General features: G+C 44.2%; 2 protein-coding genes across 9 annotated transcripts in view; both read left to right on the forward strand.

The window, feature by feature from the left end:
* The first annotated feature begins 58,482 nt into the window (after positions 1-58,482).
* FRG1 (FSHD region gene 1) lies at positions 58,483-121,212 on the forward strand. 8 transcript variants are annotated; one of them, XM_073607834.1, is made up of 11 exons: positions 58,483-58,615; positions 61,397-61,485; positions 64,712-64,779; positions 65,675-65,797; positions 68,870-68,927; positions 71,117-71,231; positions 96,617-96,721; positions 100,836-100,927; positions 112,817-112,927; positions 113,261-113,424; positions 120,582-120,735. In XM_073607834.1, exons 2-10 carry the CDS (start codon positions 61,424-61,426, stop codon positions 113,409-113,411), a joined length of 885 nt encoding a protein of 294 aa, XP_073463935.1. In that variant the 5' UTR covers positions 58,483-58,615; positions 61,397-61,423; the 3' UTR covers positions 113,412-113,424; positions 120,582-120,735. The 8 variants fall into 8 exon arrangements, with proteins under 8 accessions (XP_073463935.1, XP_073463963.1, XP_073463947.1 ...); XM_073607862.1 differs by having other exon boundaries at positions 61,402-61,485; XM_073607846.1 differs by having other exon boundaries at positions 58,605-58,734.
* Positions 121,213-128,955: 7,743 nt separating this feature from the next.
* The window catches only part of ASAH1 (N-acylsphingosine amidohydrolase 1), a 93,002-nt gene continuing 89,868 nt past the window's right edge, over positions 128,956-132,089 (forward strand). The window contains exons 1-2 of the mRNA XM_073607893.1: positions 128,956-129,161; positions 129,915-129,961. Coding sequence (XP_073463994.1) covers positions 129,090-129,161; positions 129,915-129,961 — 119 coding nt within the window. The 5' untranslated portion in view covers positions 128,956-129,089. The remainder of the gene's footprint in view (positions 129,162-129,914; positions 129,962-132,089) is intronic.

A 132,089-nucleotide genomic window follows, 5' to 3' on the forward strand; every position in this document is an offset into this window, starting at 1 on the left:
GGCTTGACAAATTCCATTTCACGTACTTTAAAATTGTGTTCGCTTTTAACCTATGTTTGGCCACTAGACACATATATGTGCATCGCTGTGTAATTCTGGGACATGATCCACTGGTGTCCCTAAAATTGTGACCAAACTGTCACTGACATCTCATGGTCACATACTGGCAATACAAAGCTGGTAGAATGAGCTACCAATGATGTCAGTACTGTCAGTGCTGAAAGATTGTCAGCCTCTCCTCCAGTCTCAGGTGTCAGAGCCCATTTAAAACGGGAGCACTGGTCGGTGTAACGGGTTAAACATTTGATTTTTGAACAAATGGACTGTCCTAAATGAAAACTGCATTTACTGTTATGCCGTGTACACACGGGCGGACTTTTCGGCATCAAAGGTCCGACGGTCTTTCCGATGGACTTTTGACGGACTTCCGACAGAATTTCGAACTAACGGAATTGGCTACACACGATCACACCAAAGTCTGATGGATTTGTATGTGATGACGTACGACCAGACTAAAATAAGGAAGTTGATAGCCAGTAGTCAATAGCTGCCCTAGCAGTTTTCGTCCGTCGGACTAGCATACAGACGAATGGATGTTTCAAATCTGAAGTCCGTCTGATTTTCAACCGAAAAGGTCCGTTGGAAGTCTGATGAAGCCCCCACACGGTCGGATTGTCCGACGGATTTGTTCCGGAGGACGAGTTTGGTCGAAAAGTCCGCCTGTGTGTACACGGCATTAGACTTTTGTTTGTTCAATTTTTTTTTAACGTGCTCATTGCGGCCGTCGAAAATGAGCGTTGACTTGACCCTACTAACAATAAGAAAATTGAATAAATGTTCAAAGTGTGGGCATTTTGAATGGAAATTCTACTAGTAATGTATGGCCAGCTTTACCTGCATCTGTTTTGTAGATTCTAGATACTAAGTGTATGCCAGTTCATTAGCTGAACTCTTTCTAAAAGAGTGCCAAGTCCTGCCCTTACTACAGTTACATAATTCCTTTCCATGTTTTAATAAGAAACATTACTCCTTCCACATCCTTTTACACACAAAGCACTCTTTTTAAGTGTTTTACCAAAGATAAAAACTTTGAAAGCAGCAAACTTAGTGTGGATGTAATGATGAGTCCATACTTGTGTAGCAAAGTCTTTAGCCTCTTCCAGTCTAATGTGGACCTCTAAGGCCAAAGATAGCTGACATCCTTCTGTAAGTAGTGGGTTGTGAGGCATAGTGGGTGCAAGGTGTAAGTTATTGGGTGCCAGACACTTCTTGAATGCAAAAGAGATGTTTATTTCTTTTACAGATGTTTGTCTTTCTTTTACGAGGGAAAGAGGGTTAGGGCCAGGACACCCTTAACCAGTGGCATTTTCAATAGGCAGACTCCAAGACTTCAATAGGAGGACAGCCGTACAAGGAAAGGCTCCAGCAAGGTGCCACATCTGCACGTGCAGGATTGCTGTCCCCTATGGTAACAGTTTTTAACAGTTCCTAACACAAATCGTAACAGTCCTCTCAGCTTCACTACAACTTCCACTTGTAGTTCTTCAGCCCTTTGAGCTCCTGGTCTCTCACTGGACCCTCTGATTCACTGACTCTGAATCCCTGGAGCTCCTCAAAGCTTTGCGGTGGTATCTTCCTCATGCGTCACCCACGCTTCCCTGCTGTGTCCCTAGCTTGGCACTCCAGATACTTCTCAAGCTTCACCACTGCTAACTGGCTCGATCCCTGGCTTGACTCACAAGGCTGCTCTGCTGGCTGGGTCCCTGACTTGATTACCGCCTGAAGTTTTCCGATTCTCCACCGTGACCATTGGGTAAGAATGCTGCTCCAGTACTTGCTTCAGTTACTCAGTGTGGTCGGCTGGGACCGAATTTCTTTAGTCGTTTTAGCAACTGGGGTAGGAAAATTTGCCTGCTACAATCGGACGTTGGTGTAGCGATAGCAGATTGCCCGCAAGTACTTGGCACTCCTAATTCTACACCTTCATTCCTCTCAGTGCAGGTATACTGTATTTGATGTATTTGTAATGTATTTGAATAGGTACACCAGGAATGGCCTGCAGTGAGATGTAGCTGCACAAAGCTGGGATGTATATATATATATATATATATATATATATATATATATATATATATATACTGAATATACTGCAGCTAACTGAATCAACTGCCTGCCTGTAGTATATTAGGAAGAGAACAACAGGAACGGTCTGCAGAGAGATCTAGATAAACTGGATACAGTACTGAATATACTGCAGCTAACTGAATGAACTGCCTGCCTGTAGTATAATAGGAACAGAACAACAGGAGCTCCCATCACACCGCAGAGCTCTGCATGTGCAGGGCGCTGCTGACTCTGCGTGTTTTTCCAAAAGTTCTTTGGTGTGGGCCTTTTTTGACACGTGTGCAGCAGATCGCACCATTGCTGTTTGCAACATATGTCTGAAGCGTGTCAAGCGTGGCACCACATGTTTGACCAGACATATGTCGAACTCCCATGCAGTCCATTGGCAAGCGTACTTAAAAAACCCACACCAAAGAACAAGACCTCTCCGTGCTCCTCATCAGCTGGGATCTCCAACCCCACTATACCTTCAGTTCTCTCAGAAACCTGCTCTGAGAGGAATGAAGGTGTACAATTAGGTGTGCCAAGTACTTGCGGGCAATCTGCTATCACTACACCAACGTCCGATTGTAGCAGGCAAATTTCCCTACCCCAGTTGCTAAAACGACGAAAGAAATTTGGTCCCAGCCATCCACATGCCCAGCAGCTGAATGCTAGCTTGGCTAAATTGCTAGCACTCCAACTGCTGCCTTTTCAGCTGGTAGACTCTGCCCCCTTTTGTGAATTTGTGGAATGTGCGGTACCTCAGTGGTAGGTTCCTAAACGCCCCGATTCTGGCTCTCTACCGGCATGTGGAAGGCAATGTCTTGGCCTCGCTGGACAGGGCGGTCAGCGGTAAGGTGCATATTACCACTGACTCATGGTCCAGAAGGCATGGACAGGGACGTTACCTATCTTTCACGGCGCACTGGGTGACCCTGCTGGCAGCTGGGAAGGATGCAGGACAGGGTGCAGTATTGTTGGAGCTTGTTCTGCCACCACGCCTCCAAAATGCTACTAGTGGTGATTCTGACACACCTCTCTCCTCCACCCCCTCCTCTTCTTCTTCCTCCATAGCCTCTTCCTCTATAGATTTGTCCTCGGAACCAGCGGTGGGGCAGAGATTCTGTTAGCTCTGAAGGGGCAGGCTCAGAGGTGGTTGACGCCACACCAGCTTCAGGCAGGAATGGTGGTTTGCGACAATGGCACCAACCTCCTCTCCACCCTCCGACAGGGACATTTCACCCATGCTCCCTGTTTGGCTCACATCCTTAATTTGGTGATGCAGGTACCCGGAAAGTCTGTGTGCATTTCCGCCGGTCATATAATGCCAGTGCTCGGCTGGCTGACCTCCAAAAGGAATATAACCTGCCCAAGAACCGCCTAATCTGTGACATGCCCACCAGATGGAACTCAACGTTGGGCATGCTGCAGCGGCTGCACACGCAGCAGAGGGCCATCAATGAGTACCTGTACAACTATGGCACCAGGACAGGGTCAGGGGAGATCGGCTTTTTTTCGCCATGCCAGTGGCTCATGATCAAGGATGCATGCACTGTCCTGTCACCATTTGAGGAGGCCACGAGGATGGTGAGCAGTGACAGTGCATGCATTAGTGATACTGTCCCTCTTGTCTACCTATTGGAGCACACGCTGCGTGGAATAATGGACAGGGCACTTGAGGCAGAACAGAGGGAGGAAGAGGAAGACTTTCTTACCACTCAAGGCCCCCTTTATCCAGACAGTGTTCCTGCGGGCCCACGGATAACACAGGAAGAGGAGGAGGAGGAGGATTGTGTCAGCATGGAGGTGGAGCCTAGCACTCAGCATCAGCAGCAGTCTTCAAGGGATTGTTTACAGTCCCTTGAAACCCATGGACTTGTACATGGCTGGGAGGAGGTGGCTGCGGATCAGGTCATCCTTAGTGACCCAGAGGACTCCGGACTGAATGCTTCAGCAAACCTATGCTGCATGGCCTCCCTGATACTGCAAAGCCTGCAAAAGGACCCCTGGATGGTATCAAGGAGAGGGATCATTACTGGCTGGAAACCCTCCTTGATCCACGTTACAAGGGTAAGGTTGCAGAACTTATCCAGCCGTCACAGAGGGAGCAGAGGATGAAACATCTTCGGGAGGCCTTGCAGAAAGGTTTGTGCAACGTGTTTACAGAGCTTGGGAGGTTACAAATTCCTGGTCCTGGACAATGTGTTGCTGAGGCTTCGGTCAGTCACAGAAGGAGCGGTGGAGAAGGTGGCCGCCTGACAGATGTGTTCAGACAATTTTTTAGTCCGCAGCCCCAAGTTCTGATTGGTTCCAGCAAGCGTCTGATTTACATGGTGCAGGAATACCTAGGGGCAAGATCAGACTTGGAGACCTTTCCAACCGAAAATTCTCTGGGTTACTGGGTCTTGAGGATGGATCCCTGGCCAGAGCTTGCACAGTATGCAATTATGCTACTGGCCTGTCGTGCATCCAGCGTTCTTTCGGAACGCACATTCAGTGCTGCTGGAGGCTTTGTAACCAATCACAGAGTGCGCCTGTCCACCGACTCGGTTGATTGGCTCACCTTCATAAAAATGAGTCAGTCTTGGATTACCAGCTATCAAGCACCTGATGCTGATGTAACCGACTAATTTTTTTATGAATGTGAGATCCCTTGAAGAATGCCTATGCTGATGCTGAGTGACTATCCTGTTATGCTGAGTGACTATCCTATTCCTCCTCAATGTTCATGTTGATAGCTTGTAAGAACATTTTTGGTTCTGGGCACCACTACCAGTGGCTAAGGCCCAATTTTTCTGCCCCTGTTCAACACGGGTGTGTAATTACAATTTTTGCTGTGATATTTTGCAGCAAGGCTTGTTCCTGCGCTCAACTAGAGTATCTGTGAGGGGTTGCAGTGTTGTGGCACCACCACCAGTTGCTAAGGCCCAATTTTTCAGCCCCTGTTCAACAGGGGCATGTAATTACAATTTTTGCTGTAATATCTTGCAGCAGGGCTTGTTCCTGCGCTAAACTAGAGTATTTGTGAGGGGTTGCAGTGTTGTGGCACCAGCACCAGTGCCTAAAGCCCAATTTTTCAGCCCCTGTTCAACAGGGGCGTGTAATTACAATTTTTGCTGTAATATTTTGCAGCAGGGCTTGTTCCTGCGCTCAACTAGAGTATCTGTGAGGGGTTGCAGTGTTGTGTCACCACCACCAGTGCCTAAGGCCCAATTTTTCTGCCCCTGTTCAACAGGGGTGTGTAATTACAATTTTTGATCTAATATTTCACAGCAGGGCGCGTTCCTGCACCCACTAAGAGTAACTGTGAGGGCTTACAGTGTTGTGGCAACACCACTGCACCACCACCAAAGACCTAATTTTTCTGACCCTGTTCAACAGGGGCATGTAATTACAATTCTTGATATAATATTTCACAGCAGGGCCCTTTCCAGCGCCCACCAAGAGTAACTGTGAAGGCTTACAGTGTACTGGTACCACCAACACCTAAGGCCCAAATTTCTGCAGAGTATATAGGTCAGGCCCCTACTTTCAAACATCCGACTTACGAACGACTCCTACTTACAAACGGAGGGAGACAACAAGAAGTGAGAGGAAATCTACCCCTAGGAAGGGAAATTCTCTCCTGTAAGAGTTAATATGGGAAAAAAGGTGTCTCCTCCACTGATGCTTTATCGCCAATCCTTGTTTCCCTAAAAACCCCAAATTTAATCCAATTGTCATTGGGACAGAAAGTGAGGTGAAATCTTCTGAATAGGGGCACAGACAGCAAAACAAATGTTACAGGGGTGATAACCCATCCCTATGTTTTCCAAAAAGCTTAAAAATTTTTTGACTGGATTTTTTGACTGGAGCTACACTTACAAAATGTAGCTGTTCCAAATTACAAACAGATTCAACTTAAGAACAAACCTACAGTCCCTGTCTTTCTTGGGACCACCTGTATCCTGGTGTTCAGAGTATATAGGGCCTGGGGGCCCCACGCCTTTTCTTTTTTTAATTTGGGTGTGGGGTTACTCTTAATATCCATACAAGACCCAAAGGGCCTGGTAATGGGCTGGGGGGTTACCCATGCCGTTTTTCTCAATAATTTTCATCCATATTGCCGGGACCCGACATTACATTACAGTCGCAAGCAATTTTAAATGACTTTTATTCCTTTAGAAATGTAATTTTGTGCAGAGACTGTTCTAAACACGGGAAACACGCACCACTTTACAGGCATACTACAGACACCCCCCAGGTACGATATTTAAAGGAATATTTCACTTTTATTTTTTCACTTTAAGCATCATTAAAATCACTGCTCCTGAAAAAACGGCCGTTTTTAAAACTTTTTTTTGCATTGATACATGTCCCCTGGGGCAGGACCCGGGTCCCCAAACCCTTTTAAGGACAATAACTTGCATATTAGCCACTTCAGCCCCGGAAGGATTTACCCCCTTCCTGACCAGAGCACTTTTTACAATTTGGCACTGTGTCGCTTTAACTGCTAATTGCGCGGTCATGCAATGCAGTACCCAAACGAAATTTGCGTCCTTTTCTTCCCACAAATAGAGCTTTCTTTTAAAGGTATTTGATCACCTCTGCCGTTTTTATTTTTTGCGCTATACACGGAAAAAGACCGAAAATTTTGAAAAAAAATGATATTTTCTACCTTTTGTTCTAAAAAAAATCCAATAAACTCAATTTTAGTCATACATTTAGGCCAAAATGTATTCGGCCACATGTCTTTGGTAAAAAAAATGTCAATAACTGTATATTTATTGGTTTGCGCAAAAGTTATAGCGCCTACAAACTAGGGTACATTTTCTGGAATTTACACAGCCTTTAATTTATGACTGCCTATGTCATTTCTTGAGGTGCTAAAATGGCAGGGCAGTACAAAACCTCCACAAGTGACCCCATTTTGGAAAGTAGACACCCCAAGGAAATTGCTGAGAGGCATGTTGAGCCCATTGAATATTCATTTTTTTTTGTCCCAAGTGATTGAATAATGACAAAAAAAAAAAAATTACAAAAAGTTGTCACTAAATGATATATTGCTCACACAAGCCATGGGCATATGTGGAATTGCAACCCAAAATACATTTAGCTGCTTCTCCTGAGCATGGGGATACCACATGTGTGGGACTTTTTGGGAGCCTAGCCGCGTACGGGGCCCCGAAAACCAATCACTGCCTTCAGGATTTCTAAGGGCGTAAATTTTTGATTTCACTCCTCACTACCTATCACAGTTTTGAAGGCCATAAAATGCCCAGATGGCATAAACCCCCCCCCCAAATGACCCCATTTTGGAAATTAGACACCCCAAGCTATTTGCTTTGAGGCATGTTGAGTCCATGGAATATTTTATATTTTGACACAAGTTGCGGGAAAGTGACAAATTTTTTTTTTTGCACAAAGTTGTCACTAAATGATATATTGCTCACACAGGCCATGGGCATATGTGGAATTGCACCCCAAAATACATTTAGCTGCTTCTCCTGAGTATGGGGATACCACATGTGTGGGACTTTTTAGGAGCCTAGCCGCGTACGGGGCCCAGAAAACCAATCACCGCCTTCAGGATTTCTAAGGGTGTAAATTTTTGATTTCACTCTTCACTGCCTATCACAGTTTCGGAGGCCATGGAATGCCCAGGTGGCACAACCCCCCCCCCAAATGACCCCATTTTGGAAAGTAGACACCCCAAGCTATTTTCTGAGAGGCATGGTGAGTATTTTGCAGCTCTCATTTGTTTTTGAAAATGAAGAAAGACAAGAAAAAAATGTTTTTTTTTCTTTTTTCAATTTTCAAAACTTTGTGACAAAAAGTGAGGTCTGCAAAATACTCACTATAAGGCTCAGCAAATAGCTTGGGGTGTCTACTTTCCAAAATGGGGTCATTTGGGGGTTTTTTTGCCACCTGGGCATTCCATGGCCTCCGAAACTTTGATAGGCAGTGAAGAGTGAAATCAAAAATTTACGCCCTTAGAAAGCCTGAAGGCGGTGCTTGGTTTTCGGGGTCCCGTACGTGGCTAGGCTCCCAAAAAGTCCCACACATGTGGTATCCCCATACTCAGGAGAAGCAATAGAATGTATTTTGGGGTGTAATTTCACATATTCCCATGGCATGTTTGAGCAATATATCATTTAGTGACAACTTTGTGCAAAAAAAAATTGTCTCTTTCCCGCAACTTGTGTCACAATATAAAATATTCCATGGACTCGACATGCCTCTCAGCAAATAGCTTGGGGTGTCTACTTTCCAAAATGGGGGGGTTTTGAACTGTCCTGGCATTTTATGCACAACATTTAGCAGCTTATGTCACACCACATCACCCACTCTTTTAACCACTTGAAGACAAAGCCCTTTCTGACACTTTTTGATTACATGAAAAAATTATTTTTTTTTGCAAGAAAATTACTTTGAACCCCCAAACATTATATATTTTTTTAAAGCAAATGCCCTACAGATTTAAATGGTGGGTGTTTCATTTTTTTTTTTTCACACAGTATTTGCGCAGCGATTTTTCAAATGCATTTTTTGGGGAAAAAACACACTTTTTTAAATTTTAATGCACTAAAACACACTATATTGCCCAAATGTTTGATGATATAAAAAAGATGATCTTAGGCCGAGTACATGGATACAAACATGACATGCTTTAAAATTGCGCACAAACGTGCAGTAGCGACAAACTAAATACATTTTTAAAAGCCTTTAAAAGCCTTTACAGGTTACCACTTTAGATTTACAGAGGAGGTCTACTGCTAAAATTACTGCACTCAATCTGACCTTCGCGGTGATACCTCACATGCATGGTGCAATTGCTGTTTACATTTGACGCCAGACCAACGCTTGCGCGAGAGCAGGGGGGACAGGGGTGCTTTTTTTTTTTTTTTTTTTCTTTATTATTTTTTTGCTTTTTTATCTTATTTTTAAACTTTTCCTTTCATTTTTTTTTTTTTAATCATTTTTATTGTTATCTCAGGGAATGTAAATATCCCCTATGATAGCAATAGGTAGTGACAGGTACTCTTTTTTGAAAAAATTGGGGTCTATTAGACCCTAGATTTCTCCTCTGCCCTCAAAGCATCTGACCACACCAAGATCGGTGTGATAAAATGCTTTCCCAATTTCCCAATGGCGCTGTTTACATCCGGCGAAATCTAAGTCATAAAATGCTCGTAGCTTCCGGTTTCTTAGGCCATAGAGATGTTTGGAGCCACTCTGGTCTCTGATCAGCTCTATGGTCAGCTGGCTGAATCACCGGCTGCATTCTCAGGTTCCCTGTTGAGACAGGAGAGCCAGAGAAAAACACGGAAGACGGTGGGGGGGCATTCCCTCCCACTGCTTGTAAAAGCAGTCTAGAGGCTAATTAGCCACTAGGATTGCTTTTACATGAAAGCCGACCGCTGGCTGAAAAGAATGGTACCGAGATGATACCTAAACCTGCAGGCATCATTCTGGTATAACCACTCAAAATCGTGAATGGCGTACCTGAAGACCAAAAAATGGTTAACAATAAAGCACAGTTAACGGTAAAGTATAAAAAATTGCATACCTGAAAAGCAAACATGATAAAACATAATAACAATAAAACATTGCAGAATAGAATACAGTAAAAAAGAGCAGAACAATAGATAGAGAATAGAGAGAGAGCCAATAAAACGACAACTATTTTTTTTTATTTTATATTTTTGTTTGTGGTTTTTTTTTTTTTTTTTTTTTTTTTACACTTTGTTTTGTAACTAACTTTTATAACTGTAACCGGTTCCAGGTTCGGGTCTCTCAAAATGCGATGGCATCTTGGGAGACCCTGTGAATGTGTGCCTAGTCTGTGGAATGCTGTACCCTACGCTAATACGCAACTAGTGAATGGTAGCGTTCAAAACATTCACCAATGCAAAGACCAGGATTGTCAGGACAGGAGGGACAAAAATGGCGGGTGTCACGCTTATATCCGCGCTTGCTGCAGACACGACATCTTTTTTGGGGGGGTTCGTTGGGTAGGGGTACTCGGGAGGACATAAAGAAAATGCCTCTCATGCAGCTGACTGCATTTGGTTGGGGATGTGAATGGGGGAATTACGGGAGCTGCAGAAGTGGTGGTGTCACAGACCTAGCCGGGACAGAGGCTGTTGGAGAGGACTGTATGCAAGCCTGTTGCCTTTTGATTATGGGCCCTGGATTTTCAATGGATTCATTCTGTTGGGACACATCCTGTGAGGAGATGCTGGTGTCATCAACCTGTGTTTATGTTAATTGAATGAGCTAATGACATTGTCCTCTATACAATGTAGGAGACGGGACGACTGCTATTGTGTTAATTAACTGTATGAAGCTCGGTGACCACAAGTCTGGGCGAAAGGTCATGTCTCAGTCACCTAGGCTGTATAAAGGATTAGATAATTAGCTCATGTTAATTAAGTTACAGTTGTATTGTTAGAGGAGGTTCCAACGGCATATAAAGTCTTGTAACTTTGATTCATAATAAACAGTCCATGTTAGCAGTGAAGCAAGTGTCGCCTTGTTTTCTGCTCAGAGAGGTTGGAATATCTGATATCTGTATACAGACTGGGAGGAAGTGGTATATGACGGAAGCACTCGAGCGGAGTGTGGGACGTTCCGTGACATTGGTGGCAAGCAGCGGGAAAGCTTCCTGCAGTCTGGGACATCCAAACTTCCATCTGGATCCAAGGTCCAGATAGCAGGAGAGAAGAGGTACAGATACCAGCCGCCATGGATGAGGAATTCAGAAGGAGGTTGCGAGAGATGCAGATACAGCACAGAGGACCAGTTTGGAGCAGGTCCTGCTGGGATGGTGTGATTCTATTCGCTGCAAACTCTGGAAGGAAGCGCTAGCCCGTGAGCAGCAACACCAGGGAAAAGTTCTCCCCTCCATCGAGGAAAGGTATTGGTCGCAGTACGGACTGCGGGTGCGGTTTTTGGGAGAAAAACCACACAAGAAGCAGACAGCTGAATTAAGCAGGCTGGTCTGGGCAGAGATAAAGCTGGATGAGAGCTACAGAGCCCTCCGGTGGCATGTATCCCAAGCATGTCCCTGGATAGCGGATGACAGCCCAACGGAAGGCTTAAGCTACGGCGGCTTGGGACTGTTGTTTGTGAAGCTGACAGGGGACCCTAACTTTGGGAGTGATTTGGAGCGGCGGGTGGACGAAATCATGGATTTCAGAGAAGGGCTACTGAACATTTCGGAAGTACACTGGGCACAGGAAGATTTGGAGTTTCTGGCCGTTCAGGAATGGGAGCTAGAGATCGCCTACAGACGGCTGCTAGACATTGCTCAGTGCCAGGGCTGGGCTCCCTTTGCCTGGGACTATCGGGAAATACCAGCTGACAATCCTGAAATCCTGGCTGAAGAGTCGGCAATGTGGCAGAGCAATAGTGTGCTTTGCCAACCTGCCCCCAGAGCTATGGAGGCGGAGGTCTTATGGCGGATGCAGCAAGTGCTGACTGACCTTGATGATCCTGTTTCTGCATGGGATGATCTTGGATGGAGGAATGTGCCTGTCCAGCAGCATGCCAGAGAATCTGCAGTGGAAAATCTGGAGATTGCCATCCCCAAACCTGAAGTGCTGACAACAGGGCAGAGCTCTGCTAACCTCTGCCCAGCACTGATAACATCTTCTGGGTTCCATGGACAGGAGATGGTGAACCTCCATCCCCAGACATCAGTTGCAGAGACATGGGATTTGATAGACTTTTCTGCTGAGGAAGAACAACCTGATGAGCCTCCAGCAGAAGAGCTGCTATCAGGGCCAAAGTTCACTGTGTTCTGCCCAGCACCAACAGTGGCTTCAGCCTTCCTGAGAGAAGAGGTAGTCGGCCTTTCTCCCACAACACTGACAGGGACATGTGATTTTCTGCCAGCAGCATCTATGGAGTTAAAACAAACTTCTCCAGCTGAAGATCTGGTAACTGAACAGAGGGTCCAAGACCTCTGCCCCACACTTTTACCAATTCCAGAGACTGGGGATTTAATAGACGTTTCTGTAGAGGAGGAACCACCTGGCAAACCCCCAGCAGAAGTGCTGGCAACCGGACAGAGGGTCCAAGACCTCTGCCCCACACCTGCAGCAATTGTGGAGGCTCAGGGTGAGAAGATGGCAATCACTTCCCAGCAGCAGATACAGGGGGAGAAGGGAGAGGAGGTGTGTGTTGTCCCTCCCCAACAGTTGGCCAGGGTGGAGGAAGTGGGCTTTCCTCCCCAGCAAAGATCCGTGTACCTGGGAGACAGTACCATCGACATGTCGTCCCAGCAGCCAGATGAGGGAATGGAAAAGGAAGCAGCCGGCTCACCTCCCCAATGGCAGCTACACAGTTTGGGAGTGGAGGAAGCCAGCCTCCTGCCCCAACAGTTAGCCGGAGCAGAGGATGCGGAGTCCCCAGCAGAAGTGCTGGCAACAGGGCAGAGTGCTACCAACCTCTGCCCAGCACCGGCAACAACTACAGAGTTCCAGGGAGGCGGGGCAGTCGGCCTCCCTCTCCAACAGTTAGCCGGAACAGATGGTGTGGGGTTTCCAGCAGAAGGGCTGGCAACAGGGCCGAGGACTGCTGGACTCTGCCCTCAACTAACAGAGGATGGATTTCCTGTGAAGGTGGATGGGACTTCAGTCTCCACCTGTATACCCCAGGGATGCTGGGCAGTGGGCCCCGATCCCCAACAGCATGACAGAGTGAGCCCAGACACCCTGTCTTCTCTCCAGCGGCAGAAAGGATTCCAGGGAGAAGAGCCAGTCCAGGCCTCTCCCCAGTGGCAGATGTGTTCTCTGAGAGAGGCAGAGGTTGGCTGGCTGAGTAATACTCTGTTTGGAACAATTTGTTTGGGGTACTGTGTGGGTACAGGCAGTAGAGGACTGGAACTATGGACTAACTTCGGAGTCAACCCGTCTGGGGTCTCCTCCTGTGTTAGTCTCCTGCCGAAAGGGGAGAAATGTCACAGACCTAGCCGGGACAGAGGCTGTTGGAGAGGACTGTATGCAAGCCTGTTGCCTTTTGATTATGGGCCCTGGATTTTCAATGGATTCATTCTGTTATGACACATCCTGTGAGGAGATGCTGGTGTCATCAACCTGTGTTTATGTTAATTGAATGAGCTAATGACATTGTCCTCTATACAATGTAGGAGACGGGACGACTGCTATTGTGTTAATTAACTGTATGAAGCTCGGTGACCACAAGTCTGGGCGAAAGGTCATGTCTCAGTCACCTAGGCTGTATAAAGGATTAGATAATTAGCTCATGTTAATTAAGTTACAGTTGTATTGTTAGAGGAGGTTCCAACTGCATATAAAGTCTTGTAACTTTGATTCATAATAAACAGTCCATGTTAGCAGTGAAGCAAGTGTCGCCTTGTTTTCTGCTCAGAGAGGTTGGAATATCTGATATCTGTATACAGACTGGGAGGAAGTGGTATATGACGGAAGCACTCAAGCGGAGTGTGGGACGTTCCGTGACAGGTGGGTTCCCAATTAGGATTGGTGAATGCAGCAGGAAGGGCACTATGGGCACGACGGGCCTATGTTCGTCTTCTTGGTGGCGGCGGGACACTACTTGTGCTTGCCACCTCACCAGCTTGAACTGCACTTATGGAACTCGCCACGTCACCAAGTGTTACTGCAGTGCTGGTTTGACTACGACCGGGGTGTACTAGGCCGCTGGTGCTTGCCAGTTCACCAAAACGCTACCAAAAAATCTGTTAGCGATCGCAGGGATCAGGCCTGACTCTGCGAACGCTGCAGTTATGCGTTTAGTGTTTTGTAAGTGACAGTGATCGATCGATACTGCACTTGGGTGGGCTGTGCCGGGCCGGGCGGAGGGGCAAAACGCAGGTGCTAGCAGGTATCTGGGCTGATCCCGCTAACACTGCGTTTTTGGGAACCCTAAACTGCTGGGGACACTAGTATAGGTCTGATCGGATCAGATATTTATCCGTTCAGATACTATACCACTAAGGGAGGTGTACAGTGCGTGCGTGGGTGTTAGTGATACTGGCGCTAACCTGACGCTGCCTGGGGCTGGTGCTTGCCAGTTCACCAAAACGCTACCAAAAAAACTGTTAGCGATCGCAGGGATCAGGCCTGACTCTGCGAATGCTGCAGTTATGCGTTTAGTGTTTTGTAAGTGACAGTGATCAATCGATACTGCACTTGGGTGGGCTGGGCTGGGCCGGGCGGAGGGGCAAAATGCAGGTGCTAGCAGGTATCTGGGCTGATCCCGCTAACACTGCGTTTTTGGGAACCCTAAACTGCTGGGGACGCTAGTATAGATCTGATCGGATCAGATATTGATCCGTTCAGATACTATACCACTAAGGGAGGCGTATGCTGCGTGCGTGGGTGTTAGCGGTACTGGCGCTAATCTGACGCTGCCTGGGGCGACGCATATCACCGCCGGGCGATCAGGGGGCTAAACCTTTATTCGGTAATAAACGGCGGGTGCCCTGACACTATAAAAAATAAACGAACTAACCAGCGTCACCCGTAACGGTTATACGGTGATCAGTGGTGGAAGGGTTAACTAGGGGGCAATCAAGGGGTTAAAACATTTATTAGATAGTATATGGGGGTCCCTGTCGCTATAAAACGCTGACGGCGAACCTAAATATTTACGTCCCTAACTAGCGTCACCAGCGACACTAATACAGCGATCAGAAAAATGATCGCTTAGTGACACTGGCGACAGGGGGTGATCAAGGGGTTAAAACTTTATTAGGGGGGGTTAGTGGGGTACCCTAGACCTACAGGGGGCTAACAGTAACTGTCCTACCACTTCTAACTGTCACAAACTGACACCATGCAGTAATCAGAAAAAAAAAAAAAAAAAAACACTGCTTTGTGTCAGTTTGACAGGGGGGGAGGGGTGATTGGGGGGGATCGGGGGGGCGATCGGGGGGGGGATCGGGGGTGTAAAGTGTGCCTGGCATGTTCTACTGTGTGTGTGTGTATGTGTTGTGCACTCACATGTCTTCTCTCCTCGGCGCCAGAACGGAAACTGCCGAGCCGAGGAGAGATGACATCACATCCTCTGCCTCTGTGTACTATACAGAGGCAGAGGATGTTTCTCATTGGCTGGGAGCGATCGCGAGGGGGGGGCCACGATCGGACCAGGTACGTGATTTTGCCTGCCCGTGCCATTCTGCTCACGTATATAGGCGTGAGGCGGTCAGCAAGTGGTTAGCCTTTAAAATTCGCACTTTTGATTTCTCACGTTCGAGTCCCACAGACTTTAACGGTGTTCGATAATTCGCGCAAACTTTAAATCCGTTTGCGTGTTCTGGATGCGAACCGAACCGGGGGGGTGTTCGGCTCATCCCTATGGATGAGACACCACTTCCTCAAACTCACTCTTTCAAAAAACAAGCTCTTAAAATTAGTACACCCCCTCCTTGTTCCCTTCTCTAACTTTTCCATCGAGATCAATAGCCCAACTATCAGTGCCTGCCTGCACTTATGCTGGGATACTAGATGTAATCCTGGATGTAATCCTGGAGTCACTGACTAGTTTACTTGTGTGTGAACTGGAGCTTGAGCTATTGAGCTACGTAAACAAGCATTATCACTAAAGTAGGGAACACCAGCATGGGAACCATGTGTAAAGGAACTGAGAGTTCCACGTTTTATTTTTAGTTGTTCCTATAATAAAAGTTGAGATATTTATTTAACTGCTCAAAAATGGCTTCTCACACAGCGGTAGCACATTAAATTAGTTCTGAACAGACTCAGCTTATAACTACCCCTACATTATAATGTCAGTGTGCTAAAGATGTACTGTTACTTGTGAATTCAGCTTTTTATATTTTTTATATGCAGTCTGCCATATTCAGCCATCATCTACTTCTACATCATCTACTACATAGTTATAAATATGTAAAAGTATTGATGAGAGTATGAACATTTCATTACTAGCAGAGACTATGTATAATCTGTTTCTGAAAATGAGTTGGATGAAGTATCCCAGCATGAAGCATAGACTCCCGATTTGATCTCGGTGGTCACAAACCGTTCAATAAACTGCTCATGCCATGACATCTTATAAGCAGGAAAGGTTTTAAAGTGAAAATAAGTATATTGCCATTCTGATCTCAAAGATTTAGGCATCCCAGCAACAATGTTTGGAAAACATGTTTTTATACATCTGTTTGAATCATTACGTCTTGCATGAGAATAGAAAAGGAAAGCCTGTTGTGAAGCATTATAACCAAGACGTGTTCATTATTTTCAACAATAAATGTTTTGAAAAATGTATTTAAATAACTGAAGTATACTGTATATCTCATTGATGGCTGAGGAAAATAGATGATTTTATAGCTGAGTAAAGAATATTGCTTCCTGTTATCATTATAGACAAAACACAGGAATCAGACAATAATACAATTTCAGTATTAAGTTTAAAAAATGTTAAAGCACAGAAAGCAAGCTGTCTCAGCAAAGACATCCATCAACTAGTGACCCATAATTACTCTTTAAAGTGACACTAAACAATGTCCTTATTCTTGAAAAATAACCCATACACATCTACTACTTAAAGCGGACCTTCAGTCATTTTTTCATCTTTCCATCTATTAAATCTTCTGCCCTTGTTGTTTTAACTTTGGATAGTAATCCAAAGACCGGCAAAGAACCAGTTCAAGTGAGGACGATGCTGGACCCCTGGACAGGTGAGTGTCCTATTATTAAAAATCAGCATCTAGAGTATTTTTAGTTGCCGACTTTTATTTTTTTTTAAACAGGGCGAAGAACCGTTTAAGAAGGTTAGTTAACCCTTACAGAAAAAATAAAAAAGGTGAACACTGTACACCCTCCCCATTAACTTGGTCCCCACTGTACTTACCTCCGTGAATGCTGAGTTGTCAGTGCCCAAACACTAAGTTCAGCAGTCCAGCCATTTGAAATCCCGACTCTTTCTTATCTTCTCTTTGCGGCGCTTCTGGAATGCACCAGATAGATTCTGATTGGTCAGCTCCATCTCAGCTGATTCAATCTGGTCCATCCTGGAAGCACTACACAGAGAACAGGTAAGATCAGCAGGGAACAGTGGGGTGGGGAGGGAGTGCATTGTTAGTTCACCTTTTACATTTTTTTTCTGTAAAAGTGACCCTTTAATGGCCCTGTAATCTGTTTTTCATGAAATCGCTTCTTACTGTATTTTTCTACCTCCTAGTAATGTCCCCAATGAGCACTAGAACCTCTTCTTTTTCATCCTCACTTCTGTTTGTTTGGAACAAGCAGTGCATGTTAAATGCAGTCACTTACACTGCTCTATGCACACTACAAATCCCGTAGTCCATACTCCATAGTCCATCTCAGGAGTATACAGGAGAGGGTGGCTACGTCCTTGCGGAGAAGCCATGGAGAACAAATGTAGCCATCCCCTAACAGTATGTTGGATCACAGCAGCAAAAATAAAGAGAAAAAAGGAATTTGGAGAGTTGGAGGAGGCTAAGAGCAATATACAGCCACTCCTGATGACGTCACGGTGACAAAATGCATTGGGCATAGTCTTTAGCATCATTCCATCACTTCCGGTTTCGGGAAATCCGGTTCATGGAATGCAGGGTGTCCCGGACAGTGTGTATTGAAAAGCTCCATTACATTTTTATATTGTATATGCAATTTTTAACTGTTAACCACTTACAGACCGCCCCCCGTTGTTATACATCGGCTGTTTGAAGAGGGATATCATTGTTATGGCAGCAGCGAGTGCCATAAACCCCCGGTATCCTCTTCTTCAGCGGGTGGTCCACTTTCATATAAAAGTGGTCTCTGCGGCGGCTTTGCCGCAAGATCACTTTTATCGGCCGCGGGAGAGGGCCCCCTCCCGCCACGCTCCGGTGCCCTCCGCCACTTACCAGATCCACCGGCAGCAGCGGAGGCAATCGCGTCTGCTCCCGTCTGTAGTATGGAGCTGAGTGAGGGGAAGATGGCCCCCACCCGTCTCCATACCATTGCAGGGCAGAAGCGACGTCAAAACGTCACTTCCGCCCATAGCTCTTAAAGATACTTTTTTTTTTTATTACATTTTAGTGTAAATATGAGATCTGAGTTCTTTTTGACCCCAGATCTCATATTTAAGAGGTCCTTTCGTGCCTTTTTTCTATTACAAGGGATTTTTACAGTCACATGCACTGCTCTATGCACACTACAAATCCCGTAGTTCATACTCCATAGTCCATCTCAGGAGTAAGCAGGAGAGGGTGGCTACGTCCTTGCATATGGAGAACAAATGTAGCCATCCCCTAACAGTAAGTTGGATCACAACAGCAAAAATAAAGAGAAAAAAGGAATTTGGAGAGTTGGAGGAGGCTAAGCGCAATATACGGCCACTCCCGATGACATCACGGTGACAAAATGCATTGGGCCGTGTTCCGTGATGTACTCCAAGAAAAGAATTTTACAGGTAAGCTGTTATAAAAATCCTATTTTCTTTATCGTACATCATGGGACACAGAGCCACAGTAGTAACTGTATGGGATGTCCCAGAGCAATACCCCCTGAGGGGAGGTAACACAAACAAAAGTAGGGTGCAATTAGACCTGAGGACCTATACTGCTGCCTGAAGCACACTGCATCCAAATGCAATATCTTCATACCTTCTTACATCCACTTGATAGAATCTAGTGAATGTATGGACTGAAGACCAGGTTGTGGCCTTGCAGATTTGAGCCATGGAGGCTTGGTGATGCACTGCCCACGAAGCACTAACAGCCCTGGTGGAATGCACTTTGACTTGAAAAGGTGGAACCTTCCTCTTCAAGCCATGAGCTTCAATAATTACTTGCCAAATCCATTTAGCAATAGTGGATTTTGATGCTGCCTGTCCTTTCCTAGGACCTTCAGGCAACAAAACATCTGTTTTCCACATCTGAGCAGTCGCCTTCAAATAGATTTTGACTGCTCTCACTACATCCAAAGAATGTAGTGACTTTTCTTCCTTAGAACAGGGTTCTGGAAAAAAATGAAGGTAAAACAATATCCTGGTTTAGGTGAAAACCTGAAACCACCTTTGTCAGAAAGCTAGGATGAGGACGCAATACTACTCTATCCTTGTGAATGATTAAATATGGCTCTTTACAAGAAAGAGCGGCCAACTCTGATACACTTCTTGCAGAAGAAATGGCTACCAGAAAAGCTAGCTTCCTTGTCAAAAGGACCAAAGGAATATGTCGTATCGGCTCAAAAGGCTCTTTCTGTAATGCCGACAGAACTAAATTCAAGTCCCAAGGGTTCAGGGGTGCTCTAACCGGTGGATTAAGCCACGTTACCCCCTGTATAAAGCTTTGGATCAAAGATTGCAAAGCAAGCGGACGTTGAAACAATACTGATAAGGCCGAGACCTGGCCCTTGATAGTACTCAAGGCCAGTTTCATCTCTAGCCTCATTTGCAGAAAGGCAAGAATTTGCGGAGAGGCATTTATTGTTGAAAATAATGAACACGTCTAGGTTATAATGCTTCACAACAGGCTTTCCTTTTCTATTCTCATGCAAGACGTAATGATTCAAACAGATGTATAAAAACATGTTTTCCAAACATTGTTGCTGGGATGCCTAAATCTTTGAGATCAGAATGGCAATATACTTATTTTCACTTAACAACTTTTTGTTGTTGAACCTGGATGCAAACAGATCTACATCCGGGATCCCCCATCTTTGGAATAAAGCCAGGAAGATGTCGGGGTGAAGGGACCATTCCCCCGGGAACAACTGCTGGCAACTTAAGTAGTCTGCCTGCCAGTTCTCTACCCCTGGAATGAAGATTGCCGATATGCACGGCACATGTTTTTCTGCCCAGGTTAGGATATGGTTTACCTCTCCCTGGGCTGCCTGACTTCTGGTGCCCCCTTGGTGATAGATATAAGCCACTGCTGTGTCATTGTCCGACTGAATCCTGACAGGAGAATTCTGCAACCTGAATGTCCAGGCCCTTAGGGCTAGACGCATTGCCCGAATCTCTAGAATGTTGATGGGCAAGGTCCTTTCAGTTCTGGACCATTTTCCCTGGACAGATGCTTCTTCCAGGACTGCCCCCCAACCTGAAAGGCTGGCATCTGTTGTTACCACCTTCCAGGTAACTGGTAAGAAGGATTTCCTCTTCTGCCGATTCTCGGATATCCTCCACCAACTGAGGCTCTGGCGCACTTTTGGCGACAAACGCGTTGGGAAATCTAGTGCCTGAATCTTTTTTCCAGGCCAATAGGATACTGTTTTGCAGCAGTCTTGAATGAAACTGAGCATAGCCACCATCTTCCCCAACAACCTCATACAAAGGTGAATCGAAGGACCCTTCTTTGCCCTGACGCCCTGAACCAGCTCCTTTATGGCGCTGATCTTTGCCTGGGGTAAAAACATCTTCTTCTGGGCTGTATCTATGACCAGACCCAAGTACCCTAATCTTCTTACTGGCTTTAAAGAAGATTTCTCTAGGTTGAGGACCCAACCTAGGTATTCCAGGTAATTGACTGTGGTGACCATGCTTTGGTCCAAACTGACTACCGACCGGTCTATTAAGAGCAGGTCGTCCAGGTATGCTATTATTGTTATACCTTTAATTCTTAATCTGGCCAGAGGAAGGGCCAGAAGTTTTGTGAACACCCGAGGTGCAGTAGCTAGACCGAAAGGCAAGGCTATAAACTGAAAAGTTTTTCTACTTCAATATGCAGATACTTCTGGTGAGCGGGGAAAATAGGGACATGCAGGTATGCATTCTTGATGTCGATTGATGCCAGAAGTTTTCCCTCTTGTAGAATGGAGACTACTGATCGGATTGATTTCATGTGAAAAGAGCGAATCTTCAGGAACCGATTTAGATCTTTGAGATCTAGAATGGGTCTGACATCCCCATTTGCTTTTGGTACCGTAAAAAGGTTTGAATAAAACCCCGACCCCTGCTCTTCCATGGGGACCACCATGATCACTTTTTGCGACAAAAGTCAGTCTAACGCTAGAAAGAGAGACTTCTTTTTCTCTGGATCTTTGGGGACATTTGACCTGAGGAAACGAGGAGACGGGAATTCTCGGAACTCTAGTTTGTAACCTAGAGCTATTGTGGAGTCCACCCATCTGTCCTGAAATTCTTCCTGCCAGACCTTTGATAACTGCAGAAGTCTTCCCCCCACTCCAGCGAGCGGCGGGCACCCCTTCATAAAGAGGCTTTAGCATTCTGTCTTGTGGGTTTCCTTCCCCAGGACTTCTTTTGTCCCTAGGGTTGACCCTGAGGTTTTCCCCTTGAACCTGACGTGGAGGCCATCGCGACTGCCTGGAGGCTGATGCCCCTGGCACTGGAGAAAGAGTCCATTTGAATGAGGGACGTTTGCTCTTTTTCTTAACTGGCAAAAGGGTACTTTTCCCACTTGATATTTTTTGGATATATTTGTCGAAATCCTCCCCAAACAGCTTTTCACCGCGGTAAGGAAAACCAGCCAGAATCTTTTTGCATGGCGCTTCGGCTGACCAACTTTTCAACCATAAGATTCTACGCATATGTACCAACCCAAGCGTAAGGTGAGAGGTTTGAAGAATAGAATCTCTGATTGCGTCAATTGCAAAACACAAAGCCGCTGGCAGCTCAGCTAACTCCTGGGCCTGCTGTTCAGGGAACACCTTGAGTACCTGTTTGAAATGGTCTCTCAAGGACTGACATACCCCAATTGCCGCCACTGCAGGTAGAGCCACTGAACCTGCCAAGGAGAAAACGTTTTTTAACAGGAATTCCAATTTTTTATCAGTTGGATCCCTAAGCAATTGCGCATTGTCAACCGGACTAGTCAAACTTTTATTCACAGAGGATATAGCAGCATAAATTGCTGGTATACTCCACAACTTAGTAAATTTTTCCTCAATAGGATAAAATGTTGAAAACTTTTTAGGAGGGAAAAAGTGCTTATCTGGGTGATCCCACTCAGAAAACATAAGCTTTTCTAGTAATGAATGGACAGGAAAGACTTGCAAGGCTTGAGGAGGCTTTAGTGAACCCAAACAGGAAGTGGGCTCTTCAACCAACTCCGTTAAGGGTAGCTTAAATGTGGAGTGGACCATTTCAGTAAGAGAATGCATCAGCATGTGAAGCTGAAGAAGGTCCTTCCCCACTTGATCCCTCAGAAGAGGAATCATCAACCTCTTCACAGTCCCCTGAGGGGGATTCATCTTCCCCCTCCCACAGTTCCTCCGTTCGAGGATCCTGGGTGGTAGAAGGGGCCCTAATGCATTTTCAGTTTTCTTCCACTCTGTGAAGATGTGATTAAAGCCACGAATCTTTCCTCTAAACCACTCATAGCTGAGGAGAAAACCTGCTCAGTTATATAGACAGGGGCTGAAGTGTCAGAAGCAATTGCAGACCCTGATGACCCCAATGGCTCACTCTGACCAGCCTCCCTAAATCGGGATGGTGTTGCAGAGGGAGGATCCTTAGGGCCTGAGGGCGACGCCTTTGTGTCCTTGGTTTTTGTGGCATTTGTACCACCTCCTCTGGTCATAGTGCTGAGCACAAACGCAGAGGTACTACCAAAAAAATGCACTCACTGCTGAGCAATAGTCCAGCAACTACCCCTGCTATTAAGCTCAGCCTGAAGTAAATGTGCCTGGGAATGCCTGTGTCACCCACATTCACATGCCACCCGTCCACTCTGTGTCCCTCCTTCAGCTGTATGCACCTGAAAAAAAGTGCATTTTATAGCTATACAGCCCGTGTTGTGGACGCTGAAGCATGCCAACGCCACTAAGCCCCACCCCCCCTTCCTCCGACCACCCACTGCCCCCCCCCCCCCCCCATCTATTTCAAAACAGATCATTTTCCCACGCGAGCGGGCTCCGATCCTGACCGGACAACATGGAGGTGGACTGGGGTGGAGGAGAGGAGGAGAGCTGCCAATGGGAACCGCTGTAATGGCGGTGGGAGCAGTGTGGCACACCGCCGACTGACGCCATGCTTCCTCTGCCTGGTGTAAAGCTATCCAGATGGGGGGACATTCCTAGGAGAAAAACCCCCTTTCCCACATCTTTACCTGGAGCTTGGGCCGGAGGAAGCCTGCAGCTTGTTACACAGAGTGAGACTGACAAACATGGAACAGGTACATACTCTTGACAGCCCTCGGTGGTGATTATAGGCATGACAACATTTACTTAAAGGAGAAAAACCCACAAGAATTAGAAAAAGTCCTTAGAAATCTCCCTTACCTTATCCAGCTGCAGGGTTCTGTGGTAACAGATCCAATCTTCACCACTCACGGTGGGCTCCATTAAAAAACCTTCAGGGACTGGGGCCCCCTTTTTATCGGGGGATCCACAGCGCTGGGCCTGTAAAGCACCCCACCAGGAATATGGCTGAAAAAAACAAATATTGGATTCCGGGGGTCCAGCTCTCTAAAAAGAGGAGCGGCCTGGAAAAGACACTTTGAATGGATCCGGTTGCATAGCTTGCCCCAGCAAGGAATATTCCGGCGGAGCTCTGCACAGCACATCTCTACTCGTGACCAACACCTAAAACACTGGCGAAAAAACTGAGCTACTCCCGGTAAGGGGAGGGATTATATGGGGAATTGAACTTCCTGTTTAGGGTGTGCCAGTGTCCATCACCTGAAGGTGCCATATAACTTATACAGTTATTATTGCTCTGTGTCCCGTGATGTACGATAGAGAAAATAGGGCTTCTATGAGCCGGGGACAGGTATAGTTTGCACTTGACGAATACCTACAGTTACTCATAATAACCCCTGCTACACCGGTAATCACCTCTGTGGGCGTATCTGTGGGCAGAGGACTTTAGATTTAAACTTAACACAGCAGCCACCAGCACACTTTTCATGCATGGTACCGTCCTGGTGCTGTTTTAACTGTGTTAGGTTATTATTACAGCATATGCTTAGCTTAGGGTATTTTTTTTTATACAACTTTCAGATTTTTAGAAGCTTGTTTTCCATATTCATGTTATTGTATCAGTAGAGATGTTTGTGTCTCTCTCCTGTACTGAAAGAATATAGAGACTGCCACAGCTAAGCTTTCTATCTGAGATTACTATATGCCTGGATAACATGCTTTTCCAATGACTTCCATATTACATTCTGAGAGAGAGACCTAGAACATGTATGCGGATTAGGAGTTCTAACTTCTTTCCTGACTTATGCTTCATTCAGACAGGCATTCACACCTGTTCTGTGTGCAGGTCACTTTTGTTATTGCATCTGTATCTATCCTGAACTCCATGTAGGCAGCCTACAGAGGTGGATGTAGACGCAGCGACTGCAGGAACACAGCCTGACACAGCCACATGTCAAAACTGATTAAAAAGGAAAGGGTTGATCCCCGATGCCGCACATCTGAGAAATGTTATGGAAGTGGATAGAGTGGCAACCTCAGCCTGGACTTCAACCAGGCCACGCCCCCCCCCCCAGTGCATTTTACTCCACCCCCTGGATCTTAGTCAAAATTCAACATGCATGCTGGAGTGGGTACATGGATCCCAATGCGGGCAGTGTGTGTGTTCGAATATGTGCACTAGCTCCTGCACGCACGTTTGCATCCCCTTGTATAGGCTGCCTGCACACTGCTCCAAGGAGGATGAAGTGGCAGAAAACAGCGGCTCAGCACGCAGGACAGATGTCAATGTCCATCCGAATGAGCCCTTATGCCGCGTACACACAAGCGGACTTTCCGTCAGAGTAGACTCTGACGGTCTTTCCGATGGAGTTTCAACGGAGTTCCTCTGAAACGGACTTGCCTACACACGATCACACCAAAGTCCGATCGTTTATTACACGGTGACGTATGATGGGACTAGAAAAAGGAAGTTCAATAGCCAGTAGCCAATAGCTGCCCTTGCGTCGTTTTTGGTCCGTCGGACTAGCATACAGACAAACGGTTTTCTCGATAGGAATTGAGTCCCTCAGAAAGATTTGAAACATGTTCTATTTCTAGGTCCATCAGAATTTTCGAAAGAAAAGGTCCAATGAAGCCCACACACCATCGGAATGTCCGACAGAATGATTCAGTCGGACCTTTTCTGACGGAAAGTCCGGTCGTGTGTACGCGACATAAGGATCCACACATCTGTTATGCAGTGGTGCTGCGCTGGCAGGTAATTGCAGAGAAGCCCCAATGTATAGACAAGGCAAAATGTCCAATGGTGTCAGTTCATACCATATAGCATATAGTTGCTGTGGTGTGAGCTGAAAGAAAGTACTATTTGCAGTACTTCTTTTCAGCACAGTTGGTTGTGATGCAAACTACTGCATCGAAATTCTGTCGCAGGGATTAGAATTCTACTGAAATGTCACTGGCTTTTTTTATTTATGTAAAAGCTTTATGCCAAAAAGTAGAAAAACTGTTTCTGTAACTGCATAAAAAGTGTTAACTGGAGTTTGGCTTTTGTTTGTTAGTCAAATCACTACCCTTTCCCCAGAGTGACAATGCTGTTTACAAAAGGTACTCCAGTGGGGTGGAGACACCCTAAGGCCCCATTCACACTTTACAATTTAGAATTGCGGGCAGAATTGTCGCGATTCCACATGAGAATCTAAATTGCATGGCAATCGCTGCAAAATGTGCGACACGAATTTGGGTCCCACGATCCTTCAATGGTACCCCAAATGTGATGCGATTCCACTGCAATTGTCACGTGGCAGGATTACGCAGAAAACAGCGTCTTTAAAAATAAAACGAAGCTTGTCGCCCGAGCAAGAGCCCATCCCATTCAAAATTTCAGCCCCATTTTTAATTTCCCCCAACAATTGATAATGATAATGATAATTCATAACAACATGCAAGAAATGAAAAAAAGGTGAAAACTGCTTTTTGCAACATACAGATAGTGTGCATTCAGGGTATACGTCTGTGAGTGTGGGTGCTTTATGCAACCCTCCGGCGCATAACCACATACAGCCACATCCTCTAATTCATCTCAATGGGCAGTTGTACATGGCTGCTGCAGGTTCCAGGAGAGTGATTACACAGGAGCTGCACACTATATGGCCCCTGTACGGCTTTGTGCAAGAAGGCTTACTTGGGAAATAACTCAACGGATTTCTTGATTGCCTGCAGATCCTACCAATAACCAAAGCATGAAATTACAGGTGTGTAATAGCTACTCACACCTATGCTGCTACTGAACAATTTTGTGGGTTGTATACTGTAATTGGATTCACGGGACCAGAAGCTTATTAAACTATCCATAGCTAGGTATGGGGCTGAGCTTTGCCTACTTTAATGCTGGAGAATTTCGGAAAGCAGCCAGTTGAGGAAATCTGAGAAAGAGTTTTTGATTTATTACAGTTCAGTAAGCCATAAAACTGTATCTTCCTACACAATGGTCATTAAAGAGCAACTCCAAGCAATGTGTCAAATCAATCATTGAATTAGTATTATTGCCCTGATACCACTGTCTTCATAGTGAAAATCAGAAGGTTTACCACTTTATCTTAATCGGAATTTCATCGCTTGCAGCAACATTCTGCTGTCTTAAACTGTTCCTAGACTTTAGAAGGCAGGAGATTATACAGAGAGGAATCGACTGCCCTCAGGGTACTCTACTGTCAGAGCTCTGCTGAGAATTTTAGAAATCGTAAGCTTGGATTATCTAGGTTTAAAGGAAGCTTCAATGGAGGGAAGGAAGAAAGTGAGGTTTAGGAAGCCAGCACCTGCCTTTTGGGGGAGCTTGATGATCAGGACAAGTTTTCAAATATGAGAGCAGTGTTGAAATCATTTTTCTGGTCTGCATTTTCTTAGGGTCAGATTCAGGACTTGTTCACACTATGTGCAGTGACCTGCAATTTTCAGCACTAGATAAACTCAAATCATTGCTAGAGTGATGCTAGGAGTGATGTGCAGTGCATTAGAGTGCAGAAAAATGCAATGTGTGTGCATTTTTCCCCACCTCATTGGATGACACCACATGCCACCGCACAGCAGCGCAACACATCGTACTGCTGTGCAGTGACATGAATGAAGTGTCAATATGTAAAATATATATTAAAATAAAGATAACATAAAAAAACAAGTGTGATGCACTGAAATGGAACTGGGTACAGATGTGCAAGCTGTGGACAGGGAGGGGGTGTGCAGAGGTGAGAGCTGTGGATGGTAGGGGATGTCTTGGTGCAGCGGTGAAGGAGCTGTGGGGCAGGGGGCTGATTGCAGAGCTGAGAGATGGAAGTAAAAAAATATTAAGAGATGAGAGCTATGGATTGGGGTGAGATGTGGATGAGGAAAGGGGGGAGGCAATAGTGAAGTGTGGAATGGGGGTCCAAAGATAAGCAGTGAGGAAGGGGGGGTACAGTGGGGAGCTGTGGTCAAGTGATCAGAGATGAGCTGTAGACAAGGAGTGCAGAGGTGAGCTATGGATAGGGGGCACAAAGTTGAGTTGGGGACAGGGGCATTGAGGTACCATGTGAAAGAGGCATACAGAGGTGAACATTGGATGGTTAGCTTGGGGAGGTGGAGATAAATTTACTGGTGGAGCACAGCAAAGCATTCAGAGTTCAATGGTCAAGAGTATCTAATGTATGACAGGGCATACAGAGTGCAGCAGTCAGGGTTTTTGTACTGTACCTTATACTCTGTATGCTGCAGCATATATTACATATCTCTTACTGTCGTTTGTTACATATTAATGGAAGCTGGACTGTACTCTTGTAAGCTGTACGATGGGTTGTACATTACATATTCTTGAGCCATGCAAACTGTATGCTGTGCTGTTAGTTACATACTACTGACCACTGCATTCTGTTCATGGGACTACATACTTCCCAACTTTTGAACTTTAGACTAAGGGACACTCGGGGGAGGAAGTGATTTGCGGCGCTCATTGCACGAAATGGCAAAATGTGCATATGCCAAACTTTTAACAGTGGGAGGGGCTTAAGGAGTGTGGTTAAGCAAAACCTGGACACGGGTCAGCTAGGTAGAGAGCAGGGGTTATCAGGGCAGAAGACAAGGGTCAGCTGGATGAAGAGCAGCAGGGATCATCAAGGCAGAAGACAGGGGTCAGCTGGGTGGAGAGTAGGGGTCAGCATGACAGAAGAGAAGGGTCTGCAGGACAGTGTACGGGGGTCAGCAGGGCAGAGAAGAGGGGTAATAAGGGCAGAAGGCAGGGATCAGCAGGACAAAGGTTAGTGGGTCAGTACGATAGTGTAAAGGAGTCAGCAGAACAGAAGGCAGGGGGATCAGTAGGGCAGGGTACAGGGGTCAGACTGACATAGGACAGGAGGTCAGTAAGGCAGGGTACAGGAGTAAGCAGGATGAAAGACAGGGGGTCAGTAGGGCAGGGTGCAGGGGTCAGCAGGACAGAAGACAGGGGGTCAGTAGGGCAGTGTACCGGGGTCATCAGGACAGAAGACAGGGAGTCAGTAGGGCAAGGTACAGGGGTCAGCAGGATGGAAGACAGGGGATCAGTAGGGCAGGGTACAGGGGTCAGACTGACAGAGGACAGGAGGTCAGTAGGGCAGAGTACAGGGGTCAGCAGGATGGAAGACAGGGGGTCAGCAGGGCAGGGTACTGGGGTCAGACTATGCAAAAAAGGAGAAAGGCTGGTGCCATGGAAGTCGGCTAAAACATTGTTTTATTGTTGCATGTGAACAACAGTCAAAAATAAGGCCAACGTGTTTCGACCATCAGGTTTTAATTATGGCTGACAGAGGACAAGAGGTCAGTAGAGCAGGGCACAGGGGTCAGAAAGACAGAGGACAGGAGGTCAGTAGGGCAGGGTACAGGGGGTCAAACCCCTCCTTTTTCTCCTCCATACAATAATCCCCCCCAGTCTATCCCCCTTTACACTTACACCCCCATCCAAGTACCTTCAGGCTGACTCTCTGCTCTTGAGTTCAGCGTCCAGCGATAAGTGGGAGATGAGAGGGAAGACAAGAGAGCTGGCCAATCCCGCAGAACTGCACAGGTGCCTGGGGGGCATGTCTGCGCCCTCTTTCGGGCATCAGAACGGCCAGGGAGCAATTGCCACCCTGCCCCCCAGCCATGACTCCTCCCCACCTCCCTCTCCTGTATGAAGGAAAGAGAAGCACAGCCGAGGAGGAGGAGGAGGCGGGCTCAGCCACAAACTTCTCTGTACTGTGTGTGTGAGGCATCCAGCATCTCTCAACGCCAAGCTGCCTGACACATTTACACATCAATGCTTGCAGCGTGCGGACTCCAAACACCCTGCACAAGCCGCAGGGTGGGCAAGCCACTGGAGCAGCTCCACTCCGGAACAAAGCCTTTATTTGCCGGGATGCCGGGACTTGCATCAAGTCCCAGGACAGTCCCGTCGAATACGGGACGATTGGGAAGTATGGCTGACTATATGTTACATAATCCTGACGACTCTGTATGACGGGAGTTAGGCAGTCAGTAGTATATTACTATTATTATTATTAAACAGGATTTATATAGTGCCAACAGTTTGCGCAGCGCTTGTTAAGTGCAGCATAGATTACAGAGTGAAATGGTCAGGAGTATGTAACATATAATCTAATGTAAAGAGATAATGAAAGGTATAGCGCAGTATACAGGGGTAATGGTCAGGAGTAGGGATGAGCTGAACATCCCCCGGTTTGGTTCGCAGCAGAACATGCGAACAGGCAAAAAATTTGTTTCAAACACTGTTAAAGTCTATGGGACACAAATGTGAAAAATCAAAAGTGCTCATTTTAAAGGCTTATATGCAAGTTATTGCCATAAAAAGCGTTTAGGGACCTGGATCCTGCCCCAGGGGACATGTATCAATACAAAAAAAAGTTTTAAAACGTCCTTTTTTTTCGGGAGCAGTGGTTTTAATAAAGCTTAAAGTGAAACAATAAAAAATTTATATTCCTTTAAATATCGTGCCTGGGGGGGTGTTCTTAGTATGCCTGTAAAGTAGCGCATCTTTCCCGAGTTTAGAACAGTGCCACAGCAAAATGACATTTCTAAAGGAAACAATGTCAATTAAAACTTCTCGCGGCTGTAATGTATTGTCGGATCCCGGCAATAAAAATAAAAAAATGGCGTGGATGTCCCCCCCAAAATCCATACCTGGCCCTTCAGGTCTGGTATGGATATTAAGGGAAACCCCGCACCCAATTTTTTTTTTAAAATGGCGTGGGGGTCCCGAGGCCCCCAGGCAGTATATAATCCACAGCAGTATATATACTATTCGGCCTGCCCTATATACTCTGCAGAAAATTGGCCTTAGGTGTTGGTGGTACCAGAACACTGTAAGCCCTCAAAGTCACTCTTGTTGGCCGCAGGAACAGGCCTTGCTGTGAAATATTACATCAAGAATTGTAATTACATGCCCCTGTTAAACAGGGGCAGAAAAATTGGACCTTGGGTGGTGGTGGTGCCACAACACTGTCACCCCTCACAGATACTCGTGTTAGGTCGCAGGAACGGGCCCTGCTGTAAAACATGACTGGCAGTTTCTTGTCCTTCTGTGGCACACCCTCTCTCTAGGTTCACATTATTCACTTCCTCAACCTGGGAACCAACAACGAAGCCTTCAAATTGCTGCGCATTCTCCAGCAGCATATAACTGACACTGTGGTCGAATAATTCTGGGGACTCCTCCGTGCATGATGCTGGGGAGGAGTGACTGTGGACAAGGAGCCGGTGGAATAGGCCGCTTTGACAGCTGCGTTGGAAGGCAAACTACTCTGAGCCTGGGTGACAGAGGATGAGGACAGCTTCGTTATCCACTCCACCAACTCTTCTGCATGTTGGGGCTCAATAACACGGCCAGCAGCAGCAAAAGAGGATAGCCACTCGCAGAGGATGCACCGTGTCCACGACCACCACTGTTGACTGTAGACACAGAGGCTGCTTGCCCTCTTTTAGTGGCCTGTGAGCGTCTGCTTCTCCTTGGTGGCCTTTCGGACATGATGTATTTTTTGTTTTGCAACACCGCACTACACTGTATTAGATACTGTGTACACCACCTGAAGTGTATTAGAAAGTGTACAATGGCTGAACTGTATTGTATACTGTGTACACCACCAGAAGTGTAGTAGAAACTGTACACACTGTATAATGCCCCGTACACACGGTCGGACATTGATCGGACATTCCGACAACAAAATCCATGGATTTTTTCCGATGGATGTTGGCTCAAACTTGTCTTGCATACACACGATCACACAAAGTTGTGGGAAAATCTGATCGTGCTGAACGTGGTGACGTAAAACACGTACGTCGGGACTATAAACGGGGCAGTAGCCAATAGTTTTCATCTCTTAATTTATTCTGAGCATGCGTGGCACTTTGTGTGTCGGATTTGTGTACACACGATCAGAATTTCCGACAACGGATTTTGTTGTCGGAAAATTTTATGGCAAGCTCTCAAACTTTGTGTGTCGGAAATTCCTATGGAAAATGTGTGATGGAGCCTACACACAGTCGGAATTTCCGAAAACAAGGTCCTATCACACATTTTCCATCGGAAAATCCTATCGTGTGTACAGGGCATTAGATACTGTGTGCACTGCCTGAAGTGTATTAGAAACAGTACACCACGGAATGCACTGTAAATATAGGCTACACTGAATGCAGAGTATATATATATTTTTTTTAATTTATTACAGGTATTTATATAGCAATTTACGCAGTGCTTTACATATACGCTGTACATTCATATAAGTCCCTACACTCAAGGAGTTTACAACCTAAGGTCCCTAACACACATTCATACATATACTAGGGCCAATTTTAGACAGGATCCGATTAACCTACCAGCATGTCTTTAGAGTGTGGGAGGAAACCCACGTAGGCACAGGGAGAACATGCAAACTCCAGGCAGATGGTATCATGGTCAGGTATATATATATACCTGACCATGATCCCTTTTATTGAACCCAATTAGAGCCTTAACCTCCAATCATGCGCTTCTAAAAAAAAAAAAAAAAAAAAAACACCATTGGAATCCATGCTTTCGGCACCCTGCATGTGGATTAGGGGGGCGGCACCCCTGGGCCGCGTATGGATGGGCCGCCGCTGCTCCTGACCACTGCAATATGTGCACTGGACTGTACATGACATACTTCTAATCACTGCATTCTGTACATTATAAACTCATAAACCCTGCACCCTATGTGCTATATTGTACTTTTCTACACATTACTAAAGTGTTCCTTGTCTAAACGATATGCATATACAACATTAATAACACTGTTATCCACATGAATACCCCAATGCATTTCGACCCATTCCGGTCTTCTTCTAGGGAAATGTATCAAAAGAAGTATAATTAAATTAGAACTTTGGTCAGTATACAGAACATCATTGTACCATTTCAAATTGTGCAGAAAAATGTCTCCCCATATATAGGGAGGTGTATTTACCATTAAGTGAATGATATGATGGAGATGCATCGCACAAACCAGATTTGTTAAAAGCATCCGAATTCAAGAAACCCAATGACCATGCATATTCCCTCCGCGCTCTCCAGGCGGACCCAAAGTCCATCAGACTTGCAAGGGGCCACACGCTTGGTCCTGGAAGGGAGGACGGGGGGCAAGGCACCTGCAATTGGGTATTAAGTGTTAGTATTAAGGTATTCTATAAGTATCTAGTACATATGCGACTACCGACTGGCCCATACTGAAACAAATATTTAATTCATATTGGATGGACCTAATGTTTTATTATATGATTTAAGTATTGTTTAGACTGGTTTATAGTTTGATTAATTGTAATTATTAAAAGTAAAATAAATTAGAAATACAATGAAATGGATTAATTAAAATACTATAGGTGGGGTATTTGTGGGTCCGCCTGGAGAGCGTGGAGGGAATATGCATGGTCATTGGGATTCTTGAATTCGGATGCTTTTAACAAATCTGGTTTGTGCGATGCATCTCCATCATATCATTCACTTAATGGCAAATATACCTCCCTATATATGGGGAGATATTTTTCTGCACAATTTGAAATGGTACAATTATGTTCTGTATACTGACTAAAGTTCCAATTTAATTATACTTCTTTTGATACATTTCCCTAGAATCTAAATCCCGAGAAGAAGACCGGAATAGGTCGAAATGCATTGGGGTATTCATGTGGATAACAATGTTATTAATGTTGTATATGCAATTGTCACACTATATTCCCCTGGGGGCATCTTTGCCATGAGTAATGTAATATGTTGTTGTTTGTTTACCTGAACCAGAGTCTGTATTTTTTTTAATAAATCTATTGCACATTTGAACATACCTTCTATTTTTTATCTACTCTATTAATATTAATGTTATGCTGCTAAAAATAAAACCCCTGGGGAAACCTTCTATAGTCTTTGGAACTTTTTTTGGGTTGTGCAGCTTCGGGTACTCTCACATATGTGTTTCTCTATTTGCTTTTTCAAAAACTGTGTTCCTTCTGAATGGCCAAAAGAAGAAAAGGTGCCTGATAATGGCACCGAAAAGAGGGCGGTCCACCCTGGGTGCCGCACATTGCAGGGGTGTCATCCTGGCGCACTCCAGTCCTCCACTCCCTCCTCCTCCCCTTGTCACACAGAGCCGCGATCTTCCTCTGTGTGACGGAGCTGATTGTTCGGCAGCCCCTGTAACAATGTCCCGCCTCCTGTGATAGACGGCACGCTGATCCAATGCCTGGAAATTAAATAAGTGTGACGTGTATCATAGGAGGCAGGTTATTCAAATCGAGCTCCATGAAACAGCGGGAGATCGCCGCTCTGTGTGATCTGGGCACTGGTGAGGCTGCATCTGATGGGCACTGGTTAGGCTGCATCTGACGGGCACTGGTTAGGCTGCATATGACGGGCACTGGTGAGGCTGGATTGATCTCATATCATGTCTGCAGTCTCTGACCATCTCCTGTATCATCTCTGCTAGAGTTGCACCAAATAGAAATTTTGCTAATACTATTAGCAATGTGTTTAGGTTTAAGTAAGAGATTGTAGGCATGAAACAAGAAATGGTCAGAGACTGCAGACTGCATTTTTCTTGAGCTTTTCTTGCACTAAAGGTGCCAATAACGGCCAACAATAAATTCATATTAATTGAAATTGATGATATTAAACAGTCGAATACAATATAAATTATATACAAAAATATAAAGATTTTTAAAAAACTAATTTTCAGTGTCGGTTTTCGGCTAAGTGCATCCTGCATTTTCGGTTTCCGCACCAAAATTTCCATTTGGTTCACCTTTAATTTTAATGTAGTTCTTCATTAAGGTAGTCTAAAATTGTTAGCTCTATATCTATAGTCTGTGCGATATGGATAGGTAATGAAAGAGTTTAATATATTAAAAATTATTGTGATGAGGTTTATATGTGTCTGTGGGACTCTACATGCACCACATCATCCATGTCTTTGGAGTACTCAGGGGTGCCCCAGGCCTTTCACAATCCTAGCAATGTCCCTGGGCTGCACATCATTTCTCTGGATCAGTATCACCAGCTTTTCTTTTAATAAAAGCTGCATATTTAAAAAGATTTAAAACAACTTTTGTAACCTTTAAATACATTAAGGATATAAACAAGCTGCAGGAGGGCAGTATTTTCAATATGACGCTATGAACAAGAACACGGGGCTGTGACCTCAAACTAGCAGGAGGAAAGTTCAAAACTAACCTCAGAAACGTATTATTTTACCAAAAGTATAGATGATGACAGCAACAGATTTCCAGCAGATGTAATGAATCAGTAAGCAAATTTAATCATGCTTGGTATAAACACACACTAATATATATATATATATATATATATATATATATATATATATATATATATATATATATATATATATATATATATATATACATATATATATATATATATATATATATATATACATATATATATATATATATATATATATATATATATATATATATATATATATATATACATATATATATATTTCAGACAAAAAAGGAAAAGGAAAAAACACTAATATCAAGAAAGGGGCAGAGTTGATGGACTACTCTGTGCTATTCACACTTCTTTGTTTCTCTGTTTCTACATTAACACATCAAAGCTTATATGATCTTTTAGTGATTGGTTTTAAACCTGTTTCTAACCCTAACCCCAGTATTAAACCCAAAAACAAAAATTGATTAAATTGCTGCTTATCAATTCTTAGATGTAGTGGCTGCATTAGTTTTCTTTTTTATTTTCACCTGCTAAACCAGCCAGTGAGTCTGTTATTTTTCAACTTACTTTAATGATCAAGCTGTCCAGACAAGGTGGCAGTTAAAGGGTTGAGGCAAACCATTTACCGCTGACAGGGGTGCTTACAACGGTCAACTTTTATTCATTTATGTAAAACCTTTGTTCCAAAAAGAAGAAAAAAAAAATGTTGCTGTAAGGCAGTGGCGGCTAGTGCTCAAAATTTTGGGAGGGCGTAACAAACTGAAAAATACTGAAACCCCCCCCCCATCAATTGCAGCCTCACTGTGCCCATCAAATGCAGCCACCTGTGCCCATTGGGACTACCGGAAGTTTCCCAGTGGGCCGGTTTCAGTGACAGCAGACGACCGCCTCCCTCCGGTCCTCTGTCCCCCCGCAGCGCTCACCTCCTCTCCCTGGGTAGTTATGCAGCACGCCTGAATACAGACATGATGCTCAGGAGTCGACACTGAGAAGCTCATCATACGATCCATCCTGTTTGCTGCAGCGGAGAATCTAGATGGAGAGCGGGGGAAGGAAAGAGCAGGAGAACAAGTGCCGAGGAAGGTTATGTTACAGCTGCGTGTGGCCGCCCTCCCTCCAGATTGTATGATGAGCTTCTCAGTATCGACTCCTTATTCAGGTACGCTGCATAACTAGCCAGGGAGAGGAGGTGAGCGCTGTGGGGGGGGGGGAAGCATATGGGGGACCAGAGCAGCATGGGGGGGGAGATGAGCATATGGGGAACAGAGCAGCATGGGGGGGAGGAAAGGAGCATATGGGGGACCAGAGCAGCATGGGGGGGGTAGAGGAGCATGCCAGGAGGGACCAGAGGAGCATGCCGGGAGGGACCAGAGGAGCATGCTAGGGGGTACCAGAGGAGCATGCGGGGGACCAGAGAAGCATGGGAGGGGATGGAGGAGCAACACAGGGGGGGGGCAGAGGAGCACGGGGGGGACCAGAAGGAGCATGGGGGAGGGGACAGACAGCTGACTTAACAGCTATGGCCTTGGAGCTTCTCACTTTCCTGCCTAATCTTGTCCCATTGGGAGGGGCACCAAACTGATTATTTGCCCTGGGTGAAATAATGTCTAGCTTCCCCACTGGTACTGCCTATAAGAGAAATAATGTAGAATGGCTAATGGCTATAGAGGGGGGGGTTTGTCTGGCCGGCATGGGAGAGACCTGTCAAAGTGGGCCAGTCTGGATGAAGTCCAGGGCCAAATTTTTGTCCCAGTCTAGCCCTGCTGGTATCAGTGCTATCTCGGTGCTGGTGTCAGTGAGGGAGATAGCAGCGGAAAAGCCAATCAGCACACAGTGCCAGCACCATGGCTGAGGATCAGCACTGGGCTGGCACCTCCGGACCCCCGCAGTTGAGCCCTGCATAGGTGGGGGTAAGAGCAGGGTGGAGGCAGGGGTCAGGGGCTGTCAAGCACAGATGGGCACACTGGGACACTGGCACAGAACTAAGCTGCCCTAAGTGTGGCACTCATAACCAGGAGGAAGTCAGTGGAGGGGATGGGGCAGGGGGTGGATTTAAAGGCCAGTGGCTGAGGGATGCTGGAGGAGCAGGGATAGGGGGCTGGCTCTCTCTCAAGCTGGTGGTAGCTGGCTGCAGAAGGGGTTGTGGCATGGTAGCTGTGCCTCTCCCTGCAGCTGGAGCCCTGGATCCCCCTGCCTTGATTGACAGCCTCAGAGAGGGGCGGCCCAGACACCATTTCTCGCCTCCCTCCCCCTTCCATTGGCTCCATATACCGCACTGGTGAGGCTTCCTCACCGGCGGGACCCTCCTCTTCCCTCTGCAGCTCTGCTTACCAGTCAGATGCCTCCTCCAGGTGTGTGGGGATCGCTCAGCAGAGCACTCCAGTTGGGGGCGATCTGCATCTCCAGAGCAGAGGGAACAAGTTTCCGTTTGCTTCGGCTGCTGGAATGAGTCTTCTCCCCCGGACAACACAGTGCTGGCCGGCCCCGCCTCTTCCCCAAGACACAGCCACAGCCCTCTCTCCAGTGCCTGACCCTGGAGCTTACAGGCAGCATTAACCCTCTGCTGGCCAGAGCACAGTGCCGCCACAGTGGCATTGTTGTCAACAGAGGTGGCTCTTTAATTAGGCGGTCGCTAGGCCCCTGTGAGTGCGAGGCCTTAGGCGATCGCCTAATTTGCCTGATTAGAGAGCCGTCTGTTTATTTTCAGTGTACACAAAATCATATGTAATGGAAGAGTTTCATTTTTTTTTTTTTTTAAATGAGTGTGCTGGGGTTTATACATGTCTGTAGACTCTTGCTTGTGACACGGCAATCAAAGGATATTGTATGGGTACAAGAAGTATTTGTGTTTTATTTAACCATGCCTCTTTAAGCTCTTCCCACTGTTAACACAGCCCATTGTTCACCACAGCACCTCGCATTACTGCTTTACTTGGGGTGCCAAAAGGTGCTGCAGGTCTTTTCCAATCCTAGCAATGACCCTGATGCTAATCAATCAATACTCTCTCCCCAGACTGACAATGCTGCTGTCCAAAGGTGCCTGCTTTACCACTTCTTCCACAATACATACACCCTGAGACAGAAAGTGTGTTAGTGGCTGGATCACCAGGTGAAAATAAAGGGGGGAAGGCTAAAAAAAAGAAAACTAATGCAGTCACCACACCTAAGGATTGGTAAACTGAAATGTATAAAATTTCTGTTTTGGGGTTTCAAACCACTTTAACCACTTCAATACAGGGCACTTACACACCCTTCCTGCCCAGACCTCACACTTTGACTGCCAATTACTCAGTCATGCAACACTGTACCCAAACAAAATTTTTATCTTTTTTTTCATACAAATAGAGCTTTCTTTTAGTGGTATTTAATCACCACTGGGTTTATTTTTTGCGACATAAGTGAAAATAGAGTAAATTGAGTACTGTCCGTGATACTTTTTTTATTTGCACTAACATACAATTTTTCAGGACAAGCTTTCGGGGTATGTCCCCTTCTTCAAGGTCCAAGCAGTACTGATTCACAAATTTTTAAGCAACATGTTAAAGAAGAAGAAAAAAAAAAAAGAGAAAGCCAAACACATACAAATCAATGGTAATAAAGATAGCAGCAGAGTTAGTGAGATAAGACAGAGGGAGAGCTATAGAATGCAGGGGGGGATACTAGTCACAGAGGGGTCGTAAAACTTTAGCATAATGTGTAAGGAAACCAATATCTAAATTCAGGCCGTTATTTTTCGTGTCAAAAAGAAGTATCATTCTTAGTTCAAACGTTTTCCTTTCCTGGATAGTTCTGAAATTCCCTTTAAGAACTAAAACATTGAGGTCTTCTATAGTGTGGTCCAGTTGTGAGAAATGATGTCCCACAGGTGTGCATAAACTGTCTTCTTTATGTTCTTTGATGGTATGTCTGTGCAAATTCATCCTCGCTTGCAACTTCTGTCCTGTTTCACCAACATAAATAGAGTGAAATTTTTTAAAAAACACTTTTTTTTTTAGTTTCTATGATAAAATTTTGCAAATAAGTTATTTTTGTTCATAAACTAAGGCCAGAATATATACTGCTACATCTCTTTGGTAAAAAATGACCCAAATTAGTGGATATTATTTAGTCTCTAGAAAGTTTTAGTCTACAAGCTATGGTGCAAATCATTGAAGATTGATCACATTTCTTGAGGCCCTGAAATGTCTGGAAAGTACAAATACCCCCCAAATTACCCCTTTTTGAAAAGTAGACAGACAAAAGGTATTTAGTAAGAGGCATGGTGAGTTTTTTGAAGTTGTAGATTTTTTCCCACAATTCTTGGGAACATTAAGAATTTTTTTTTCACAAAATTGTCATAACAAATTATTTCTCACACACAGCATATGCATACTTCCAATTACACCCCAAAATACATTTTGCTACTCCTCCTGAGTATGGCGATACCACGTGTGTGTGACTTTTACACAGCTTGGCCACACAGAGAGATCCAACATGCAGGAAGCACCATCAGTTGTTCTAGGAGTATAAATTATACCTCTAATTTCCAAACGACCCATTACATTTTTGAAGGCCCTGGAATTACCCATTTTGGAAAGCAAACACCCCAACATCTATTCTATGAGGCATAATGAGTCTTTTGAACGGTTCATTTTTTTTCCCCCACAAGTCTTTGGAAAACGTGGAACGAAAATTAAATTTTTTTTAATTATTATTATTTATTTTTTTTTTTTTACACAAAGTGGTCAGTTTATAAAGATATTTCTAACTCAAAGCATGTATATAGCAAAAATTACACCCCAAAATACATTCTGCTACTCATCCTGAGTATGGCGATACCACATGTGTGAGACTTTTATACAGCCAGTCCACATACAGAGGCCAAACACTGAAGTAGTACCTTCAGGCATGCTAGGAGCATAAATTACACATCTCATTTCATTCCTACCTATCACACTTTTGAAGGTCCTTGAGCACCAGGACAGTGGAATTGCCCACAAAATGACCCCATTTTGGAAAACAAACACCCCAACGTATATTCTATGAGGCATGGGCTGCAGATAGGTACTCGGGTACTCTGATGGGCTGGTGACAGGTACTCGGGTACTCTGATGAGCTGGTGACAGGTACTCAGGTGGACTGACTCGGGTACTCTGATGAGCTGGTGACAGCTACTCAGGTGGATTGACAGGTACTCAGATGGACTGTGACAGGTAGTCAGGTATTCAGATGAACTGTCACAGGTACTCGGGTACTTTGATGGGTGGTGACAGGTACTCTTTATTGGGGGGGGGAATCAGTGTGATTGATGTACACTGTAAGCAGTAACGAGATGTTACTGCACTCATCTTCTCACATACGATCGGTGTGTGAGGAAGAGAACCCAGTAACATCTCGTTAACGCGGTTTGTTGACATTCTGTGACTGGCTGTGATTGGACACAGCCAGTCACATAGTAAAGAGCCAATTTCATTGGCTCTTTACTGCGATCGGGGTTGGGCTGTGTCAGGGTGACAAGCCTCGTCTCCGATCGCCGCTCTGCGCACGCCCTAGGGGCGCGCAGGAGCGCCATGCATGTGGACAGTACATGTGACCGGCTGTGATTGAACACAGCTGGTCAGGTGGTAAAGATCCATTTTTTTTAATGGCTCGTTACACGGATCTGGGATGGGCTGTGTTTTTTTTTTTTTTGCCCCAGCATGCGCCCTGACTAGCGGCTCCCATGCGCATGTGCGGGAGTGACGTCACGCGGCTCCGGCCAGTCATAGAGCGATGCATACTAGCCCATTATGCTTTTACTTTGCAGGGGAATAAAGAGGAAGTAAAACCCATCACGGTTTACTTCCTCTTTAATCCTCTGCATTGTGCAAAAAGCCTGTTTGATCCTGTATGCACAGATCCTCCCCTTCTTTCATTGCCCACAATACATGTCTGGATAAAACAGAGTAAATGGAGTCAGGCTGCACATGCTCAGTTTGGTGTGTATTGCTAGAGTTTTTTTTTTCTTGGGAGAGTGCATGTGATGAGCACAGGGCCAATCAGCACTGTCAGACAGAGGTTCAGGGGTCCTGCATCCTGATAGGACAATTAGTGCAGTCTGAAAACCCCTCCTACAAGCTTTAACCAGGCACTGATAGAAGTCATAAGGCTGCCATATACTGCTGATGAGAAAAGGTATTTAGCAGTTAAATTTTACTAAAATTATTGTATTTCCGTGTTCTGTGTACTTTGGGAGACCAGATATAGTGAACGCAGGGTCCTGGGTTTAGTAACACTTTAATACTATGTATTAAAATGTATTTATGTAAGTGCTATAATAATTTTTCTGGAATTAGGTGTTGTCATCTATAGATACAATGTGGCCCCATGAAGATTAATTTTACCCAATTCTGCCCACTGGTTTGGTTTGGGTTTAATATGCCTGCTTTACATTCTGGGTATAGTGCATGTTTATTTTAAGCCCATCTAAAACTACTATCCAGCCTTTTCTTCAGCTTTAGGAATTAATAAGTATTAATGGTGCAACTGATATACTGTATATTAAAGTGCAACACGGAGATTTATTACTATCATTAATCCCTAAAGCGACACTGGTATCAATAGCAAACACAGAAGATGGAAGAAACTGTATTCATCTAAATGTGATATACACGTTCAATATTCTAGTGGAAAACAGTTACCAAGTAAGGCAAAAAGCAGAGGAATTGTTTTACAATGTGTTCATTTTGAAATGGTAAATTGATACTTTTGAGGAACTGCGCTAGATTGGTGTTATAGGTTTACCCTCAGGCTGAGATTACTGAGAACAGATTTGCAGGAATCATCATACAATATGTTCCACTTTACAATAGTTTCCTCTCTGCATCTATGAATCAGTGCTCTCACAATGCATTTTATGGGGTTTGTAAAAATGTATATGAACCGGAGAGAAACGATTGGATGCAATTAGCTCTGATGTGTTTGCATCTAATGCTTTTAGACACATCATCATTTTTCACATCGAATATGCAAAGTTTTTTACAGCCACCAGTGTGCTTCTGTAAATCAAAATAAGGTTAACAATAATTTAAATTATCTGTATAATGGAGGTTGCTTGCCTGCGATTTTGACATGTAAAAATGAGCAACCACCTGGAAATTGTGCTGAAGCTATGCTCCCACTCACTGCGTAATTATTCATCAAGACACCACTATAGGTAAAAACTTCAAAAGTTTCAGAATTGAAAAAAGGAAGATGTTATGGAGTTTGACAGAGAACTGAACAAGATGTATAGAGGTGAGTGGCCAGGACTTGGTGTTACCTGTGGCTAAGGATAAAACAAGCCATAGAAGAGCATGCAACTATTACTATAATCATCCAATTACCTAGAAAACCACAGAAACAAAATCAATACACTTATCAAGTACTTTTGAATTACATAAATCTACGTTGTACAGGTACCATTATAATGACAATAAGTGCAAAACGTTAAATTATGTGAGCAGACTGCAGTTCCTCTTTAAAGAGGAGCTGCAGTCTGCTCACATAATTTGTAATAAAAATATCTTTGCCATTCTGAAGCTTCCCATCAACCATTTTGCATATTATTTTATATATACTGTAATTGTGTACTTGCCAAATATGTTGCAGAAATCTCCCTCCACTAAGTCTGGTTGCATCCATTTTAACCGTGGGCAGCTGAAGCTGCTGCCTGTTCCCTTCCTGGATTTACACAGACACAGAGGCACACATCCAGCTCTGCAGCTCATTGGCCCTCTTATGACTCATCCACCCTCCCATCCTGGCAAACTCTCACAAGAGTGAGAGAGAGCTGTGCATGATGTCTTAAGCCTAGGCTTTTTACCAGACAAGAAACAGAAAGTGGGCTGTATGAGGTATATACTGGCAGAAAAAAAAATGGTTTTACTAACCAAAGTTAGCAAAAAGGGAAAAGGGATTGTGTGAGCGTGAGAAGTAAAACCAGATCATATAAAAAAGGTATAAAAGTATACAAAAATTTGTTGAAAATACACTTAAGCATAGTTTTGATATACAAAAAATAGAAATACCTATAAAAATACTGGTATATGACACCAAAAGATAAAATATAAACAGCATAGAGTTTATCTAACATACAAATGGGGTCTAGACCTGTAGTCGACCACAATGTGTCTGCAATATAGTCAGTAGTCAGTATTGCAAACTTCAATTGATCTTGTATATCATTTACGCATATGGTAAGCAATATTGTACTCTCTGCCTCTTACTTTGCATTCAGACCTTCATCAACTGGTTGTAAACTTTTTTTTTATCGAATATAGTGGTATATATGATAATTTTAATGCTTATCCATTTAAATGTTTGTCACACAATATAAATACGTATTGAGTGGTAAAATCCTTACTGCACCTTTCTGTTGACTTATTGTTTGTTAATATTGATTGAAAAGTCAATATATTGATTATACCTATTTTCTTGTAGTTCCACGTGCTTTACATCTCCTGAAGAAGCAAACAAGCGAAACATGTCGAGCACTGAAGCAGTGTGATTTGATACAAAGTTATATCTCTCTTATGTGTATATGGGATATGTATCACAACTTCTTTTATGGGTTGGCCATAAACAAAACTGACCAAATACTGTTTTTTAACTTGTTGGAAAAAAAAGGTAATGTTTTAATATATTCTTCTCTTTTTTCTGGCACCATAAAAATCCCCTTTCCCAATATTTGACAAAAATTATATTCATTCCTTTGTTTCTGTAATTGCGGGCTTACTGTTTCAAAACTTCTTCAATAAAAATATATTGAAAAAAAAGAGAATCCAAAATTCAAAAGGTGGACAGAAACAGGGTCAGGAATTATGCAAGTCAAATTTTTGCTGTGCGAATGCCTCATTTGCACAGCCCTCACAAATAATCCCAATAATTTGTGTAGTATGTTTATTCCCTATGTGTATTTTCCTGACTGAGATATTTCTGGGCACAAGATGGAGCTGATGATCACAGGAAATAAACATATCAAACAAACTGCAGGGAATATTTGTGAGAATGGCTGTGAGAATGCTTGAGACACTCACACAGCAAAGTATTTATTCATGGACTCCAGTGTCGGTCAAACGGTCGGTGGTCGGTCGGGTGGGTCTGGTGCACTTACCCCATCTATGGTGGGCAGCGCTTCTCCCGGGCTTCACAAGCGGCTTCCTTTGCCCGGCGGCGGTGACCGGTTTCACTTCCCCTGCTCTCCACAGGCATCGCGGTGGCTTCCGTTTCCTCCCTTCTTGGCAAACAATTGGGACTCTTCTCTTTTTGGGCAATCGGAAAATGGGTCTCAGACCTGAAAGGGGCCGGACGCATGAATAGGGGGTGGCAGTGTCCTGTCAAAATAGCGGCCGTGAATAGAGCATCGGGGTGGCGGCCGTGGATAGAGAGGGCCGCACTCCGGCGCACCTAATGGACGAGCTGCCACTGATAGACTTCTAAACCCCCATACACACTAATAGATTTTCTGCAGATTTTTGTCTTCAGATTTACCAAAACCATATGAGGACAAACCTTAAGAGTTTCAATTTGTATGCAATCAGGCAGGCCCTTGCACTACATGGTTTTGGTAAATCTGAAGACAAAAATCTGCAGAAAATCTAATAGTGTATCCATGACATATAAAAAATACCTGACCAGGACTGGCAGGCTCCAGAGTTAAATATGACTGTCACGTACCTGATGGTAGGGTCTTATATGCAGAGGGAGGCCTCGCTTACACCTCTAACTTGAAGCCCCTAATAGAGAAAACAGGAGGCACAGGAGTGCAGAGTCGCACAAGTGCCTGGCAAGATTGCTAGTAGAAGAGCTGGACCGGAACTGAAGTAGAAACTGGAACGGACCCAGGAACAGCTGTCAAACTGGAAACTGGAGCTTAGGCATGTGCAGGCAGATTGACTGGAAGCGTAAGCACACAAGTCCAGAGCAGGTGGACACTGGAGCAGGGTCAGGTGCAGGCAGGTTCGGCAACGGGCTGGCAGCAAGGTAGCAGATGGAGCAGGCAGGAACGTGGTCTCAGGTACAGGCAGGTTAGGCAACAGGTTGGCAGCGAGGTGGCAGAAGGAACAGGCAGTATCGTAGTCAAGACAGGCCAATTACAAGGATAGTCAGGAGCAAGCCGGGTAGGTCAACAGGAGCACGTACAGGCAAGCGATAATCAGGGATCACAGGCAATGCTGTAGACCAGACAGCACTGATCCAAGGAAGTAAGGCAGTTTAAATTGCCTGTTAGTGCCACAAACGTCACTGGACACGAGCTGACGTTGGCATTTCGTGGCAGTACTAGTGCGCAAGCGTGTGTGCATAGGTGCGCGCAAACGTGCTCGGGCAGCCCTTCTCAGTGGGACATGCAGAACAGGGGAACATCTGTGGTTGCCATCTTGATTGCTGGGTTGCCCTTCCTGACAATGACTTCTTGGTGTACAGATCCTTAAAGTGATATGAAAGCAATTATTGTTTTATTCTGTATCCAGACTGAAGTTCTTCTTCACGGGTTGTTTGAGGGAAATGGATATGCATTTTTCATGGCTCCTTTTATGGTATTTTTTGATTGTTATTGTATCTTCATGGTTCCCTCCTTCCCATGTGAATACGTGGTGTACTTTAGTGTTTGATGGCCTTTAGAGTGGGACCACCCTGTTCTCTATATCTGTATTAAGATTAAAATCTATAGGAATATCAGGGACCATTGTCATTATATATCCTGCTCCCTGCTGGGGTATTTGAGACTGCTTCACAACGACCCTGAATATTATCTGTGGGACTAGTTAAAGGGGTGGCTATGTCTCTAAAATGAGAAAAAAAGGTCACAGTTCAGTTTGTTCCCATCTGGGGAAGAATGGGGATGGCTTAGATGAAGAGAAGAAGCAAAGGTTTCAGTGTAGGAAATTCGGGATTGATTAGCTCATTAAGAATGTGAAAATAGTTTTTAGAGATGCATATTAAGGACAATGATGCATGGTTAAGCATGAAAGAGGCTCAAATGACACCTTGAAACAAGGAGTTACTTTGAGGACAAGTGACTGTGATACTTACAGCTCTTGTGGTCCACTATTAACATCCTGTCTCTTTTTTAGAGTGTTATAGTCCATTTACTAAAAGCATAACATCTGCAGTATCATTACCCCAGTAATGAACCTCGGGATTTGCAAATAAATGAGCTTATTAATTATATGCAAATCCCAAAGCCAATTTATGTGCTTGTGTGTCTGTGCGTGGCAGGTAGTGGGGCAGTATTGCCTTAGGGGGGTACCTGTTTGGTGCTGGAGAAGATGCAGTGAAAAAGCTCATATACAGGCCAGATGTATAAAAAGGGGTACAGATGAGCTGTATTCAAGTGAACTATGGATTAGGAGTTCAAGTGTGTAGGTGATCTGTAGAGGGTGTGCAGGTACGATGACGGCAGGTGTGCTATGGGGGGGGGTCAAGTAATCTGGGTGTATGTGAACTGTGGACAAGGAGTTCAAGAGTGCAGGTGAGCTGTGGGAAAGGGGTTCAGGAGTGCAGCAGAGCTGTGGACAAGGAGTGGAGAAGTGCGGGTGAGCTGTGAACAAGGGGTTAAGGGCTGCAGGTTAGCTGTGTATAAGGGGTTCAGAGCTGCAGGATGTTGTGGACAAGGGGTTCAGGGCCACAGGTGAGTTGTGGATATGGGGTTCAGGGCTGCATGTGAGTTGTGGATATGGGGTTCAGGGCTGCATGTGAGTTGTGGATATGGGGTTCAGTGCTGCAAGTGAGCTGTGGCCAAAGGGTACAAATGTCCAGGTGAGGTGTGAAAAATCGGATTTTTTTGTCATACTTACCTGTAAAATCCTTTTCTTTGAGTACATCATGGGACACAGAGTCAGGCTAATATTCATTAGCTACTTGGTTATACTCTATCTCCAGATGAATGGACACTGGTAGACCAAAGGTCTTCAGACAGGAAGTGATCCCCTATATAACCCCTCCCACACAGGAAGCAATTCAGTTTTGTAGCAAGCACTGAATCCTTAAAAAGAGGGGAGGGACCTCTGTGTCCCATGATGTACTCAAAGAAAAGGATTTTACAGGTAAGTAGACGAAAAAATCCTATTTTCTTTTTCATACATCATGGGACGCAGAGTTAGGGTAATATCCATTACCTACTGGGACGTCCCAGAGCAATAGCCTTGAGGGGAGGGAGATACCCTGCCAAACAATAGCCATCAGAACTTATACGGCAGCCCGCAGTACACTGCGGCCGAAAGCTGAATCCTCGGCTGCTCGAACATCCACTTGATAAAATTTTGTGAACGTATACACTGAAGATCATGTAGCAGCGTTACAAATCTGAGCCACAGATACCTGATGGCGAAAAGCCCAGGAGGTTCCTACACCCCTGGTAGAATGAGCTCTCACCCTAAAGGGAGCAGCTTTATGTTTCAGACCGTAGGCCTTAATGATCAATTGACAGACCCAATTGGCAATGGAAGCTTTGGAAGCTGCCTGCCCCTTCTTGGGTCCTTTTTGGTAAAACCAAAAAAGGAGTTTGATCCTCGGATCTCCTCGGATCTAGACAAATAAACCTTGACTGCCCGGACAACATCCAAAGAGTGCAGTCTCTCTTCCGCCGAACGAGGCTGAGAGAAAAAAGAAGGCAAAATAATGTCCTGATTTAAATGAAAGGCCTAAGGTTGTAACACGACCCTGTAGTGGTGAAGGATCAAGTATGGTTCCCTGCATGAAAGGCAATTCCGACACTCTTCTAACCAAGGTGATAGCCATCAGGAAGGCTAGCTTGCATGACAGCAAGTCTAATGGAATTTCCTGGATAGGTTCAAATGGTTGTTTCTGTAACACAGACAGCGCCAAGTTCAAGTCCCGAGGACACATAGGGGTCCTAATGGGGGAAGCAAGCAAGTTGCCCCCTGTATAAAGGTTCGGACCAGTGAATGGGAGGCTAAAAGCCTTTGGAAGACTACTGATAGGGCTGAAACTTGACCTGATTGTACTTAAAGCCAAATTTGATTTCCACAGCTGTGTCAGGAAATGTTCCATCCGCTGGTAATATCTGTTATTTGGCATGCAGTACTGAGGTCCACCAGCAGGGGTCTCCTGGCAGTTTGGAACTGTCAGGAGAGCTTTTCCCTGTTAATGTTATGTCATCTTTGGGCCGCAGTACTGGCGTCCACCAGCGGATGGATCCTGGCAGTATGGAGCAGGTATTCCCCTCTGCAGACAGGTGTCACCTGACGCTAATTAGCAGAGCTGCAGTATAAATACCCGGCAATTGCACACTTATGTTGCCCTGGTATTGTCCTTGAGCCCTGATCTGCATCCTGTTACCCTGAACCTGTAGCCTGAACCTGTAGCCTGAACCTGTAGCCTGAACCTGTAGCCTGAACCTGAAGCCTGATTCCTGGATCCTGGAACCTGCTGATCCTGTTTCCTGTCCGTTACCTGAACCCTGAACCCTGGACTCTGGACTCTGAGCCTTGTACCTGACCCATCCCTCCTGTTATCCATCCATCCTCTCTTGTCCTGTTTATCTCCCTTCCCAGCTACTGATTCCGTGTTTATGACCCCGGCCTGGCTTGACTACGATTCTGGTACTCCCTCTTGCTACATATGCTGGTTGGTTTAATATCACTGATTGTTTGGTTGTTCACTTGTATTTGTGGTGTGTTCACATATGCATTTTCCTTAAATAAACTTACTTTCACCTATTTATGTCTGGTTCACTCTGTTGCAGTCACACAGTTCTGGTCACATCTGGTTTATGACAGAATACCAGGGCCATCCCTGACCAGAAGTGGCTGCACAGGGGAACCATTTTGATTCAGTTGGTTGCAAACATGAATGCCGATGAGGTTATTTATTTTTCTCTGCTGGCATCTGAAAGTGATGATTATTGCCGCCAGGCTTTGAAAGGATGGTCTAGTGACCAGTTGTTTGCCACTATACGTTTGGCTCACTCCCTGGTCGATCAGGGTTATATATTGTTTGGGGAGGTGCAGCCTTTGATCAAGATCTGTACTGAGCTGGCCCTGCCCTGTATTCCAGAGGGCCGTGATGATTTCACTCCTCCTTTTGATATGAATCAGGTTGCATCCCTAGTATGGCTTTTTGAAGATGATCCAGCTGACTTTTGTGAGCACTATTCAGCCTGTTCCCCACAGGTGATTGCTGAGTGCATTGTGTCTGCTCAGTCTTTTGTGAGACAGGGAGATTTAAAAGCACAGTTTGTACAACCTATATGTCACGGAACGTCCCACACTCCGCTTGAGTGCTTCCGTCATATACCACTTCCTCCCAGTCTGTATACAGATATCCCAACCTCTCTGAGCACAAAACAAGGCGACACTTGCTTGTTGCTACCAAGAACTCACTTTATTTAGAATCAAAATTACAAGACTTTATATGCCATTGGAACCTCCTCTAACAATACAACTGTAACTTAATTAACATGAGCTAATTATCTAATCCTTTATACAGCCTAGGTGACTGAGACATGACCTTTCGCCCAGACTTGTGGTCACCGAGCTTCACACAGTTATATCAACACAATAGCAGTCGTCCCGTCTCCTACATTGTATAGAGGACAATGTCATTAGCTCATTCAATTAACATAAACACAGGTAGTTGGAATTGATGACACCAGCATCTCCTCACAGGATGTGTCCCAACAGAATGAATCAGTCTTATCAGCAGGGGGCTGCTGGAGGAATCCCCCCTCCCTCTTCAGGGACAGGAGTCCGCATACAATATATACATATATACACGACTGAGTCCGATTAGTACAGTTCAGCCTGGATTTCTCATTCACCTCACAAAGAGTATTGTTCCATTGAAAATCCAGGGCCCATAATCAAAAGGCAACAGGCTTGCACACAGTCCTCTCCAACAGCCTCTGTTCTGGCTAGGTCTGTCACATTTCTCCCCTTTCGGCAGGAGACTAACACAGGAGGAGACCCCAGACGGATTGACTCCGAAGTTAGTAAGTAGTTCCAGTCCTCTACTGCCTGTACCCACACAGTACCCCAAATAAATTATTCCAAACAGAGTATTACTCACCCAGCCATCCTCTGCCTCTCTCAGAGAACATATCCGCCGCTGGGGAGAGGCCCGGACTGGCCCTTCTCCCTGGAATCCTTTCTGCCGCTGGAGAGAAGACAGGGGGACTGGGCTCACTCCATCCTGCTGTTGGGGATCTGGGCCGACTGCCCAGCATCCCTGGGGTATACAGGTGGGGACTGAAGCCCCATCAACCGACACCAGATCAAGCTGCAGTTGTGAGGTGATGACTGCATTCTCTCCTTGGATCCTGATCTGCAGCTCGCGATAGACTGCCACCTCCTCACCTTGGGCCTCCACAATTGCTGCAGGTGTGGGGCATAGGTCTTGGACCCTCTGTCCGGTTGCCAGCACTTCTGCTGGGGGTTTGCCAGGTGGTTCCTCCTCTACAGAAACGTCTATTAAATCCCCAGTCTCTGGAAGTGGTAAAAGTGTGGGAGGTCTTGGACCCTCTGTTCAGTTACCAGATCTTCAGCTGGAGAAGTTTGTTTTAACTCCATAGATGCTGCTGGCAGAAAATCACATGTCCCTGTCAGTGTTGTGGGAGAAAGGCCGACTACCTCTTCTCTCAAGAAGGCCGAAGCCACTGTTGGTGCTGGGCAGAACACAGTGAACTTTGGCCCTGATAGCAGCTCTTCTGCTGGAGGCTCATCAGGTTGTTCTTCCTCAGCAGAAAAGTCTATCAAGTCCCATGTCTCTGCAACTGATGTCTGGGGATAGAGGTTCACCATCTCCTGTCCATGGAACCCAGAAGATGCTATCATTTCTGGGCAGAGGTTAGCAGAGCTCTGCCCTGTTGTCAGCACTTCAGGTTTGGGGACGGCAATCTCCGGATTTTCCACTGCCGATTCTCTGGCATGCTGCTGAACTTGTTCTAGCAGTTTCCTGTATGCCCTTTCCAGATGCTGTTCCTTCCTTAGCAAATGGTCCAGATCAGGTTTGAGCTCTGAGACCCCTGCAAGACCGAGCATAGACTCTCTATATTCTCTCAGGTCCTCAAGGTCAGGTTCCCCTTCATCGCCAAACATAAAAAGATCTGTAAGGTTCTCCCACAGCAATCCAGGGCCGCCAAAGTCATATCCCTCTGGAGAGCATTCTGTCGTCTCCCCTAAATATCCCTCCTCTGCGTGCCATTGCAGAGCCCGATAACGATTGTCCAGCTCTATCTCCTGCTGGACCAACCTGTCCAACTCAGTCACCCATTGCTCCTGGGGCTGCTCTCCCAGGAATGCCATCCGCAATGCCCGTTGGTCACTGGCCCGTTGCTCTTGGGTTGGAAAGCACTTGCCCTGTTTTATACCAGCGAGACGGAGGGCTGCAATCCAGAGCTCCACCCGAATTTGCTGCCTAAGCTCCAGGTATTCATCCTCAGACACAGTCCTGGTGTATGTTGAAAGGATGATTCGCAGCAGCCCCGGGAATTCTGATGCCAGGTCCATATCTCCGCTGGGGTGACTGAAGTCTGCTATTCTGATCTTGGATCCAGTTGGAGGTTTAGATTTCCCAGACTGCAGGAAGCTTTCCCGCTGCTTGCCACCAATGTCACGGAATGTCCCACACTCCGCTTGAGTGCTTCCGTCATATACCACTTCCTCCCAGCATGGTCTGACATGATGCAAGCAGCTCCAGCCAAACAAACCACCTCTGCCACCAAACACCAGCCTACCCAAATGTATGTTTCCCCATCACCCATGTCAACCGTCGTTGCAGCTCAATATACGCTGCTGCCAAACAAATACTCATATCCAGTCTCTGCTCCCTGTACCTATCCTGCATTCAACCCACCTGTCTCTTCTCAGCTGCCCACAAACCCACAGGAACTTCCTCCAGCTACTGTTACCTCTTCTCTGCCATATCCCAATCCTCCTTTCCAGTCTGCTGCACCCCTCACCTACAGAGCTTCAGTGGCTAAGCCAAAGAAAAAACGAAAGTTTTTTCCAACTAAGACGATCCTGACAGTAACCCTACCTGCCTCTGCACCAGCTAATCCAACCCAGTCTGACATCCCAGTGCCTGCCTTCCAGCCTGATGTCTCGGTGCCTGCCTTCCAGCCTGATGTCTCGGTGCCTGCCTTCCAGCCTGATGTACCTGCCTTCCAGCCTGATGTACCTGCCTTCCAGTCTGATGTGCCTACCTTCCAGTCAGATGTGTCCGCCTTCCAGCCTGATGTATCGGTGCCTGCCTTCCAGCCTGACGTCTCGGTGCCTGCCTACCAGCCTGACGTCTCGGTGCCTGCCTACCAGCCTGACGTCTCTGTGCCTGCCTACCAGCCTGACGTCTCGGTGCCTGCCTTCCAGCCTGACGTCTCGGTGCCTGCCTTCCAGCCTGACGTCTCGATGCCTGCTGCCAAGCTTGAAGTGCCCATGCCTGCTGCCGAGCTTGAAGTGCCCATGCCTGCTGCCGAGCTTGAAGTGCCCATGCCTGCCGCCGAGTTTGAAGTGCCCATGCCTGCCGCCGAGCTTGAAGTGCCCATGCCTGCCGCCGAGCTTGAAGTGCCCATGCCTGCCGCCGAGCTTGAAGTGCCCATGCCTGCCGCCGAGCTTGAAGTGCCCATCCCTGCCGCTGAGCTTGAAGTGCCCATGCCTGCCGCCGAGCTTGAAGTGCCCATGCCTGCCACCCAGCCTGAAGTGCCCATGCCTGCCGCCCAGCCTGAAGTGCCCATGTCTGCCGCCCAGCCTGAAGTGCCACCGTCTGCCGCCCAGCCTGAAGTGCCACCGTCTGCCGCCCAGCCTGAAGTGCCACCATCTGCCGCCCAGCCTGAAGTGCCACCGTCTGACGCCCAGCCTGAGGTGTCAGTGTCTGCTACTCAGCCTGTTGTATCAATGTCTGTGCCCGCTGTCCAGTTTGAAGTTCCAGTACCTGCTATTCAGTCCACTGCACCTGCTGTTCTGCCTGATGTGCCAGCACCTGTGCCCACTGTCCAGTCTGAAGTTCCAGTACCAGCTGCCCGGTTTGAAGTTCCAGTACCTGCTATCCAGTTCGATGTACCTGCTGTTCAGCCTGTTGTGCCAGTACCTGCTGTTCTGCCTGATGTGCCAGCACCTGTGCCCACTGTCCAATCTGAAGTTCCAGTACCGGCTGACCGGTTTGAAGTTCCAGTACCTGCTATCCAGTCCGATGTACCTGCGGTTCTGCCTGATGTGCCAGTGTCTGTGCTTGCTGCCCAGTCTGAAGTTCCAGTACCGACTATCCAGTCCGATGCACCTGCTGTTCTACCTGTTGTGCCAGCACCTGCTGTTCTGCTTGATGTGCCAGCACCTGTGCCCACTGTCCAGTCTGAAGTTCCAGTACCAGCTGCCCGGTTTGAAGTTCCAGTACCTGCTATCCAGTCCGATGTACCTGCTGTTCAGCCTGTTGTGCCAGTACCTGCTGTTCTGCCTGATGTGCCAGCACCTGTGCCCACTGTCCAATCTGAAGTTCCAGTACCAGCTGCCCGGTTTAAAGTTCCAGTACCTGCTATCCAGTCCGATGCACCTGCTGTTCTGCTTGTTGTGCCAGTACCTGCTGTTCTGCCTGATGTGCCAGTGTCTGTGCTTGCTGCCCAGTCTGAAGTTCCAGTACCGACTATCCAGTCCGATGCACCTGCTGTTCTGCCTGTTGTGCCAGCACCTGCTGTTCTGCTTGATGTGCCAGTGTCTGTGCTTGCTGCCCAGTCTGAAGTTCCAGTACCGGCAGCCCGGTTTGAAGTTCCAGTACCTGCTATCCAGTCCGATGTGTCTGCTGTTCAGCTTGTTGTGCCAGCACCTGCTGTTCTGTCTGATGTGCCTACTGCCCAGTCTGAAGGTCCAGTATCTGCTGCCTGGTCTGATGTCTTGGTACCCGCTGTCCAGTCCAATGAGCCTGCTGCCCAGCTCGAGGACCCAGAGACTGCTGCCGAGCTCGAGGACCCGGAGCCCGCTGTCTGCCCTGACGTGCCCGCTGTCTGCCCTGATGTTCCTGATGCCCAGCCTAAAGTGCCTGTGACCCAGCCTGACGTACCCCCATCTGTTATTCTGCTTGATGCAATAGACTATGGACAATTACAACCAGTTGGAGCGTCCGGAGGCCGCTCCTTTGAGGGGGGGTACTGTCAGGAAATGTTCCATCCGCTGGTAATATCTGTTATTTGGCATGCAGTACTGAGGTCCACCAGCAGGGGTCTCCTGGCAGTTTGGAACTGTCAGGAGAGCTTTTCCCTGTTATTGTTATGTCATCTTTGGGCCGCAGTACTGGCGTCCACCAGCGGATGGATCCTGGCAGTATGGAGCAGGTATTCCCCTCTGCAGACAGGTGTCACCTGACGCTAATTAGCAGAGCTGCAGTATAAATACCCGGTAATTGCACACTTATGTTGCCCTGGTATTGTCCTTGAGCCCTGATCTGCATCCTGTTACCCTGAACCTGAAGCCTGATTCCTGGAACCTGCTGATCCTGTTTCCTGTCCGTTACCTGAACCCTGAACCCTGGACTCTGAGCCTTGTACCTGACCCATCCCTCCTGTTATCCATCCATCCTCTCTTGTCCTGTTTATCTCCCTTCCCAGCTACTGATTCCGTGTTTATGACCCCGGCCTGGCTTGACTACGATTCTGGTACTCCCTCTTGCTACATATGCTGGTTGGTTTAATATCACTGATTGTTTGGTTGTTCACTTGTATTTGTGGTGTGTTCACATATGCATTTTCCTTAAATAAACTTACTTTCACCTATTTATGTCTGGTTCACTCTGTCGCAGTCACACAGTTCTGGTCACATCTGGTTTATGACAAGCTGACTGTAAAAAAGAGAGTATTCTCCCAATCTCGTATTTCCGAGGATGCCATTTTCTGGCTTCACACACAGCAATATAAGTCTTCCAGACCTTATGATAAATTTTCTTAGTGACAGCTTTTCTAACATTCCCTAGGGTAGACACTACTGATCCTGAGATGCCACAGTTCTTTAACACCCTGGCTTCAAAAGCCATGCTGTCAAATTTAGAGACTGTAAATTGGGGTGGAAAATAGGACCTTGAGACAGTAGAACGGGGCGACGTGGAAGCGTCCATGGCCCGTCTAGTGTCAGTCTCACAATCTCCGGGAACCAGGGTCTTCTGGGCCAGGCTGGTGTCACCAGAATGACTGGAACCCCCTCTTTCCGAATCCTATGCAACAAATGTGGAAGGAGAGGAAAGCATAAACCAGGGAGTACTGTCTCCATAGAACTATTAGAGCATCTGCTCCAATTGCCAGAGGATCCCTTGTTTGGGACACAAATTGCTGTAGCTTGTTGTTGAACCTGGATGCCAATAGGTCGACCTCTGGCCATCCCCAACACTGGCAAATTTTCCTGGAACACCCCTGGGTGTTAGGACCATTCCCTCGGGCAGATCTGCTGGCGGCTGAGATCTGTCTTCCAGTTCTCTGCTTCCGGGATATGGACTGCCGATATAGTCGGCACATGTCCCTCTGCCCAGACTAGTATGTAGTTCACCTCCTTCAGAGCTGAATGACTCCTGGTACCGCCTTGGCCTTTATATAGGCCATTGCAGTGGCATTGTCTGACTGAACACTGATAGGGCAGTCCTGAAGCTCCACCGTTCAGGACTGTAGGGCCAAATGTACTGCCTGTAATTCCAGGATGTTGATGGGCAGGATCTGTTCTGTCCCTGACCATTTCCCCATAGCTGTGAGCCCTTCTAGGGTAGCTCCCCAGCCTGAGAGACTGGCATTTGTAGTCAGTACTCTGGGAGAAAGGATTTTCCCTTTTGCAGGTTCTGATCCTGCAACCACCAGTTTAGGCTTAAGCATGCCTGAGGAGATAAGCACATTGGATAATCCAGGGCTTTTCCTCTTCTGATCCAGGCCAACAAGATGTCCTCCCTCCCTTGAAGACTCATACAGAGCCGAATGGAGGGTTGTCTGGTGCCCCTTATCTGACGCACCTGAACCTTCAGGGCACAGATCCTTACAGGTGGCAAGAATACTCTTGCTTGAACCGTATCTAGGATCAGATCTAAATACTTTAGACTTTGAGCTGGTTTCAATACTGACTTTTCTGTATTTATGATCCAGCCTAAGCTTTTTAAATACTGCACTGTGCATGCTCTGTTCTAAGCCGGAACGTTCTGTGCGTGAGTGCGCACGTGCGTGGTCCTGGCGAACGGGCGTGGATGTATTCGCGTATGACTCGAATCCTAGTGCGCCTAGATAAAAGGCTACTGCGCATGTGCGGCGAAGCCACATGTGCCATTGCTGCCAAACAAACTGCTAAGCATAGCAGCACTCTTGCTAACGCATGTGCGCCCTGGTGAACCAAGGCAAAATGGCGCACCGTCGTGCGCCATCATACAGGTAAAAAACAGCCAGACACAAGCAAAAAAGTTACACTTTGCAAACACCCACAACTAGCCCAAAACTCTCCCATCTGGTCACTGCACACAGGTGTCCAGCCTCTAGCTTGACTGATTGTTATAATCACTAGAACACCCCACAATAATAAAGGGGTTTCACTTACACGTCCAGGCGCAGGGCAGCTTAGAAACCAAGAGCCCAATCTTCACCCTTCATAGTGGGTTCCTGTCACTTGAGGACATTCAAGGACTGGGTACCCCTTTCATGTTTAGGGTCCACTTACTTGGACCTGTACAGCACCCTGCTGGAATGCCTTAGCGCTATGGTGTCCAGGATTCCACTTCGCAGGGTCCAGCGCCCGGAGGCCGCATTACAGGCAAAACCTTGCAGGATCTTAAGTCTTCTTTGCGAGGCTCGGGTGCCATTTATCTAAGCATATAAAGCCTGTGTCAAATGAATCCGATCGGTTAATCCCTTGATTCATTTAAGAACCGTTTCTGGGACTAGATACCTGGAGCTCAGAGAGCTCAAACAAACCGTGCCATCCACCTTGCAGACACTGGTAAAAAAAACTGAAGTGCTTCCTGTGTGGGAGGGGTTATATAGGTGATCACTTCCTGTCTGAAGACCTTTGGTCTACCAGTGTCCATTCATCTGGAGATGGAGTATAACCCAGTAGGTAATGAATATTATAAGGAAGTTCACCGCTCACAGGTAATTACCTCTCCTAGGTTCAGCTGTTTCCACAATCAAGCAGGGTGCAGGCTCTGTTTGCAACAGGAGTGATAGAAAAATAAATGACTGGATAGCCACACACCAAAGAATTCACCTTTTTTTGTATAAAAATAGATATCAAAGCATCACAAATGGGTACAGACTAACTGTACAGCCGCTGACGTGTTTTCACACCAGGCACGGTGCTTAGTCATAATGGTAATGAATATTAGCCTGAATCTGTGTCCCATGATGTATGAAAAAGAAAAGGGGTTAAGGGCTGCAGGTGAGCTGTGGAAAAAGAGGTTCAAGAGTGCAGGTAAACTGTGGACAAAGGTACAGGAGTGCAGGTGAGCTGTGCACAAGGGGTACAGGAGTGCAGCTGAGCCTTGGACAAGGGGTACAGGAGTGCAGCTGAGCCTTGGACAAGGGGTACAAGAGTGCAGTACAAGAGTGCAGGTGAGCTGTGGACAGGAAGTTCAGGAGTGCAGGTAAGCTGTGGACAAGGGGTACAGGAGTGCCGCTGAGCTGTGGACGAGGAGTACAAGAGTGCAGGTGAGCTGTGGACAAGGGGTACAAGAGTGCAGGTGAGCTGTGGACGAGGGGTACAAGAGTGCGGGTGAGCTGTGGATAAGAGGTACAGGAGTGCCGCTGAGCTGTGGACAAAGGGTACAGGAGTGCGGTTGAGCTGTGGACAAGGGGTACAAGAGTGAGGGTGAGCTGTGGACAAGGGGTACAGGAGTGCGGGTGAGCTGTGGACAAGGGGTACAAGAGTGCGGGTGAGCTGTGGACAAGGGGTACAGGAGTGCGGGTGAGCTGTGGACAAGGGGTACAAGAGTGCGGGTGAGCTGTGGACAAGGGGTACAAGAGTGCGGGTGAGCTGTGGACGAGGGGTACAGGAGTGCGGGTGAGCTGTGGACAAGGGGTACAGGAGTGCGGGTGAGCTGTGGACGAGGGGTACAGGAGTGCGGGTGAGCTGTGGACAAGGGGTACAGGAGTGCGGGTGAGCTGTGGACAAGGGGTACAGGAGTGTGGGTGAGCTGTGGACAAGGGGTACAGGAGTGTGGGTGCGCTGTGGACAAGGGGTGCAGGAGTGCGGGTGCGCTGTGGATAAGGGGTACAGGAGTGCGGGTAAGCTGTGGATAAGGGGTACAGGTGTGCGGGTAAGCTGTGGATAAGGGGTAAAGGAGTGCGGGTGAGCTGTGGACAAGGGGTACAGGAGTGCGCGTGCGCTGTGGATAAGGGGTACAGGAGTGCGGGTAAGCTGTGGATAAGGGGTACAGGAGTGCGGGTAAGCTGTGGATAAGGGGTACAGGAGTGCGGGTAAGCTGTGGATAAAGGGTAAAAGAGTGCGGGTAAGCTGTGGATAAGGGGTACAGGTGAACTGTGGATCAGGGGTGCAGGTAAGCTGTGTATAAGTGATACAGGAGTGCAGGTAAGCTGTGGACAGGAGGTTTTGCTGTGCAGGTGAGCTGTTGACTGTGATCCAGGGATGCAGCCAGGTACAGGCATTATAATCCTGGACAGGGACTTTAAATAAAAGAACAGGGTTTATAATAGTAATAAAATACATGATCATAGCTAGAAAATATATACAGTCTGTGTGCAGAAGTGATCTCTTACACGGATCAGTCAGTGTTAGGCAGGAGCTCACACTGCTACTGCTCTCTTCTCGAGTATGGTTAAATAAAATCTGTTCGTTCTTTACCAGCCAAACCACAAGGGGCGCTGCACTGCTGAGGACTATGCGTTATGCTTTGTTGTTTCCCAGGGAAAGATATAGTTGTCCTTTCAGTGGCGGTGGTCCAAGGGTTGGGAATTGTTGGCCTGCTAGTCATGTGATGCGAGGAGTTTCCGGTGTAGTGTGGAGAGAGCCGGAAGTAGTAGGTGAGGGTGAGGTTTATGTGTACAATGGATGTATTGTAATGTAGGGCGCTCAGTGGTAGTGTGCCGGTCGCCTGCCTGGCTGGAGAATGGTGTGCTCTGTACTCAGTGGGTGATAACAGGTTATTCCTGAGGAAGTGTATTACACCCTTCATCTTCACGGTGTGTTTGTATCAGCCACAGGCGCCCCCCCATTCCCATCATTGTGTACATATAAGGAATACGAGTATGTTCACTAGTCACACATGGCTGTGTGCTCATCGTAGAGATACTACTGTGCTAGGACCGCAGAGCTGACAATCTATGGCTGTGTGTACACCACATCTCTGGGCTCATCTACCCAACATGGCTTCCAGGAACTTCTTGTCTCCCCTCATTGGGTTCAATTCAGTTAATTTCTTCGGAGCCTGATCCTTTCTTCTCTCTATTCAATAGAGATGTGATCATACCATCAGCACCACCCATAACAATCCTTATAAGCAGCTCCACCTATGTGGACACATTTTACAAGATTATTCGTTTATTAAATTCGCTATTAAACCCAAAACCAAAAATATAATATATTCCAGCGTACCAGTCATATGTGGAGGGTGAATTCGTTTTTTTTTAGGCTTTTTCCCATCTGTTTTCACCTGGTGATCTGACCAGTAACACACCTTCTGTGTCAGTGGCAGTTCACACCAGCTCGCTCTTCGAGATCACATGTGATTCACACCGCACTGCAGTGCAAATCACATGCGATGTCCGTGCGATGCAATTTTAGTCATACAGATAGTATGGCTGATATCGCATTGCATTCAGACCAAACTCGCACAGGACCTTTTTTTTTTGGTCCGCACCAGAATCGGATCGCATGGGTATGAAATCCGATTCATGTCCGAACTGACAGTTCGCAGTGCGATATGCAAGCTGAAATAGGGGTTTCATTAACAATGTATTGACACTCCCAGCAGTTTGCATATGGAAGTGTGAACTGCTGTGCGAGTCAGGTGCGATGCGGGAACCCGCAGTGGATTTGCAGGTTTCCCGCATCGCACAAGTGTGAACCGAGCCTTAGATTACCTACCCTCTAGATGAGTGTGCACAGGGGGGACAGCAGCATTTACAGTAAATGTTTTGTTCCTTTTGGGATAAAGGTTTCTACATAAATAAAAGCTGATAATTGTAAGCACCCCTGTCGATGTTAAGTTGGCCATTGATGGATCGAAATTTAATATGTGCCATCGGCGCAAAACAAATTCCATTGAAATGTATCTTACAATGCCGGCTGTGCTGCAGCTAATAATCACCACTGTCAGTGAAAAATTTGTAAAAAAAAGTATGTTTGTGTAGCTGCGCTAGCTCTTTAAATATATATAGATCAAACAGTGCATTAAAATTCCAACTGTCATATAAATATGTCTTATTTAACGTGTGCTAGTGATTTCCATCAAAAAGCATGTTTGCAAATCAAAAAAGTAACAATAGTATAAATTAATAAATAATAAAGTCCAAATGAATGAATCCACCGTGCTGAACAAAAGGTGACTTCCAATACAATCGTGTCGTGATTCACCTCCACCATCCAATCTATGTGCTTACCACAAAGCAATAATAAACAAGCCATTGTAATGCCTTTCTTTAATCCTCCAAGCAGGTAAGTAGATATGTTTCCACCAGATCCCAGACTATTTTCTTATGCTCCTCCTGTTATGGTTCTCAAAAAACAAAAATGCCCATCATTGTGCAAAATTCCACACTTTAATTGTTAAAAGATCATATAAAAGTTTGCACTCATACGTATGTGTTCCTCAGACTGGCATTGAGTCTATCCAACATTCCAGTAATGGTCGTAATTGCTACAGGGTTCAAGCCTCAATCTCAGTGCGGTACATTCGGCAGGAAATTATGTCAGCGTCGCACAACCAGCCTCAATGTGTTTCACATGAATAATGCGTCATCAGGAAGCTTTTCAAAATTTAACTCCTATGGCCGTTCCTGCAAGAGAGAAATCAATCTATGAACAGCTTCTCTTAAAGCGGTAGTAAACCGCAGGAAAAAAAAAAACCTGCAAGAAAATGGCATAATTTGCTAGTATGCATCGCATACTAGCACATGCAATGCATAGAAGAAAAGAAGAATAAAAAAAAAAAAACAGGTGACAACAGTACTGTATGAAAAACATGGCACTATTTTATGATACGCAGAGCTTTAGCTAACTAAAAGTCATCCTGTTCAGATTAAACTCTACTTTAAATATTGTAAAGGTCAGGATATGGAATGATGAGTCCACATTTTCCAGTATCATGGTGCCTGGATCTGCACCAAATGTTGCAGAAAATTATTCTAAACGTTTCACATATATGCACAAGTTATGACCCTTTAGCTCGGTTCACATTAGTGCGCTGTGCGAGATCGCATGTGATTCACGCCACACTGCAAATCACATGTGATGCAGTTTCAGCCATACAGATAGTATGGCTGAATTCGCATCACATTCGGACCAAACTCGCACAGGACCCTTTTTTTTCTTCCCTTCCAGAATTGGACCCGTGCGAACCGATTCCTGTCTGAATTGACAGTTCGCACTGAGATATGCGAACTGAAATGAGGGTGTCATTAACTTTGTATTGACACTCCTAGCAGTTTGCATATGGCAGTGTGAACTGCCTTGCGAGTCAGGTGCGATGCAGGAATTTGCCGCGTTCCCACATCACACCTATGTGAAGCCGAGCCTGACAAGTTCATTTACAGCGATGTATTTACAAATATACTGTTATTTCTATTTATTTATTTATTTTTTAGAGCAGTTGTGTCTCTATCGCTGTCACCATGGCTGAATATTCTAACGTAAAATCCACCAAGCTGGTGCTGAAGGGAATGAAGGATAAGAAGTAAGACATTGTGCCAATTTGTAATTGCCTAATATCTATCCAGATGTTCTATAGAGATGTAATGTATCATGATGCCTAAGGTTTTCTGTTTGATTCTTTTTCTTTAATTGATACAAATTGTTTAGAATGTTTTCCTTAGGAGGTGGGCTAAAAATGTTAGACCATCTGCTTTTGCTTTTTTTTTTTTCCATTTACTTCTCTTCCCTCTTTTATGAAGAAACAATGACTGAAGATGATTTGTTCCTTCATGCTCCCACTGGAGCAGAGATCTTATCTGCATCTACAGATCCTATTTACTGGTATTTATGGTACTCCTCAAACTCAAAGGCTGTATTTTCTGTGTTATGCTGGAACACCAAATGAGTTTCTTTTAAGCCTAGTACACATGGTCCGAAAATTGTACCAAAAATACTGCTTTCGAAACAATCGTACGATAATCTGATTGTTAGTACACAGCTTTTGAGAGCCAATGAAGACAAGTCATGCGAAATTATCCGATGGGACAAGCACGAAAATTTTTCTCGTACGATACCAGATTGTACAATTTACATTTAATCAGTGCAGTGTTCATCCAAAAATATAATATAACACATTACATCACTTCCAAAGTTGTATTCTGTCATACAAGAATTTTTGTAACTTTAGTAACCTCTTAATTTTCAATATGGTCCTAGGATGCAAAAAAAGAACAATCATTCGTCCGATAATCTCATTGTGTGTACCAGGCTTTAGATAGGAATTTCTGCAGGTTATTTCTCCTATTAAAGATCTATTGTACAAAATCATGATGTACTGATCAAAGAAATAAATAAACATTTCTGTGCTGCATTTGACCAGCTGATGTTAGCAGAAAACTGGTGGAGAAATGATTTAGAAATCAAAGGTATTTACTGTATATTTCTCTTGTAATGTCAGTTCTTCCCTGAGGAAAAAGGAATGTTTGTGGCCAAGTCATTAAAGGTATAACTTATAAGGAATGTTTAAAACTTTCTAATTGTTGAATAGGTAAGGAGCGAATTAAAACCTCCTTTTTTTTTTTTTTTTTTTTTTTTTTTTTTGCTGCCTGAGTCCTGTTGTAGAGATTTCCCTGTGCTTTCTGTCCTGGAGATTCAACAGGAAGTCTTGAAGTGAAGGAAATCCCTGTACAGTCAGTCCCCGAGTTACAAACATCCGACTTGCTCATACTTACAAATGGAGGAAGACAACAGGAAGTAAGAGGAAATCTACCCCTAGGAAGGGAAATTCACTCCTATAAGAGATATCATGGGAAGGTGTCTCCATTGAAGCTTTATCACTAATCCTCGTTTCCACAACAACCCAAAATTTTCAAAATTGAATTGCCACAGGGACAGAAAGTGAGGTGAAATCTTCTGAACGGGGGCACAAACAGCAAAACAAACGTTACAGGGGTGTTAACCCCTTTTGAATTATTTTTTGGGCTGGAGTTGCACTTAAAAGAAAGCTGTTATAGCTTACATACAAATTCAACTTAGGAACAAACCTACAGACCCTATCTTGTTTGTAACCCAGGGACTGCTTGTATTAGTTATCACCAGAACAGGTTTCTCCATTGTAAGATTTACCTTCACCTTTTTGTTCTTGTAACATCTCCAATGTTTTTGATTTATCATTTTGGCTAGCCACACATGCTTGGATGACTCATAGTTTCCTCCATCGATGCTAAACAGCACATGGATGGAGCAATCCTCCCTGCTGGCTATTGTATTCAGACAGCCACAGCACCTGCTGCATCCTATCCGATGTAGTCTCTGTTCAGACTTTAATTTGCCACCCAGCTCTTTGGATTTTTTCATTTGAAGTTTATCAATCCAGGGTATGCTGACAGAGGCTGGATCTACCTAGCTAGGACACAGACAGCAATAAAAACCTATGAATTGAGTGGAAAGGGAAGTACCTCAGAGTGTAATAACACATGGACTCTACAAGTATAGATTATTCAAATATTTTTGTTAATGGGGAAATATATGGGGATTTGTTTAAAATAATATGACACTTGTGCCTTGGTATTATATAACAGTATGGTTGGGCTGCTGCTGTCCAAAATTGTCCCCACTACTGGGGCAAGATAAACAGCATATTGTTCTCCTTGATGCTAATCCCTCTTAAGGTTACACCCGTTTTAAACTCCTATACGTGTCTACAACCTTGGATGGATAAATATCTCAGTGATTGATTATTTACATTACTTGCATGCATGCATAATATGTGTAAACCAAATACAATAATGATACATCAAAGAATATAAAGTGACAATGATTAAAGTGTTATTAGTGCAATAAAGTCTTTTTGCGAAAAAAAGTGCTGTAGTGATCCATGTCCCCAAGATGTCAATACATCCTCCTGCTGGGGATGGTGTAAAAATTCAAACTCACCAGATGCGTTGGACTCTTTTGCCATATAGCAGAGTCTACTGTAGGTCCTTTAATGGGGACCAAACCCAATGCGGTATCCTCTGGTGTCCTCTACTATCTCCTCTGTGGTGGTTATCCTTCAATGATAGCTCTGGGGCTTCCGGGATGAGTAATGGGCAGCATATGATGTATGGAAAAGGAAGCTCCTCAAAGAGTAATATCCTCAGGTTTATTGTTAAAAACAACTTTGCAAATTATTTTAAACTGTCACAATGACAGAACCAGCGCCACTAAAAACCCTTGGCCCTACTAGTTCGGAGACATGGTTACTGATCAGCATCTAATGTACGTACCACTCTTCTGGCTGGAAGTGATGTTTGAGAGAGTCAGCTTACTATATACAGTATATGGGGATTTGTGCTTGTGCCTCTTCTCTTAAATAATTTTTTTTTCTATAGTGTAGTACAGGGCTATTCCTTAGGTGCTTTTACATATTTTGTTATTATTTAACAACAAAGATTTTCTAGTTTTTGACTTTTGAATGTAATGGCTTTATAGACAGGAAGTAAGGGCATGTGATGTTATGTATAGGATGTGAGAGTAGGTCTCATCAAATTGATGGAAAAAGTCCTCCTAGAAAATGTCACTGGAACCAGGTGTCCCAATTGGAAGATTTCCTTTCACCACTCCTTCCAGTGACAACTGTATTATTTTAAATACCCCATCAGTTTCTGTTCCAATCAATGCTCAGCAGAAATTCTCTGGAGAAATTGAGAGGGAGCATCTTCCCAGAAATAAGAAGCCGACAGGGACTTCAATATGAATATTCTTTAAAAAAAACATTTTCTTTCTAGTAAGAAGAAGCACAAAAATAAGAAAAGAAAGCTAGATGATTCAGAAGAGAATAAACTGGACATTGTCGGTAAGTCTGTCAGGTTACTAGCTTACTCTTTTCTCTGCAAGATGTATTATACCTGTATATAGAAATACACCAGTCACTGCTAGTCATGCTAGTGAATGCTAGCCTCCTCTGCTAACACACAAGTTCTGAGGTCGTGGCTGTTGTAATCATAAATAAAGTTTGTGTGTGTGAGAGTTTTTAAAAAAAATATGTGCACCTTAACCTTTTATGACCAGTGGAGCATTCGTTAACTTGACAGTAACGCTATTAATAATTTGCCTGCCCTCGTAATAATTGGTACATTGTTTTCTAAATAAAGAAAAAAAAGCTTTTACAGACACTGTTTTATTAAATCATTTATTAAATATTGTATCTGACAATTACAGTATTAAACAATGGCACCTGCAGCCTTAATAGTTTGTGAACGATTCTGTGGTCTGCATATAATTACAATAATTGGCTATCATATTGATCATGACCAGGAGCTGCACTGATTGGTTCCATATTGTTAGTGGACCTTTTGGCTGTCAGTAACAGGACGGTCTGACAGCTAGGAGCGCACATCTGTCAAAAGAGGAATGTAGATCAGTCTTCAAATTTGAGAAGAATAGCAAATCCTCTTTTGGACCATACACTTGTTGCTGCTTGTGTACTAACCTCTGCAAAGCCCAATTTGTGTCTAGCTAATTGTTTGTCTGCAGTGCAAACTGTAGAAAAACTGAATGTAAACATAATGTTTACACTGGCTTGGGCATGTGGTTACGTTATCAAAGCATACAGAAAGAAAAGGCTTAGGTAGAAGATTGTGTTTGCAAAGTGGTTTGCTCTTCCTGGATGTATTGAAAGAGCTAATGTAGTTCATACATACACTTCTCATTTAAGTTCTCTATTAAAGTAACTTATCTCTGTATTTCAGGAAATTGGTGGACAGTCAAATGTTTTGGTGACATTTCAGGAATGGTAGCCATTGAAATGGACAAAGGAGCTTATATCCATGCCCTTGACAATGGCTTATTTACTATAGGCGCTCCACACACGGGTAAGTATTTAACCCCTTTATTGTAGGATTTTTTTTTTTATTATTATTATTTGCTCACATGTTAAAATGCAAAATTTGCACCAGAAGAAATACCCCCCAAAAAATATATTTCATGAAAGCAGAGACCCTATAGAATAAAATAATGAAAGTTGCTTCCTTATGCCATACAATAAATGCACTACTGTTTATCCATTCTATATTTTCAGCAAAAAATACACTCAGATTATTTTAGTGTATACAGACACAATATAATATAACTTTTTGGTAAAATATAAAAGAAAAAGTTGCATCGAGTAAATATATATCAGCTATGTCCAGCCTCAAAATTACACACACCTGTAAAAATGACAAAACAATGGTAGCCAAATTTGTCCATAGGTGACACTTTAAAGGCTTATACAGTTTATCGGTTCAGAATTAACTAAATGAAGGCCCTGGAATTATTGCTCTTGCTCTGACGTGCTCAGCATTACCTAATGTGTGGTGCAATCTTTGTTTCGGTACGTGTGAGCATTTGGCACGTGCAATCGGGATATATACATATCTATTCACATGAAACATTTATACACATTAAAGTACAACGAAAGGCATGACAGTCTCTAAACAAGTCCCAAATCAAGCTGAAATGTGATACACAAGCCTCATAAAGTTCCTTTACCTTCCCAGATAGTGGCAGCACTTCAGCAACAGAACCAGCGCTGTCAGTCCAAAAGGCGTGGGCAGGACTAGGTGTGGCCATGTACTGTTGACAAGCTACAGGCTTATGAATCAGCAGTGACAATGCAGATAGCCAAGTGCACAGTGTCAACTCTTCAGAATTCAGGAGCAGTGCATCTACTCGCAGGAAGCTGCATTAGGTGAACATCATTGGCAGGATCAACCGATATTGTGCTACACGGTAGTGAAAGAAGGAGACAGCTCATGCCTACCAGTTTTCGGGACTGCTTGCATGATTTCAGTTGATTCACGAGGTGGCACAGGGCACATCTTGCTGCGGTTTTATCTGCAGTCACAACCAAAGGTCAAGTAATTGCATGAGGATATCTTGGGGAAGAATATAAACCGTGCTTCATAGGGCTAACAGGAAATCCTTGTCACCACATAGCCTTTTCAACTTAACGGGAAAAACAGTACTTGAGAATGCATGATCTACAACCTAGTTAAAAATTAGCATTCAGTATTTTTATTCCAATGGTAGGCATGGATTCATGATTTAGAGGGGAATTCAAATACACCTCATCTTAATTAAAGGAGAAGTCCAGCCTAAGCTTGTTTGGCTGGGCTTCTCCTATGGGTCACAGGAGTGCAATTCGTCTGATGTCCGCTCTCTGTTGACGTCATAATCCTGACAATAAAGTCTGGTTCCACCAGGTGCCTGGACTGATGCCTGTCTCAGCCTCTCAGCGAGCCCATGAGACAGACGATTCCCTCCCCTCCACAGCTCAGCGCTCCAATGAGCGTGGAGGAGCAGAGCAGGAGAGCTGCTGAGTGACAGGCAGCAGCTCTCTGCTCAGGGAGCTGAGAGAATCGAGCCATCGGCGGTGTTCGGTGGGTGGCTCGGTTCTCAGTGCAGAGATGCCGGGGAACAGATGCAGCATCAGTCCGATGCTGCATCCACCTAGGTAAGTATGATAGGTTAAAAAAAAAAAAAAAAACATAATTCTCTTTTCACTCTTTAGTTGAATAAAGCAAAAAACTCCATAAGCACTTCACAAAAGTATCCATCCGCTATCATATTTATATAAAAATTCATTCAGATTTAACCTTTTGAACAGTTTAGCGCAATGAGAATAATGGATTGCTTGCCATTTGTCACTGTATTTCATTAAAGGATAAGATCACCTTTGGTAACATATTACGTGTTACACACGTATTTGTGGGGTAACGTCACATGTTACAATAGAGCACCTATATGCGTCACTCCGATCCCCTGACGTGACAGCGGCAAGAAATCTTCTCCCCATACCCACTGTCGCAATTTAAAAAGAGTGTGGCTGTGTGGGGCTCCGCCCACATGGCAGCCTCATTCATTCCCAGCAATTTGTGAATGAATGAACTATAACTACAGTCTTCCACTGCAGCCGATGGCTTGTAATTCTAAATGAACTGCGCGAGGTGCTAGTGAGCAGTCTCGTATTTCATTGATCTTCACGCTCATCGATAACTGTTTGCCTGTATGAGAGGTAATGGCAGACAGCTATACTGGGAATTTGCAGGAGTCTGGCATTGCACCTGCAATCTGTTGTGTATGGGTGAACTGCTCTGCAAGCTCCAGGAAAAAAAATAATGCACATTTTTTTACCCTCAAAAAATCTGTGCATTTATTATTTTTTATTTTTTTTAAGTTGAATTTAGCCTTTAACATTGCAACTGAAGTGCGTTTATGAAAATGTGTGTGTAATCCCTCTCTCTTATAAGAAATCATTGTCTGTCTTTGTAGACCACATTGATCATCACTTGAGTTAACAAGGATTAACTTTTTTTTCTCGTTCAATGTTTTTATTGAGATTTACATAAATAAAAACAATAGAATATAAACATTGATACATGAGATACTGTCAATATCAATTAATTTTTGATAAGTATATGAATATATTGTGACTTACAATAAAGAGTGAATGAATGAAAAATAAAAAAAAGGAAAAAGTAAGTGTATGAGCAATCTGTGTACTATAGACAATATAAGACCGGGCTGAAAGCCTCTGATCAGTTTGTGGGTGCTATATATCATGCCTCCAGACCACCCATCCACCCCAGTGGGTTCAAACTGGAAGGGGCAGGGGCATTTAAACACGTTAGCTACAACAATAACCAGAGGTAAATTAAATGGAATAGATTATAAAACAGGGTCATAACACTCTTATTTGCGGAATTTGATTGCTCAAAACAAACATTCAGATGCAATATTTCATACTAATTGTAAGTAGTAAATAATGAAGTGATAGTAAAAGAGTATCCCAAATGTATTTATCATATAGTGAAATGATAGAGTAAGAAAGTAGGATATAGGAATGATTAGGAAAAAAAAGCGCACTACAAGTTATATTTTGTGTTTTTTGCCTTTCTTTCTAGATGATTCTGGTCCAGCTCCACCAGAACAATTTACAGCAATAAAATTGTCAGATAACAGGTAATGAGCTAGTTATGGTACATAAATTGGAGGTGGGTGTTTGTTATGAATATACAATATAGCATTTAGCCTAATCTTATAACATTTTTAAGGAGAACTTTGTAATCCATGAGAAGGTCTTCTCCCCCAGCTCACTGTCACAAAAAAACAGTATTCTGTAACTGTTAGAGGACTACAAACTTTGCAGGTGTCAGCCTGTAGTTCTCAATAAATTACCATGGAGCTGTTAAGTAGTTCATTGAGCTTCCTGTCATTGTGTAACTGCCTGCCCATATCAGAGATACGGACAGACAGCTACACACACAGTCTGCAGGACCGTGGCATTACACCCACGATTTGTGGGTGCAATGGTTTACAGACTCCTAACAAAAAAAAATATAAATGCATATTTTTTTACCTGCAAAAAGATGTGCATTTATTTGATTTTTTTTTGTAAAGGTGGACTTATTCTTTAACTTGTTACATGCTTGCTTAGTGACTCAGAACTAAATCCAGAGACAGCCAGGTAATAGCAACCACCTGTATTCCTTGGTAAAAATGTTATTGAAAGTAAACCATTGTATTTGTTTTCTACAGCATCTATATGGTGGTTTTGTAATATCACATTGCAGGAAGGCACTTCAAGTGGGCCTGTACTTTTTTTTTTTTTGTACCACATCAGCAGATTTTAAGAGAGAATTTTAACTCAGCTGGGTCATTAAAATGCGCCCCCTCTCATTTTCGCATCATTGTGGCATAGAAGGTTTATTTTCCAATTCTTTTCTTTTTATTTATAAAAAACTTACAATAATATATATTTTTTTTTTTCTCTTTTCTTTCCTTTTCCCCCCTTTCCTTTCACTTCCCTTTTCTTCTTCCCCTTCCTTTCCCCCTTCTTTTTTACTTTTTTGTCTGCCAAAGGTACAAATATTTCTCTTTCTCCCCCTCTCCCTCCCCCCGGAAAAAAAACAAAAAACAGATCCCCCAACCCCCCTCTCCCTCTCTCTCCCCCCAGTTCTCAAGGATCCACGATTGTCGTATATCTCTCCGTATTCCTATACTCAAGCCAACTTGCCCAAGTCCTATGATATTTATCTCGCTTACCCTCCATCAGGTGGATTGATTCTTCCATGCCTCTTGCCCATTCCACCTTTATTATCCACTCCCTTAACCTTGGGGCTTCCACCTCCTTCCAACAGCACGGGATCAGTGCTTTAGCCGCATTTAGGAGATATGGGACTACTGACTTGCTATACTGGGGTATCTCGTTCTCTGTATCATGGAACAAACATGTCCATGGGTTCTTATTAACCTGCTCCCCCGTTATTTGCTGTATTTCACCCAGAATTCCCTCCCAGTATGCTTGGATTTTAGGGCACTCCCACCAAAGATGCGCAAGGGTACCAATTTTTCCACACCCTCTCCAACAAGTTGGGGGGGTCTCAGCGTCATACTCATGCACCCTCTGGGGCGTCCTATGCCACCTTGCTATCGCCTTATAAGCCATTTCATATGTCCGAGAGTCTCTTGCCGTTAGGTGTACCATCTTTAATATCTTACATCTATGTGCTTCATCTTTTAAGTCTCCTATTTCTCTTTCCCACTTCTCCAGAAAAACAAGGTGCCCTTTGCTCACTTCCCCCCTTAGTACTCTATACAGTTTGGAAATGCTACATTTCACGCTAGTGGGGGTCAAATGGGCCTGTACTTTGCCCATGCAGGGTAAAAGCAGCAGGTTTACTATATAATGCTGGATTTAACAACAGCACATACTTTACTTCCTTTATGCATAGTCTCTGTCAGTGAAGAAAAGAAGCCTTGTGTCACTACTTGAACTTACAGGGCTGAGAATTTATTTCCAAACCCCATGTGACATTGTTAGGTGCCTAAGCAGCCAGTCATTAAAGTCCACATCCTACTACATACATCTAGGAACCATTCATTTTTCTTTTCTACTGGCAGCTTAACAGAAGGTAATGTAAGTATATTGTGTTAGTGGGGCCACCAATAAAGTAAAACTGTTACTTTTCCATGCATGGGCAAAGAACAGGCCCTCTTTAAGTGGCTTCATACAATCTGATATTACAAGGAGACCATATGCTTGCTGTACTTACAATACAAATTTGTGTTATTTTGTGCACAAATGTCAGCCCTGCATTCTGAACTTGGTCTTGATTTTTAATGCATTTTAATGAGTCTGTCTCTTAAAGGATTGCACTCAAGTCTGGTTATGGAAAGTACCTTGGCATTAATTCAGATGGACTGGTTATGGGCCGTGCAGATGCTATTGGTGCTAGAGAACAGTGGGAGCCTGTATTTCAAGATGTAAGTACACTATTACTTTTTTTTTCAAATAACGTTTTTTATTGAACATATATGCAGGTGAATAAAGAGGACATTGATACTGTGTTGTACAAATTTCAACAGGCCAGCAGTAAAGCTGACATATATCAAGCATCAGTAAATAATAAACCAAATATAAAAGATTCATATCAGGTTCCATATAAAATACAGTAGTTAACACGTAGGTTTCAACATGGACCTCAGCAAAATCTAAAGAGAAAAAAGAGGAAAGAGTACAATAGAGAAAAGAAAGAGAGAATAAGGTGGGAAGGTAGGGAGAGGCTCAGCCATTGGTTCAGGGTGGGTCCTCTCGTCTATGCCATTCTTCCCAGACCTTATCATGTGCTTCCAATCTATCTTGCAATCTAGCTGTCATTTTTTCCATCAGCTCTATGTCTTTTATTCTGGAATCCGTTTGAGTAGGCGGGTCCCGTCGTTTCCAATAAAGGGCAACAAGGCATCTCGCGGCCGTCAGGACATGTCTTAGCAGTTTTTTGGAATGTTTAGGAATCTGTAGAGACTCCAAGGAGGAATGATTTCGGGGTTCTGGGAACCTGTACACCTATAAGGCGAGTCAGTAAAAGCTACGTCTCCGTCCAGAAAGGCACTGTTTTAGGACAAGTCCAGTAGATGTGGTACAAGGTCCCTCTGTCTCCCTGGCAGCGCCAGAATCTATCCGAACTGGAAGGGTAAATGGCGTGGAGAACGTCAGGCGTCAGGTACCAAAAAAAAGTATTTTGTAGGCGTTCTCCTTGTAGAGTGTACAAAAGGAACTCTTTGCTGCCTGAGACCAAATCGTCCGCCATGTCGTTTCTGGGATTTCCTCTGTCAATGCCCTCTCCCAGCGAAGCATATGTGCATGCTTACCCTGGGTGGTAAAGTAGTAGGAATTTAGCACCCGGTATATGTCTTAAATTAAGCCTCGGCGTGCCGAACCCTCCAACATCAAGCTCTCAAAAGGTGTTGGCCCTGAAAATTGGAGGTTCGGGGCGAAAGATTGGGCATAATGTCTAATCTGCAGGTACCCATAGAATACCTGGCGGGGTAAGTCAAATTTCTTTTGAAGTTCTAGGAATGAGAGCATTCTACGTGTGCATGGATGCACGAGATGACCAAAGTGGAATAAATTCCTTGTCGCCCATGGGAAAGACATCTGATGTGTAAGGCCTGCAGGCATTCTGGGATTGTAAAGGAATGACGTTAGGAGTGACCTCTCCGAGCCCAGCTTATGTACTCGGGATAGTCTACGCCAGAGTGATCTAAGGTGGAGCATGGGACCCAGAAGCTGGGCCGAGTCCACCGCCACATTTGCATTCCAGAGCATGCTATTTGGATGTGTGGGTGCCATCCATATTTTTTCAATTTCTGTCCATCTATTGTAAGACTGCTGGGGAAACCAGGAGGCCAGGGCACGTAGTTGGGCAGCTTGGTAATATTTATTTAGGTCAGGAAATGCCAACTCACCTTCTGAGCGCGCCACCGTCAGGACTGAATGAGATATTCTATGCCTCCCATAATTCCAAACGAAGCGCACTAAATCTGCCTGAAGTTTCCTCAAGTCTGCATATGGGATTGGGATGGGAAGCGTTTGGAAGAGGTAAAGTAGTTTGCGAAGGATGGTCATTTTAATAGAGGCCACCCTCCCCAAGAGGGAGATATGGTGAACCTTCCATTTTTGTAGCAGATCCCTTATGGACCTGAACAGGGGAGGAAAGTTGGCTCGGTATAGGGTATTGTAAGAAGGGGTGATCTGAACTCCCAAATATTTCAGGGCTGTTGTCTTCCAGTGATATGGAAAGCATTGCTGTAGATGCTGGGTCTCTGCTGCTGGGATATTGATAGGTAAAGCCTCTGATTTAGCCGCGTTTATTTTATAGCCAGATAGAGATCTAAAAAGGTCGAGTTCGGCATGTAAATTGGGAAGTGAGATCCTAGGCTGGGTCAGGGTAAGTATAATGTCATCTGCGAACAGTGCTAGTATAAATTCCCTTCCCCGCATCGGGACCCCGTGTATGTTCGGGTTTCTTCGAACGGAAGCCGCCAGAGGCTCAACACATAGCGCAAATAATAGTGGCGAGAGTGGACACCCCTGGCGGGTCCCGCTCGCAATTGGAAAGGCAGAAGACAAGGCAAAGGGAGACTTAACTTGAGATGTGGGATTTGTGTATAGGTACCGGATGGCTTGTAAGAAAGGGCCCCGGAACCCCATGCATTTCAACGTGGCGAACAGGAAGGGCCAGCCAAGGCGGTCAAAAGCCTTTTCGGCATCTAACCCAAGGACTAATGTCTCCAACTTGTCCCTGTTCGCCACGTCTATGAGGTCAATAATCCGTCTTGTATTGTCCCCTGCTTGACGGAGGGGGACAAAGCCCACCTGATCCTTATGTATTAAAGAGGGGAGTATCAGGTTCAATCGTATCGAGAGGAGCTTAGTAAAAATTTTCAGGTCAGAGTTTAGAAGTGCGATTGGCCTATAACTGGCACATAATAAAGGATCTTTGTCAGGTTTGGGGATTAACGTGAGGAATGACCTCTGCATGTCTGAGGGAATGGGGGTTTGCTGAAGAAAGGCATTAAACAACTTACACAAATGAGGTAGGAGAATCAGGAGAAATGTCTTGTAATGTTCATAGGGGAGGCCATCTGGACCGGGGGATTTATGTGATGGCAAAATTTTAATGGTGGCTGTCAATTCTTCTACCGTAACAGGGGCATTGAGGGAAAGTAAGTCCGACGCCTAAAGTTTAGGAATTCCACTGTCCTCCAGGTATTGATGCAAGAGATCAGCCAGGTCAGGGGGGAGAGGGTCCTGTGGAATCTCGGGGTCATTATATAGGGCTATATAGAATTCCCCAAAGGCCCGAGCTATGTCCTGAGGGTGTGATAAGAGTGCATCTCTTCTGTCTTTTATTTGGTGGGGGGGTGGTCGTGTGGGAGCGTTCTTACTGTTTGCGCGCCAATAGCGAGTGGGCTTTGTTGCCTTTTGTCATAGGTTTGTTTTAATCTAAGGAGTGATTTCTCTACTTGGCCTATTGCTAAATCTCGGAGGGTAGTCCGTAAGCAGACAATTTTTTTAAGGAGAGGTATGGATGGTGAAGTTTGTAATTGGAGCTTTAGGGCTCTAAGATCTCTTTCAGCTTGGAGTTTAGAAGCTTTCGTGTCTTTCTTCATGGCCGAGGAGATCGCTATACAGCGCCCTCTAAGGACCACCTTGTGGGCCTCCCAAAGAGTAGAGTGGGAGATATCAGAGGTGTCATTTTCAAGGAAATAATTCTGCAATGTGGACTCTAGTTCCGATTTAGATGGGATGTGTTGGAGGAGGAAATTATCTAATTGCCAGTTACATGGTTCACGGGTAGGGGTGCCCATCTCTAAGGACATAGTTACAGGACCGTGATCGGACCAGGAAATAGGTAGGATCTGGGCATCCTTAGTGGCATGCGGTGAGGGGCAAAAAAGAATGTGTACTGTCTATCTCCTGGGTGCAGGGCCTGCCATATGTCAAATAGGGCATAACGTCTGGTGATTTGGTGAAATAATTTTGAGTCCCTGGCAGCGCGGGTTTGTGGATCTGTGGGGTTCATTACGTGGCGATCTAGACCTACCGAGTGGCATAAATTTTAAGTTCCCACCAATTATCAAATATTCATTGGGGGATCTAAACAGTCGTGCAAATACATTAGATAGGAAATGGATTTGTCGGGTATTGGGGGCATACAGGGTACCAATAGTGACAGCCTGTGTTTGCCACTGACATCGCAAGATAATGTAGTGTCCCCATTCCCCATGGATCTACAAAAGACTCAGAACATTTAAAGGGGGAACCACGTTTAAATAGAATAGCCACTCCTGCTCGCTTGCGGGGGCTAAATGCCTGGTAAACTTGAGGATATTGTCTGGATGCAAAGGTGAAGGCGTCTCCTTTGTTAAAATGCGTTTCCTGTAGTAGGACAACGTCCGCCCCAGAATGCCTGAGCTCTCTCAACACAAGATGTCTTTTTCTATTTGAATTCAGTCCGTGGACATTAAGTGACATAATCTTAGCCATGGTCGTGGGTGTGTGTGAGCTCAGGATTACTTAGGTGATCCAGCCACGAGAATGCCTCGACATCCAGGAAAGGAGGGGACCCATGTGTAGGATACGTCCAGGTGATCATCCAGAATCCATGGCGAACCAGGAAGGGGCAGGGGGTGGATGGGAAAGAGAGGGAGAGGAGGAAAAAAAGAGATTAGTTAGAAACATAGTAATTAAAAGTAAACATTGCAATGAAGTCCCAAGCAGTTCATACCGCCCGGGATTTATTGAGTTCCAGTAATTCCTCCCGGTCAGAGCCCAAATTGAGGACCCAGGCCGGGGGGGGACATAGAGAACCGTAAAAACAAAAAACAACGGTACTCAAATACCTCAACAAGGTAAATAGGGAACTTTAGTAAGGTAATCCTATAAGGGGACTAGTGATCAGAGGAATTACCACTTTCAAGTCTCCAGTAGGGGGTGCCCAATGAACTAAACAAGATAACGGGCAGGAGGCCTAAGGGGAGTGCAAATAAGGCTGATGGGTAGATCAGGAGAAACTAATATGGCAGTCAACCCTTCTTAGGTTTAGTAGACCCTCGGGGAGAGTCCCGTTCTCTGGGGCGTTTAGTTGGAGGAATCTTCTGCCAGACCGAGGGGGGTGGCGTTGGTGTATCCGCTAAATCCCATTCTTGAAGACGGGGAACAGGGATCTCCATGGTGTCGCAGAAATTGTCCAAGTCCTCAGGGAATCGCAACACTGCTGATTTTCCTTGTCGGCGGGCTGTTAGGCTGAAAGGGAAACCCCAGCGGTAGATTATTTTGTTTTCTTGTAGTGAAATGAGTAGAGGTTGGAGGAGTCTGCGTTTCTGCAAGGTAATCCAAGAAAGGTCTGGGTATAGCTGGATTTGTGTGTTTTCATAGACCACCTTCTTAGTGATGCGGGCTTTTCGCATGATGTCTTCCTTTAAAGGGAAGGAATGGACCCTGCATGTAACATCGTGGGGTCTGGAGATAGGCCCACTAGGACGCAGGGCACGGTGTGCACGATCCATCTCTATGGGTTTATTCGGGGGGTCCCCCAAAAGATTGTTGAATAAAGTTTGCAGGGTCTCGTGTAGATCTTCCGGACCCTCTGATTCAGGTAGGCCCCTGACTCGGATGTTGTTTCTGCGCCCCCTATTGTCCAAATCTTCAATATGATGCTGCATGTCCGAACTGACAGTTAACACTGCGATATGCGAACTGATTTGGGGGTGTCATTAACTTTGTATTGACACTCCCAGCAGTTCGCATAGTGCAGTGTGAACTGCCTTACGAGTCAGATGCGATGCACTAACCTGGAGTGGATTCGCAGGGTTCCCGCATTGCACTAGTTTGAACCGAGCCTAAATGTAACCATATTGCTACAGTTAGAGGCGCCTCTCTTCTCTCTTTTTTTTTTTTTTTTCTACAAAAATTTTTATTGAAGTTTTTTAAAGACAATACAGAAAGTACTATAAGAAGCATAAACAAATAGATGTACATGGTTCGAAAAAGGGAGCAGAACACAAATACTCGTAAATGAGGAAACCAACAATTGCTGCCCTCTACACTTTGCAAATAGTAAACCCGACATGACGATACACAGATTGTTCTAATGCCGCGTACGCACGATCGGAATTTCAGCCCGCAAAAGACCGATGAGAGTTTTTCGTCGGAAAATGCGACAGTGTGTATGCTCCATCGGACTTTTGCTGGCCGAATTCCAGCCAGCAAAAGATTGAGAGCATGCTCACAATTTTTCGGTCGGAAAAAGTTCCTATCTGAAAATGCGATCGTCTGTGGCAATTCCGACGTGCAAAATTCCTACGCATGCTCGGAAACAATTGGACGCATGCTCGGAAACATTGAACTTCATTTTCTCGGCTCGTCGTAGTGTTGTACGTCACCGCGTTCTTGACGGTCGTAAGTTCAGTGAACTTTTGCGTGACCGTGTGTATGCAAGGCTAACTTGAGCGGAATCCCGTCGGAAAAGCTGTAATTTCTTTTTCTGACGAGAAATCTGCTCGTGTGTACGCGGCATAAGAGTTGGTAAAGTATAATCGTTCAACCACTTCAGCCCCGGAAGATTTGGCTGCTCAATGACCAGAGCACTTTTTACAATTTACCACTGCGCTGCTTTAACTGGTAATTGTGCGGTCGTGCAATGCTGTACCCAATGAAATTTGCATCCTTTTTTTCCCACAAATAGAGCTTTCTTTTAATGGTATTTGATTGCCTCTGCGATTTTTATTTTTTGCGATATAAGCGGAAAAAGAACGAAAACTTTGAAAAAAAAATGATATATTTTCTACTTTTTGTTATAAAAAAAACCCCAATAAACTCAATTTTAGTCATACATTTAGGCCAAAATTGTATTCAGCCACATGTCTTTGGTAAAAAAAATGTCAATAAGCGTATATTTATTGGTTTGCGCAAAAGTTATAGCGTCTACAAACTAGGGTACATTTTCTGGAATTTACGCAGCTTTTAGTTTAGTTTTGAGGTGCTAAAATGGCAGGATGGTACAACCCCCCCCCCTTTCAAATGATCCCATTTTGGAAAGTAGACACCCCAAGGAAAATGCTGAGAGGCATGTTGAGCCCATTGACTAATTTATTTTTTTGTCACAAGTGTTTGAAAAATGGCAAAAAAAAAAAGTTGTCACTAAATGATATATTGCTCAAACATGCTATGGGCATATGTGGAATTACACCTCAAAATACATTCTTGCTGCTTCTCCTGATTACGGGGATACCACATGTGAGACTTTTTGGGAGTCTAGCCGTGTACAGGACCCCGAAGCCCAATCAACGCCTTCAGGCTTTCTAAGGGCGTAAAATTGCGATTTCACTTCCTCACTACCTATCAAAGTTTCGGAGGCCCTGAAATGTCCAGATAGCACAACCCCCCCCCCCCCCAAATAACCCCATTTTGGAAAGTAGACACCCCAAGGTATTTGCTAAGAGGCATGGTGAGTATTTTGCAGCTCTCATTTGTTTTTGAAAATGAATTTGTGTAAAAAAAAAAAAAAGTTTGTAATTTTCCCGAAACTTGTGGCAAAATATAAAACATTCCATGGACTCAACATGCCTATCAGCAAATGGCTTGGGGTGTCTACTTTCCAAAAAGGGGTCATTTGGGGGGGGGTTAAACTGTCCTGGCATTTTATGCACAACATTAGAAGCTTATGTCACACATCACCCACTCTTCTAACCACTTGAAGACAAAGCCCTTTCTGAAACTTTTTGTTTACATGAAAAAATGTTTTTTTTTTTGCTAGAAAATAACTTTGAACCCCCAAACATTATATATGTTTTTTAAAGCAAAGGCCCTACAGATTAAAATGGTGGGTGTTGCATTTTTTTTCCACAATATTTGTGCAGCGATTTTTCGCAATTTTTTGTGGAAAAAAACACTTTTAAATTTTAATGCACTAAAACACACTATATTGCCCAAATGTTTGATTAAATAAAAAAGATGATCTTATGCTGAGTACATGGATACCAAACAGGACATGCTTTAAAATTGCGCACAAACGTGCAGCGGCGACAAACTACATATATTTTTAAAAGCCTTTTACAGGTTACTACTTTAGATTCACAGAGGAGGTCTACTGCTAAAATTACTGCCTGCGATCTGACCTTCGCGGCAATACCTCACATGCATGGTGCAATTTCTGTTTACATGTTGACACCAGACCGATGCTTGAGTTTGCCTTTGGGCGTGCACACGGGTGGGGGAGACAGGGGTGTTTGTTTTATTATTTAATTTGCTTTTTTATTTTATTTTTAAACTGTTTCTTTCATTTTTTTTTTAAATTTTTATTGTTATCTCAGGGAATGTAAATATCCCCTATGATAGCAATAGGTAGTGACAGGTACTCTTTTTAAAAAAAATTGGGGTCTACCCTAGATCTCTCCTCTGCCCTCAAAGCATCTGACCACACCAAGATCGGTGTGATAAAATGCTTTCCCAATGGCGCTGTTTATATCTGGCGAAACCGTCATGAAATGCTCGTAGCTTCCAGTTTCTTAGGCCATAGAGATGATTGAAGCCATTCTGGTCTCCTATCATCTCTATGGTCAGCTGGCGGAACCACCGGCTGCATTCTTGGGTTCCCTGTTGGGACAGGAGAGCCCGAGAAAACCATGGAAAGGGGGGGGGGGGGGGGGACGTTCCCTCCCACTGCTTGTAAAAGCAGTCTAGAGCTAATTAGCTGCTATGATTGCTTTTACATGAAAGCCGACTGCTGGAAATAATTATACCAAGATGATACCTAAACCTGCAGGCATCATTCTGGTATAACCACTCAAAGTCCAGCAACATATCAGTATGTTGGTGGTGCTTGTTGGGCATATATTGTAATGTTCCTTTTTTCATGCAGCCTGTGGGTTGAACGAAAAAAGAGATTGATCGGTGGCCATTAGAATACCGCCCTTCATCCACCCACTTCTAATGATGGGCATACATGCACCATTTTTGTTTTTTAACTGTAGTGGTGAAATCACCTCCTACAGCGCTGGAGTCGCTGATTTCCGTATCGTGATAGCAAACGCTGTTTCTGTCAAGATAAATAAATCAGTGCTGCAGTTGAGTGTCATACCTGAAAAGCAAACAATGGTAATGCTAAAACATTAACCACTTCAGCCCCGGAAGAATTTCCCCTTTTCCTGACCAGAGCCCTTTTTTAGATTCGGCACTGCGTCGCTTTAACTGGCAATTGCATGGTAGTGCGACGTGGCTCCCAAACAAAATTGACGTCCTTTTGTTCCCACAAATAGAGCTTTCTTTTGCTGGTATTTGATCACCTCTGCGGTTTTTATTTTTAGCGCTATAAACAAAAAAAAGTGACAATTTTTAAAAAATGTTTTACTTTTTGCTATAATAAATATCCCCAAAAAATATTTTAAAAAACTTTTTTTTTCCTCAGTTTAGGCCGATACTTATTCTTCTATATATTTTTGGTAAAAAAATCGCAATAAGCGTTTATTGATTGATTTGCGCAAAAGTTATAGCGTCTACAAAATAGGGAGTAGTTTTATGGCATTTTTATTGATTTTTTTTTTTTTTAATAGTAATGGCGGCGATCAGCGATTTTTATCGTGACTGCGACATTATGGCGGACACATTGGACAATTTTGACACATTTTTGGGACCATTGGCATTAATACAGCGATCAATGCTAAAAAATTGCATTGATTACTGTAAAAATGTCACTGGCAGTGAAGGGGTTAACCACTAGGTGGCCCTGTAGGGGTTAAGTGTGACCTAGGGAGTGTTTGTAAGGGGAGGGGCTGTGTTTTACACTACACTGATCGCCGCTCCCGATCACAGGGAGCAGAGATCAGTGACAGTGTCACTAGTCAGAACGGGGAGATGCTTGTTTACATTAACATCTCCCCGTTCTTCCTCACCGTGAGACGATTGCGGGTATCCCTGCGCCCGCGCGCCGCCTCTTAAAGGGCAACGTACAGGTACGTTAATCTGCCTGTACGTGCCCTTCTGCCGCAGTATATCTGCTTGAGGCGGTCGGGAAGCGGTTAATTCAATAAAACAATTTGATTTTTTAACGCAATATGTGCCTAAAAAATTAATGCCGAAGCATGGGGACAATCCGCCCCTAATGTTAGGAGCAAATCGCTCCTCCACCCCTGCCCCCATGCTTCGGCATATATGCTCTTTCTTTTAACTGTGGTGGGGAAATCACCTCCTACAACACCTGAGGCACAGCTTTACGTATCGTGGGAGCAAACGCTGTTGCTGTCAGAATAAATAAACCCGTGCTGCAGCTGAACGGAGTACCTGCTAAGCAAATGATGGTTAACAATAAAACAAAGTAATATTACAATATAGCAGTAAGACATACCATACCTGCAAAGCAAATACAATAAAACATAGTAAAAATAAAACCTTACAGTTCTAAAATGCAGTAACAATAGATATAGAACAATAGAGAGCGAACATAAGAGAGAAGAAAAATAAAACCTCAATTATTTTTGGCTTTTTTTTTTTTATTTTATTTTTTGTGTTTATTTTTTTTTTTTTTTGCACTTTTATATGAACTGTAAACATTACAGATTAGGGTCTCTCAAAATGTGATGGCCATCTCATCGTTCGAGACCCTGTGTAAGTGTGCCCTAGGACTGTGCAATGCTGTACCCTACGCTAATACTCCACTAGTGTGTGGTAGCGTTCGAAACATTCACCAATGCAAAAACCAGGGTTGCCAGGGTCAACCCCAGGGACAAAAGAAGTCTTGGGAGAGGAAACCTACAAAACAAAATACTAAAGCCTCCTTATGAGGGGGTACCCCCGCTCGCTTAAGTGAGGGGAAGACTTCTGCAGTTCTCAAGAGTCTGGCAGAAAGAGTGTCGAGACAGATGGGTGGCTTCTTCAATGGCTCTAGGGTACAAACTGGGGTTTCAAGAGTTCCCATCTTCTCGTTTTCTCAGATCAAACATTCCTAAGGATCCAGAGAAAAAGAAATCTCTCTTTCTAGCATTGGACCATCTTTTGGCAAAAAGTGGTCATGCTGGTCCCCATGAAAAAGCCAGGGGTTGAGGATTTTATTCAAACCTTTTTTTACGGCAAAACCGAATGGAGGTGTCAAACCCATTCTGGATCTCAAGAACCTAAACCGGTTCCTGAATATCCGCTCTTTTTCGCATGGAGTCAATCCAATCAGGAGGAGAACTTTTGACGTCAATCGACATCAAGGGTGTATACCTCCATGGGCATATTTCCCAGCTCATATTTACTTTTTAATCTTCATTTTCAGTTTGTAGCTCTGCTTTTCAGTCTAGTTACTGCACCTTGAGTGTTTACAAAGGTTTTGGCCCTTCCTCTAGCCAGATTAAGGGCCCAAGGTATAACGATTATAACTAACCTAGACGATCTGCTCTTGATAGACCAGTCGGCAGCCGCTTAGACCAAAGTATGGTCACCACAGTCAACTACCTGGGATACCTAGGTTGGATTCTCAACCTAGAGAAAGATTAGCGCCATAAAGGAACTGATTTCAGGTGGTCAAAGCAAAGAAGAATCCTTTTTGATTCGGTTTTGCATGAGGTTGTTGGGAAAGATGGTGACCTTATTCTAGGTCGTTCCTTATGCTCAGTTTTATTTGAGGCTGCTGCAAAACAGTATCCTATCGACTTGGAACAAGAAGGTCCAAGCTTTAGATTCCCCAATGTGTCTGACTCCAAAGGTACGCCGGAGCCTCAGTTTGTGGATGATAACCAAAAATCTGCAAAAGAGAAAATCCTTCCTATCAATTAACCCAGAAAGTGGTAACCACATACGGCAATCTTTTTTAGGTTGGGGAGCAGTCCTGGAAGAGGCAACTGTCCAAAAGAAGTGGTTCAGATCAGAATTGACCTGGCCAATTAACATTCTAGAGATTCAGGCAGAGCGCTTAGCCCTGAGGGCCTGGACGTTTGATTTACGGAGCTGCCCTGTCAGGATCCAATCCGACAATGCCACAGCAGTGGCCTATAGCAATCACCAAAGGGGCACAAGAAGTTGTGCGGCCCAGAGAAAGGCCAATCATTTCCTATCTTGGGCAGAAAACAATGTACCTTGCCTATCGGCAGTTTTTCATTCTAGGAATAGAAAATTGGCAGGCGGTCTATTTGAGTTGCCAGCAGTTGTTCCCAGGAGAATGGTTCCTTCACCCCGATATCTTTCTGACAATAGGTCAAAGATGGGGGATCCCAGATGTAGGTCTGTTTGTGTCCAGCTTCAACAAAGAGATCGACAACTTTGTGTTAAGAACAAAGGATCCGCTAGCATGTGGAACAGGTGCCTTGGTGTTCCCGTGGAATCAGTTTTACTGATTTATGCATTCCCTCCCTTTCTGCCTGCGTCCACGACTTCTTCGCAGGATCAAGCAGGAAGGGTAGTCAGTGATTCTTGTGGCCCCAGCGTGGTCCAGAAGATCTTGGTATGCAGGGATCATAAGGATGGCGGTAGGGGTCCCATGGACCCTACCACCACGTCCAGACCTTCTCTCACAAGGTCCGGTATTCCATCTTACCTTACAAGCGCTAAATTTAACGGTTTGGCTATTGAGACCCACATTCTGAAGAAGCGTGAGCTGTCAGGTTCAGTGGTATCTACCTTGGTTAATGCAAGGAAGCCGGCCTCCATAATCATATATTATGGAGTCTGGAAAGCATATGTCTCCTGGTGTGAAACCAGGGGTTGGCACCCCAGGAAGTAGGTCATAGGTAAAATCCATGACTTTCTGCAGATGGAGTTAAAATAAAGCTGGCCTTTAGTACTTTCAAAGGACAGGTCTTGGCCTTATTAGTATTATTTCAACGACCACTTGCTTCGCATTCTTTGGTTCGTAGCTTTATTCAGGGGGTAACACGGCTTAATCCTCCGGTTAGGTCACCCCTGAACCCTTTAGACTTGAATTTAGTTCTGTCGGCATTACAAAACCAGCCTTTTTTGAGCCAATACGACATATTCCCTTGGTCCTTTTTGACAAGGAAACTAGTTTTTCTGGTAACCATATCTTCTGCAAGAAGGGTATCAGAGTTGGCTGCTTGTTCTTGTAAAGAGCCATATTACTATTATTCACAAGAATAAGGTAGTATTGCGTCCTCATCCTAACTTTTTACCAAAGGTAGTATCAGGTTTTTATCTAAACCAGGATATTGTTCTACCTTCATTTTTTTCCAGAACCCTGTTCTATGAAAGAAAAATCACTACATTCTCTTGATGTGGTGAGAGCAGTCAAGGTCTACTTAAAGGCGACTGCTCAGATCCGAAAAACGGATGTTTTGTTTGTGTTGCCTGAAGCTCCTAAAAGAGGACAGGCAGCATCAAAATATACTATGGATTCGACAAGTAATCGTTCAAGCTTATGGTTTAAAGAGGTAGATTCCACCCTCTCAAATCAAAGCACACTCCACCAGGGCTGTTATTGCTTCATGGGCAGTGCATCACCAAGCCTCCATGGCTCAAATCTGCAAGGCCGCAATTTGGTCTTCAATCCATACATTTACCAGATTCTATCAGGTGGATGTAAAAAGACATGAGGATGTCGCCTTTGGGCGCAGTATACTGCAGGCAGCAGTATAAGTCCTCTGATCTCATGGTGCCCTACTTTTGTTGTGTCTCCCTCCCCTCAGTTGGCATTGCTCTGGGACATCCCACATAGTAATTACTATGGTTCTGTGTCCTGTGATGTACGATTAAAGAAAATAGGATTTTTATAACAGCTTACCTGTAAAATCCTTTTCTTTGAAGTACATCACGGGACACAGAGGTCCTGCCCCTCTTTCTAATATACACGTGTATTGCTTTGCTACAAAACTGAGGTACTCCCGGTATGGTAGGGGTTATATAGGGATGCAACTTGCTGTTTAGGGTGTGCCAGTGTCCAGCACCTGAAGGTGGCCTATAACCCACATAGTAATTATTATGGCTCTGTGTCCCGTGATGTACTTCAAAAGAAAAGGATTTTACAGGTAAGCTTTTATATAAAACCTATTTTTTATACCAGCGTCTGGCCTTACGGGCAATTAGGTACGGTGCCAACAACTGGTCGTTAAGGTCCACCTCTCCCATGTTAAGGTTGTATTCATGGACACAGAGGGGTTTCTCCACAACACCAGTTACTGTTTGAATTTGGACTGTCTTATCTGCGTGAAAGGAGGAAAGAAATAAAACATTCTTATTTACCCTCCACTTCACAGCGAGCAAATTATTACATCTCAAGCTGGCTCTCTCCCCCCGCCTAAGACGGGATACTACAAGCCGCTGGGGTAAGCCCTGGTGATTAGATCACACGGTGCCACATGCGCTAATTCCATGATTAAGCAAGTGACTAAAAAGTGGCACGCTTGTGTAATTATTGTCCACATACAAGTGGTACCCCTTTCCGAATAAAGATAACACCAAGTCCCACACAATCTTACCAGTGCTCCCTATGTAGTCTGGGCAGTTCTCCGGCTCTACATAACTATGTCTTCCCTCAACCATAAAACTATCTATCTATATATACACATATATACACACAGGATAGGCTGCGCTGCTATTATTAAGTGAATGTGATCATAATAAATGAATGTGACCACAACAATATAACATCCTAGTGTAGTGAACAACAATAAAGAAAAAAAATTTTGATGAAGAAAAAAATATAAATAAAATAGTGTTTGCTGACAAACAGTAAAAACTTAAATCTCACAAATTAAACCATTGCAGTCAAATATTTTAAAGATACAAAAGGTCAGGAACCAAGAAATTTTAAAAGGTCCATATAGTCAAAAAAATTCTTGTACCCGTTTAGAGAGCCTTTGTGAATATACAAATGAAAGCGGTCCCAACTAGTGTCATCTATCACCATGTCCAGCTCAGTCTCCCAAAATGGATGTTCTGAACACAGGGCGGCATAAGGTTCCCCGAACATTGAGGCGTAGAGCACTAAATTCAGATGACTCTGGGGAGATGAGCTAGAACACAGTGACTCAAGGACAGTAGGGGCTTTCATGACGCTTTCTCTGCTCGCAGGACTGTCCAAGTAGTGTTTTAGTGGAATATAGGCTCAGAAAGGGAGAGACTTTGTGTTGGACATCGCTGCGAGCTCTCACTGCCAGAGGAACCTCCCCCCTCAAGAAAAAGTGCTTAGCTTGCATTTCTGCGTATGGCCACTCTGTGGCTGAATAGGTCCTAGCCATGCCAGGAGAAAAGTCTGGGTTACCTTTAACCGCTTGCCGACCAGCGCATGCCTATGTACAACGGCACAATGGCATGGCTGCGCAAATGGGCGTACCTGTACGTCCCCTTTAAGACGCGTCATTTTGGGCGCGCGCGACACATACTTAGTGACCGTGCCCGCGGGTCCCGCAGACTCGATGTCCGCCGGTGTCCCGCGATCGTGTCACGGAGCGGCAGAACGGGGAGATGCCTATGTAAACAAGGCATTTCCCTGTTCTGCCTAGCAACATGACAGAGATCTACTGCTCCCTGTCATCGGGAGCAGTGATCTCTGTCATGTTATAGTGAGCCCATCCCCCCTACAGTTAGAATAACTCCCTAGAAAACACTTAACCCCTTGATCGCCCCCTAGTGTTTAACCCCTTCCCTGCCAGTGTCGTTTACACAGTAATCAGTGCATTTTTATAGCACTGATCGCTGTATAAATGACAATGGTCCCAAAATAGTGTCAAAAGTGTCCGATGTGTCCGCCATAATGTTGCAGTCACGATAAAAATCGCAGATCGCCGCCATTACTAATAAAAAAAAAAATTATTAAAAAAAATGCCATAAATCTATCCCCTATTTTGTAGACGCTATAACTTTTGCGCAAGCCAATCAATATATGCTTATTGTGATTTTTTTTTTTTTACCAAAAATATGTAGAAGAATACATATCGGCCTCAACTGAGAAAGAAATTTGTTTTTTTATATATTTTTGGGGATATTTATTAAAGCAAAAAGTAAAAAATATTGCTTTTTTTTCAAAATTGTCGCTCTTTTTTTGTTTATAGCACAAAAAATAAAAACCGCAGAGGTGATCAAATACCACCAAAAGAAAGCTTTATTTGTGGGGAAAAAAAAGACGTCAATTTTGTTTGGGTACAACGTCGCACAACCGCGCAATTGTCAGTTAAAGCGATGCAGTGCCGTATCGCAAAAAGTGCTCTGGTCGGGAAGGGGATAAATTCTTCCGGGGCTGAAGTGGTTAATAGGCGTGATCGCGATTTTTTTAGCTGAGAGCGAGTGTGCTTTGCATGCCCTTTCAAAAGCATGCAGGGTCGCTCCGATAAGAGGATGAGAGTGAATGGTTGATGGTATGTACTTCTTCGCGAACCAGGGAATTAAGCGAAGCTCCCGAGATCAATTGCTCCAGCAGCACCCAGCCCTTGCATTGTGTATGTAGCCTCCAGTCCACTACCCGGGTCAGATGGACTGCCCAATAATACCTCTGCAGATCCGGAAGGCCAATTCCGCCTCCAGATTTTGGTAATACTAGCTTCGCCCACCCAATTCGTACCGCCTTGGTTCCCCAGAGGAAAGCCCTACACATCCTCATGTATGCTTCAAAGGAGGAGGGCGGCAAGCGAATCGGGATAGTCTGCAGTTTATACAGTAAACGGGGGAGTACCGTCATCTTTAGAATTGAGGCCCGTCCAAACCAGGAGATGGTGGGGGCTTCCCACCTGTGGAGCTCCTGCTGTATAATTTTCAATTCTGATAAGAAGTTCTTTTCATAAAGATCTTTTCGTTTACTAGGGAGTTGGTTACCTAAGTAAGTGATGGCATCTGCTTTCCAGCGGAACGGAAAGTTCGTCTGACGGAATTGTACTAGTTTAGGGGGTAGTGAGATGTTTAGCGCAAAAGATTTTGAGAAATTAATTTTCAAGTTTGAGATCATTTTAAACTGTTCTAGAACTGGCATAAGATTGGGTAAGGACATCAACGGAGATGAGAGGAAGAGCAGAATATCATCCGCAAAGGCGGCAATCTTGTATTCCCGGTGATGTACCTCCTATTTCTTTTATGTTCGGATTCGTTTGAATGCAGCGGAGGAGGAGTTCCAAGGTAAGGATATATAGTAAGGGAAAAAGGGGACATCCCTGTCTGCTTTCATTATGGATGGGGAAGGCGTCCGACAAGTGGCCATTGACCCGAACTCTAGCCCTGGGGTTGGCGTAGAGCACTGTAATAAAGGTCCGCATACAGCTTCCCAGTCCCAGGGCCTCCAAGACCGCGTCCATGTAGTCCCAGGTCACTCGGTCAAACGCCTTCTCAGCATCCATTGCCAGAAAGCAACCCTCGAGTTGGGTAGAAGTGAGCCAGTGATGTAATTTGAGGGCCTTGATGGTGTTGTCCCTGGTTTCTCTGCCAGGGACAGAGCCAGCCTGGTCCAGGCCCATCTAAGCAGGTACATGGTATGGGTGGCCAAGATCTTGGCAAACAATTTGACGTCCACATTCAGAAGGGAAATGGGTCGGTAATTGGCTACATCAGTGGGGTTTTTATTTTCTTTAGGGATTACAGAAATGTAGGCCTCTAATAGGCTTCCCTAATAGCAAGGGGAGTGAGAGAGGGTGTTGAAGGCCTTAAGAAAACCTGGTGCTTAGAGATCTGCAAAGCTTTTTTAATATTGTGCCTAGAAGCCATCCGGCCCTGGGCTTTTGCCAGGCTTCGTGGCCTTCAAGGCCTATTCCCACTCCTGAGGACAACGGGGCTTCCAAGGCTTGCCAGTCAGTAGCAGAAAGCGCCCGAGGGCTATATTTGGCAAGAAACTCCCGTATGAGATACGAACATGTGTTCTCCGCTACAGGCCTGTGTTCATGCGATTTGAGATCATACAGTTTGCTATAAAAGGAGTGAAACTGACAAGCAATGTCCTTGTTTTTGGAATGAGTTACCCCACCTGTATCTGTACATGATGGACAGTGGATGTGAGGGTGCGTTTCTGCGTGAACCTCGCTAAGAGCCTCCCTGGTTTATTGCCCTGCTCATAGAACAGTTTCTTCGATAGCACCTGCTGCTTCCTCTAGTAGAAGCGCTCATGTGTCGGCTCGCTACCCTGATTGCCAGTGAACATTTATGCTGTGCTTCCAGCGAGGCTATTTTATCAGACAAAGTTCGAATCACGGTTTGGTGTTCCTTTTTTTTCTGGCTACGATGGCCAACAGGTTCCCTTCGTACCACGCACTTAAGTGCCTCCCATTGAGTCATGGGGAACACATCTGGCGTGCCATTATCTCGGAAGTAGTCCCTAATGGTCCGTGTAATGTCAGCAAGCTCCCCAGGTTTAGTAAGAAGGGAGGCATCCATTCTCCATATCCTGGTAGACGTCTCCCTCTGTGGAAATTGTAAAGTCAGCGTGATCGGGTGATGGTTAGAGAGTACCATGCTCTCTATAGTCGCATTATAGAGGTAGGTCAGGTCTGCCTGGTGAATGAATAAGTAATCCAGCCTCAAGTAGTGGTTATACAGAGACAAGAAAAATGTATAATCTTTCTCCCGCTGATTCAAAGTGCGCCAGGTGTCATGGATCACAAGAGAGGCTAGGTGAAGCTTCACTTGACGTAAAGCAGAGAATGGAAATGAGGAGGTACCAGTGGAGGTATCAAGAAGCGGGTCCAGGGCCATGTTGAAGTCTCCCCCCCAGTATTAAGAGGCCTGTCTGGAATGTTGTGAGCTTCAGGAGACCCTCCTTTAAAAAGGTCACCTGTCTAGAATTGGGACTGTCCTCTGGGTCAAGGACCTGGTCAGTAAGGTGCAACGCAAACGACTTAGCAATCAATATTGAAACCCCTTTTGTTTTGGAGTCAGCACAAGTCGCATGATATACCTCCAGGAATTCACTATTGGATGGGCATGGAATGGAGCCTAATTTAAAGTGGGTTTCTATCAGAAATATCACTCTAGCTCTATGGCGGTGCGCTTCAGCAAGAACACTGCTATGTTTTTCCAGAATATTGAGGCCTTTAGCATTTAAGGAGTAAACCTTGAGGGATAGAGGAGCTGAAGACCGCACCGTAGAAGGCATGTTCAGTGGATAAGAGCGTTTATCAATACCACCCCCAAGTTTTGAGTGGAAAGGGTCTGAGGGGGAGGGGGAGAGGGCAGGGGACAGAAGATAGAGAGGGAAGAAAGAATTAAAGAAGAGGAAATAAAAGTAGGAGCTAAACCCGACCCAGGAAGACACTCAGGGTTTTCCAGCAACCTAAGAGAGATTTAGCACCTGTGTGGGATAACTGTCCCCGATATGGGGTTTGTGAAAAATGTACCGGAGGTTTTTCCAGTCCAGCAGAGTTACCTAAAAGGGGAGAGTATGGGGTACAAAAGTGACAAAAGACTGTTACGGTTAGTTTCAAAGGGGTAACCTGCCTCCTTGAGGTAGGGAAGAAACCTAGCACCAAAAAAAAATATATACATCCTGCCATCCAGAAGCCCCAGAATGCAAGCATAAACAATAAGGAAAAACCCGGCCTTGATGGATGGAGGAATGCCGAGCAGGCCCACCCAGAATAGGTGAGTAGGGCCTTCATCGGCTGCCCGCCATCCGTACAAGCCGAAAATCCCTGACAAGTCAGGAATAACCATAGCACCATATAGTAATGTGCAGTAGTATATAATAGGACCACTAAATGAAGATCATAAAGAATGTAACTGCCACCGTGTTAACCATACTGGTCAATCAGGACCTCTGCACCTTGGATCACCTAAATTGAAGATTTTCCAGGGGCAAGAGGTCCCATCGCCCAGCTCGCTTCCAGGGTGTACTCCCTGGGATAATTAACATAAGGAGGCTTATAGAACACTACGCCATCCAACCATGGGAGAGCTCCTACAGCCCATTGTGGACAGGGTAAGAACGTCACCCGACTTCGAGATCTCCAGGTCATCTAACCTCTAGTACCTATGACCAGGGCTATCTTTAATATTGATTGGACCCTGGGCAAAAATCCCCCCCCCCCCCCCCCATGCAGTTTCGCTCTCCACCTGCTCTGAGACATACAATAAATAGCAGCTAGACTAAAAATCAGTTTACTGAATCAGATCAGGCAACGGTTGGTTGCCAGAGGTTACAGTGTATCATTACCGCTCACTGACTGGTTGCTAGAGGTTACAGCACACATTATGGGTCACTGATTAGTTGATAGAGGTTACAGCACATGATTTCTGCTTACTGATTGGTTGCAAGAGATTACAGCACATAATCTCCTCACTGCCTGCACACCATGGACTGGGGAGGTGAGGGGACTCATTAATAGACAGAAAACTAGGGATCCTAGTACTCCTGGGATCAGTGGCAGTACTACCAATATAAAGAGGAGTTTCAACACTGGCCACCAATGTAATAGGGGTTTACACTGACCGCTAATGTAATAGGGGTTTACAATGACCACTAATGTAATAGAAGCATTCACAGTAACCACCAGGAGGCATTTACAATAACCACCAATATAGGGGAACATTCACACTGGCCACTAGTGTGAATGTAAGAATTCTACACCAAGCACCAATGTAATGAGAAGATTTACACTGACCACCAATGTAACTGAGACATTTAGCCTGCGTTCACATTTGTGTGTGTTGGGAACACATGCAAAATTGCTTTCCTGACACCACAGAAACGTGTTGCCCTTTAGCAGATCCACAGCAGTTCCATTAATTGTTTTTCTGTGATTTTGAAAAAGGGTTTGGGAATTTCTTCCACATTTGTAGCGCATAGAGCAGCTCATTGAAATGAATGGGCTGCCTTACACGTGACTTACATTTTTATCCACTCTGTCAGTACACATTTGCATCCTTAAACCCATGCTTACCTCTGCACCCCAAACCATCCCCATCCTCTTCACTCCAATCCCCCTCCCCTTTAACTCTACCTGCCTCCTCTGCTCATCTTTGCACCTACCTTCCTTACCTCCATACATACCCTCCTTGCTCACCTGTGCACCCCAAACTGTAATTCCTTTTCTGCCTACCTCTGCACGCCCCACACGACCCTCCATCTCACTAATTTGCTTACCTTTGCGGGACAGGCTGATGGTAGGCTTAATGACCACAGTTGTAGGCAGGACTTGCAAGCATGCCCCTTTCTCTCCCCAGTGGGCAGCATTCAGTATAGGTGATGGTGGATTTGACCTCAGGGGGGCATAATATACATATGAATACTGCCTCTATTTACATATGAATACTGCCTATATTTACATATGAATGCTGCTGGTCCGCCACTATTTACATATGACTGCCAGTATTTACATGTAAACACAGGGTCTGCAGGTACTCACAACAATAGGACAGAACTGGGCAACAATAGTAACAGAACTTCACACTGAGATATCAGGACACAGCACAGGATTAAAACCTCAAGGGACAAAGAAATTTAAACTGGGATAGTTGGCAAGTATGAGGCAACTGCTCTGGGCCCCACAACAATGACAGGGCCCAGGGCAGCTGCCCTTTTTGCCTTGCCTTGAAGACGGGCCTGCCTATAAAAAGCTATAAAGCTAAGAGCTAGAGCTCCTTAGCCTCAAGGTAAACTTTAAGTTGTCATAGTGTTGGAAAAAAAACAATGCATTGAAAAACAACATGAAACAAATAACAGTACTCGGTAAGCTGTGCTGAATACCTTTCCCTCCAGAACCTATTGGAGTGAAACCACTTATGGGTCTCTGTACTGCCAATGTGTTTCCTGCATCAGCAATATAGCAAGCCTAAGTCCCATTGTCCCCCCCCCCCCCAAAAAAAAAAGGGAATGGGGAGGGGGATGGCTGCAATATGACATCAAGCCCAGTTTTACTGCTACTGTGGCCAGGTGACTCAGTGTAGCAAGGTGGAAAGAGCACACATCTTTTTTTGTTATCAAACAAGAGACGGGATTGTCATGTAAAGATTGTGGGATCTTTGGAGGTAAGAACCTACCTCTGCTCTTTACTGGTTCAAGGTTCCATAATGAGATCACCTGTCGTACTCTCAGGCTGCAGCACTGCAGATGATGGGGACATGCCTGGACTTTCATTGGCTCTCTTCTCTTTTATACACAGTAGCTCCTTCTGAATTCTGCTTTATGCATTTTCTATTTACACTTATTTTTTATGGGGAGTTTCCGTTACTTGTTAAGGGAAAATTTGCTTTGATATACGAGTGCTTTGGATTACAAGAATGATTCCCGGAATGAATTATGCTTGCAATCCAAGGTTTTACTGTACTTTAATACTGCAAAGAATCACCTGACTTGTAGACAATTTCACCTCTAGATTTACAGTGACTCTGTTGCAAAAACATTTAAATACAAATGTATCTGTAAAGTATAGAGTAAATACCTTGCCCCAAGACCAACATTTCCAGGAGTGTCAGTCTCCTTTCTCCCCTACTGTGCTCATTGGTTTCTCCTGCTGAACCTTAAAGGCATTATGCATTTTCTTACCTTCACCTTGTGTTTATCACTTGCATAAGATGTACATTGATTATATAGTTTCACAGTGTCGTTTGTTGCCTTGTACACACTGGCTATAGTAGTGTAAATCTTCACATTCCAGTGTCAGAAGTAGTCAGACGTAGTCTGTGAAGAAACAATGGGGTTGATTTACTGAAACTGAAGATTGCAAAATCTGGTGAAGCTCTGCATAGAAATGAATCAGCTTCAAGGGTTTTTTCTCAAAGCCTAATTGAACAAGCCAAAGTTAAAACTGTCTACTACGCAGAGCTGCACCAGATATTGCACTCTGCAGTTTTAGTAAGTCAACCACTATATATCCCACAATTACAGGTGGATTATTTAACAGAGTTTACCATGCTGAAGAGGTTTGCTTTCATCACAATAGCACTTCCACATTTGTGATACAACACAGAGGAAATAGCAAAGCATGCACTGGTCGCTGTATGACCTAGAACAAGAAGTTGCCTATCCCTAGGATAAGCTTGGTGGATTAGCAGATGAAAATATGGGAACTGATCCGCTATGACACTACAAACTGTAGCCTCAACATGTGAGCCCATCATTACAAGGTAAGACAAATAACACAGGGATTATTACCACATGATTACTGAGTTAAAACAACAAAAACATTTGATATACATAGTGTATAGTGCCTTTAGGTCAGTACTGTGTTCTGTAGTGATGCAGAGGTCAGTGAGAGGAACCTGTGAACAAAGTGAGGGATACTGGGGATCAATACTCCCCAAGTGTTGGTTTTGAAAGCTTCAAGTGGTGATTCCTCCTCACTGAAGTGGTGTTTGGTGGTGTCGGCAATGGGAGAGTTAAATGTTTACTCTGTTCTTAACAGGTACAGCAGTATTTAAAAGTAAACATTTTTTGACAGTCACTTTAAGTTGTTCTGAATGTCTTTTGTTTTGATATTTTATGCATTATATGCATTTCCCATTTAAATCAACGGAAACACATCAAAACACATGTAATAGATTGCTTTAAGACAGGCGTAAACACCTGTAAACACAGTACAACACAAATCGGCATATGTTCCAATGTGCGTTGCATTGCTCATTAAAAACAGATATAGACATGCATTTTGATGTGTTTCCATGGAAGATGTACTGGGGGGGGGGGGGGGGGGGTGGTAATGCATTACTGTGAGCTGAGGTTGATAGTGAATACTAAAAGGAATTATGTATTGCTCTTCCTGCAGTTGGGCTACCATTTCATGTTTATCATAAATAAAACATACTCGGTTGGCGTTGTGCTCTGCTATGCCTTGCTGCTTTGAGAGGAGTGGGGCACTCAGTGACTGAAAGACATAGAATAAGATACACAAGTACTCTGACAGCAGACAAAGAGGACCTCAGGCTGTAGACCTCCCTTCATATCTAAATGAGAACATTACCTGAGTGAGACATTATATGAAGAAGACTGGAGGAAATGTTCCACAGTAGAATTTTATGTCTATCACAAAATAAGTACAATTTCCATAGCATTTCAAAAATATTTCTTGTCAGTTTTCAGATTGCCCCCTTATACCCCCTTAGAGGACCCCCTTGCATCAAGTGTCCCCTTCAGAGTGCCTGCTTACATCAGGTGTCCCTGTCTGAGTGCCCCCCTTACATCAGGTGTCCCTGTCCGAGTCCCCCCCTTACATCAGGGGTCCCTGTCCGAGTGCCCCCCTTACATCAGGTGTCCCTGTCCGAGTGCCCCCCTTACATCAGGTGTCCCTGTCCGAGTGCCCCCCTTACATCAGGGGTCCCTGTCCGAGTGCCCCCCTTACATCAGGTGTCCCTGTCCGAGTGCCCCCCTTACATCAGGTGTCCCTGTCCGAGTGCCCCCCTTACATCAGGTGTCCCTGTCCGAGTGCCCCCCTTACATCAGGTGTCCCTGTCCTAGTGCCCCCCTTACATCAGGTGTCCTTGTCCGAGTGCCCCCCTTACATCAGGTGTCCCTGTCCGAGTGCTCCCTCTACATCAGGTGTCCCTGTCCAAGTGCCCCCTTACATCAGGTGTTTCCATCAGAGTGCACTGGTAGCTTTCAAGACCAGGAAGGTCTGGAAGGAGCAGGCTGAAGGTCTGGATGGAGGAAGTTCCACTTCTGTACTCCTGTGATGCTCGAAGCGGGTCACACACTTGATGTCATTGGTTCTTAGGATGCCGGACATTGTAGCAACCAATCACTGCAGAGGAGGTGGGAAACCTGTATTGGGAACAGGCTGGGTGGTGGTCTGGATAGAACTGTCACTCAGTCTGTGCCCAGGTCTCGGTCTACCATTTAGTGATGCCTGTACTATACTAATGCACTGACCTAACATCTAACCCTCCCCTCCAGTATTCCGTTTAGATATTGCTGGAGTTCAGGCTTCTCTGCCTGTGCATCAGAGAGTCATTATAGACTATTTTCGTTTGAGCGGACAGTGTTCTATCCCCCACAAGGTAATTACTGCAATACATTTTGATGTCACCCTCATAGTCCTAAAAGCACCATGTCTAGGTGAGCTCCCAATGCCACTTGGTTTGTTTTTTCTGTACATTTATATGGAAATATGTTCAAGGGCGGATAATACAGCATTTCTATTTGCTATGCCTTCAAGTATATATACTCCATAATATATTTACCATTGCAATGGTGGAAATCTTTAAAGAGGAGCTCCAGTCTGGGCAAAAAAAAAATCAGCAGCTAATGTACAAATACTGTAGCTGCTGACTTTAATATAAGGACACTTACCTCTCCAGGGATCCAGCGATGTTGGCACCCGAAGCCTATTCTTCAGTCAGATTGGGGCGCAGGTGCCAGCATCTTCACTAAGGGAAACCAGCAGTGAAGCCGGTTTCGTACTGCGCATGCACAAGTTGTGTTGCTCCTTCTGCATGGTCCTGCTCTCCTCTGGGACCTCTGTGTGTTCCAGAAGGCAGCGGTGGGGGGGTGTGCTGGACATACTTGGAGATCGCCACAGGGATCTTACCAGGAAGTGGGAGCGGGTACCTGTGAAAACCAGGTACCTGCCCCCCCCCCCCCAAAAAAAAATTGCCAAATGTGGCAGTGGTTGGGGGAGGGCACGAACAGAGCTTCCCCTTTTGGGTGGAGCTCTGCTTTAAGTTCCCAAAGTACAAGGTATGGGGTCCTGACTAAGATAGAGAAATTGATAGAATTGATCTTTGAATCTTAGGTTTTTCATTCTGACTAGACCATTTTGAATCAGAATTGAAAGAATTGTTGTTTTCCCCTATTGAATTTCAAGATGTGTTTGCCATTTTGTAGTGAAAAATGGTTACTATATAAAAACCACTGTTAATCCAACTTCCACCGTAGATGAGTTTGCGCATTAGGTGATGAAAAATCACTATTAGGTATCAAGCATATAACTTCAGTACTCAATGTAATAGAACAATATGCAATTATTTTCAGGGGAGAATGGCTTTGTTGGCATCAAATAGCTGCTTTGTTGGCTGTAATGAAGAAGGGGACTTGGTAGCACAAAGCAAGACTGCTGGTGAGGAAGAAATGATTAAGGTAAGTTTTATCTCATTTTCATATTCCTTCATAGAAGCAGGAGGGCTGGCAATGTTGTTGAACTTTGAAGACCAATACAGTGCTAATTTATTTCTGAACCTTTGAAGCAAGATTGAATGTGAATCAGTGCAGTGTCACAACATTTTTTTTATAGAAAGTCAAAATCATTTATTTTTCATTCACTGAACGGCACAGAAAGTTAGATACTGTCGTGTTATACTACGGCCCACATGAGGTTTTGACACTGGCAAACAAAAAAGTTGTAGACCAGCCTCAGGATAACCACTCTTCTACCCTGCATGCCTCAGGTTTTTTTTCTAGTGTCTTAGAAGGATGGACATTTTTTCTTCAGTCTTGCTAGCATTTTTTTCTTTAATATTTTCTTCAATTCTTCCATCAATTACCCGTACCCTGCTGGACTTGGACATGAAAACGACCTTCATAGAGTAGTGCTAGTTTACAAAAAAACAAACATACATACTCACCGGATTGATGCTGCAGCTGTCCCACACCAGCTCTACACCGAGAACTGAGCGATCAAAGATGGCTGATCGCTTGGTTCTCGGTCTTCAGTGAGCAGAGAACCGTAGACTGTCAGTCAGCGGCTCTCTAATCTGCCTCTTCAGCGCTTACTGGAGAGTCAGACTGTGGAAGGGGCAGGAGCGTCTGGGAGCCTAAGCCAACTGCTGATCAGGCATCTGGGTCAATCCTGACATTGTTGAGATCCCTGCAGAGCCTCGACCGGCTCTTTAATGTCAGCTAACAGTGGACCTTTGCCCGCTGTTGGCTGAATCTGGGACACAGGAGAGCTCTCTCGTGATCCCCAAAAGAAGTATGGCAAAAAAAAGCTTTGAGACGCTTTCCAAACCTGTTTATAAAAGGATCTCTTTTCTGCCAGTCTAGACCCCCTTTTTTGAGTTTGCGAATCAGATGTTTGGAGCCTTATGCTGCAACAGTATCTGTATTCCTGTGCAATTTTTGGGTTTGTCAGTATCCAGTCCTCCTGTAGGCTGCAATATAACACAACAGTATCTGAATTCTTGTGCCGGCCAATGGACTCCAAGAAAAGGGCTCTATGGGGAGTACAAACTTCCTATTATTTTGCTTTGTAAATAGGGGAAAATTTCTGAATACCTCGTTTCAAGGAAGGTTGTTAAATGTCAATTCCAGGCAAGGAATAAAGTTAGTGAACTGCTGATACTGTCCAAGAAACATTGCAGCTTTAGTAATATCATTGTGTTCATCCAGTTTAGCTTTATTCTCTTTTTAGTAAATGCAGTGCAGCCAGACTCATTGAGGGGAATTCAACAAAACTGGAGCAGCCAGAATCTGGAGCAGCTGTGCATGGCAACCAATCAGTTTCTATCTTTCATTTCCAAACTGTAAAGTGTTAGTAGGCAATAGCTACTGTATATTCTCCAAAATAATCCATACACATCCACTACTTAATGGCCCTGGAATTTTTATTTAAATAGTTTCTTACTTTTTGGCCTCCTTTTAACATCCTCTCTAAACTCCCAAACCCCCCCCTCACTTCACAAAACCTGGTTTTGACAGGTACCAGCTCCCACTTCCGGTTACACGCGCCTCACTGATCTGAACTGGAAGTTCGCAGTATTTGTACCTGCTGACTTTAAATTGTTTTGGGGGAGCCTGGAGCTCCTCTTTAAGAATACATATATGGTACAGCTGGCTAGTGGATTTAGCAGGGCACCGTACAAGCTACTACCAGGCAGTGTAATACTTTCAAACTTAGCTAAATATGGTTGGCAGGCCTTTTACATATCGACACATAATATTCCAGCACATGATTCAATTTTAACATGTCCACCTCCAATCCAGCATTGCCCGCTCTATGATATATACATGTGCATCTACAATCCCAATCCCAAAAAAGCTGGGACGCTGTAAAAAAAAAAATCTACTCTACATAAAAACAGAATGCAAAGATTTGAAAATCTCCTAAACCCATATTTTATTTTCCACAGAAAACACAACCAATGTTTAAACTGAGAAAATGTACAAATTTAAGAAACAAAATAAGGTAATTTTGAAATTGATGGCAGCTACACATCTCAAAAAGGTAAAACAGGTCAACAAGAAGCTGGCAAAATAAGTGGTACCAACAAGGAAGAGCTGGAAGACCATTTTGCAGCTAATAAGGTTAAATGGCAACAGGCCAGTAACATAATTGGGTATAAAAAGAGCATCCTAGAGAGTCAGTTTCTCAGCAGTAAAGATGGGCAGAGGTTCACCAATCTGTGAAAAGCTGCGTCTAAAAATTGTCAAACAATTTCAGAATAGTGTACCTCAACATAAAATTTCAAAGACTTTATATACATCATCATCTACAGTACATAATATCATCAAGAGATTTTGAGAATCTGGAGAAATCTCTGTGTGCAAGGGACAAGGCCAAAATTCAATATTGGAGGCATGATTCTGTGATGGACATAGGCTCGGGAATACTTCCAAAAATCAGTGTCTGTGAACACAGTTCATTGTGCCATCCATACATGCATGGTAAAGCTTTATCGTGTAAAGAAGAAGCCATATCTGAACATGATCCAGAAATGCTGCCGTCTTCCCTGGGCCAAAGCTCATTTAAAATGGTCTGTTGCAAAGTTGAAAACTGTTCTGTTCTGAGACGAGTCAAAATTTGCCATTCTTTTTGGCAGCCATGGGAGCTGCGTCCTCCGCAATAAAGAGTAGAAAGACCTTCTGGCTTGTTATCATCGCTCAGTTCAAAAACCTGCATCTCTGATGGTATAAAAGTACATTAGTGCATATGGAATGAGCAGCCTGCATATCTGAAAAGGCACCATCAATGCTGAAAGATATATCCAGGTTTTAGAGCAGCATATGCCCCATCCAGACTACGTCTTGAAAATATTTGGCGGATCCTAAAATTAAAAATGCGACAAAGACCCAAGACTGTTGAGAAGTTAGAATTCTATATCAGACAAGAAAGGGACAACATTCCTCTCCTTAAACTCCAGCAACTGGTTCCCGGACGTTTACAAAGTGTTGTGAAAAGAAGAGTGTGATTCCACACCGTGGTAAATATGGCCCTGCCCCAACTTTTTTGAGATGTGTTGCTGCCCTCAATTTCAAAATTACCTTATTTTTTTCTTAAAATAGTACATTTTCTCAGTTTAAAAATTGTATTTGTTTTCTATTGTGAATAAAATATGGGTTTATGAGATTTGCAAATCATTGCATTTTGTTTTTTAAGTAGATTTTACACAGAATCCCAACTTTTTTGAAATTGTGGTTGTATATTGGTTGCATAACACTATATCCAATTTTGTCAGCTCTGGTCCCTGATTTATGATTGTTGGAATTTGTCACCTGTTTATGTGGATTATTGGACATAGGTATAGTATTCCATTTGTGTTTGTATTAATTTTTGTATTTTCTAGGACTAGTCTATACATGTCATCACATACATTATTTACGTATTTACACTATTTGCCTTTTTGGACCTGGTGTGCATATATTCTTCATGAGGTGCCTATTATGGTATTGTGACACATTTCCAGAGGTATATTGGGCACACGCAGGTCAGATATTGGCTACTTATATCTATACAACGTCATTTTATAGGGAGGGTGTTTGGGTGAGTTTTAAATGGGCTAGGTGTGGGGTTTTTTTTGGGGGGGGGTTAAAGACTCTATGAATTAGCTTAAGCAGTCATAACTTAATAGGGGAAATATATACAAAACCATTATACAATCCGTTAAGGCCCTATTCGCACTTATGTAATATTGTTTATTTTTATCTGCAGCTACAAATATAAATTGTTACATTGCATCTGTGTGAATGGGTTCTTATACAGGAAACCTGTTGGAAAAAATCTAAACCTTTTAAGCGCACCTACAAAAGTGGCAACAGTGGAATGTAGACAGTTCATACGTGACTTTATTAGCATTAGTCTGTAGAGACCTATATGCATTGTTTTCATGGTTGTCTCACCTTGTATTGTGTTCACTGCTCACCATTAGTCACTCTGCAGGTATATCTTAAAAATGTTTTCCAGAGTCCTGTTAGTTGCTACTTTTTTGTACAGATCACATTTTGCTTCTTAGCTCAGACATTCTCTTCTCCATTATAGATCCGATCCTGTGCGGACAGAGAATCAGGAAGCAAAGATGATATTCCCGATGAAGATAGAGGCAATGTAAAACAGTGTGAGCTCAATTATGTGTGAGTAGAAATAGCCAGCTTATTTGTAACTCCGATTTCATGGTTATTGTCTGTGATTTCCATTGGAACTATTTAGTGTTTCTAGAGTGACATGTATAAACTGTGTATTTCGATGGAATACGTAGTCTTTTACTGTATTTCTCTTGCATGTGAATGGGATCTGTTTAAAGTGAACTTGTGACCAGGCTTACAGACATTTTATTTGCAAATTAATCTCAAGCAGTAAATGGGATTTAAAACAAACCATCATTGACCTCTGTAGGTCCAGGCACAGTGGAGTAATTCATCCTTAAATGTTGCCACAGAAGTCATTCAGGTTTTTCTCTCAGCAGCTCAACTCACACCACTATCCCCTCCTAGAGCTCCTACTTTGTAGTTTACATTAAAGTTAAGGCTGCTTGAGTAATGTTCTGGGAAGAGGAGCAGAGAAGCTGATCTAGCTAGAGAAACAACTTCAGGGTTTTGCTGTTAAATATGAGGATGAATTACTCCAAAATGCCTGCAGCTACAGAGGTCAGTGAATGCTTGTTTTATGCTCATTGCTTAAAACATATAAACATCCATGGATGGATGTTTATAACCTGACCACCTAAATGTAAATAATCTTAACCATGAATGTCCTTCTGAAAATGGTAGTTTCATGACTATTGTGGTGAATTTATTCAGTTTCCTTTAGGATCTTTTAAGATAAGCTTGGTCAGCTTCATTGAGAGCCTATTATTTTTTAACTGTATTCCATGATATACAGATTACCACTGGAGGGATCATTTACAAATCTGTATATGAAATACAGTTCTTAAAATATGGAACAGCAAACAAATGAAATTGTTAGAGTTGCATTAGAAATTACTTTCAAGTGTATATTGCAGTAATAACTCAAAATATATACAGTGAGGAAAAAAAGTATTTGATCCCTTGCTGATTTTGTACGTTTTCCCACTAAATGATCAGTCTGTGATTTTAATGGTAGGTTTATTTTAACAGTGAGAGACAGAATAACAACAAAAATCCAGAAAAACGCATTTCAAAAAAGTTATAAATTGATTTGCATTTTAATGAGTGAAATAAGTATTTGACCCCTATCAATCAGCAAGATTAATGGCTCCCAGGTGTCTTCTATACAGGTAATGAGCTGAGATTAGGAGCATTTTCTTAAAGGGAGTGTTCCTAATCTCAGCTTGTTACCTGCATAAAAGACACCTGTTCAATCAGATTTCAATCTCTCTGCCATGGCCAAGACCAAAGAGTTGTCCGAGGCTGTCAGGGACAAGATTGTAGACCTACACAAGGCTGGAATGGGCTACAAGACCATTGCCAAGCAGCTTGGTGAGAGGGTGACAACAGTTGGTGCGATTATTCGCAAATAGAAGAAACACAAAATAAGTGTCGATCTCTCTAAGTCTGGGGCTCCATGCAAGATCTTACCTTGAGGAGTTTCAATGATCATGAGAACGGTGAGGAATCAGCCCAGAACTACACGGGAGGATCCTGTCAGTGATCTCAAGACAGCTGGGAACATAGTCACCAAGAAAACAATTGGTAACACACTATGCCGTGAAGGACTGAAATCCTGCAGCGCCCGCAAGGTCCCCCTGCTCAAGAAAGCACATGTACAGGCCCATCTGAACTTTGCTAATGAACATCTGAATGATTCAGAGGAGAACTGAGTGAAAGTGTTAAATGTGTAAAAGAATACTTATGCGCTACTCTGTGTAAATTATAAAGGTTCCAAAAAATAAATATATAAATTGCAATAATGGATATATAGCTGCTGGTCTACTATAGTGTCACCAGCACCAAAAGAGAGTAAAATGTATATGATGGAGCAGCGCTATATGAATACACTTGTAAAACTAAATGATGTGAACAATCTGTGCAATATCGCAATAAATAATAAAGATGCAATAAAAATATCACAACAGTAAAAATAGTATAAGTGTGCAAAACTTCACTAAAACTTTATACAATTGTGAAAATAATAATTAAAAAGATGAATCAATATTTCATAAAAAACAGTCCAGTGCAAAAAGGCGTTAAATAGTCTCTTCAGATGTGCAAAATGTGCAAAAAAAAAGGGTAAGATAAAGTGGCCCAGTACAGAGAAATTCAAAGTGATGTGATCACACTTGTAGCCCCCTTCTTTTTTTCTCTTTCCAGTAAACACACAGTGTGCCCAGCCTCTCACCTCTAAGGAAGACCTCAATAGGTGTAGTCAAGCATCCATACAATCCTCAGTGGCAGTCTCCTCTCCTTTCCTCTTTGTTTGGAAGTGACGTGGCTGTGGCTGCAGACCTGGAGGCTCCTCTCCTGTATGATTTCCATCCTAACAGACCTCTCTTAAACTCTGTTCCAATTCAGGGGTATAGGGATAAAAGGAATCTCACTTCCAAACAAAGAGGCAAGGAGACTGCCGCTGAGGATTGTATAGATCTGAGTGAAAGTGTTGTGGGCAGATAAGACCAAAATCAAGCTCTTTGGCATCAACCCAACTCGCCGTGTCTGGAGGAGGAGGAATGCTGCCTATGACCCCAAGAACACCATCCCCACCGTCAAATATGGAGGTGGAAACCTTATGCTTTCAGGGTTTTTTCTGCTAAGGGGACAGGACAACTTCACCGCATCAAAGGGACAATGGACGGGGCCATGTACCATCAAATCTTGGCCGAGAATTTCCTTCCCTCAGTCCAGGGCTGGATGGGTATTCCAGCATGACAATGACCCAAAACACACGACCAAGGTAACGGCTAAAGGAGTGTCTCAAGAAGAAGCACATTAAGGTCATGGAGTGGCCTAGCCAGTTTCCAGACCTTAATCCCAAAGAAAATATGTGGTGGGAGCTGAAGGTTCAAGTTACCAAACGTCAGCCTCAAAACATTCATGACTTGAAGAGGATCTGCAAAGAGGATTGGGACAAAATCCCACCTGAAATATGTGCAAACCTGGTGGTCAACTACAAAAAACGTCTGACCTCTGTGATTGCCAACAAAGGTTTCTCCACCAAGTATTAAGTCATATTTTGGAAAGGGGTCAAATACTTATTTCACTCATTAAAATGCAAATCAATTTATAACTTTTTTGAAATGCGTTTTTCTGGATATTTAACCTACCGTTAAAATTATAGCCTGATCATTTCTGTGTCAGTGTGTAAACATACAAAATCAGTAGGGGATCAAACACTTTTCCCTCACTGTACCTAAAAGTGAAAATTAAAAATGGGCGAACAGGCAAGATCTTTAATGCAAAAGATACATGCTTTGTCTCTTCTGCATTAAAATTACCTTACCCCTGTACAGTGAGCTTCACAAACAGCTCACTGTAGAAATTTGGCAACGCTGAAGCCAACGGAGCTCCTGCTCATGTGCGTAAGTGATATCATCCCTGCTCAGCCAATGAAAATGTCCAGTGTTTGGAAGCCAGTCGCTCGAAGATGTCAGCGCCCATTGGGGAGCTCCAGGATGTTGCATTGCTGGAGCCAAGGTGAGTATAGTTACACTTTAAAGAAATAAGCTATAGTCTGTCTTTTAATGGGCACATAGCACAATCTGTGATTTATTTTAGAAAAATGATCAAGTTTTCTGTGAGATCCTTTATTGTATTCCAGTGCAGTCTCTCCATGTGTGTGCATGTGTGTATGTATTGTCGACTACATAGTGTGATTGATTTAATTGATTAAAAGAGGCTTTCACTTAGCCACTTGTTTACTCTGCCATTTAAACTGTTTGCTTTCCAATGTGAACAATCACCTAGCTTCAAAGATAAGGTGAATCTGGATTCACTTTAAATCCCAAATCATGTGCAAGAAAAGAGGTTTGCTGGGACATTGTTGAATGAGTGAAGTGAACACAGCTTCACTTTATTTACTGAATAGAGTGAACAGTCTTTAAATAAGAACTCCACTTTTGGGAGGCAGAGGATGCCTATTTATTGTCTTTCACTTTGTATTTATTGAGAATAAGAATAAAACAACGCTTATGGTGTACATTTTGACACAGAACTTTTTGTAAAGGACAAGATTAATAAACATCACCCAATACACTGCTCTTTCTCGGAGCCAGTAACAATTTAAGGTAGTCATTACAGACATTGTAAAGAAAATCAAAAAAAGCGGACCAACGTGTATACAAAGGTCAAGAAAATGAGGCGGGGTAAAGGGAGTGCCGTATATACTCGAGTATAGGCCGACCCGAATATAAGCCGAGGCACCTAATTTTACCACAAAAAACTGGTAAAACTTATTGACTCGAGTATAAGCCTAGGGTGGGCAATGCAGCAGCTAGCGGGTAAACAGTGCCCATCTGCAGCCTTACTGTGCCCATCTGCAGCCTCACTGTGCCCACCTGTATCATCAGTGCCCATCTGCAGCTGTACCTTTGATAACTAAAACAGCGGGTGTCTCCTGCTGTGCACTGCAGTCTGTTCGGCGGCCGTGCATTGTAACAGAGCCCCGCCTCCTCCTTGTCCGTGATAGACGGAATACTGATACAATGCTGGGAAACTGTATCAGTGATCCTATTCCACATCCACATCCTTTTGATCACCAGGATGTGTTATGTGGGGGAGGGGAGGATGTCTCACTTTTCATAATTGCACCCAGTAAGGCTTAATGAGCTCAAAGCTTACAGCCTACTTGTATCACCTGACTGCTCCCACCAAGTCCCTACCCGAATCATCTGACTGCTCCCACCAAGTCCCTACCCGAGTCACTTGACTGCTCCCACCAAGTCCTTACCCATGTCACCTGACTGCTCCCACCAAGTCCTTATTCGTGTCACCTGACTGCTCCCACTAAGTCCCTGCTCGTGTCATCTGACTGCTTCCACCAAGTTCCTACTCATGTCACCTGACTGCTCCCACCAGGTCCCTTCACGAGTCACCTGACTGCTCCCACCAGGTCCCTACTCGTGTCACCTGACTGCTTCCGCCAAGTTCCTACTCGTGTCACCTGACTGCTTCCACCAAGTTCCTACTCATGTCACCTGACTGCTCCCACCAGGTCCCCTCACGAGTCACCTGACTGCTCCCACCAGGTCCCTTCACGAGTCACCTGACTGCTCCCACCAGGTCCCTACTCGTGTCACCTGACTGCTTCTGCCAAGTTCCTACTCGTGTCACCTGACTGCTTCCACCAAGTTCCTACTCGTATCACCTGACTGCTTCCACCAAGTCCCTACTCGTGTCACCTGACTGCTTCCACCAAGTCCCTACTCGTGTCACCTGACTGCTTCCACCAAGTCCCTACTCGTGTCACCTGACTGCTTCCACCAAGTCCCTTCTCGTGTCACCTGACTGCTTCCACCAAGTCCCTACTCGTGTCACCTGACTGCTTCCACCAAGTCCCTACTCGTGTCACCTGACTGCTTCCACCAAGTCCCTACTCGTGTCACCTGACTGCTTCCACCAAGTCCCTACTCGTGTCACCTGACTGCTTCCACCAAGTCCCTCCTCGTGTCACCTGACTGCTTCCACCAAGTCCCTACTCGTGTCACCTGACTGCTTCCACCAAGTCCCTACTCTTGTCACCTGCCTGCTCCTACCAAGTCTCTACTCGTGTCACCTGACTGCTTCCACCAAGTCCCTACTCGTGTCACTTGACTGCTCCCACTAAGTCCCTACATGAGTCACCTGACTGCTCACACCAAGACAAGTGATTTGATTTAGGGGAATATGATTTGATTTAGGGGAATATGTATCTAGTCAGAGCTGGGCAGAGGAGAAGTTCCAGTGATGTGGTTATTGTTATGGTGCAGTGTGTGTGTGGTCACCTGATTACAGTTACAACATTCCATTAGATCACCAGGATGTGTTATGTAGGGGAAGGGTGGATGTCTCACTTTTCATAATTGCACCCAGTAAGGCTGAATGAGCTCAAAGCTTACAGCCTACTTGTGTCACCTGACTGCTCTCACCAAGTCCCTACCCGAGTCACCTGACTGCTCCCACCAAGTCCCTACCCGAGTCATCTGACTGCTCCTACCAAGCCCCTACCCGAGTCACCTGACTGCTCCCACCAAGTCCCTACCCGAGTCACCTGACTGCTCCCACCAAGTTCCTACCCATGTCACCTGACTGCTCCCACCAAGTCCCTACTCGTGTCACCTGACTGCTTCCACCAATTCCATACTCGTGTCACCTGACTGCTTTCAACAAGTCCCTACTCGTGTCACCTGACTGCTCCTACCAAGTCCCTACTCGCGTCACCTGACTGCTCCTACCAAGTCCCTACTCGCGTCACCTGACTGCTCCTACCAAGTCCCTACTCATATCACCTGACTGCTCCTACCAAGTCCCTACTCATATCACCTGACTGCTCCTACCAAGTCCCTACTCGTGTCACCTGACTGCTCCCACCAAGTCCCTACACGGAGTCACCTGACTGCTCCCACCAAGTCCCTAATCGTGTCACCTGACTGCTCACACCAAGTCTTGTACAAACATCACCCTGAATAAAGAAGTCATCCTCTCCAGCCTGCACCACAATGTCTCTTCCCATCCCCACGTTTTACCCAAATCCTAGCTGTCTAATCATGACCCAAACATCTCCATCCTGTTATATCCCATATCCATCCACATGATACAGGCGTTGATCAGAGAGTATGTGGACATGATACAGCCGCTGCCAAATGTGGACATGGCTTAAATGTAGCGGTACCCCCGTAGAGGCTGCTGAGTATAATGGTCCGTCTGTCACCCTGCCCGGCCAGGCACACACTTTTTTATTCCTCAGAGACAAAAAAGCAGTCCTTGCATTTTGTTTTTGTTTGTTTTGTTGAGGGAAACTTGGATAGGGCCTTATGAGATGCCCAGGTAATCAAACATTGGAACTTGGGACTGTATATACATCCTGTATATACATCACTCCATACTACTGTACATCGCTTCCTTTCTTCTGAGTATCGCTCCATATTCTTCCTGCACATCGTTTCCTCTCTTCTGAGTATCGCTCCATACTCTTCCTGTACATCACTTCCTCTCTTTCATTCTCCAGACTAGCTAGCACTGTAGACCTGACACTGATTCAGCCAGGCCTAAAGCAAATGCCCTTCACAGGCAGGGACCACGGGCACCTATGGTGTAGCAAAGAGAAAATAGTAAATTCTGATCCCTCTTCAGGCCCTGCCAGCCCTCCTGGCTGCAGTTGCCCGACTCCACTGCCCACAACACCACAGTTCTCTCCTCTAGTTCTGCACCCATCACCGACTGCACTCTCCCAGTCCTTTCAGGTGTGTCTCCCCAGTCCTCCCGACTGTGCATGCCACTCACCAGCCCTCTTGGCTGCAACCGATGGTTCCTCTCCCTGGAGAATTGCCTGGCAGTACTCCTGCTGTCCTCTCTTGTGCCTCCTGTCCAGGACACCGCCACGTTTTCTTGGAGAGTCCTGTCCGCACCCGAGCCCAGGCCCAAGGTCACCCCCCCAGACTGGAGAGCTCCCTCCAAGGCTCCGAAAGCCTCAGTACTCCATCTCCTCCACCCGACAACTTCTCCCAAACTGGGCTGACCTGGGTATTTGAGGAGGCCTGCCCCCTGCCAATTCCAAGTTAGGGTATGGTCAGGGCTCCTCAGAATACCCTAGGCAGCTCCACCTCCCCTCTCCTCCTCTCTTTCCAGGACTATCCAGATAGCTTTTGAAAGAAGAGGGAGGTAATTGGTGATGCTGCCTGTGAGTCACCCAGCTTCTACCCTGAGCCACTCCCAGCCCAGATCAAACAAAAACAAACAGGCTGCCAGCCAGGCCGGCCTAAATTTACCTACACTAACAACTCTCACTCTAGAACCTACTCTACTAGAGGGTGCTACAATTTGCATAAAATATTGGGTGTTGACTTAAAGGGGTGTGGTTTAATACAATCTGAGATGACTTACATAGCGCAGAATGTGGTCATGTTAAATTGGGAATGTACAGTGCAGAGTGGACGACGGTGGGTAGTATATGCAGGAGAGGAGTATGGCGTGTATGGAGGTGGGTAGTATGTGCAGGAGAGGAGTATGGAGTTTATGGAGGTGGGTAGTATGTACTGAAGAGGTATATGGAGGTGGGTAGTATGTGCAGATTCCCCCGCGCCCCCCTAGCAGTCCGTAGGAGAGGAGGGAAGCCAGGGGACGAGAGGGGGAGGAGGAGGAAGACACAACGGGCGGATGAGGGGGACCAGAAAAGAAGGGGAGGTGGAGGAGAACATGGGCGCTGGAGGAGGAAGACACGGAGGTCAGTCAGATGATCGGTGCAACGGGAGGAACAGCTGCGATCTCCCTGCATGGCTTTTCAGGTGAAAGCCACAGGAGGGAGAGAAGGAGAAGCAGATGATGAAAAGCCATGAAGAGAAATCTGTGCTCACAGCTATCCCCGCCGCACTGATCATCCCCGACTGTCACTGGACATCCATGTGTGCAGAAGTGACGGGGGCCATGAGCACGCTCTGTTTTTACCCAGAACGCACTCTGCCTCTCGTGTGCGCGCTCTGGCCAAGGGGAGTGTAGAAGTGGGTGGGGAGTCTGCTGGCGTCAGGACTCCTCCCACCAAGCGCCAGATAACAGTCCTGCCCACTGAATCCGGAGTTTTTGGGGGCTCCAAATAGAGAAAGGGGAGACATTTGGCAGGTAAGGATACATGCAGGAGGCATGTATATCCTTATAGATCAGCACTATGGCAGTACTTTATAATTGCTGAGAGTGGGTTTACATCCACTTTAAATTCATCTAGTGTGAGTAGTCGCCATTGGAACATATGGGCGTAGAATGAATTGGGGTTGGCGGTAATAAATTGCTCTGCATAGAGATTTGTTTGGTCAAACATGTACTAGAACAAATCTTCGGGGAAAAACAAATAAAAATAATCTAATTGGGAAAAATGTGTAGTGTTGGGCTGCACACCTGGCTGTGCGGTTAAAACGGGGGATTATAGCAGATCCTGAGCTGGCAGGCAACCGTAAGGGCTTGCCAGAGCATGGGGAAGGTAGGACTGGGCCCGGATTCTTTGGGTTGGATGTGTAATTCCAGTACTGGTACTGGGCTCCTCTTCTTGGGGTCTGGCGCTGCTGGTAGTAGGCAGGTCTTCTGATCTTGGTCCTGATCTCCTTATTCTTTTAGGAGGGACCGTTTCTTCCTTTGACTCCGATCCACTACCTTCCACTGGCTCATATTCCGAACCAGAATCGGATGATGGGAGCTCCCCGCTGCTCTCATCATCAGACATGGTAAGCAAGGCATATGCCTCCTCAGGTGTGTGCACTCTTTTGGCTATGATGACGGTAGTGATGGCAGTCCTGTGTGACGGTACTGCTGGTGGTACTGACAGGTCACTGATGGTGGGCCTGGATGACTGTACTGATGGCAGTATTAATGACGGGCCTGTGTGACAGTACTGATGGCAGTACTAATGGCGGGCCGTGTAGCGGGACTGATGGCAGTACTTATGGCGGGCCTGTGCGGCAGTACTGATGGCAGTACTTATGGCGAGCCTGTGTGACGGTACTGATGGCAGTACTTATGGCGGGCCTGTGTGGCGGTACTGATGGCAGTACTATTGGCGGTACTGATGGCAGTACTATTGGCGGGCCTGTGTGGTGGTACCGATGGCGAGCCTGTGTGACAGATCTAGATGGTCTGTGTGACAGATCCAGAGAACCAGATGGGCTATGACAGTTCTATGGTGACAGGTTCTCTTTATTTGTGGAGGGCCGTGTTGTGCAAAGTAAAATGAACAGTAACAGTAACTGACAGACACTGATCTCACTCACTGATCCCTGCTCTCTCCTCACACAATCGGTGTGTGAGGAGAGAGCAGGGATCAGGTAGTAACCGCTCAGTTTGTTTACATTTGTGACTGGCTGTGAATGGACACAGCCGATCACGTGATAAACAGCCAATTTCATTGGCTGTTTACCGTGATTGGGGAAGTGTGTCTGCGCGCCCCCGAGGCTTATCCTGCTGGACGTCATATGACGCCCAGTCAGGATAATGCAACCACTTCCCGGCCGCCATTATGCTATAGGTACAGGCGGGAAGTGGTTTAACAAGATAATTACTAAACATTTGGTGTACATATCCCGGCCGCTGTACACCTCACCTGGGCCGAATGGTTAGCAGGTAAAAGCAGCCTCAGCTCGATTCATCCAGGCCACATCCCCAACCTGTTTCGCCCCACCCCCGAGCCTTAATTATGGAGATTTCATGATTAAGCCGTGGGGGAGCAGGGGACGTGGCCTGGGTGAAGACTGCTGAGACTGCTTTTTACCTGCTAACCACTCGGGCCAGGTGAGGTGTGCTATGGTCAGGATATATGTTTAAGAGAAAAATAAAGAAAGGAGGGTGCACCGACCTAGTGCATTACCACTGGTAACATTTTATTGAAGTGTAAAACAGCAAAATATATACTCACAAACGAGCATGAGTGACAGGCTTGACAATGCTGCAGGTATGCAGTTCTGAACATTGACAAACCCGGACCGGACATCAAGTGAATAAAGCGATGGCTAACGCGTTTCGGGGGAGAACCCCCTTCCTCAGAGCCTAAGCGGGTAATGGCTGCTCACAGGAAGGGGGTTCTCCCCCGAAATGTGTTAGCCATCGCTTTATTCACTTGATGTCCGGTCCGGGTTTGTCGATGTTCAGAACTGCGTACCTGCAGCATTGTCAAGCCTGTCACTCATGCTCGTTTGTGAGTATATATTTTGCTGTTTTACACTTCAATAAAATGTTACCAGTGGTAATGCACTAGGTCGGTGCGCCCTCCTTTCTTTCTTTTTCTCTTTAGTCTGTGAATACCCATTATTCTGAGGAGGGCTGCAAGATGGCAGATACCACTGATTCGGTCATACCACACATTGAGGAACTAGACACCTGAGCGCAGGAGAGATTTCTACAGGATATATGTTCACCAAATGTTTAGTGATTATCTTGTTTAAAAAAAGGTTAAAACTAAATGTCAAGCAATTAGGGGGGCACGGCGAAATGTGTTGGGGACATGGCCTAGATGAATCGAGCTGAGACTGCTTTTACCTGCTAACCACTCAGGCCGGGTGAGGTCGGGATAATTCTTCCTATTTCTGCAGTGTGCTTTGGGTCTGGATGGACCTCTCCTCAGCCTGCACCCTCACTAGTCAGCAGCATCTCATTGGACCTTGACAGCCTGAGCGGGGCCCCATAAGCATTTATCGTGGGTGACACTAAACATTTGGTGTCATATTTAAAAAAATAAACATGAAAAATTTGCCTTTTTTATTAACTGGTGAAGAATATGTACCTAAGCACCAAGCTGTAGTTAGAAAATTCTTTCTTCATACATGGTCTGTAGTGCTCCACTCTTGTTAAATAAATGCTTATGTTGAGTGTTGAGTACATTGACAACCCCTTCAGATGCCTTTTTAGCAAATGATTACATTGTGCTGGCAGATAAGCTGTTTACATTTCTTTGAGTAATGTCACACACTGTGCTTGTCACTTATCTACTCTGAGTAATGTGACTAGCACGGTACGACTATGCACATTACACCGGCATATTACTGTTGATTACTTTTTCTGTGAAACACTATCATAAAGAAGATGCTGTTTTCAAATTATTTGCAGGCTTATGTGACATTAAGCTTGAAATATTATGCATTTATTTCCCCCTAGAAATGCTGTTTTTATATGACATCACCTTTTTAAATGTATTCAATGCAATCAGCATTGTACGTACAGAAAAGTAATCACAAGGGTTCATGCACCAAATGTTCTCTAAAGAGACCTTTACTTGTCCTCAAGCCTTGAGGATCGGCTGCATTAGCTGAAAGTAAAATGATTACAACACTCAATGTGTGAAGTTTTATTTACCTAAGATTGTCCTGTGCAGTATTATCATCAACCTTATGTTGTAATCATAATTTTTTATTATTCCCATGCTTTTCATTGTTTCAGCAAGAAATTTCAAAGTTTCCAGGATCGTAAACTTAAAGTAAGCAAAGAGGACCACCGGGAGCTTAAGAAAGCTAGGAAAGATGGAAGCTTTCACGAGACACTTCTGGACAGGTGAATTATTATTTCCAGTGCTTGATGCAATGTCTTTGTCAGATAAAAACAAGTTGGTTACTTTGTGGGTTTTTATATTATAAATCCATGCAAAGGGGAAAAAGGTTTTCTTTCTCCATCGTTTGTGGAAGTCTTTATTCTTCAGGTTATACTGCCACCTACACAAGTATTGGACACTGGCAAACATAGAAGGCCAGCCCAGGAAACCCCTCCTACTACAGTATGCCTCAGACCGTTTTTCTAGTGTCCTAGGAGGATGGACATGTTTTCTTCAGCTCTGCTGTGTGAAAGACTAGCTTATATTTATTAGTACCATTTTTCTTCTTCAAACAGCGTGCTCCTCACTCTTCCCTGCCTTACAACATCAGGAAGCATCTTTCCATTGCTGCTCCTGCTTGCAAAGAGCCACGTGGAGCTGCAATCTTCCGCCCATTTCTGCTGCCTGCCTACAGTGACTTTCCAACCATCGGACCCTCATTTGTGATCAGCTATTTGAGGTTCGTGAGTACCTGAGACCTTTAAAATGGTTGTAAAGTCAGAAGGTTATTTATCTTAATGCATTTTATGCATTAAGATAAAAAACCTTCTGTGTGCAGCAGCCCCCCTAATAATTACCTGAGATCCATCTAGATCCAGCGATGCCACACGAGAGACTCGGCTGTCTGGGACTCCCCTCCTCATTGGCTAAGACAGCAGCGTAGCGCCATTGGCTCCCACTGCTGTCAATCAAAGTCTGTGAGCCAATGAGGAGAGAAAGGTGGTGGGGCCAGGGCACGGCTCCGTATCTGAATGAACACAGGGAGCTACGGCTTAGCTCGGGTGCACCCATAGCAAGCTGCTTGCTGTGGGGGCACTCAACAGGTGGGAGGGGCTAGGAGGGCCGAACAGGGACCCGAGAAGAGGTGGCTCTGGGCTGCTCTGTGCAAAACCACTGCACAGAGCAGGTAAGCATAACATGTTTGTTATTTTTATTGAAAAATTAGACTTTAGTATCACTTTAACGTGCATCTTGGGCTTTGATAATCCAGATTCAGTCAGACAACTCCATGGTGGGGTGTACAACCATCAGGGAGGGACCAGAAGACTCACTGCAGGAACAGTGGTAGATGATATCCTCTTCTGGGTAGAACTTCATGTTCTAGCCTTGTTCTTCGTGAACATTCCAGTCATGGACAATTACCAGGCCGACTTCCTTGGCCAGCAAAGTCTGGGAATGCGGACCGGGACCTGTGTCACAGGTGGAGGATACCAGATGTGGACCTTCTAGCCTCCAGGCTCAATAACTGGACAGGCTTCTGTCCAAGTACAGGGATCCTCTAGTGAAAGCAGTGCATGTTCTAGTGGTCTGTCATCAGATGTGGAAGGCAAACTTTACTTGTTTGGAGTCTTATAGACCCCACATCTCTCCATAAAGAAGACCTGTCACGCACCATTCTTATTACAAGGGATGTTTACATTCCTTGTAATAGGAATAAAAGTGATCAAAAAAATTAATTTAAGAGAAAGTGTAAAATAAAAAATTTTAAAAAAATGTAAACTGCCCCCCGTTCCCGTGTGCTCGCACACAGAGGCGAAAGCGCACGTAAGTCGCGCTCACATATGTAAACGCTGTTTAAATTACACATGTGAGGTATCGCCGCGTGCATTAGAGCAAGAGCAACAATTCTAGCACTAGACCTCCTCTGTAACTCTAAACTGGTAGGCTGTATACATTTTTAAAGCGTCACCTATAGAGATTTTTAAGTGCCAAAGTTTGGTGCCATTCCACAAGTGTGCGCTATTTTAAAGTTTGACATATTGGGTATTTACTCGGCGTAACATCATCTTTCACAGTATACAAAAAATTGGGCTAACTTTACTGTTTTGTTATTTTTTAATTCATGAAACAGTTTTTTTTTTTTTAAACTTGTTTGAAAAATTGTTGCACAAATACCATGTGACATAAAAAGTTGCAACGACCGCCATTTTATTTCCTAGGGTGTTTGCTAAAAAATATATATAATGTTTGGGGGTTCTGAGTAATTTTCTAGGAAAAAAATGATGATTTTTACATGTAGGAGAGGAGTGCCAGAATAGGCCCGGTATGAAAGTGGTTAAGTTCTACCCAGTGGACGGTACCAGCTTTGGGCTTAAGGTCTTCAGGTGGCACATTGAGCTGCAGGCAGTCCTCTTTTTTTCATGGGACTGTTAGTGTTTGTAGTGTTGTCCCACCCCTCAGTTGGACTGCTTTTGGACTCAAGAAAGTTAGTGCATATTGCCGGGCAGAATAACCTTCACAAGTTTAAAGCAAGCAAACATTCTCCTTCCTCAGGAGACCCTTGCTGTCATGCATGAATACTTCTTTGTCCTGCTAATCATTTAGTTTGTACGGCAGAGGAAGTCCAGCTCCTGCTGTAAGCGCTGTAGGTTTAAAAGTCCCCATCTCTAAGGTTGCATTTCTAACCCCTCTTCTCCAGGCCATTTACAAAACAGAGCCTAGACTATGTGTATTATAAATGGCCTGGGAGAGAGAGGTGCAAAGATGAGCTGTAGCAGTGGGGTTTATGAGAACTGTAGCATGTAGAGCCAAAGTGGCCAGAAAGTACAGCAGGATCTGGACTTCCTTCACCATATAAACTAAATAATTTGCAGAACTTAGAAGTATGCCTAGGTGAAAGTGAGGACCTCTTGAGGCTGGAGAATTTTTAACTGCCTTAACCTTGTATACACTGGTATGACTTGTTATGAGTCTGAGGTTGCACTGCAATGCATGACAGTGGAAATCAAATTATTTTCTATATAACCAATTCACAATAATGCAACATGATACAGTGCGATTTTTTTTTTTTTAAATGCATGTTCTGCACAGTGCTCTTTTGGGCCTATAGACTCCAGTGGGAGTGCATGAAACATGCATGTGCTGTACATGCATTTTTGGTGTTTTTTTCTTTTGGCTTAAAATTTAATTTATTCCGCTTAACAGTGATGTCACAGCAGATATTGCTTGTAAATGGCAAAAACAAAAATGTATGAAGCATGAAAAACGCATCATAAATGTGGTACAAGAACACACTGAAAGACGTATAATAAATCAGCAGCACTAGTATGAACATATGCTGATATCTGTGAAGAAACTCCTGCAAAAATATACAGTTAGGTCCATATATATTTGGACACAGGCACAATTTTTTTTATTTAGATATTTACCAAAACATATTCAAGCTATACTGTAGTTCTATAATGAATATGGGTTGAAAGTGCACACTCTCAGGTTTAATTTGAGGGTCTGTACATCGGTGGAAGGGTTTAGGAATTACAGCTCTTAAGAATAGCCACCCCCCCCCTTTTTCAAGGGACCAAAAGTATTTGGACAATTGAGTCAAACGCTGTTTCACAGCCAGGTGTGGGCTTCTCCTTATTTATTTTTTAATCAATTAAGCAGGTAAAAGCTCTGGAGTTGATTCTAAGTGTGGTATTTGCATTTGGAATCTATTGCTGTGAATGAACCTACATCATGCGTTCACAGGAGTTGGCCATGCAAGTGAAACAGGCCATTGTAAGGCTTCAAAAATGAAACAAATTCATCAGAGAGATAGCAGCAACATTATGAGTGGCCAAAGCAACAGTTTGATACATTCTGAGGAAAAAAGAACAAACAGGGGAGCTCAGCAACATAAAAAGGCCTGGACGTCCATGAATGACAACAGTGGTGAATGACCGTAGGATCCTCTCTATGGTAAAGGAAAACCCATTTACAACATCCAGACAAGTGAAGGACCCTCTCCAGGAGGTGGGCGTATCATTGTCAAAGTCTACAATCAAGAGAAGACTTCACGAGAGCAAATACAGAGGGTTTACCACCAGGTGCAAACCATTCAGAAGCCTAAAGAATAGTAAAGCCAGATTAGACTTTGCCAAAAAACATCTAAAAAAGCCAGACCAGTTCTGGAAAAGCATTCTTTGAACGAATGAAACTAAGATTAATCTGTACCAGAATGATGGGAAGAAAAAAGTGTGGAGAAGACTTGGAACAGCTCATGATCCAAAGCAAACAACGTCATCTGTAAAACATGGTGGAGGCAGTCTGATGGCATGGGCATGCATTGCTTCCATTGGCACTGGGTCATTGGTGTTTATTGATGTGAAGAAGCCAAATGAATTCTGCAGTGTTTATAGATATAGATATGTTTATAGATATACTGTCAGCCCAGATTCAGCCAAATGCAGCAACGTTGATTGGATGGTGCTTCACAGTACAAATGGACAATGATCCAAAACACACTGTAAAAGCAGCTCGGGAGCTTTTGAAGGAAAAAAAGTGGAATATTCTACAATGGCCGAGTCAATCACCTGATCTCAACCCAATTGAGCATGCATTTCACTTGCTAAAGGCAAAACTAAAGGCAGAAAAAGCAGAAAGACCCAAAAACAAAGAACAACTGAAGACAGCTGCAGTTAGAAGATTTATGTTCAACCCCTTGAATTAAAGCTGAAAATCTGCACTTCTGCACAAATTAATTCAGATTGTTTTGTTTTAATTTTATTCTGGTGGCATACAGAGCCAAAAGTATGAAAATTGTGCCTGTGTCCAAATATATATGGACCTAACTGTATATTACAGTATGTAAAAAGCTAGCGGGGAGGGAAAGGAGGAGATCAGCTTCATTTTCGGTTAAAAGGTCTGCTTTAAAACTGAACTCCTGACAGATTTAAAAGAAGCTAATTATTCAGCTTGGCATTGTGTGAGTACTTGAATTTTAACAGATTTCAGTCCCGGTTTAGTAGAGCTCAGAATGAAAGAGTCAGAAGCAGCACAAGTAGCCAATTATGCCACAGTGTAAGGAGCATTCTCCTTTTATTGTCCAGTCACAGGTTAGGGGAGAGACAAGGCCTGTAAGTGTTAAATAGCTGTGGCAAAAAATATAGGTCTTCTGCCCCACTGAAAGGACTGTCATGTACCTGGTGGTTGAGCCCTGTATGCAGAGACCGGCCTCTCGTATACCTCTGGTTCGAGAACCCCTGATAGAGCAGAGGGGCACAAATGCCTGACAGTTTAGCTGATGCAGGGGCTGGTCCGGACCTCCGATGCGGCTGAGAGGAGACTTGCAGCAGGTGGAAGGCAGGAACAGTAGTCTGGCAGGAGGCAGGTTCAGACTGGAAGCTGGATACAGCAGACAGTAGAAAGGTGTTCTGTAGTTCAGGTGCAGGCAGGCTAGGTCATACACTGGCGGGCAGATCAGGTACCAGAACAGATGCCGAAGAAGAGTCAAGGTACTAGCCGGGTCGGTAACAGGCGCATAGCAAAACAGTCAAAAGGAGAAGCAGAAGCGAAGTCAGCCGGGATCAGAGGCGGGCAGCAGGCAGGAGAAGTCAGGAATGAGCCAGGTCAACAGAAATCAGATGTGCAGGGTAAACAAGTAGAAGGGGCCTCGGGAATGCTGTAGACGGACAGCAAGGCGTCAGTCTCCTTTTAAATAGCGCATCTTGGCGCCAAGCGCTGTCACGCGTGCCCATGCGCAGAATGGCTATTCTAATGGCAAACCTGTGCACAGGTATTCTTCTATCACTCTGGTTGCTGGAAAGCCTTTCTTGACAAGTACTTTGCTGGCAGAGCTGTGCAAATATCAGGACTGGGTTGACAAAAATACAAATTCTTTATCAGGAAAAAACACTCCTATTTACAGTGGATATATAAAGTTTACACACCCCTGTTAAAATGTCAAGTTTCTGTGATGTAAAAAAAATGAGACAAAGATAAATAATTTCAGAACTTTTTCCACCTTTTAATGTGACCTAAAAACTGTACAACTCAGTTGAAAAACAAACTGAAATCTTTTAGTGGGGAAGAAGCAAAAATAAAAGACTAAAATAATGTGGTTGCATAAGTGTGCACGCCCTCTTATAAATGGGGATATAGATGTGTTCAGAATTAAGTAATCACCTTTAAGCTAATGTTAAATAGGAGTCAGTACACACCTGCCATCATTTAAAGTGCCTCTGATTAACCCCAATTCTGACATTTTCTTAGTGGCATCCTACAGCAAAAGCCCTGGTCCGCAGAGAGCTTCCAAAGCATTAGAGGGCATTGTTAAAAGGTATCAGTCAAGAGAAGGGTACAAAAGAATTTCCAAGGCGTTAGATATACCATGGAACACAGTGAAGACAGTCATCATCAAGTTGAGAAAATATGGCACAACAGTGGCATCACCAAGAACTGGACATCCTTCCAAAATTGATGAAAAGACAAGAAGAAAACTGGTCAGGGAGGCTGCCAAGAGGCCTACAGCAACATTAAAGGACCTGCAGGAATATCTGGCAAGTACTGGCTGTGTGGTGCATGTGACAACAATCTCCCATATTCTTCATATGTCTGGGCTATGGGGTAGAGTGGCAAGACGGAAGCCTTTTCTTACGAAGAAAAACATCCAAGCCTGGCTAAATTTAGCAAAAACACATCTGAATCAAAAGCATGTGGAAAAATGTGTTTATGATCTGATGAAACGAAATCAATATTGGCACAAACCTTCAGGCTTCTGCTAGGAAGCTGAACATGAAGAGGAACTTCATCTTTCAGCATGACAATGACCCAAAGAATGCATCCAAATCAACAAAGGAATGGCTTCACCAGAAGAAGATTAAAGTTTTGGAATGGCCCAGCCAGAGCCTAGACTTGAATCCGACTGAAGATCTGTGGGGTGATTTGAAGAGGACTGTGCACAGGAGATGCCCTCGCAATCTGACAGATTTGGAGTGTTTTTGCAAAGAATGGACAAATATTGTCAAGTCAAGATGTGCCATGCTCTTAGACTCATACCCAAAAAGACAGTGCTGTAATAAAATCAAAAGGTGCTTTAACAAAGTATTAGTTTAAGGGTGTGCACACTTGTGCAACCATATTATTTTATTTTTTTATTTTTACTTCCCTCCACCTAAAAGATTTTAGTTTGTTGTTCAACTGAGTTGTACAGTTTATAGGTCACATTAAAGGTGGAAAAAGTTCTGAAGTGATTTATCTTTGTCTCATTTTTTACATCACAGAAACCTGACATTTTAACAGGGTGTGTAGACTTTTTATATCCACTGTATGTATTTCATACATGGAAGCCATAGCCTACAGTGCTGATCAAGAGGAAATTTTCCAGCAGGGCAGTTGTACAGAAGTTGAATGGTATATCAACTTCTGTACAACCACGGTGCCCATACATGGATGAAAATTCAGCCAGTCCCTGCTAAACCAGCTGAATTTGAATCCATCTATGGGCAGTCAGGGCATTATTGCATGGTACAATATTTCAATCTAATACTGTAAAACATACAAGAGTGGAGAGCATATGAATGACCTTTGGGTTTCATTATGCAATCACAGGCTGGGTTGTTTCCTGGCCAAACTGTATTTTAGTAAGCAGAGAAGTCACAGAACTGGCTATTCTGTCTGAACTGCTGCTGTTTGACCAAAATTAGCCTCAGTCATTTACTGTCAGGGAAAATGGCAGCTTGTGAGAACATGCTGATAGTTTATAAATCACAGTTGCAGTAATGCATGAACATAAGCAGAGGTTTCTCATACATACATTTTTTTTTAGTTAGACATATACATGGGTCATATTATTAAACCACAGTAAAACTGATACAAAACTTTTTTTCTTTTTTTCTTTTTTTTTTTTGAATCTTACAGGAGATCGAAGCTAAAAGCAGACAGATACTGCAAGTGAAAACCATCACAACAAGATTTTTATTACATTTTTTCCCTTTTTTTGTTTTTGTTTTTATCTATTGTGTTAACTGCATTGAAATATTGTATTAAAACCTAATTTTGCAACAAGGATAAAGTGTTTGTCAGCACAAATCATTAGGGTTTTGAGTCTGTCTCTGCTGTGCGTTCTTCCTAACATCTTCTTTTTTACAAATCAAAAGGTAATTTAATCCTCTTATCAAAACTGTTGTACAATTGTCCACAGGCATCCCGTAACGTTTTTTTTTTTTTTTAGAGCTGACGGATTGCTTTTACAAGCAGCGAGAGGGAACGCCTACCCCCAGACAAAGATTGGAACCACTCTGTTCACCTTCTATGATATAGGGACCCAGAAGTGATGACCTTACATCACTTCTGGTTTCTCTGGATGTAAAAGGCGCCATTTTAAACAATAAAATGCTTTTGCTTACACCGATCTTGGTGTGATCAAATACTTTTTTTACAGAGGAGGGATTTCTCCATAAAGAGTAAAAGAGTACCCGTCACATGCCTATTGCATGTCACAAGGGATGTTTACATTCATTGTGAGAGCAATAAAAGTGATAAAAAATTTAAAGTGACAGTGTAAAAATAAATAATTGAAAAAAAAATTTAAAGCTTGACATGTTTTTTGTTTTTTAGATTTTACAAAAAAAATGGGTTATGTATTGTGTTTTTTGCATTAAAATTCAAAAATACTGTGTAACATAAAAAATTGCAACACCCACCAATTTATTATCTAAAGCCTCTCCGTTAACGGCCTCTAAGAAATTTTCTAGCAAAAAATACTAATTGTTACATGTGTTTCAAGTCTTTAATTCATTCGAGAAAACGGACTGAAAACAAACGCCAATTTGACTTTTTTAAACAAAATTTTGCAGGTGTATGGCCAGCCTAAGAAATTTTGTGCATTACCCCAGTTGGGATTTCATTTCCAGTGCAGCTTTTAATCTGACTGGTGACTGCAGCATCTACTTCCCCCATTTACTGGCCAACCCGGAATTCAGGTGGAAACAGTTGATTTTACGTCATTTGATTTTTATTCGCTGTTTTTCACCGAAGATCCCTATAGATCTATTGTGGCCCAAAGCAATTTGTATGCTGATCAATTCAGTGCTGCTAATCCCCAGCTGACCCTTGCCAGAGATTGGAAACCAATTACGGTTTCCGAATTTAAGACCTTTTCTGGGCCTATCCCTCCTCATGGGCAATAACTAAAAAGAGTGAGTTACGGTCATATTGGTCCACTGACCCAATTCACCATATGTCCATGTTCTCTGCCTCCATGACCAGGACACGATACGAGCAGATCTTGTGGTTCATGCACTTCAATGACAATGAACTCCTCGGGGTGACCCTGGATTTGATCGGCTCTACAAAATTCAGCCCCTCGTAAACCACTTGAACCAACGTTTTGCAGCCTTGTTTACTCCCAGTCAAGTTGCCTGCTTTGATGAGTCCCTGATTACGTTTTCTGGCTGCTTGTCTATCAAACAGTATCTTCCCAGCAAGCGTGCCGGATATGGGGTCAAGAAGATGTATGACAGGGCCACAGGCTATACAAATAGTTTTATGGTTTACGAGGGAAGAGATAGTCACGTAGAGCCGGAGAACTGCCCAGACTACATAGGGTGCGCTGGTAAGATAGTGTGGGACTTGGTGTCACCCTTCGGAAAGGGGTACCACTTGCACATGGACAATTATTACACAAGCGTGCCGCTTTTCAGTCACCTTTTTGATTATAGAACTGGTGCATGTGGCACCGTGCGATCTAAACACCGGGGCTTACCCCAGCGGCTTGTAGATTCCCATCTTAGGCTGAGAGGGAAAAACTGCTTGAGGTGTAATAATTTGTTAGCAGTGAAGTGGATTCACAGAATGTTTTTGTTCTGCCCTCGCTTCACGCAGACACGGCAGTCCAAATTCCTACGGCGACTGGTGTTGTGGAGAAACCCCTCTTGTCCACGAATACAACCTTAACATGGGAGGGGTGGACCTCAACGACCAGTTGTTGGCGCCATACCTAATTGCCCGTAAGGCCAGACGCTGGTCCAAAAAAGTGTCTGTTTATTTATTTCAATTGGCTTTGCTGAACACTTTTGTGCTATACAAAGCTTCAGGACGGACTGGATCCTTCCTTAAATTTCAGGACGAGATCGTCAGAACCCTTCTTTTTCCAGATGGTGCTCTTGCCCAACTTCCCAATCCAAATGCAGTGAGCCTGCATGAGAGGCATTTTCCTTTTGTCCTCCCTGGTACCCCTACCCAAAGAAACCCCCAAAAAAGATGTTGTGTCTGCAGCAAATGCAGATTTAGGCGTGAAACCTGCTTTTATTGGTTATCCTGTCCTGACCAACCTGGTCTCTGCATTGGTGAATGTTTCAAACTCTACCACACACTAGTGGAGTTTTAGCGTAGGGTACAGCACCACATAGTCCTAGACACACTAACACAAGGTCTCGGGGTCTCGAAAGATGTGATGGCCTTCACATTTTGAAAGCCCCTAATCTGCAACATTCAGTTTACTTTTTTTTTTTTTTTTTTTTACAGTTTTTATAAAAGTGAAAAAAAAAACACAAAAGAATATAAAATAAAAAATCCAAAAATAGTTGTGGTTGTATTTTTTTTCCTCTCTCTCTATTGTTCTCTCTCTTATGTTCGCTCGCTACTGTCCGCTCTACTGTTCGCTCACTATTGTTGTATATCTATCGTTCTCTCTCTGTTTTATTTTTACTACGTTTTATTGTATTTGCTTTGCAGGTATGGTATGTTATACTGTAATGTTTGTTTTATTGTTAACTACCATTTGCTTAGCAGGTACGCCATTCAGCTTCAGCAGGGGTTTATTTATCTTGACAGCAACAGCGTTTGCACCCCCGATACATAAAGCCGTGACTCCAGCGCTGTCGGAGGTGATTTCACCACCACAGTTAAAAAAAAAAAAAAGAGCATATATGCCGAAGCATGGCGGCAGGGGTGGAGGAGCGATTTGCTCCTAACATTAGGAATGGATTGCCCCCATGCTTCGGCATATATTTTTTTAGGCACAGATTGCAATGTTTTATTTTTACCATGTTTTATTGTATTTGCTTTGCAGGTATGGTAAGTCTTACTGTTATACCTGTAATGTTACTTTGTTTTATTGTTAACCATCATTTGCTTAGCAGGTACGCCATTCAGCTGCAGCACGGGTTTATTTATCTTGACAGCAACAGCGTTTGCTCCCACGATACGTAAAGCCGTGACTCCAGCGCTGTTGGAGGTGATTTCACCACCACATTTAAAAAAAACTAGTGCATGTATGCCCATCATTAGAAATGGGTGGATGAAGGGCGGTATTCTAATGGTGGGCATACCCACCGATCAATCTCTTTTTTTCGTTCAGCCCACAGGCTGCATGAAAAAAAGAACATTACAATGTATGCCCAACAAGGACCAGCAACGTACTGATTTGTTGCTGGACTTTGAGTGGTTATACCAGAATGATGCCTGCAGGTTTAGGTATCATCTTGGTATCATTCTTTTCAGCCAGCGGTCGGCTTTCATATAAAAGCAATCCTAGCAGCTAATTAGTCCATGGAATATTTATATATTTTGTCACAAGTTTCGGGAAAATTACACTTTGTTTTTTTTGCACAAAGTTGTCACTAAATGATATATTTTTCAAACGTGGCATGGTTATATGTGGAATTACACCCCAAAATACATTCTGCTGCTTCTCCTGTGTACAGGGATACCACATGTGTGAAACTTTTTTGGAGCCTAGCTGTGTATAGGACCCCGAAAACCAATCACTGCCTTCGGGCTTTCTAAAGGCATAAAATTGTGATTTTACTCCTCACTACCTATCACAGTTAGAAAGTGGAAAGTAAACACCCCAAGGTATTTGCTAAGAGGCATGGTGAGTATTTTGAAGCTCTCATTTATTTTCAAAACTTTGTGACAAAGTGAGATCTGCAAAATACTCAACATGCCTCTCAGCAGATAGCTTGGGGTGTCTACTTTCCACTTTCTAACTGCCACCCCCATCAAATCATTCTCTGCAGCTATTACCTTTTGTACCACCACCCCCTCCCTTTAGAATGTAAGCTCTACAAGCAGGGCCCTCCTGTACCTTTTGTATTGAACTGTACTGTAATTGTGTTGTCCCCCCTATACATTGTAAAGTGCTGCGTAAACTGTTGGCGCTATATAAATCGCGTATAATAATAATATAACCATGGCATGTGTGAGCAATTTAGTGACAACTGTGTGTATTTTTTTTTTCTTTTGTCATTTTTTCAATCACCTCTGACAAAAAAATAAAATATTCAATGGGCTGACATGCCTCTCAGCAATTTCCTTGGGGTGTCTACTTTACAAAATGGGGTCATTTGGGGGGGGGGGGTTGTACTGCCCTGCCATTTTAGCACCTTAAGAAATGACATAGGCAGTCATGAACTAAAAGCTGTGTAAATTCCAGAAAATTTACCCTAGTTTGTAGACGCTATAACTTTTGCGCAAACCAATAAATATACGCTTATTGATATTTTTTTACCAAAAACATGTGGCTGAATACATTTTGGCCTAAAAGTATGACTAAAATTGAGTTTATTAAATTTTTTTTTATAACAAAAAGTAGAAAATATTTTTTTCAAAATTTTCGGTCTTTTTCCGTTTATATCTCAAAAAATAAAGATTGCAGAGGCAATCAAATACAATCTAAAGAAAGCTCTATTTGTGGGGGGGATGCAGATTTCATTTGGGTACAACATTGCATGACTGCGCAATTACCAGTTAAAGCAGCGCAGTGCCAAATTGTAAAAAGTCCTTCTGGTCATTGAGCTGCCAAATCCTTCAGGGCTGAAGTGGTTAAATCTTGGAGTGCTTTGTATATTTATTCCAGATCTGTGCAGTAATCCAGTGCAAAACTTTTCCTGGAATAAAGACTGGTCACTGCTGCTCTCTCCCCTTGTGCAGGATGACTGGTCATGTTTCCGCCCCTCGTGTAGCTTTCTGCAGGCAGCCTGCAGTGGGTGGGGCCTACTGGACCCCTCCCACAGCTCTACTCTGCACAGGCTATCTACAGCATAGTGATGAAGTCAATGCCACTGCAAATCTGGGTTTGAAAACACATTTGATATACAAAAATTGGATTTATATTCTTTGTGGTCATTGAGGAATACAGTCACCGGCCACTTTATTAGAAACACCTTGCTAGTACTGGGTTGGACCCCCTTTTGCCTTCAGCACTGCCTTAATTCTTCATGGCTTAGATTCAACAAGGTGGGGGAAACATTCCTCAGAGATTTTGGTCCATATTGACATGATGGCATCATGCAGTTGCTGCAGATTTGTCGGCTGCACATCCATGATGTGAATCTCCTGTTCCACCACATCCCAAAGGTGCTCTCTTGGATTGAGATCTGGTGACTGTGGAGGCCATTGGAGTTCAGTGATCTCATTGTCATGTTCAAGAAAGCAGTGGTGAGATGATTTGAGCTTTGTGACATGGTGCATTATCCTGCTGGAAGGAGTCATCAGAAGATGGGTACACTGTAGTCATAAAGGGATGGACATGGTCAGCAACAATACTCAGGTAGGTCGTGGCATTTAAACGATGCTCAATTGGTACTAAGGGGCCCAAAGTGTGCCAAGAAAATATGCCCCCCACCATTACACCACCAGCCTAAACCATTGATACAAGGCAGAATGGATCCATGCTTTCATGTTGTTTACACCAAATTCTAACCCTACCATCTGAATGTAGCAGCTGAAATCAGGACTCATCAGACCAGGCAACGTTTTTCCAATCTTCTATTGTCCAATTTTGGTGAGCCTGTGTGAATTGTAGCCTCGGTTTCCTGTTCTTAGCTGACAGGAGTGGCACCCGGTGTGGTCTTCTGCTGCTGTAGCCCATCTGCTTCAAGGTTCGATGTGCTGTGCATTCAGAGATGGTATTCTGTATACCTTGGTCGTAAGGAGTGGTTATTGGAGTTACTGTTGTCTTTCTGTCATCTCGAACCAGTCTGCAGTTCCCATTCTCCTCTGACATCAACAAGGCATTTTTGTTCACACAACTGCCGCTTACTGGATATTTTCCCTTTTTCGGACCATTCTCTGTAAATCCTAGAGATGGTTGTGTATGGAAATCCCATTAGATCAGCAGCTTTTGAAATACTCAGACCAGCCCGTCTGGCACCAACAAACATGCCACATTCAAAGTCACTTAAAGCGGACCTTCAGTCATTTTTTCATCTTTCCAGCTATTAAATCTTCTGCCCTTGTTGTTTTAACTTTGGATAGCAAAACAATTTTTTTCTGCCAGTAAATGCCTTATACAGCCCACTTCCTGATTCTTGTCTGGTAAAAAGCCTAGGCTTATGACATCATGTACAGCTCTCTCACTCGTGAGTTTGTCAGGAAGGGAGGTGGGATGAGTCAAAAGAGGGCCAATGAGAGCTGCAGAGCTGGAGGTGGGTGTCTGTATAAATCCAGGAAATGAACAGGCAGCAGCTTCAGCTGCCCACAGTTAAAATGGCTGCAGCCAGACTTAGTGGAGGAATATTTCTGCAGCATATTTGGCAAGTACAGAATCACAGTATATATAAAATAATATACAAAATGGTTGGAGGGAAGCTTCAGAATGGCAAAGATATTTTTATTACAAGTTATGTGAGCAGACTGCAGTTCCTCTTTACCACTTAAGAACCGGTAGGATTTGCCCCCTTAATGACCAGGCCATTATTTACGATACAGCACTGCATCGCTTTAACTGACAATTGTGCGGTCGTGTGACGTTGTACCCAAACAAAATTGACGTCCTTTTTTTCCCACATATAGAGCTTTCTTTTGGTGGTAATTGATCAACTCTGCGGTTTTTATTTTTTGCGCTATAAACAAAGAGCGACAATTTTGAAAAAAAAATTTTTTTTTTTTGCTATAATATCCAAAAAAAAATAAAATAAAAAAATAAATGTATTCATCAGTTTATATTTTACATATTTTTGGTAAAAAAAGAAAAAAAAATCACAATAGGCGTATATTGATTGGTTTGCACAAAATTTATCGCGTCTACAAACTACGGGATAGATTTAGGAACCTTTTTTTTTGTATTGTTTCTACTGGTTATGGCGGTGATCTGCGATTTTTAGTGGGACTGCGACATTGCGGCGGACAAATCTGACCCCAAATGACAATTTTGGGGACCAGTGACATTATTACATTGATCAGTGCTAAAAAAAAAGTGCCCTGATTAATGTAAACATGACACTGGCAGGGAAGGTGTTAAGTGTGTTCTAACTGTAGGGGATGATGGGCTGCCTGGGAAATGACAGAGATCACTGTTCCCGATGACTGGGAGCAGAAGATCCCTGTCAGAATGTGGATCACCCTTGTTTACACTGGCAGATCCCTGTTCTGCCTCTGTACTAGGTGATTGCGCGTCGCCGGCAGACATCGAGTCTGCCTGACCCGTGGGCATGACCGCCCGCAACTGCGCCTGCTTGAGTTGACGTACAATGGCGGCAATTCACTCAGGAGAGCCAACTTGCCGCAGTTCAACTGCGGCGGGTGGTCGTTAACTGGATAAATCCCCTTTCTTCCCCATTCTGATGCTCAGTTTGTGCTTCAGCAAGTCATCTTCACCATGTCTAGATGTCCATATGCATTGAGTTGCTGCCATGTGATTGGCTGATTAGCAATTTGTGTTATCAAACAATTGAACAGGTGTACCTAATAAACTGTCCGGTGAGTGTATGTTTAAACGGATATTTTGTGTCTGTATTATTCACATACCGGCTGTACTAAACCATAGTGTGTGACTACTTGTAGTAGCATACTGCCCAACTTTTCGAAATGGGAATGAGGGACACCTATCAGCAAAAGTATGTAGGCATAGGACACACCCCTTGCCACGCCCCCTTAAAGGAGAATTGCACACAAAAAAACAAGATTGGTTAAACCCACAAGTCCTTTTTTTTTTACCACTGCTGTTCCTTTATATTGGTTTTTGGAATTTATAAATGCAGCAATTTAGAAACCAGATAAAAGGTTTAGCGCTGGAAAACACTTTTTGATAGATACAAAGTGCGTTTTATATACATCTCTATAGATCAGACCAAAATGATGGACAAATGAGGAGGAATGAGGGACAGAGCTCCACATCAGGGACAGTTGGGACCTACGGTAGCCTGGTGTAGGAGGTGACACACATTCTACTGACACACACACAGTCACTTCCTCCTCCCGTGCTCATTCCTCTTCAGCCCACAATGTCTTCCTGTTTGTACTGACAGCGTGACTACTGTCCTGTGACTGGGAGATCCCATTGTGGAGGAGAGGGGAGGAGAGCAGTACACTGAGCACTGTACATAGCAGTGCCCCCTCCCCGTGCCTCCCCTGGTGGTGTGAAGTGGTACGCTCCTGAAGCTGTCATGTGACGGAGCTGTCAGTGTGGACCTGGAAGAGAAGATGTGGGGATCGATGTTGGTGTGTGTTGTCCTGGCGGTGTGCGGACCGGGGCTGGCTCAGGATTTCCCTCCGGTGAGTGTCAGCTGATTGCCGGTATAGGAGGGCGATACAAGTCCCAGCAGTGAGATACCCCCTGATAATACACAGACAGATCTGTCAGTAATCCCCCCTCTGATCCATGCTGTATCTCCGGGTGTAGTGTACCCTGAGCTGTGTGTTTTCTTCCTGTGCTCAGTAATGGGGTGCAGTGTACTGATCACTGACATGAATAATGGCACTTCAAGAAGAACTAAAGGCAAAACTCTTTTTTTTTTTTTTGTTTGTTTTTGTTTTGTAGTTTTGGATGAAGGATTAGAGCACATCTGTTTTTATTGCTGTCTGTTCCCCCATCACACTAAGCCCTGGTTCACACCAGTGCGGTGTTGAAATTGCGCTACTTTGGTGCCATTTCAAAGCTGCAGATCTGTGCGATTTCATTGTGGCTTGTGACTTCATTTAACAGAAGTCAGTGCAAGTCTCCAAAAAAGTAGTGCAGGAACCTTTTTCAATGTCGCTGCGACTTGAGTTGCAACCATTTGAACTGTTCCATCGCTGCAAATAGGGTGTGACTTTTGTCAGAAATGATATTTGCACAGAACAAATGTAGATGCAGCTACACAGAATAAATACCTTCCATGAATGTTTTCAAAGCGGACCTTCCTGGAAAAGTGGAATATCTGCTTCCTTGCATATACTTCAGGGTTCTGTTTTTGGTAAAGTGTTTTCTCTTTTTTTTTTTTTTTTTTCTTTACTAGGACAATAATGACATTGTGCTTTTATTTTTAGTACACAGAGGACTGCAGAAGTGGAACTTACCCCCCCTCAGGACCTACGTAAGTTACAAAGTATTTTTTAGGAAGTTTGTTCTTCTAGTTACCACTTTGTGTTTTTTATTGGTAAGATTGTTGTCACTGGTGACCTTGTTACACCTGCTTTATAGAGAAACATTTAACAGGGGAAGTAGCTATGTATTAAAGAGGCATCTGAGATCACAGTGGGCCATATTTACTACTCTGTTTGAAGGGACAATGGTATCAAACTGTCTATATACCCTGAATGCATCTATGTGCATTCTGCAGCTACTATTTCTGAATCTAGTTAATTTCTAATGAAGTAGCACAGAGTTTTAGGCTGGGTACACACGCAGGGCAGCTATCAGAAATTTTTGAGCCCCTTACAGTTTTAGACCTGGCCCCCGCCCCCCCCCCCCCCCTGAGCCTGACCTCCAACATTCCCCAGGGCTTAGCTATGAGCCACCCTACCGAATCCATCTGTAAATATGTCAGCCCCCCCTCCACACACCTGTATATTTGTCTGCCCCCCCCCAACATGTAAATATGTCAGCCCTGCCCCCCCCCACACACACCTGTATATTTGTCTGCCCCCCCCCACACACACCTGTATATTTGTCTGCCCCCCCCCCACACCTGTATATTTGTCTGCCCCCCCCCCAACATGTAAATATGTCAGCCCTGCCCCCCCCCACACACACCTGTATATTTGTCTGCCCCCCCCCACACACACCTGTATATTTGTCTGCCCCCCCCCACACCTGTATATTTGTCTGCCCCCCCCCCCCAACATGTAAATATGTCAGCCCTGCCCCCCCCACACACACCTGTATATTTGTCTGCCCCCCCCCACACACACACCTGTATATTTGTCTGCCCCCCCCCACACACACCTGTATATTTGTCTGTCCCCCCCCCACACACACACCTGTATATTTGTCTGTCCCCCCCCACACACACACACATACCTGTATAAATGTCTGCCCCGCCAAGAGCTAATGGAGAAAATGGTAATTTGTTGGAGAATGACTATGGTATATGGGCATTAACTAAAAATAGGATCTGTAACACTGAAAGGAACATGCCAACTGGGTCAAATAACCAACTAAGTTATAACCAACATTATGCATGACCACCCATATAAAAAAAAGCACCTCTCTGTGTTAATATATAAAAAATATATACACATTTATTAGTGTCCCAATGTAAATAGCCATAATATAGAAAAAGAATGATCATACAGAACTAAAACAAGACAGCTAAATACAAAATATACAATCTAGAATAGCAATAATCACACAAGCTTTAATATTATTTTATCCATTTTTATAAACCTACTATTGGATTTATCTTTCTCTACCCCACTCACTACATTTGTAGTCCAATTACGCTAATTCACTTTTTTACCTTTTTAGGATTTCTGTTTATCTCATATCCTTTCTTGTTTAAAGTAAATTGACAATCACCTCGTTTAGACTGCATATGTTGTTATACACAAAAATCTGCTGTACTGTAGTTCATTTTCCTAGTTATGGATACACTTGTACTATGTATATTGTACATTCATGTATATTGTCTTCATATATCAATAAAACTTTATTGAGAGAAAAAAATAAAAAGAGAATTACACTCTAACCCCTAAAACACTTAAAACATTTCCAAAGCAAAAGCAGCAAGAAACCAGTACATGCATAATTATATATGCCCTGTTGCAATAAATCAAATGAATGTCCCAATGTATGATGGACACTGATAGTGATACATTATTAAAAACGATCGTTTAGCAATCTACATTCAAGAATGGATCCAGATCCAAATAATATTTGATATGCTGCATCTCCAGCTTGTAATTCTGCCATGCATAAAAATATGATAAATATTCTATATACATACAGAGGGGCAAAAAAGTATTTAGTCAGCCACCAATTGTACAAGTTCTCCCACCTAAAAAGATGAGAGAGGCCTGTAATTGTCATCATAGGTATACCTCAACTATGAGAGACAAAATGTGGGAACAAATCCAGACAATCACATTTGTCTGATTTTTTTTTTTTTTTTTTTAAGAATTTATTTGCAAATTATGGTGGAAAATAAGTATTTGGTCAATATCAAAAGTTCATCTCAATACTTTGTTATATATCCTTTGTTGACAATGACAGAGATCAAACGT

The sequence above is a fragment of the Aquarana catesbeiana genome, linkage group LG01, assembly GCF_042186555.1.
Source record: "Aquarana catesbeiana isolate 2022-GZ linkage group LG01, ASM4218655v1, whole genome shotgun sequence".
In the NCBI taxonomy this organism is placed as follows: Eukaryota; Metazoa; Chordata; class Amphibia; order Anura; family Ranidae; genus Aquarana; species Aquarana catesbeiana.

What these genes read in the sequence shown, in the direction of transcription:
- FRG1 (XM_073607834.1), top strand. Translation starts at nt 61,424, where the DNA reads ATGGCTGAATATTCTAACGTAAAATCCACCAAGCTGGTGCTGAAGGGA. An exon ending in GAATAAACTGGACATTGTCG is followed by an intron (nt 64,780 to 65,674) that starts GTAAGTCTGTCA and finishes TCTGTATTTCAG; the next exon opens with GAAATTGGTGGACAGTCAAA. An exon ending in GGGAGCCTGTATTTCAAGAT is followed by an intron (nt 71,232 to 96,616) that starts GTAAGTACACTA and finishes AATTATTTTCAG; the next exon opens with GGGAGAATGGCTTTGTTGGC.